Genomic DNA, 130,649 nt, shown 5'->3' with positions numbered 1-130,649 from the left:
CTTATCAAGGCATACCCAATCAACTTCATCTAGGAGTAGATGTCTGTGCCTATGACGGGGGAGTTGGAATTGAATGGCCTTTAAGGTGTGTTCCAACCCGAGCCATTCTGTGATTCTATGAAAAGATGCTGTTTTCAGTCTTTCCGTTTTCATAGAATAGCTTAGGTTGGAACGGATCTCAAAGAAAATCTAGTTCCTGCCACAGGCAGGGCTGCCAGCCCCCAGCTCAGCTGCCCAGGACCCCATCCAATCTGACTTTGCACCCCTGCAGGAATGAGGCAGCTGCAACTTCTCTGGGCAGTTGTGCCAGCACTTCACCTTCCTGTGAGTAAAGAATTTCTTCCCAACATTTCACCTAAATCCCCCCTCTTTTAATTTTAAGTCATTTCCTCTTCCTCTATCACTATCTCTATCTGGAGTACGGGTTCACAAGGAAACTGTCTTGCTGTGGATTGGACAGAGAAAGCTTTCTTTTTTTCCCAACCTAGGAAAGAATCCTTAAAGAGAAAAAAATGCCTTCCTATTCCTCAGAAAGGAACATGACATAGTAGAGAGTAAACTCATGCATATTCACTCAGCACTAACAGTCAACACACACTTGCTCACTGTGCAAAAATATACAGCAGAACTGAAACAGGCAGTTCAAAACACCACTAAATTACACATGTTGTGCAATGTGAGTTTTCCCTTTGGGCCATTCAGTGCTATCCTCCCACACCAGTACCCAGGGTGAGCACTTGGACGCAGAGGAAATGATGTTCCCTGCATGAACCTAGAGGGAATTCATTGTTCATTAGCTGTGGCAGGAGGGAAAAGTATTTCTGATATACCTCAGCTGGACTATCAGTACTCCATCAGGATTTCTGAAGACAAAATGCCGTTTACACAGCATCAGTTGGGAAAATGGTATTTCATTAACGAAGCCCTGTTGAAAATCTGCCTGACGTTTAAACGGCACCAAGTTTTTGTAGGTCTTGCTTTCCCTTTACTTTTTTTCCTCACAGTTCCATGACTCATTACTCAGAAGCATTAAGAGTTCCTGGATACATCTTTAAAGTCCTCTCTTTTCTTGGTGACCTTTTCCCCATGCTTGTTAAAAAAAAAATATTTTAAGAGTCAGCTTTTTAACATCTCTAATAAACTGAAGTATTGCAGAAATATAATGAGGTAATTGAGATTTAATATAACCTATTTATTAGCTAAGTAAGAGCAGCTGCATATCTAACACAAGGCACGCATGATGTCCTTATAAGGTGAAGGGAGAAGATTCTGCATGTGAGGTCTATGCTTATCCTTCACATTTGTTACCTTTCCATTTCCTATTTCCCCAACTGCCACTGTTTTTGGAAGAACCATAAATGTTGCTACAGTTCAGCTTGAGAAAAGCGTACCAGCCCTTAGTCTTTACTGTGTGTGAGGATTGACACCTTGTGGCCAGAAAGCGTTAAAGAAAAAAATGGCCCTATCCTATTTTGAATCATCTAGCCATTCCCTATAGGACAAAGTTTTCTTTAAGTAATATTTACTTAATTCTTCAGAGAGCCACTGAAGTATCAGCCTAAGCATGGGTTTGTGCTCTTTTCTTTGTGTTTCTGTATGATTGTGTATGACTCCATTTCCTTTCTTCTACAAGGAGAAAAAAACTCATTCATCCAGCAACCGAAGAAGTTCCTGCTTCAGGGAGACCATCCTTTAGAAAGAGGGCGTCTCCATGGTCATCTTAAAGGGAGACTTTTCTCCAGAGGACTCCGAAATCTTTTTACTTTAAGCAAGTTGAAATGTAACAGACTTGAAACACCTCTTACTGAACTCAGTGTTTCCTCCTACACGGAGGTTCATTTTTTTTATTATTTAAATTACACTGACTCCTAGGAACACAATGTGCTAGGGATCATACCAACAAAGTGCTCAGAAGGTAGTTAGACACTGCCTCGCATCCTCACTGTGTGGCAGACAAGAAGTGGCAGCTAGGCAAAACAGATTAAAAGTGGGAGTGTGGGTTGAGAAGAACAGACAATAAAGTGAAGGGGGAAAAGCAGACATTCCTGCTTATCCACCAAGTCTGGCTGATGTCAGATGAGAACAATTTGTATATCAGCCTGAGAAAAGTGAATTTCAAATGGAGAGATCAGAAAGGATGTGTTTACCTTCTTTAGATTTTGACTAGAAGCTTCCTGCAGGAGCAGGAGGCAGAGAGAAAAAGAAGCAAAGGATCTTCCTGGTCTTGAAAGGCTTGCAGGGCTAGTAGGCTGACAACAAAATCATTATTTGACCCCAGGTTGATCCTTTTTGCTTGTGCAAAGCTCACAGATTCTCCCAAAGTACAGTAATTATCTCTTTAATGGCTGGAAACGTCCTGGAGAAACCTTCATTCTCTTCTACATGGAAAACCATTTTATCGATTCAAACAGCCATCTGCCCATAGTAACAATGGGCAGAGACCATAAGATCTGCAACATACTGAAGTTAGGTATGTATTCCCAGCTCTGTTACTATATGGGCTACATATAAGATCACTCATGTGAGAACCATTATGAACTTAAGAGCCAATGGGCTCATCCAAACCTATTTCATAGCTCTCCAGTCGGGGAGAATTTGTTCCCCTGGATATCACATGCCCCAGTACTATACACCAACCACATTTCTGGTCTAGCAGCAGTAACAGTTCTGCTTTCATGTTTGCGAGTTATTCTCTTTATTTTCTCTCTGCTAGGTAACAGCAGCTCTTTCTCCAGATGCACCTATCACAACAAACAAATCAGTCTTTCTGGCTGATGGAGGATTTCTTTAAAGCCATCAGCTGGGTTGATTCAGCACCAAGTTAGTATAGCCATGTATTTTCCAGAGAATTACAGAACATCTTGAGTTGCAAGAGACCCAAAAGAATCTTGGAGTCCAGCTTCTAGCTTCGCACAGGACCACCCAAAATTCAAAACTTATGCCCGAGAACAGTGTCCAAATGCTCCTTGAACTCCAGCAACCTGGGGCTACACCCACTGCCCTGCGGAGCCTATTCCAGGGAGCACCCTCTGGTGAAGAATCTTTTCCTCATGTCTGGTTTGAACCTGCTCTGATGCAGTACAAGCACGTTGTCCGTTTTGGTTATGCTACCTACCAGGAAGCCAAAGGGAAGTGTTGCTCAGGTGAGGTTGCACCAGGACAGAATGAACAGCAGCAGAGGGCACCTGAAGCTCTGCTACTGGGCCCATGGGAGAAATGTCACCAGAAATGTCACCAACAAACAGTTGTGCTTCCCCTGCGCACAACCAGGAGAGAGGACAAAACACCTCCTGAGGGGCAGAGCTGAGGAAATGTGTCTTGATGAAATTGTGCACAGAAGTTATAACTATGACGAGACTTGAAGGGAAAGAGCCCCAGCATTTCAACCGTGAATTTTCACTTTTCATGACTGAAAACCTGTGGGAGACAATTAAAAACAAAACAAAACACTGAGTATTTTATTTTTAAGAGTCAGTATAGGATATTAGGTACTTGGCTCTGGTTTCATAGTGTAACACTTGCTACCTTTCAAAGCTCGACCTGAGGGAGCTATGAGTGGCCCTTTTAGATTTTGAAGCTCACTGCACTTCAAGCATGGGTGAACAAGATGACCTCCAGAAGTCCCTTTCAACCTGTCTTCTCCTATGATTCTCTGAATTGTGGTTACCCCAGAAATCTTTGCAAGGTGTCAAACCAAACCTCAGAACAGAAACATTTTAAGGCAGCCACTATCAGGGCATTCACTTTGAAGTGAAGCTCAAAGCTAAATCAGTTTATTTTCCATTTTGCAACCTCAGCCTCTCATGGTATAAATGCCACAGCTCCAGTGGAAACAGAATACCTCCTTTTGCATTTCTATTACAGTTATTTTTGGAATAACTTTCAAGCTTCATCTTTACTTTCAAGCTCAGAATCTTATAAGAAAGTAATGACACTTTATGGCCTATGTGATTGAGGAAAAGCATTTCTGAAAGATAACTTTGCAGACTTGATGATTTTTTTTGTATTTGCTGGATGACAACAAATACATCTACACAGCAGCACACTGAATTCAAGTGTATGACTACCTGCAAGTCCTTGGAGTGGGCTGAAAGATTTAATAAATCAATCATTTGATTTGGAAAGGGTGAGAAAAAAAAAAACACCTAGCAACATTTCTTAAGGCTTGCTTTTCTAAGACAGTCAATGAGTAAAAGTATCTGAGCAATGAAAGGAATTTTTAACCTGAGTCTGTAGAGCAACTTAAGCCCATTTCCTACCACATTTGTGCACTGTTTGAAAACACAGAAGTTTAGAATGCAGTTTTACACTTTTCTTTTGAATCATACCATTAAGGTCTTTATCAACTTTATAAAGCCAAAAATCATAAAACCAAATGACTGCAGCAGGACTATATGTCATTAATAGCAGTAACTGTGGATTCTTCATTTATATCCATTCCAAGAAGTGAGCCATACCTTTCAACAATTTATTACAAGAGTTTAGTTGCTTTCATCTAGCTCTTACTGTAAGTTATAACTCATCTTTTAAAATCTTATTATTAGTGCTGCTGCTTCCTCTGATACAAGGTAATACAAAATGGGTATAAATTTCCACATTTATAATCCATAGTTACTGAAGCATAACAAAACCCACTTTCTTATAAATATTAAATTAGAAACCTAAAAACAAACAAACAAACAAAAAAAAACCAAATTTACTCACAGAAAACCAGTTATGAAGACTGAAATACAAACAGGATATGATTTTCCTTTGTGATAGGGGGCTACATTCTAAGTGGCTCGCAAAAGTGTAACTGTGCAACAGGAAGTAATGTTCCAGGCTTTATAGTCCTTGTGAAGCTCTTGGAGTGCTGTATTTGGTGCTAGAGTTACAAAACTGATTTCAGAAAAAAATATAGAGAATGATAAAGTAATAGCAGTGGGTGTTAACACACCTATACACAATTTAAAAATATGAAGTAAAAAGATTAGAAAGATAATGAGTGGCAGTAGGGCTAGAAGAAGTGAGAAGAAATTAATAGAAGAAGTTATTAAGAGGACTATCAGAAGTAATATTTTAAGTAAGTAATGGAAGTAAGCTTTGAGGTTAAAATAAAAAGCAGCTCAGCAAGTCCAAGAAGTAACATAACTTAAAAATACACTTATTTTGATTTATATTGTAACCTACTTCTTATCTAATTACAGCAGAGCTACCTCACCATAATAAAGTATTCTTACCAGATAAAATACACGGAATGGATTGCAAGGGCCCTCAAAGGGCACCCAGCCCCACTCCGTGCCATGGGCAGGGCCCCCCCACCAGCTCACAGAGTCATAGAATCACAAGACTGGTAAGGACCTACAAGACCACCTAGTCCAATCATCCTCCCACTGCTATCGTTATCACATGCTGAGCCACCCAGGGCCCCATCCAACCTGGCCTTCATCACTTCCAGGAATGGGGCACTCCAGAGAAGCCTGTAGCTGTACTTCACTGCTCTCTGAAGAGTAAATTCACTTAAACCCACGTGTCCTTTCCAGTGCTTTGCTTGGATGCCTCTTCTCTAGGAGAAAAATGATTCTAAAGGAGCTTCCATGTAAGCTCTATTTTCACAGCAGTTCCCATTTTTAGGTCTCCTTCTTACACAAGGGCAACTCCATTTAATCTGGCTTTAACCACCTGAAAGGAATTAACAGGATATTTAACCTGGGGAAGGCCAGGAAGGCTGAAAGTTCACCATCACTGAACTGGCTTTGCTGAACCATGCACTTATCTATGAATGCTGAAGTGCAACTTCAGGAAAATATAGGGTATAATGTTATGATAGGATGGAAAGTACCACAATAATAGCAGGGTGGCAAAGCCACTGACTGTAACAAATGAGAACAAGCCCAAATTAGCAGCTGCAAAAATGAAGGAAAAAAGCTGCTTACATTTAGAAAGCCTCAGATAGGTAGCAGTCTCCAGCCAGAGATGCCTTTGCTTCCACTGCCAGCCCTTAAATAAGGTCTGGGAAGGGGTGGATCCTGGCTCCAACCCTCCCAGTCACTCAGCTGCATCACATACACCTTAGCTCCTCTGGGTTGGCCCTGCCTTCCCACCAGGTGCTCAATCACTGGTTCAGGCTGTGACTCAGCATTTCCACTACATAAGAGAATAAACAGATCTGTGCCTTAAGTACAATATTTATTTGTTGAGCTACAAGTGGTGCAGCTGTATTTTTAATATCTGATGGAAAAATGTTAAGATAAATATTTCAAGGGCTCTGACTGTTCTCTCTTCTGCTGTTTTTCTGTCCCAGCAGTATATTCTGAAAGCCCTTCTTTGTCAGAGAAAACTTTCCTGCAGCATTTCTGACTCAGCTCTATGTATACCAGTGGGTAGTGATGGCTTAGAAATAAGCAAACTGATGTTTTGTACAGGTTCTATCTAGAGGGTACCTGAGGGACTGTTGAGAACAAAAAAAAAAAAAGATATGAGTTACTTAAAGTTTTTTCCAGTACAGCAAAGTGACAGGTTTGTTGGTTGGTAAGATGATCCAAATGGCTGCCAGCCTCCAAAATTTTTTTAATAAAAATATTTAGTAAACATGATAATCATGTTCAAATTTTAGAACGCCCAGAAACTAAGAGGAGAAATACAAGAAATATGTTAATTAAGAGCACATACTGAACTTTAAATTATTTAGAAGAAAATATGGTGCCCACAAACAGAAAATTTATCCATGTTCTCTTTTGATTCTTTGTCATCTCTCTGTAAGAGTAAATGAAATTTTCACTGCACTTTAAAATGAAGAAGTGTGTCATCCCATTTTCCTATTTTTACTTTCCTGCTGAATAAAGGGTTGCAAGAGGCAGACCATTGAGCAATGAAGAAAGCTTGTTTTGCACATATTTTCAAGAGTACATGGGGAGATCATGGCTCCACTGACACATGCAGCTGCAGATCATGAGTAGGAGGTAGCAAACACAGCTGGAGGAAATGACTTCTCAGCATCTCGCCTTGGCCTGGCAAAGGTTGCTTTGGCTGCAGACTGAAGTGATCTTTTAGGATCACATGTTCAAAAGGTATCCAAATGCACTTTTCACAGAGTTCCAGCATGCCTGAGGCAGGCAGAGCCCTCTGGGCCCATCAGGTCCCAGCTTAGCTCCAGCAGGGCCATCCAGAGCAGGGTGCCCAGGACCATGGCCAGGCAGTGCGGACATCCCCAAGGCGCAGACTCCACAGCCTCAAGGCAAATGAACCTCTATCACTTTCCTTATGAGAAGCTCCAAAAGGGCAACTTCATTCTGTTGCAACCTCTATGGCCAACCAGTGCTGTTTTTCCAGATAAATTCTTTATTGATGACACAATCATTTTAGACCTCCCCCTTGTCTCAGGCTCCTTACATCCATATACCATTCTCTAGCCAATTTCACCAGCTGGCAGCAAAGCTCACAACATTAGGCTAGGTGCCGATCCATGTTTCATCCACCTGGAGTAGGGTGGTTCAGCTCTAAAGCTTATTACTATGACACAAAGACTGACCCCATTCAGTAGATCTCAATTACTTAGGCAAAATCCATAAAAATTATTTGGATTTAAAAATGGAAAAATTGTTCCATTTTAGGGAAATGATGAATAGAAAGCTGCAAGGAACTGGTCAGTAGGTGGCACAAGAACAGCACAGGACATTGCTGCAGTGTAAGAACTGAGCCACCAGGTTTATTTGTGCTCTTAATGCAGTCTTCTCCCTCCCCCGTTATTTTATACAGTACTTCATAAAGCACATTACCCTGTGATTCAACTGACTAACTACATCATTTCACTGAAGTACGTAGGGTGCATGGCTTAAGTGGAAATTCACTTGAAACACTCATTACTGCATCCCTGAGTGCACAGGGTTCTCCTGACATGCACTAACATCACTATACCTTATGAACTGCTTTCAAGCACTAAACAAGGTCGAATTCCACTCTACATCAAAATAGACACCTGACACGCGATGCTCATTTTAGCAGACTTGTGGTTTGCTGACCTGAGAAATTACTGTTTGAATTGCAATCCCAGCATCTCAGAGATTTTAAGATAACTGGGGAAATCTAGGTACAAAACAGACTCCATCTGCTGATGGAAAAGGTTCATTAACAGGGTTTACTCATTGACAGAGAGTTAGGGGAAAAGCCAGAAGAGATTTGTCAGGGCTTGAGGCTATGATTTGTGGCCGTTGCTATTTGCAGATCTGCCTGGAGGAATTGCAGCCACTAGAAAGCTACATTGTGCTGAGATGTCTGCAATGAGCAACATCAAGTGACTACATTTAATCGAGGCTGTTGTCCCCTTGTACTCCAAAGCGTTTCTTGCTGATTGGAGTTACAGGAGAACCACAACAGGTATGAACAGATTCAGGGGCTCCTATTTCTGCTGTATAATTGCACATCTTTCTCTCTGCAAAGATTTTAAAATACAATGCAGGAAGACATGAACTGGGTGCCCTGCCTTGAGACCTCAACTTTGGTTAAAAAAATGGGGTGGAGTAAAGCTGAAGGCATTGCAGGGAAGAAAATGACTTTCTTAGTTCAATTCTCTGATCTTCTTTCTGTGCTTTGATTCCAAAGGATTGCACCCAAATGTTATGAAGAAACAATGATGAATTTGAACCAAACAAGGTAAAAATGCTGACTTCTGGCTGCTCAAAGGTAAAAAAAATATAACTGCAAATAATTTAAGTTTAGATGAGTTTCTGATTGGAAAAAAAATAGTAAAAGAACAAAAAGAAGCAGGACAAACATCAAGAAAACAAGCTATCATCAGCACAAATACACTTGTCATTGTAACGTATTTTCCTTAAACAAGCAAAACGTAATGCCACATAGTCTCTTATATTATTCTTATTTCTTAGCCTGTATGATTATGAAAGGACAATTATAAGCACTATTTAAACATCAAGTGCTCCAGAGCTGTCACACCCTTCTCACTTCAGAAGTAATTGCAACTTCCAGCCCACACTTACCTGCTGTCACAGCTCATTTATTGCTGTAAATTAGGTGCATCAGAGCCACTGAAGTAACTAATAAAACTGAGATCACAGCTGTGCTACATTCTAATCAAAATTCACTCTTCACCTTCTAAAGTCCCCTCAATAAAGGATAGGCAGGAAGCCTAATTCTGATACATGGTGTAGAGGTTGGAAATATTCTAGGATTGTCTAAGACAGTTAGAGGGTGGATGTAGTGACCCAGTGATCCCTTAGAGTTTGGTACCACAACAATTTCAGCAGAGCCAAGGCATAATATGATGAGTTCTTGATAGGAGTAGAAATAGATGCTGGTGCCTATTCAAACACTAGAAGTACGTTGGTGGAGAAAATAATCTCAATTAGCTGCTCCTTGTGTCTCCAGCAGTGCTGTCTACCACAACACATGGCTGTTCACTCTGCCTGGTTTCCAAATGAAGTTACTGCACAATAACTCAAAACTTAAAACAAATTCTTCACAGTTCCAGAATTATTTCTACATCACACATTACTTTCATTTCTGATCAGTTCTGAATGAATAACATCATGTTGCTGATATCTGACAACATTAAATGGAGGACTGTGGAATGTTATAGCTCCCCTAGACAGAGATTTGGATTTATTTCTTTTAATTTCCAGACTGCTCAGTGTTGTCACTCTGAATCCTGTGTGAATTCCTAGTGGGAATGAACTACACATTTTCTTTAATGAAAACTTCAAGTGTAAATATCACTGAGATTTTTAAACTCACAATAGGGATTCAAAATAGCACAACTAGTCTAAGCCAGGATGAATCCAATGAACTTTAAAATTAAGCTCAAATGCATTGACTGGCTATTGTCTATCATTACAACAAGGGTGCAACATTTACCTGATTATGTCAAACCAAAAAGACATCCATGGCCTTTGAGTGACCCCATGATGAGATTCACATAGTGACAAAATCCAAAACTCAGGCAGCCACCTCTCCAGTTACACATTTGACATGGACTGCAGCCCTCCTGGCCACTGTTCACTGGTCTCACAGCAGGACCCTCGATAAAGAGAGGCTCTTGGGGTCCTATGGCTCTGCAGCACAGCTCATGAACTCTAGCTCCACTTCCTAGCTTTGCTGTTATCTGATAAAAGATGTGCTGGTGAGCATGAATGCTAACTTCTTTCCTGTCACCTAGGAAAGATTTATGGAACAAGCACAAACATATTCATGGAAGCAAATTGTGTAGATCAGGAAGTTGTAAAGTCATTGGCCCACAAATCTGAAACTATTGAATCAATGCCTATAAGTATCAAAGGTGCGGGAGGCAAAGGGATGAAGCTGGACTCTTTTCAGCAGTGTGTGGTGATAGGACAAGAGGGAACAGCCACAAACTGAAGCACAGGGAGCAGAGTCTCCTTCTCTGGAAACATTCCATTCCTGCCTGGACACCTACCTATACAACCTACTGTAGGGAGCCTGCTTTAGCAGGGGGGGTTTGAACTAGATGATCTCTGGACATCCCTTCCAGTCCCTACAATTCTGTGATTCTGGAGAATTACTTTGTCATGGGTACAATCAGTGAACATACAGATATTATAGTATAGCAGAGAGCTTGGCTATGTAGTTACTACACCAAAGCAGAAAACAGAAAAGACAGGAACACTTACCCATAACCCAGACTCATTTAGGAAACTCAAGTGGAGTAGACCTCCAGAAGAGATCCTTCCCCCCCCGTGGTCAGCTCTTAAATGGGTCTAGGAGAGGTGCAGCCAGGCTCCATCCCTTCTGGCAGCACAGCTGAATTGCCTTCACCTGTGCTCCCGTGGCTGACTCATTGCTCACTTCAGGTGATCAATCAGAGGTTCAGGCTGTGATTCAGCAGATCCATACAGTCATGGTAAAGACAAGAGCCTTGCACAGCAGTGATGGGGCTAACGGTAGCACTCTGGAGCTTACTGTAAAGTCAAAACTGAAACTAGAATATAAATCATAAAAGCTGACCATTCCTATAAGTCTAGTATTGGCATGCACACATAACGTAGCATTCTCACTCCCATAGGCTGCCAGCAATGTGCAGCGGTGAGGCCTCAAGCACAGGGCATGCTTTCTGTATAACACAGTAGACAACCCCTGGGTTTTGGATAGACCTGAGCCAAGTGGTTCCAAAAGGCTCTGCTTCTGCAACCAGCTCCTTCCCCACTATGGGAGAACCACGTGGCCCCTCAGGGCTCTGAGGCGCAGGCTGATGCTCTGTGTCCTCTGCGTCCGTCGCAGGAGCTCACGTACACATCGGGCGCAGAGAACTGGAATGAAATTACGTCCCATCACCTTCATGCATAAAATATGGCGTGGCGACACCGGGACAGCAGGGCCTTGGCGGCCTCCCGCCGCATCCTTCCGTCCGCCTGGGGCTTTTGCCGGGGCTGCCGTGGGTCTGCCTGGCTGATAAACAGGAACCCCAGGTGGCCCCGGGGACGGGTAGGGCCTGCGGCCATGGAGCTGGCCCCCTGCCTGCAGTGGGTGCGGACACGGATCTGGCGACGCAGAACCGGGCGGCGGAGGCTCTGCAGTAAGTGTGGCATCTGATCCCCTGCACACCCTTCCCTTCTCCACCTGATGGATCTTCTGTGGGAGAGGATGGCTTGGAAGGGTCCCTTCCAAATGGATAGGTGCTTCTTCACACTTTTAACAGGGGATAGGGTGTGGGGTGGGAGGAAACACCCTCACTGTCACTTTTTGATCAGCTGCATGAATCAGAAAGGTTTGATTGAACAGAACATAACCCATTCTGCGGTTTGTGAGACAGCAGAGATGATATCTGGAGCCTTGCCTCCTCTTCAGCGGTTAGAAGCTGTGCACATCACTGAGCTGATTTACATATGACTTTGCTGGAAGTTGCTGCAGCATGTTATTTGCCATTTCATCACAGTTTTACTAGAGGAATGTTGCATACCTTCCATGGTGGATCTTATGGGCTGTGGTGGGTGCTGCTGTGCAAAGAATCAAGCTCTCCTAGCAGGTGTACTTGGGCTACTGTGCTGGAAAGAAATGCTGCCTGTGGTACTGCAGAGCCTCAGCAAAGGCAACGTAGTCCTGACAAACTGGAAAAAGCAAGGGGATTTCTTTGGTTTGGGCAACTGTAGTGTCTAGTCTCTCTTAAAGATGGCAAAGAGTCCAGAGGGCAAGATGTGCGAGGAGCAGCTGAGGTCCCTGTGTTGGCTCAGTGCAGAGCAGAGGAGCTGAGGGGAGGCCTGATGGCGGCTGCAGCTCCTCACAGGGAGCGGAGGGGCAGCGCTGAGCTCTGCTCTGTGTGACAGCGACAGGGAACGGCTTGGAGCTGCGTCAGGGGAAGGCAGCTGGGGGTCAGGGAAAGGGTCTGCAGCACAGGGCGGTGGGCATGGAACGGGCTGCACAGGGCTGTGGGCACAGCCCTGAGTGCTGGAGTTCATGGTGAGTTTGGACACTGCTCCCAGACATAAGGTTTGAATTTTGGCTGATGTGTGGAGCCAGGAGTTGGACTCAGTGATCCTCATGAGTGCCTTCCAACTCCAGATGGCTCTATGAGCAGAGCAGACCAGGTGAATGAGGAATGTTGGCTGGCAATGTGAAGCATCTGCTCTACTATCAAATTTTAAAAGGGATTTGGAAGAGGATGCCATTCTGCAAAAGGATAAACATGCTAAAATGAGTATGGTGCGTGTCAGCAGGTCTGCCTGGAGTCCATGTCATTTCCTTACCCTAGTTTAGTTATATTATCTTTCTTTAGTTTATCTTTTCTTTAGTTATATTATCTTTCAGAGAGGTTGGGTTGAATCTTTCAATCTCTTAACATTGCAGCACAGGCACCAAACTCTCACATTAGCTTCCTGAACATGTTTTTATCATGAACTCAGATCCACTTTGTTCAGATTTAAAATATTGATGGCAGATGCCAGAAAATCTGTTTTTTTTAGTTGCTGGTTGTCCATGCTCAGGTGCTCACTGGTTTTCAACGCCTGCTGTTTTGCACATAATTTGGTGTGCCAGAGCTTAATGATTATTCTTCTCATTGTTAATGAAGTAGGAAAAAGAAGCAGTTCTGCTTCATGTCTTCTTAGGATTATATTTACCTTTTCCGTTTGAGTTCCCTATTCTTGACAAATATGAATTTGGCAGACAGTTTGGAAATGTATATGGAAATATCTTACCATGGAATTAATCTTTAAACATTAATTATCCCATGAATACATGTGTACCTTACTCTGGCTGTCCTCTGAGTTAACAAGAACTGCTGCCAAATGCGTGCAGCACCACTTAGCTCAAGCTGTAAGAATGAGAAATTCGAGAGCAGCAGACACTGAATAATTGAAGGAGGTTTCTTTGGTTGACAATGGTGCTAACTTTGCACACCACTCAGAGCCCCTTTTTTTCTCTTGCTTCTGGATTTGGGTAGCATTGCAGCACTAAAGAGGAAGAAAATGGAGAGGAATAGATATATTTATATACTTTAATGTCTGAAAAATATTAATCACTTGGAAGAATGTTGGCTTCATTGCTAGAAATAACTTGTGGCATCGGTGAGCACTTTGGCCTGCACCAGTGAAGGAACACGGCTTTGTGTGAGCTGACATGGCTGATGCTGAGGCCTGTCATGAGGGTTTGCTCCTCGCAAGCTCCTCATGTCCAGGTTCAGCTTGCCCTTCCTACATGTCTTCTGCTGAACACTGCCTCTGGGCTGCTGCTGTTAGAGGAGATGTGTTACTGTGCTTCTTATAGATGTGAACTTTTGAATTAAAAATATAAGATCTAGTAAGAAAACTAGGGTACTGCTGGCTTGTTTCTGAAGTCTCTGTGAGCACAGCCTGTCACTGTACCTTGTTGTTAAAGCAGCCATTCAGAGGAACAGACGGAGGGTTTGCAGTACTTCTGTGTCTGCCCCATGGCCCTGTTTTCCAGCTGAGACCCTGAAGGAAACTCCCTGTAGGCACGTGTGCTTGTGGCAGAAATGCCTCTTTGAACAAAGACATGCTTTCAAATGGTGAGCTAAGCTTTCTTCACTGTCCTGGTGGATCTGGCTGTTCCCTCCAGCCAAGAGAAAACAACTGCAGCCTGTGCCAGAAAAGCCCTCTGAGAGAATCTTGACATTCACAAAATTCACTCTCAGTTTTCTCCACACAGCAAGGGCTGACACCTGTAGATGTGAGAGAAATTGGAAAGAAAGCATAAGTTCATGATAGCTCTGTACAAGCTGATAATGGAATGAATGGCATCTGCCTTCCTGCTGGACATGTCAGTGTCCAAGGATATGGAAGCTCTTGCAAATCTTTCCTGTAGTGGAACACCTCTTCATAGCAACCCCTCTCCGTGGGTTCTCTGGCATCTCATACAGGCTGTACTGCTTTTTCTTTCATTTTCTTTTGCCCAGACATGCATGGTTTGGAATGCAGTGGCAGCTTGGGGGTTGTAAAGCAGTTGGTTTGCTGCTTTGATTGAAGCTGGCCAGTGGGTTCCATGTATATTGATGGAAAGACTGATAGGAGTGTCATCACATGTGCAATGTTTCCTTAGGAAAGCAGGCTAAAAAGCCTTGCTTGCGTCAGCGTTGGAAGCTGAGACTGAATCGCTCTAATAATAACTACAGGAATGGAACAAGTCTCAAAGCTGCATTGGGAAGAGTCTGAAAAACAACTGTTTGCTGCTGCTCCCCAAAATGTACTGGCTTCTGGCCACCAAAACATGGTAATGCCCTGGGGGGAAGGTTTGTTTCTCTGCTTTTTTCCTGAAATTTAGAAGATGTTGTTTGCACCAAAAAAACAAAACAAAAAAAAAAGCCCATCCTAGGGCATTGCTGCATACCAGGGGTCCAACCATAGCTTTTGAACAGTAAGGGTGGGCCTAACCACCTGTGTGCTGGAGCTAATGCAGCCTGTAACCATAGGAAAAAAGCTGATGGCAAACTTCAATAAAATCTTGTTAAATATTCATTGTTAGGCACTTCTCCTCACCGGAGAGGTCTACCAGAGTCATTTTATAAACCCTTTTATAAACTCTTTCTTATTTCTGCTCCAAACTAGCTGTGAAAATTATACAGGAAAATGTATGCACTGTAGCTTGACTTGCCTCCAAGTGGTGAAAAAAACAACAAGCAACCAAACAAACCAACAATCAGTCGCCACAAAAATTCAGGGGAAAGCAAGAAACAAGGAGCAAAAATGTCATCTGGAAAAGAGAAATGGCCACAGCTTAATTGTACATGACCTGCACAGCCTCATACAGTATTAGAGCCTACCATACTTCATAGTATATGTTGTCCATAGGGAAAAAGAAATAGATATATGTCACTGGAATATGGGAAAGCAGCGCAAATATATTGTCCATACTCATTAATGGAAGTTAATAGACAAGCTTTGCCAGACAAGCGTTGCTACCCTTAAATGGCAATAAAAAGAAAGTACACTGTCCTCCTCGTTCCTGGCAATAATGTAACTTTAAATGGTGCTTTTGTTTTGGGAAAGGAGGAGGAGTTTGCTTTCCTGTAGAAAGTGAGCTTTAAGCAATATTGGATACCAGCACTACATTTTGTCCGTTACCTCGGGAGAACGTTCCTTGCAAAGCATGCTGTAACACATCCGCTGGCGGGACGCTCCATGCGATGCTGCGATACTTGTGTGGGCAGAAAGCATTTCCACTTCAAGGGCTCCATTCAGTACCAACAGAGATTGATGGATTTCAGAAATGTCGAGGGCACGACTCTTTGTCTCTGCAGACTTTTAACGTGTGGAAGGAAGAATTTGCAAGTATGACTAATGCTTAGCCACTGCGGTACAAAACCTCTTCCCACCGAGCCTTTGTTAGTGGTACCCATGTGATGCTTACACTCCGTTCTTCACTAACAGGAAAATCACAAGGGGTTTCCAGGTACCTTTTGAATACAAATTAACATGCTAAGAATTTCACAGCAATAAGTCTTTGAATGCAACCCTAAGAATGATTCCATGTTTTGTTCTGTTTTTTTTCTTTCTTATCACCTCTTATATCACCTCTTTCCCCACCCCCATCATCAGGGGAGACCTCATTGCACTCTACAACTTCCTGAAGGGAGGTTGTGGTGCAAAAGGGTCTGGCCTCTTCTTCCAGGCAAATAGTAGGACCCAAGGAAACGGCAAGAAGTTATACCAGAGGAGGTTTAGGTTGGATATTAGGAGAAACTTTTTCTCTCAAAGGGTGGTCAGGCACTGGAATGGCTGCCCAGGGAGGTGGTGGAGTTGCCGTCCCTGGTAGTGTTCAAGAGGCGCCTGAATGTGGAGCTACGAGAGATGGTTTAGTAGCTTGTGGCATTGGTAGGAATGGGAGGGTGGTTGGACTAGATGATCTTGCAGGTCGTTTCCAACCTTGTGATTCTGTGATCACCCAGTGGTCCAAAGGTGTGTTTCAGAGAAGCTGAAATCACTTTGTCATCACTCACTGCAGTCAGAGATTCTTGACAGCATAATGGTGTGTTTGCAGCAGACCCTTAGCAGCACACATGGCAAAGAAAATGTATTAGATACTTTCATATGCATAATAATTAACAGGTGCTAATGTTAAGAATTTCTAGGCAACAAGTGGCAATTGCAATTACCTGTACAAAGCCAGACAAAACTTTAGTAACTTAAAAGATAGGAAGTGTTATTTTGGTTTTGTTTCCCCTCCTCCTTTGGAGGATTATGATCTGCTTTATCATTATAGACCACATATAAGCCCTCTTGCATCTCATCCTTTTGGATAAAACAAAGCTTCAGCAATTCTCAGGTGAATTATCAGTTAGTATGGAAATGCACACACAGAGCAATGTGGTGTCACTCTGTGCATCACTTAAGAGGTATAGTGCTGATGGAATAGCTGGATGTTAGGAAGAATTTCTTAACCATGAGAGTGGGCAAACACTAGAACAGGCTTCCTAGTGATGTAATTGATGCCCCATGCCTGCCAGTGCTCAAGAGGCATTTGGACAATGCCCTCATTATTGTCCTTTAACTTTTGGTGAGCCCTGACATGGTTGGACTTCATGATCTTTGTAAAATCCTTCTCTTCTCTTCTCTTCTCTTCTCTTCTCTTCTCTTCTCTTCTCTTCTCTTCTCTTCTCTTCTCTTCTCTTCTCTTCTCTTCTCTTCTCTTCTCTTCTCTTCTCTTCTCTTCTCTTCTCTTCTCTTCTCTTCTCTTCTCTTCTCTTCTCTTCTCTTCTCTTCTCTTCCATCCCATATCCTATCCCATTCCATTCCATTCCACTTCACTCTACTCAGATCTAGTCTGTCATGTCTGACATCCAGTCAAATGTAAGAGTCACCAGGAAAACTGTGCAGGGTGATGTTGCTTTGTCCCCATACCACCAAAGCTGTGCGCAGTTACTCTTCCACTTCATATCCATGTCATTCTGAAGTGAATGGAGCCAAACTTTACAAGAGCCAGGTTTCCATAGTGTAGCGGTTATCACGTTTGCCTCACACGCAAAAGGTCCCTGGTTCGATCCCAGGTGGAAACAGTGGAAATTTTGCATGGAGAGTGCAGTGAGGCTCTGGCACAGCTGCACAGATGAGCTGTGGTGCCCCATCCCTGGAGGCGCTCAAGGCCAAGTTGGATGGGACCCTGGGCAGCTGAGCTGGTGGGGGGCAGTCCTGCCCACGGCACGAGTTGGGGCTGGGTGGGCTTTGAGATCTCTTCTGGCTCAAATCATTCTGTGTTTCTATTTGCTTCTATTCTGTTATGCTATGTTATGTTCTAGTACTTTTAAAAAACTAGAGGCGGTGCAAGAGAATAACACTGTCCTGTCACAGCCAAATTTTTTTTTTTTTTTTTTGTAATGGGGGTGTGGGGGGTCTTGTGTTGGTACATTAAGACTATTTCATTCATAACAGAGGACTTCAACATTCTACTAAACATTCTGAATACCCAGAAACATCTTCTGGTGACACTGCCTAATACCATGGGATAACTAGTGTTGGTAATTGCTTACATAAAATCCATGGGAATTAAACCCACAATGGGCTAAGAGCAAATCTCATTCAATTCCCATTTGCAGCATTCTCTGAGAAGCATTATACTCCCTGAGTTATGTGGGTAAGATGGGAACTGCCCCATTGTACCTTCTGTGTGATTCTGAGAGTAATGTGGCTTCAGGTCCTCCTCTGAAGATGAAGGGGGTGGAACAGTCTAGACAATATATGTTATTATATCACTACTCTCTACTGAGCACAGCCTGTCAGACCTGCCCAAGTGATACTCTGGAGTGAAGCTGTTGTTTGCTACAGCAGACAGAAGGCAATATGCAAAGACTTGCTGGGGTTTGGTTCACTTTCCTAATTGCTGAGTATCCACTTAACCCTGCTCACTTGTGCTCCTTAGGTAATGTAATTGTTTCATAGACAATGAAAAAATTCGTTCTCTATATTTGGGATCCCAGGTTCCTCCACTCTGCTCCTTGAGATTAGTGAGATCTTAGGCTGTTCCCGTAACTCTAAGATGGATAAAATTAGTCGAGATAAATCCCACTCACAGTGATCTGCTAAAGAGGATTTCAACCTTTTTCAAAATAGGTAGGGGATTTGCACTCAGCTGAAAAAAGTAATGAGCTGGTCCAGAGCTTGTCCTTTACACAGAGTGGTTACAACATCCACAGCACAGGCACCACAACTTGCTCCAAATATAATGAATGGTTTACGTAAGCTTTTTACCTCTGTTAATCCTTTTGATCTGAGTAAGGAGAGACAGGTTGGAAAACTAAGCTGGAAAGCAAAGAGAAAGTGATGAAAAGGAACAACAGATTATGCCTGAGTAGGGCTAAAGAAATGCAAAACACACTACTGCTTAAAAGCAGTACCACTGGGCATGGAGTGGATACTAACCTGAGTATGTGGCTTGGGAAGTCCAGATGCAGCATGGAGCACCTTTTCAAGGAGAAAAACTTAGATCTCACCAGAAGATGACTTAAGCCCAAGCAGAATGCATGTGCTATCGGCAGGGACTCTAAATCATGATGTTTATGAAGAAACGAGTTGTAGTCCCTTGCAGATTACTGTCCTGTCTCATAGGCAGAGGTTGCATTTTTCAGAGCTTTTGAGTGCTGGAGGCAGCTTCCCATTGAGGGCACGGAATCCTGAAGTCCTTTTTGCAAGTGGCCTTCAGAAGCCAGCATGTAGTTGCCCACAGCAGAGCTCAGGCTGCACAGCAGGAGCATGGTGTTCCTCCCAAGGGCAAATACTGCAGAACTATTTGTAAAGCATCTGCATTAAATAATGGAAAGCAGCTGCTTTCTGAGTGACAGACAGGCATAACGAATGTCTGCATGCATCACACCAATTCTTGGAGGAATACAGCCTTCCAGTGAAATACTACCATTCCAACATTAAGACTGAGAAGTACTTTTCATTTTACTCAGAGTTGCCAAACTATTTGAAGTCAGCTCTCACTTCTAACTTTCATAGCAGCTGCTCTCCAGAATACCCACCAGAAGGTGCCTTCATATTTATGAGAAACAAAACTTTCCACTTTCAAAAACTTTACACCACTTGCTCTGATAGGAGTGAAGATGCTGGGATAAATTCTCTGTATGCAAACCAGCCTTTCAGAAAACAAAATCCAGATTTTAGGCACCCAGTACAGGTACTGAATAAAAGTGAACATATTCCAAGTATTAAGGAAACACTATGCAGTAAAAGAATACCGATAAGCTTGTCAACTTCTCTGCAAAAATGCTTAGCAGGAGTATCCCTTATATATTCCTGTATAAAATGTACAGCCTTATAATGTTTTGAAACAACTGTACTTCAGCAAAACAGGCCCTTTCATTTAGTATAACATTGGAGATGGAGCCCTTGTATTAAGGCAATGGCTGTCACAGTCACCACATTACAGCACTGCAGTAGATGGACCCAAAACTGGGGAGGAAAGCTCCTTGACACAGACTTGTCTCCATTTCCCACCCCTGATCATTTATAGAGCACTTGGAGATTAGAGTCTCCCAACAGGAGAAAGGCGCCAGGAACCTGAGAGTCTGGCCAGGTCGGGGGAATCACTGTGAGGGAAAAAAATGGAAGATAAAGTAGCTCCCGCAACCAGCTTTATCCTACTTATCCTTTCTATTTAAAACCTGCACTGAAGAGAGTTCCGGACCTGAGAGGGTTTAGTTTTGGAAAAGGGGTGGGCGGGTGCATAATTGAATTGCTGCTTGTTTGGAGCGGCAGTACAAAGCCAGGAGCCCGCACTGAGTTCCTGAAGTGTAACCCAAAAATGTCACATCACTTTGAAACAGAAAAAAACTTCTAAGAGGAATGCAGATGGAGCAACTCAGTTTGCCTGTAATTGCTTACATTTCCTCTGCTTTCATAGTGCAAGAATGCTAGATACATCCAGTATGGCTTAAAACATAAGCAATTAATATTTCACCTACACGTGCATATTGGGTCTTTGTAATATACCCAGATGTTCTTCAGAAGCACCAAAGTATTTCAGTAAGTTTTTCAGCAAGAACTGGAAAACAGCATCCCCTTGATGTAGCAACTACCAACTTAAGTACTTTTGGTGAGCATGCAATCATAGAAATGTTTGAGTTGGAAGAGACCATTAAAGGTCATCCAGTCCAACTCCCCTGCAATGAACAGGGACACCTACAACTACATCAAGTTGCTCAGAGCCTCATCCAGCCTGACCTCGAGTGTCTCCAGAGATGGGACATCCACAACCTTCTGGGCAACTTGTGCCAGTGCTTCTCTTCCCTTATTATAAGAATGTTTTTCCTTAAATTGAGTCTAAATTTCTCCTCTTTTAATTTGAAACCATTTCCCCTTGTCCTGTTACAGCAGACACTCTAAAGTGTCTGTCTCCCTTTCTTTCTTACAGCCTCCATTTAGATACTGAAAGGCTGCTCTCAGGTCTCACTGCAGCTTTCCCTTCTCCAGGCTGAACAGTCCCAGCTCTCTCAGCCTGTCCTTGTAGGAGAGGTGTTCCATCCTTTGGATCATTTTTATGGCCCTCCTGTGGACGTACACCAACAGGTCCATGCCTCTCCTGTACTGAGGACTCCATATCTGGATGCAGTACTCCATGTGAGGCCTCACCATCACACAGTAGAGGCTCAGGATCACCTCCCTCACCCTGCTGGCCACGCTTCTTTTGACGCAGCCCAGGCTATGGTTGGCTTTCAGGGCTGCAAGGGCACATTTCTGGCTCATGTCCAGCTTGCCCTCCACCAGTTTCCCAAAGTCCTTTTCAGTACTGCAGTGCTCAATCCTTTAATCCCCCAGCTTGTATTGGTAATGGGGGTTGCCACGACCCAGGTACAAGACCTTGCACTTGGCTTCGTTGAACCTCATGAGGCTCACCCGGGCCCTCTGCTGGAGCCTATCTAGGTCCCTCTGCACGGCATCCCGTCCCTTAGGTGTGTTGTCTGCATCTCACAGCTTGGTGTCATCCACAAACTTGCTGAGGATGCACGCGATCCCAGCATTCTGGCTCTGTAGAAAGGGTATTTTTATTTTGAGTGTGTTTCACAGCCTGGAGCTGCTGTGGTGTTTGTGTCAACAGCTGTGACAGCACAGCCTTATCACCTACAGCCTGGGACCTGCTGCAGGGCTGGTCCATGTCTCATCATTGTTTACAAAGACCACAGTAACCTAATTGTTTTTCAATCAGATCACTAATTTTAGATCAATCACTACTGCTGATGTTAGCATTTTTTCTAACAGAAAGAGACATTTCTTAAAAGGTCTACGGTGGCATCTTTAATGATGGCAGAACTGCTTAAGGAATGTGGTTATGCTTTGGTCATCATGCTATTTGTGTTCAAATTTGTCTATTCAAGCACAGATAAACAGTCTCTGGAAAGGTCAGAGAGAGGCCTGGTAGAACTAAAGGTAGAACTATTTGTTTTGTGCTACCCTGCAGAATTAATCAGTTTGAAGTGTTCTTAGAGATCCTTTGTGCCACTTTCAAGACTTGTGTGTTGCTGGGCTACATATTCAACAGCCATGCTGCGTGAATTGGCTTTTCTGGAGGATGTGGCTTTCTGTTTTGATGTTTGTAGGAAACCTGTCTTTTCAGATGAAATGAGATCTTCCCTGGTGGAAGACACATCTAGTTAGAGGAACTAGCAAGAAATCCATACCAACAAAAATACCAGTCATGATACTTATCATACAGTGAAGGTTTGGAAGGGGAAAGGAAATAGGGAATGTGACATTACTTGAAGCTGATTATTAGGACCTTAAAGGTTAATTGTGTCAAAACTCTAAGAAAAGCATTGTCTCCTCTGCAACTATGACTGGAGGTCATGATCTTATTTTTCTGGCATGTGTGTATTGTGTATTGCTTTGGTACTATGACACAATTATTCTGGTATTATTTGATACTGGAGAGGAATGGAGAGCTGCACTTGTACACAGTCCCAAAGGCCCCTCTCCTGCCATCACTCTCTATTTCATCAAGCAGCTTGTCCTGCAGTATTACTCACTCCTGGGAGGCTTTCCTCAGGTGGTTTTTTGTTTTTTTTTTTTTTGTTATTTTCGGGGGGTTTTTTTGAGAAAATTTTGCTCTTGCTGTCACTGAAAAGCAGGAGCTGAAAACCTATTTGTTTTGGTGGCAGATGGCATTTAGAGGGCATTTATTCCTTGAAGGCAAACACATGTGCCCAACTTATGAGCTCATATCCACAGTGACTTCACAATGTGACTGTGGCAGAGATGCTGAGTTGCTTATTCCAGACCACTCTAATTAAGCTCTCCATTAAAAGAAAGTAGTAAAAATAAGTTGTTTCTGTTTGTTTGTTTGTTTTGTCCCAGTTACTTCATGGGGATTGTTCTGTTATATAGAATAAAAGTATGTCTTCACAGAAATATTCAGGTTGGTACTGCAAGATATCCCATCCCTGGAGGTGCTCAAGGCCAGGTTGGATGGGGCCCTGGGCAGCTGAGCTGATGGGGGACAGCCCTGCCCATGACACTGGGTGGGCCTTGAGGTCCTTTCCAACCTAAGCCATTCTGTGATTCTATGATTCTATGACTCAGTGATTCTGTGAAATGGAAATAAATTATGTGCCTAATAAATCTGTACACCCTGATAAGTCCACTTCACATCAACTCTCTTGGTGGCACATCTTTGTTAGAGCAGAGTATCAGAGGGCTGAGATGAGCTTAACTCTTGCTCCTTCCAGATCCTGTGGGTCCAACAGGATGCTGAGGCTGCTTTTGTTCCTTAGGAAGGGGAACAGAGGTGCTTGCAGCCTGTACTTGCCCACCATGTACCCCTACACGGAGCTGCAGGCTCCTCTCCTAGGCCCCAGGACTGGGAGCTGCTGATGGATATATGTAATTACCAGCTCTGGCTGAATGAATCTTTTCCCATAGAGTTTATGACTCATGAAGCTTTGCTGAAAAATTTATGGTCTGTTTTAGAGTTGTGACTCTAAGGAACTCTTGCTTGGGGGAGGTGAGATCCAATTCACTTCTGGTTGTTGCAGAAAAATGGGACATTTCTTACTGAGTCTGTCCCAAAAATTGGATTTTAAAGTGATAAGACATAGGTAAGACGGAATTTCCTGTTTCTTCACAGAACAAAAGCCTACCTTATTCACAAGGCCTTCGTGTCTGTTTGCTCTAAGAAGGGCAGCTGATGATCATCAGCCTTTCTGTAATACACATCATGTGACTTCTTTTTGCTTCTAGACATTGTGGGCCTTAATTTAGATTGAAAAAAAAAAATTGTCAAGAGTTGCCAAAAAAAAAAAAGTCATGCTGAGATGTTGCAGCTCATCAAATCAAAATGCAAGATAAAACGAATATATCTTTGTTCAGATAATGTGGCAGACAGTAAGGAAGGCATTTCTCATCTCATATGAGATGCCTTTCTGAGAGCTGTGACTCTTACAAGACAGCAGCTTCTTTCTGGAACAGGAGCATGGCTATAGCAATGGATGCTCTGTGAACTCAGGCAGACCTCCAGTGCCCACGGATTGAGCATGATTAAACAATGCTCATTTTTGAGCACATTCCTGGTTGCGGCAAAAGAAGATCAGTGACAGAAGTAGAGGAAATTTACTGCAGCAGTTCACCAGACTGAATACTGGGGAAGTATTGAGATGCTCCTGTTAGCACTGTCCTGAGTGCACACAAGGAGTTTGCTACAAAGCTGGAAGATGTGTGCACCAGGGTGCGTAGCTGGTGAGTAGTTTGCACTGCGACTCCTCCACATTTGTTCACAGAACTACAGAATCACAAAGGTTGGAAAAGACCATCAGGATCATTTAGCCTCACCATGAACCCATCACCACCATACCCAGTAGCCATGTCCTTCAGTGCCACATCTCCATGTCACCTGCAAACCTCCAGGGATGGTGACTCATGTGGTTGTAATGCTGACTTTGATATCATTACACTCAGTTCCTCTTTTCACGTTCATTAGCCACAGCAGTATCATTCATGTTTTAATTGGACTAAACACCTCCTTTTTTCTGTCCTTATTTCAATTGACTCAACAATGTGTTTCCTTTGATAAATATCCAGAGACACTATAAATGAAGATGTTGGTAGGAATTAATTCTTTAGCTTGTGTGAGTGATACTAAGCATCTGTGACATTCATTAACTTCAAGTTACATCCATCCCTTTATGGATGGGACTGCTGACTCCACCAGGCATCCTCTGCAGGAACCTACAGCTACTGTCTGGAAGCACTGAAAGTATTCTGAACATGTTGCTAGTTAATGCCTAGAACTGCAAGAGGGGCAAGAGCTGCTTGTGCTGTGCCAAACCACACATTGGCACATATGTTGGGAATTCCATGAGGACACTCAGGAGAGCCAGCTACTCTGAGCTCCATCACAGAGATCCTGGTGAGAACAGGTGAGCACTGGTGCCAGCAGCAGGGTAGATGGCACCCTTAGAAGCCCACATAAAGAGCTTTTTGCCTGGGGACACCTGCTGAAAGAAGCCTCAGGTCTGAGAGGTGTCAGGATATTTGTTGCCCACTTTGGGAGTCAGCAGTGGGACACTAGGTGTGCATGAAACTAGTGAAAAGTGGGCACCTACGACATTTGAGGAGCTTTGACTAGACTGGGTCTCAATGCCATCAGAGGACATACCAAATCTGCACTCTGGGTGCAACCATCCTCTCCTCTTTTCATTCAGTCTGTCCATTATGAATAACCAACCAGGATCACACAAGAGACTCACTGTAATTAGTTTCACAACAGTTTCTGAGATCTTTGTGAAAGATTTCCACTGTACTCCACTTACTACCTTATATTGTGTCTGCATTCACAACAGCATGTAATTCTGAAAAGTAATGTCCTTTCTCTTTGTTTCCTCTGCAACTTCTTTATCACTATAACAATGTTCTTGAGGAATTCAGGATTGCTAAAGTTGATTTCAGGGATGCTTTCTCCTTAGAGGATGATATCAAGATAATATCATTGGTAACCAGCGTGTGTTTTCTAGTGACCTACTACAAGTAGATTAGTAGTTGGTAAAAGAAATTTTTATAGTGACAGGAATAAAACCAAATATTTGTTTTGGATTGGAAGGCAGTCTGCTGGAATACCATTTAGATGCGAATGGTTTTACTTGCTAACTGGTGACATATAATATTTGGCCATGTGAACACGTAGGGAGGAAAATATGGCAAAGCTATGGAGTTACATTAAGTTACCAGAGTCTGTGGGAGGACCAGATGCCAGATACAAAGTATCTGTCATTATGTCTGATTTTACAAATTGTATAATGAAGGGGTCAGGAATATAACCCTGTTCTGAATTTCAGCATTGCTGAGGAACAGAGAGTGCTACTTGAACCCAGCAACCTGACTTCAAGGACTAGCTAGCCTGCAAAGCAAGAACTATTCCTGGATTCCTGCTATGGCTGCATCTAAACCCCAGCCTCAAATGTCCTGAACACCACAAGTGTCAGAAACTGAGCCTTAAAAACCAGGTCATTCTCTGCTAACTTTTAGAGACCACTGCACATCACTGTTCGAGAACCAAGGGCAGGGAAAGATGCATGCTGAATTAATGGGGTTGACCAGAAATGAGGCATAGAGAAATCTTATGAAAGCGAGGGAGAAAAGCATGTCAGACTGGTTAGATCCCAAAGAAACCACTGCTGGCTCTCAGTTTTAAACAGGAGATTTTCTGCTTGGCTACAGGTGGGTTTCTGTTAACATAGATTGTTGTTGGATAGATTCAGGTGGAAAATGGTACCAAGGGAAGTAGTTCTAGGAAACTTACATCAAATTCTGCCCCTACATATCTTTAAGCAATGGGAAGATTATCTTTTTTTCCTTTTTCCTTTAAAGAAGATGTTGTCAAGGAGTGTGCTATGGTAGCAACATCCTGCAGTACCTTATTTGCTTCCTTCTGAATCAAAATATTATAGAGCTGTTACTGCATAGCCCTGCCGTAATTTTGGAAATTTAATCCTCAGCATTTGAGGAATCACACTCCTCCCTGCCACATAAACTTTCTAAGCAGATTCTCTGCCAAGTTTTAGAGTGTTCCAATTTCAAGTTATTTTGATCTCACCTCCAACATGCTTTTTTAATGTATCTTATCATTAGAGATTCCTTATTGTGCAGTTGCAGAGCTCCCACGCTTAATGCAGATGGAGCAGAGTTTAGCTGAGCTGCTCCAATAGCTCAGCTGGAGGAGGGATGTGGTTATTTGTTTAAAAAAAGCTCTGTTTCCCAAACCATATGCTGCTGTGACTGTCGCCAGAAATGGAAGTGCTTGCAGAGCAGTGCTCCTGATGCAGCATGGTGTGGTGCCTGGTACCTGCAGCACACAGGTCCTGGTGAGGCTCAGGTGGGGAGTGCAGGCAGGCAGGAGTGAAAACATGCTGAAAACATTCCAGACAAGAGCTGTGCAGGCACTGAAAGCTGAGGGCTTCATTTCTCCACCTTGGAAGCATTTAGCTTTGATGCTCCAGAGTGCTGACCGCAGCTGGCCATGGCAAGGTGAGCAGTATGTGCTCAGCCCAACACTGAGAGGCTGAAGTGGTCACTCACAGCAGGACCTCAGTATCTCCACCACACCATGTACTACTGAGGAAAAACTATTTGCATCTCCCCAGAAATCTAGGCATTGCACCCTGCGAAGCAAGCAGCTGCAGCAGCATCCAAGCAATCACACCAAGTGACATCCAGGAAAGGTTTCAGAGAAGTTTTAACAAGCACTTTGATTCACTCACCATCTTGACACACAGAAAGACTTTGCTCCTGTCAAAACTCTCCTGTGACACTGGGGAGGCAAGCAAAACATTTTATTAGGAGAGTTTTTCTCTCCAGAGGCTGCTTGTCCATACTTCACAATCTAGGGTAGTGTTCCCTTTCTCCCACCCTATCCTCCCTGAGATTTCAAGCCCTTCTCCTGCTGGGACAGTTAGGCAAATAAACAACATGCAGCTATTTTATGACTTCCCTCAGTTTTCGCAGTGAGACATTCCTATGCAGCAGCTAATGAAAGCAGTACAGCATAGCATCATCTGCGTGCACTGCTGGTTGGAGTGCTCTAGTGCTTGCAGCTCAGCATTGCACATTCCCTAATGTGTGCTGACTTAGATATGAACTTCTCTGGCTTTTGTTTGCTTGATTACTGGATTTAAAAATCCCTTACTTAAAGTACTTCCTTTGCTTATGAAAACTAGTAGTAACAGGTGATGCTTGATGCTGTTTAGTTGAATCAACCCATTCACTCCTCACTGCAAGCAGCACAAGTTTCAGTCCTCTTTGTTATGCACAGGAGTGTTCCCACCACAACTAAGCAAGGTCTGCTTCACCCACACTGCCTACTCTCTGCATTACCCTATGCCTCCCAGCAGCTCTCCATTACGCCTGATACGATGGATGTGCGATATCAGATGCTTGCTTGCACAAGTGGCCAACAGCAAGCAGAGCTGAACTGCTGCCAAGTGTGTGGGCTGTGACCATGCTTAAACATCTGAAACCTCCTCTCCTGGCGGCAGCACAGAGCAGGTGTGGTTCATTTTTCTCGTACAAAACCATCTGTGAGGTCAGAGAAGGACAGGCCTGGGGAGACCCTGGCAGCTTGCAGGCAGTTCTTCCTAATGGTGGACAGCAACAAGCAGTGAGAGGGGCTGCCTAGGAAGGTTCAGCTCCCCCCCAACAAAGACCCTTAGAACAATATCTATCAAAGACAGACAGTGAGGCCCTGAAGTACACCAAAAGAAGAACAGTGACGCTGCGAAGGGTCTGCAGGCACAAGTCTTAGGGTTTGTGGTTGATGGAACTGGGTCTAGCAAAAAAGAAGCTCAGGGGAGACCCTATCACTCTCAACCACGATCTGAAAGGAGGTTGTGATGAGGTGGGGAGGGTCTGCCTCTTCTCTCAGGTAACAGAGATAGGTTGAGAAGGAATGGCCACAGGTTGCACCACGAGAGATTCAGGTTGGATATAAGGAAGAATTTCTTCTCAGAAAGAGCAGTGAGGCAGCGGCAAAGGCTGCCCAGGAAGGTGGTGGGGTCACTGTCCCTGGAGGTGTGGCACTGAGAAACATGGTCAGTGGGCATGGTGGCAGCCTGACATCAAGAGTGGCCTTGCCTTGGTACAGGGAATGAATCTCTTGAGGCCTCTTCCAGCTCTATTTTTCTGTGAACACTTCCAGGTTTCTCCTCTGCATCTCTATTCTTAACCTGATGCCCCCAGCCCACATTGGGTAGCAGTCACTGGCAGGTGCCATCCTAGGGCTGAAGGGTGAGGGGGTAGTCCTGCCTGTTCTTAGAGTTCCCATAGCCTTGAAAAGTGCTTGAATCTACTGAGCAGAAGGTTCAATATTTTGTAATTGTTCTATTATTTTATCATTTAACATTTTTCCTGCTGTTTAAAGACTAACATGTTCAAGGTTCAGCTCTGAAAAGACGTTTTGAAAGAAAAAAAGAAAAAGCACAACAAACTTTCCCTTCCACTCACTGCTACAGATTTGTTGGATGCCTCTGGATAACCATTTTCCTTGTTACTGCCTAAGTACTATCAGCTTTCAAATGCTTGAGAGAATTTTGTGGCTGCTGAGGGTTTCTTGTGAAATGGGCCCATACACCACAATTTTCACATCAAATGGATGTTATAACTGATAGTTCTTTTTTCCACCAGAAGTTTGCTGGGACAGCTTTGGAAAAAAAAAAAAAAAAAAGTCCTGTCAGAAAGCTGTTGGGGACTGTCTTCAAGAAGGAGATATGCAACATAACGTTAACTTCAACTTCTGTAGGGTTTTAGCATCTCTTTCTGGCAGGAAGTGGCTCTCTGATCCTGACGCTGGGTCTCAGCTGGGACAGGATCTCTATATTTAGGTGATGCTAAATTCTAGTTCCTTCTTTGTCCCTCTTATTCCTTTCTTTCAGGGGAAAAAGCTGGCAAAGACATATCCACGCTATAGTTGTGGTGCCCATGGGTCTCCCTGACTCTCCTTGTACAGTTCTGTAACCCCATCACTTATCTATAAATCACAACTTGCCTTCCTGACAGCTGTGTTTCCAGCCCATAATCAGATTAAATGGTTGCACAGCAAGCATGAATCAGGGTTTGGCTCACAAGAGCACACTGATGTAAGAAGCTGCCCATGAATCTCCTGGAGTGCTCGCAGCCCCCCTGAGGTGCCATCACTGGGGCATCAGCAAAGCTCTACCAAGCTCCCAGCCCAGTGAGCATGCTGATTTCATGGGATATATGTTCACCCTCCTGCCTACTGGATTTGTGTCAGTTGATTTTTTTTTTCCAAAAAAAAAAAAAAAAAAAAAAAATGTCCTGCATGCTTAGATAAGAATATCAACTGTATAACAAAAGGTTGTACAACTCTGTATTGCCACTATGGGGGTTTTGGGGGTCCTTTCCTACTGATTTTGTTGTTGCTGGCATCAATTTGAAGCATGAGATTTTTTTGAGAATCATAGAATAGCTTGGGTTAGAAGGGACCTCAAAGATCATCTAGTTCCAACCCTGTGCTATGGGTAGGGTAGCCAAGCACTAAATCAGGCACTAGTTCAGGGTGCCCAGGGCCCCATCCTATCTGGAGGTGTTCAAACCTCCAGGAATGGAGCAGTCTCCACGGGTGGGCCTCAGTCTGCTGTGTCTTGTGACTGATGGTTCCTTAGCTTACAGGTAACTTGGGAGCCCATAGCCCAATAGCCAACATTGGCTTTTGACATATCAGGCTTTTAAAAGCAAGTCTTCCCATGCTGTGCATGATTCCAAGCTTGGAGGCTGCTCGGCCTCCTGATGAAGGACATTATACTCCCGGATCTCCCAGTTCCCAACCTTTCCTTCAGCACTAGGTACTCAGCAAAACAGCAAGTTACATTCTAGCAAAGTGCTAACAACTCAGAGGGAACATTCTGAACATGATCAGAAATGAAATTACACACCAAGCAGAAGAAAGCTCTGCAAAATAAATCTCCTTTGAGTTCTTAGCTCTGCAAATACATTTCTGCCAAGGAATGGCTGGCCTTCATGGCCTCAGAATGGAGATGTGCAGGGAAGCCTAAGGCAGTGCACACAGTGGGTAGAGGCACCACAGGCATTTTCTGGACGAGCAGGCTCCTCCCACATCAACAGGACATCCATCCATCCAATGTCCTCAGTAACACCTTTAGTGTCTCTGCAGCAACAGTGACTAACTCCTGAACCACTGCAAACCAACCATCAATCATTTGAGCTGGGGATTATCCCATCTACTTGCTAAGGTCCATACTTCTGTCAAGGGCAGAAACAAGGCTCTCAATGAGAACACTCCCTAACCAGGCAATTTCAAACTCTGCACCATCTGAACCCAAATGTAATCTCTTCTAACATTCAATTTTGGATTTGATATACTAGACAGAAAACCAGACCCAGGTCTTCAAGGTGAGGCACTGATTAAATCTCTCATTTTACACTCTACACTGATTTTATCTCCTAAATATTTGGTTCTGTCCCCTAGCCACAAACTTCCTTGCTCTTCATTTTTCGAGTGATGAGAACAGCTCTGTCTAGCAACACTGTATCTTCTGCATAGATCATACCCTGTGCTTGTGCCAGCAGTCATTCCTTCCTTGACAGAGGAAATTAAAGAAATCAATTTTTATCATCTCTGTGATTAAAGAAATTCAATACCTTCCTTGCCTATGCAAGCAAAGAGTTTCTTTTTAATCATAGCACCAAATGCAAACAAGCCCACTTCCAGACCTCTTATCACAGATTCCTAACACTCCCCACATTCATCATATTGACTAAATGATGAAATAATGTATGAAAAATGCCTCCAAGCAATGAGTGGCATCTTGATTATAGGAACACACAGCATTTCAGACTGGGGAAATCTGAGGAAACTCGCTGAAGTGAGCTGCAAAGCAGCTGCCATAAGAACTCACAGACCACTGGTATGAAGGAGATGGCTTTTTCCACAAGGCTGTTGTGAGAGAGCTGTTATAATGTGTCACTGTGGGTGCAGTCCTTGCCACCGAGCTGCAAATCTGCCTCTTGCTGTCAGTCACACAGTTGTTATGCTTTTATTACCACCTTTTAATAGCAGCACCCTTAGTAAAAGCCTAACTTGTCTCCTATTTCCACACCCTCTGGGAAAAGAGGTGAGGAAACGGCAGCCTCAAGTGAAACCTTCCTGGCTCAAACCTCAGCAGCAAGAGCAGGAGCTGGGACATCTAGCTTTTGTTTGTATTATGAGGCTGTAGCCTGCAGTCAAGCCAAGGAAGCACTTGCAGAAAGATGCTGCCACATGGGCTGTATCTGCCCAGCTTAGTGCCAAACTGCCGCCAGGCAAGACCTATTAGCAATGACAGCAAACTGCAGGGTCAGAGTGGTACTGAACCCAGTCAAAAAGCAAAATAACATCCATGCTGTGTTTAGAGTGGCTGCATACCTGCTGCTGGGTTTTGCCAATGAGGAAGCACGGCCCCTCCGTAGTTGTGTCCCAGATGTGTACACACAACTGCCTGCAATAACACAGGTATTTCATAAGTCATTCAGTTGAGATTCTATGCACTTCCTGAGGAGAAAAGTACTAATAATAACTACAACTGTGGCAGATTCCCTGCTCATGTGTGGGTTTTATTTTTGCATCCTTAGAAAAATCTCCTCATATGTTAGTTCTTTTCTTAAACTAGCTATGTCACATAGGCACCACAGCTTTCTTACACAAAGATAACTGCCTCACCACCTTCTGCCACCCAAAGTTCACATGAAAATAGCCCTTTGGCCCCAGCTTGAGTTACTTGAGTGAATCACAGTACCACAGTACGGTTTGAGCAGGAAAGGGCCCTCAAAGCCCACCCACCCCACCCCGTGCCGTGGGCAGGGCTGCCCCCCACCAGCTCAGCTGCCCAGGGCCCCATCCAGCCTGGCCTTGAGCGCCTCCAGGGATAGGGCACCACAGCTTCTCTGGGCACCTGTGCCAGCGCCTCACTGCACTCTGAGTAAAGTATTTCTGCCTGGCATTTCACCTAAATCTCCCCTCTTTAGTTCAAAGCAGTCCTCCCATGTCCCATCACTATCAGAGTACAGACCTGAGTTATTAGAGTTATTCATTTAGAGACTACCACCTTCTATTTATATCTTAGTACTTCAGCAAAGGAATTAAACTGGTCACAATACATGTAAAGCAGTATCAATATAGTACATACATCAACCCTTCTGCCTCAGTATACTCAAAACATTCAATTTCCCAAACTACTGATGTGCTGTATATGAGCAAGGAGTAACATCATGAGCAGACTAGTCAGCTGATAGAAAAGAATGTCCTGATTTCCCAGGCTGGTGCAATTCTGGTACTTTGCAAGACCATTTCCAATTGCAATGTAAGACAGAAGGACTGAAAGGGGGCTGCTAGTATTCCTATTACTGACATGCACTGCTGGAAATTGCATGTTTTCCCAGAGTCAGAGTGACATTGCATGGGGATAAGATCATACCAGCTTAGGCTCTCTCATGACAGCTTTTAGATTGAATACTCTCAGCTCCTCCCTTACAGACTGTGAGAATCCAAAGGGCTTTTGACATTGTTCTGGTTGGAATAGAAACTCTTCCTTGCTGAAAATTAATTATTGAGGGTTCTGCTGCTTTATAATATATTTATGTGCTCCTGGGGACCTCTCCCTTTTAAAGCACAGGAAACACCATCTTAAATACAGCTCAGGCAAGAGCAGGAACCAGCTCTGCTTTGTAGTGCCTTTCCTCCAGGTACAGCAGGACAGAATGCTATCCACAGATGGTGCTCGACTTTGACTGAAAGTGAGATGGAGGTGAAAGAACTGGAGAGCATAGGCTAAAAGCTCAGCATATTGCTATTCCATTGGCTCTCTGGAGAGAGAACAACAATTAAGAAAGTGAACCCAACAAATCCACTGGGCTGGGTTAGCCATTCAATTGCTGTTATGCTGTGAACATATTTTGTAGCCCTCCTACACTGAGTTACTCTCTTCTTACACATAACTTTGACCACTAAGGAAAAAAGGCCTGGCAACATCCAGTCTGGTGATTCATTCCACAAGTTGCTGCAGCTTCTAAAACACAATTTACTCAATGGCTTAATTGCAGGCTTACTGACTGCCACAAAAGGTTGGTTTTGGCCTTGGAAAGGGAAATAACCTTACCCAGGCGTACTTACAGAGCTAGGCCTGCCTCACAGCAGCGATGGCTGCTAACATAACTGCTAAAGTCAGTGGGGATTCTTGGGGGGAGGGGGTCTCCTTAAAATCTTAGCACTGCTTGCCTTTTGTTGATCAATCACAAAGTCACAGAGCCATATATTATGTATCCTCCCAGCCACGTGGATTCAGAAAAGCAGAATCAGAACATCAGATGAGGCACTCAGAGGGCAAATCTCAATAAATATCAAGAAACAAAGAGAAAAGCCTTACAAAGGTTTCAGTCTCTTAAAACCTTGTGTGAGGAAACATCAGGCATTTTCCTCTCACCTTCACCTTTTCTCCTACCCTCCATTACATCCTCCTCATACTGCAAAGCTCTGCTTCACTTGCTTAGCTTTCAATTGTGAGTTTGAAGGACAAAATTTTAGGTAGAAATAACATTTAAAAAAACATTAAACAAAATACATACATATATACTATTGTGGCAATGGGACAGATCAATACAATGGGAAAAGTGTTACGACAAAGGTGTGATATATAGAGAGGTGCTATAAAGGAAGAGAAGATTACTCACCCATATCAGGTTCCAGGCTCATAGGGGAAAGCTTCACCAAGGGGAGATCTCCAGAAAGAGCTCCCACAGCAGTCAGCCCTTAAATGAGGTCTAAGAGAGGTGCAGCCAGGCTCCATCCCCTCCAGTCACACAGCTGAATTGCCTTCACCTGTGCTCCCAGGGCTGACTGGGTCCTTTCCCCAGGTGCTCAATCAGTGGTTCAGGCCGTGACTCAACAGTTACCATACAATTATTTATTTATATAATATATAATAAATATATATCTAATTATTATATACCAGGGTACTACTATCTAGGGTATTACTACTAGCTCAAGGGCACACCCAGGCTCGGTTTGTGGATGACCACCTACATCTGAAGGTATTTCAGATGTTTGCTCATCCATTTCACTTGCAAGTCCTATGTGGGGACACATATTATACGGCTTCCCCCTGCCTTTCCAGTACAGGCATATCTGGTCACACCTGGAAATCCCAACATGTATTGTCTGACCTGCATCTTTCTCTGGCTTCTTCTAAGTCTTAAATTGCTTCCCCAAATTTGCCAGTGAGATCCAGACCAGATTGAAAGCAATTTAAAATTTGGCTGATTAAGCGAGGCTCAGCGGTGCTGGCACTGCACTGGATATGTCACCAGCTGTCTTTCTTCTCTGCTCTGCTTTGCTCCAAAAGACAAGTGACTTCAAACAGAAACATTTTCCACGTTTCTCAGGTGTTTTTGAGCAACCTAGTTTCTCTGAGCCACTGCCTGGAGCTTAGTTTGGCAGCTTCCCCCAAGGGCAGAGAGAAGTAGGAGGAACACAAGTACTACCGCAGCCCCTTTCACTTCTCCCATATGAAATGCTTGCTGCCAGGTACAGCCTCACTTCTTCTTCTGCAGCACTCCTTTGATGTAGCCCATGGACATCTCAGACATCACATTTGTGAGGGAGAACCCGGCAGCCCCAGGCAAACCCCTACAGCCAGACCTAGTGTTGGTGGCTGTGGCCACTCATGATTTGATTCCCCATGGATTGGACAATGCTCTCAGATTCAGGGTTTGAATTTTTAGTGGTCTTGTGTGAAGCCAGCAGTTGGACTCAAGGACCCTATGCCCCATCCCTACAGGCACCCAAGGCCAGGTGGGATGGAACCCTGGGCAGCCTGAGCTGGTGGGGGGCAGCCCTGTCTACAGCAGGAGGTGGGGGCTGGGTGGGCTTTGAGGTCCCTTTCAATCCAAACCATTCTGTGATTCTACGATCTTAATGGCCCTTTCTAGCTTAGGATACGTGTGATGCTATGGTTCTATGTAAAGCAAGCAGTTTGGGGCAGTAACCAAAGCTGCAGTGGAGGCAGGTCTCCATAGGGAAGAGAAAGATGCAAAAACTGCTCTCAGTCAGTTTGATCCATATGGTGCAAAGCCTTGCAAAAAGGCAACAGACTTCATGTGTCCCAGTTTTGACATCACCATCCTGTTTCCTGCCTATATTTCAGTGTGCTAATTGCTTGGAAAGGGGTGCTGGGAGGGGGGAAAGGATCTTACGCTCAGATCTTCATGTAGGTGCTGTTGCTAAGAAGCAGGATAAAAAATAAATTAACCTTTTTTTCTTTTCTGGAGGAGAGGTTGTAGGGAAGGACAGGGCAGAGCAACCCTTTCAGCTTCATGTGAGGAAGATGCTGTTGCACACAAGAGATGTTGGAGTAAAACAAGACCCCAGCCTTCTTGCAGACAACAGCTGCCCCTCACTGCTCTGCACTGGATGGCATTGCAGTATGGAAGAAAGCACCAGACTCAGCAACAAGGAGGTGTGATTAGCCTGCATGTAGACTGGCTGCACAGGGTGAAGCCAAAGTGGGTGTCCTTCACGTGCATCTGCTTGGCAGGGGTCCCAGACCAGTGGCTGCAAAAGCCTGCTGAGAGCTCCCTTGCCCACATCATCGCTAGCACCTGGGCTCCTCCATCCCTGCAGCACTCTCTGTGCTGTGACCTGTGTTTCCCTGCCTGTCTTCACAGCTGGGTGGGCAATATTATTTTTCCCCCTTGCTACCCCCTAGAGCTGTTTCACTGACTGCCAAGCTCTCTGTGCACAGAGCCCTAAGTAGGGCACGCTGGTGCATCTCCCACAACTGCTATTTTATCATTGTCTGGAAGACACTACTTTGCTGTCACCAACGTCTTGTTTGTACAGCAATGCCAAAGCCTGTACCAAGGTTGTCAGACCAGTCAGACATGTACTGTCCTGTGCTGGAACAAAGAGTCTGCCTGTGGGGATAAGCTAGTTTGCTGCTGATTTTCCTTCTGGCCCACTTATGTCATTTTCTGTCCATCATGACTATTATCTCTGAGCTGCCTCTGTATGAAATACTAACACCTGTTAATTCCTGCACTTCAGACCCAGCTGTATTTTTACTGACTTTGAGAAGCTAACTCCATGTTCCTCCACTATTTGGAAGAGTCTCTCCCTAGACTAAAAATGTTGGGGGGAGGGGGCATCTACGCAGGGGTTAAACTGATCAGAAAAAGAAAATTCAGGAGATGAAAGCAGGAAAAATAACTTGCAGGAAATGCCACATTTTGATGAAACTCGTGTTGCTATTTTTATTCTTGTGTTGTTAGGCTCTCTCTCTGAAGTAGTTCTCTCAGCAAAGAAGCCCAGAATGAAAGATAGACTGATTAACAAAGCTGTCTGCTGAAGAAACACTGATGCAGTGGGTGGTGATCTTATCCTGAGCCAGCAAAGTATTTGTGCAGCGATGCAGCAGGAGGGGAACAAACTTCTAGCCATGTGCCAACAATAGTAAGCTTCAGGGTCATTCAACAGGTGAAATTTGACCAGCACACAGTGGCCAGTATAAGCCAGGTGTATGTGCTCATGCATCATATGAAGGTAGGGAAGCTGTTCTTTAAGTCCCATCTTAAATTACTGTACCTTTGTGGGCACTGGAATTGTAGAAGCATGTACAAGTTTTCAGAGGGTTCCTCATTCTGAGATACTCTATGATTATTGTTGTTGCTCGTCCATTCGTATAACAACATTTCTCCCCAGAAGATGGGGATGTGGGTCTTCACTTTTATCTCCAGTGGTCACAAAATCTACTGTGTCTATTGACCCTTCACATTTGGAAGAAAAGTCAGAACTGTTAATACTCAATAAAAAGAAACTAAAAACACAGAACACAGTCTGCTGTGGTCACTACATTTCTGAGCTGCTAATCCATTCAGCAAATTGCAAAATCATAGAATCACCAAGGTTGGAAAAGATTTGTTAGAAAAAAAAGTGAAGCACTGTGCTAAAAAATTATACATTCCTCTTTTCTGTCCTACTTAGTAGGAGTAAAAATGAAGCAGGTCCTCCAGGAGAGCTATTAAGAGCCCTGTGCACATCCAGTCCCCACACCTGCCCTGTGTGGCTTGCCCAAGGAGGAAGGCAGGCAGGGCGGGGATGCCTTGCGGCGAGCTTTCCTTTACCACAGGTTCCGTTCTCAGCTATGCTTTTGTTCTAGGGCTAAAGAAAGAGAAGTAAATCCTCCTGTTGTAATTATTCTGAGAACTCGATCCCAGAGTGGCACCGATGTATCAAGAGGTTGCGAGAACAAAGTGGGGTTATTTTTCAGAAAGAGTTCTCAAAAAAAATGGGCTGAAATCCAGGATAGAACATCCCCATTTCAACTCTGCGTAATTAACAAAATATTCCCCTTTGCTATCACATTCAACAGGCCATATAGCAGAGCTTCTCCATCCTTTGGAGACATTAGTTTGTATATTTTTCTAAAACCAAGACAAGTCTCTTGGTCACGCTTCAATGCGCCCCCACAGCTAACTGAACCGTGGTTGCTAGAAATGCACAGGAAGGAAAAATCACCTGTCTGTTGGCTTTGGAATTAAATGCTCAGACCTCCTAGGGCCTTGGTAGCAGGTGTGAGTGACACAGTCTGAAAGAAAGCACCTAATCCAGGTTCCATGGAAACCAGCAGCAATTCCTTACAACTGCCAGGCAGAGAACCAGCAGAGTGGTAAAGATCCATTTCACAGCAGCAGAATGAATACTATACTGATTGGAGCGGAAAGATGTAGAGAAGACTAAGGGAGAAGGTCAACTCCTGAACTCTTTCCAATGGCTGGAGAAACTGCAAACAGGGAGCACATAGAACAGAGCAGTAAAGGCCGCAGAGATGATTTAATTAAATGTGATGGAGAAGTGTTCATCTGCAGACACTATTTGTTTCACAGTGTGAATTAACAGTCTAAAATAAGCAACCTGAGCTTTAACTCAATTTCTCATAGTTTACCTGGAGAAAAAAATACCTATATCTTTATGTAAATATCAGCAAAATTTGTTGGAAATCAGCTTGGAATTTACCTTACCTAAGATGGGAGACATATAGCTTAACAACAAGATGAGTTTCTTCCCTGTATCTCCTCCAAGCCCAAAGACAATGATTATTTGGCATAATTGTTTGAATAAAAACTGCTAGTATACAGGAAATTAGGAAATTAGGAAATTGGTCAATTTTAGAGTCTGTTCAAGTTAGTAAATGATTACATGATTAATGTAAAAACCCTTACTGAGATGTAAGGTTTTAATGGTTACAGGGATTGAGCATACTTATTGGTTTTGCAGGGGACAGCATCAGATAGTTTGAATGTTAATATTGTGTGCAGACTGCATCTCTTCTACAGTTTATGAAAACAATCTGAAATAATTCTGAAAGAAACCCATGGGATTTAAACATCAAAGGAGGAAAAAATACTTTGTCTTGCGGGATTACAGAAGAATAGGTGTGAAAATAACTAGGAGGTAGGAAAGAAGGTAAAAAAAACAAACAAACAAATGTGAAGATTTCTTAGAGAAAGGCGAAGATATTTCCATGCCAACTGAGAGCCACTGGAATGTGTTGAGCCCTTCAAGCAGCTGGACAATAAAGTTCTCAGCTTAGTGTTGCTGAGAAAGAAAGTCATCAAGTAGAAATGAAGTATTGTTCAACAGCTGCTGTGTCCAATAGTATTGAGTGTAACCTCAAGAGATTCCCCTATTTCCACCGCCCTTCCCTTCAACTATTCTTGTGTTATTCCCAATAGCTACTTGTCTACTCTGTTCTTCAAAGCCCCACAGACGCTTTCTAAGTTTAAAGCAGCCCTGATTCACTTAACACTGACTCACTCAAGCACTATTTTCCTGCTTCACAGATTTTTTTCCCAAACTTGCTTCTTCCTTGTTTCTGTAGTTTCCTACCTAAATTACATCTTCTCTTCTGCAATTTGAGTTCATGACTCCTTGTGCAACACAGAGGTCAAGAAGAGGGCTTCAGGACCACTTTTATACCCTGTCTTGATCTTCTTTCCTTCAAGAAAAGGGATTTCAGTTCCTCCTGTGTTTACCTTAATTTCCAGTTTTCTAGCCTTCTGATCAGACTTATTGCCCTTCACAGGACTTTCACCAAATAGTCTCTCGCAGAAGGCATCTCCATTGTCAGAGGCCTTGCTGACCCTGACCACAGTGAGAGAATTACTTCATGCCTCTGTTTTTGATCACACCAGCTAGCACATTTTCTGCTGTTTTCATGTGTTGTTGCCAACTCACATTTGGTTTCCTCCAGCCTCTTTTTCTGAACATGTGATATTTAAGCCCGCATCTATGAGGATACTTATTCTTACTTGAGCATAGTACTTCACAGCTCTCTCTTGAATTGCATTTAATTCTTTCCAGACCACTTCTCCAGTCTGTCATGATTTGGTTGAATTTTGATTCTGTTCTGCAATGTACTGCACTCCTTGGAAGCCAGGCAAATGTAACAAGTGTTATCATGACCATTTCATTCATCTGAAGGATTAAAGGATACACTGAATAGTACCAGGTCCAAAGCTCAGCCCTGCAAAATCACACTTGACCATGTACTTTCTTTCAATGAGCCACTGCGAACTACTTACTGAGAAAAAATTTATACTCATTCTGATAATACTCATTCTGATAATACTCATTCTGCAGGGCTTTCATCTAGGCTGTCTCGTCTTTGAATCCCTTTAAACTGAAATAGGATTTTGCCATGAGAAGGAAATAATTTACTTTAATAGGCTAAGTGATATCTTCATGAAAAACGGGGTAAGAGAACAGAGAAGAAAGCCAAAGTTATCTTTGATGAGCCTGATGGGATGTGGTAGGTGCTGTGGTGCTGTGGATAGCAGTGACACACCTAAACACACGTTTAAGTGACCTCCAGGGCATGTGGTTCACTGCACACAGCATGAGGAACACACGAATGTCCCCACTAAAAATAGAAAGCAAAAAAAATTGAAGAAAAAGTGCAAAAGCTTTCAAGAGTTTGGCAAAGAGAAAACTGCACTAAGCTCAGTCAATCACTGGCACAGAATGCCTAAATATAACTGAAGTCCCCAGAGTCCCTGTAACTTGCAAATGAGTTAACAACTAGACACAACACCGTAACTAAATTCTTGATGTTTCTAAGGAGGCTGTTCACCAGGAGAACAGACACTGCAGCAACATCCAGAGCAGAATCTCTATGGACACTCTAAACCTTTGTGGGCACTCCTCTCCCCAGACTGAGCAGCAACTAGCCTCAGCCACCTTTCTCATATCCCTTTCATACCTTAGGTCACCTTCCTTTCCTCCTAATCCTCCCTTTTTTTTTTCTTTTTTTTTTTTTCCCTCTTTTTTTTCCTTCTTATTTGCTGTACAGGTTATTCTTCCAAGGCAGCTTCTCTGCCCAGACAGCCCTAAAATGACATGGGGCACCAACAGACCCTCAGGGGCAGGACTTGGCTGTGTGTTGGGTGCTGAGGCAGGAAGGGCCTGGGTAGGGCAGATGCCTGTTTAAGACCCTCCCTTCCACACCAGCACAGCAGGGTAGAAAAGGGTCAGCCCTCCTCTCCTGTTGTTTGTGGACATTTTGGAATTTAAGGTAGAGATTAATTAAAATAACCTCATCTAACACAGTAAAATGGCACACTTTTAGACCTTTTGTAAAGTAAAAATATCTTGGCTTTTAGACTTGCATTTGCAAATAAAATGCCACAACACAGTGTTTTTATGCTGGGTCAAAAATTCTTTTTTTCCTTACCTTTACAGTCTGACATAGGTTTAGTACTGTATCTCAGACTTGTCAAAGAATATATAAACAAAGCAAGTGAACTGCACAAAATATTTTCTTTCCCTGGTGCGGCAAAAATCTTTCTTGAGAAGACCATCTGCAGTGTGGTAGAAATACTGCCCAAGAACCCAATTCTTCACCACTGAGGGCAATTTTCCCATCTGCACATGTAGTACCGAGCATAACTCCCCTTTCTTAGGCTACAAGCTAACCACGAAGTAACTACTGTCCTCTTCGCAAGTGCTAAATTATTATTTCTGTCCCATATTTAGCACATAACTAATGCATCCTGCTCAGACCCAGTGTGCTTTCCTGAGGACACCAGTGAGACTCAGCAGGCTTCTCTAGAAAAGATGTGGCTCTTGGAACAGCAGACACGTGCAGGCTGGAACCATGTGCCACACATGGCCAATGCTAGATGGCAGGGCAGGTTGCTGAGATGGGAGCTGCTTAAAGTAAGTTGCAAGGGAAGAGAAATAAAGGTAGAGAGATTTGGTAAGAGTTGTTCTAAAAGCTGCCAGCTCTTGCTTGATCCACCCTTGTTTTTGACATTGCCCTTGTCTCCCCTATGCTTTGTTGACTGGTTCTTAGACCATGGGTGGTGGCTTTTTCTGGTAGCAGTATCAGATTGTGGTTTTGTGAAAAGCACACACACAAGAGCTGTGCAGTACCTGCAGGGCGGATTCTGTTGTTTTTCTTTTCTTTTCTTTTCTTTTTGTGTGGAGTGGGGCCTTGTTAGCCAGCAGGTAAAGTTACTGAGTTTTGAAACAGCTCAGAAGGAATAAGATTGTATGCACTTCTTGTGTGTACAGAGGGAAAAAAAAAAAAAAAAAAAAAAGGCTGGATTGCTAAAAAATACAGCTGGGAGGAAGCCACTTTATATGGTTAGAATAGTAGAATCACAGAATCATTAAGGCTGAAAAAAGGCACTAAGATCATCTCGTCCATCCATCAGCCCATCGCCACCATGCTGATCAACCACATCCCTCAGTGCCACACATCCACACATTTCTTGAACACCTCCAGGGACGGTGACCCCACCAACTCCCTGGGCAGCCTGTGCTACTGCCTCACTGCTCTTTATGAGAAGTATTTTTTCCTTATATCCAACCTGAGAGATCCATGAACAGCAGAGACACAGGCATGCCAACCAGCAGGGTGAAATTACAGCTCCCCAAATGCAAAGGTGGGCAGGGACCTTAGTGACATTCTGTGCTGAGCTATCCTGCCTCAAGGGAAGGGCACAGTGGTCATCTGGAGGCCTGGTAGAACGCTGTGTGCTGTGGGGATGAAGGTGAGGTTGCCATCATGAGACAATGAGACAAACGGGAACGAATCAAAGTGACTCGTCTTTGTGCATTTGCAATGGGCGCTGAGTCATTATCATTCATCACCAGCCCGGCTGGTGCGCTCATGATTGTGACAGCTGGTTTTGGGAGAGAGGACAGCTTTTGATCCCTTTTAATTCCCAAAACTGAAAACAAAAAGGGCTGTCAAGGTAACAGGCATCCGGAGATGCCGACTGAAAACAGTGGGTGAGGAAATAACTTCCCGGGGAAATGCAGCACAAAAGGGAACTGCCACAATAACCAGGATAGAGTCGTTTGCTCCTTCATCTTCCTGAAGTAAATGGCTAACACTTCCCATGACCGACTTACAAAAGAGCTCCTGTTGCAGCATAACACAGCAGAGTCACTATTTCTGTAGCACATTATTTTCCCCAGGTTTCTTCTTGAGAGGCTGGCTGCATGTTTTGAGCAATTTACACCCCTATGTGCAGCACCACTAACCTTAACATTAATCAGAATTGAGGTCCAAAATACTCAGCAGGATCAGCAAAGCCTATTCTGGTCCTCCTTAGTCCTCAGAAGCCCCTCTTTGCCCAGAGAAGCTGTGGTGCCCCATCCTTGGAGGTGCTCAAGGTCAGGTTGGACGGGGCCCTGGGCAGCTGAGCTGGTGGGGGGCAGCCCTGCCCTGGCAGGGGCTGGGGCTGGGTGGACTTTAAAGTTTCTTCCAACCCAAATCATTCTATGCGCTCCATGGCCTTTCAGAAGCTCACGTTTCTCCTGATATTTCAAGGAAGTGAAACACAGCGACTGCCCATTGCTGGGAGTAGTTCTTGCCAGGAAGCACTTTAATGCAATGTACACCCTGTGGCTGCCCTTCCGTCTGCACTTCTCCTTTCTGTGACCAGCCTGTAGCTTTCTCACCAGGTCTGAGCAAGTGATCAGAGCTCAGAGCAGGTCCGCTGCCATCATGCTGACAGCAGAGATGGGGCAGGCTACCACTTTCAACCCCCACACCTGCATGTACACATATGCACATGAATTCCATGTGAGTGGCCTCACAAAGCATTGGGAGTACCCAAGGTTCGAGCATCACCTGACTGTATACACCAAGTGTGTTTTTATACAAGCCTAAGTTCCTGGGTATGGCCTTCTTACAAACTGAGGGACCTGGCAGGAGGGAGTCAACTTGCTTCATAAAGTTCAGAAAACAGCCAGTGAAAGGGATGGTGAGATGCAAAATTAGTAGTGACAGAGGTCTACAAATAACATGCCTGTTATTGACAGAAAGTTTTGCTCTAGATGTCTATGGTTCTGCTGATCTCTCCTCTCCCCTTCTATTCCCTCCTCTCCCCTCCTCTGCACAACTCAAAGCTGCTCCCAAGGCCAACAGTAAGACTATGGATCATTATTTCATAGAAATAGAATGATAGAATCACCAAGGCTGGAAAAGACCTAAAAGATCATCCAGTCCAACCGTCCACCTATCACCAATAGTTCTCACTAATTTGTATGAATGAGCCTGCTTTCACAAAGGCAGAAACGGAAGCTGTTGCAAGCACGATGTTTAGGAAACCAGCGAGAGGAAATAGTCTCTCTTAGTGTAGGAACCGGCGTGAGCATTCAGTTCTGGCTGCTGCTCTGAGCTGCACCCTCACCACAATGCAGCACACCCAAGAAGACCTGGTTGCATCTGGGGAAGAAGATGATGCCTTTGAGGAAGGTAAAGTCATCTTTTATTCAACTAATCATTCTCCTGCACAGACTAAAGGCAGTCCTAGCTTGGGTGGTATTTCTCGGACAAATCTGAAGTTCTCTGCTGAATCCAAAGTGTCAGGGTAATCAGGCTTTCTTTTCCCTGAGAGAATAGGGAACAAAAGCAATCCCAGACACAATAAAGCACTGCTCAGCAGCTTGCTTCCTCAGCAAGGAGCTTATTGCAGAAGAAGAAAGCTGGGTGGACACACCAAGCGTGTTTTCTGCAACAGCTGCAAAGCTGCACATTTGCCATTCATTGCCACACGTGCAGCTGCCCTTAAAGCATTAGGGGCTGCCTACAGGGGCTGAGCAATAGGCTACCTAAATAGTCGCTGCAAAATTAGCCTCCTCCTCTCCAGCCTCTGCAGCCCAGGGTAGAGTTGGTACTGTACTTTCTCATCCCGACAACTGGAGGGCCCACAGGTTGTAATTTGTGCCTTGCTCCCATTTGCACTTGAGCAAGGCTGGGGGATATGGCTCATGCAAATCTCCCAGCCCTAAGCAGTTTCCAAGGGAGCTGGAGGCACAAAGAGCTGCCTGGACCAGCTCCAGGGACTGTGACCCTTTAAACTCACTTGCAGCACTGCTTCAGCAAACCTCATTTAAACAAAGCTCAGCTGCGGTTGGTATGGAAAACTTAGCAGTGAATGGTGCCAAATCAAGTTATCCGAGCCTCACTGAAAGGCATCAGCCCAGAAAAGAAAGCAACTTCAGTGATGTACTGTCTGTGCTCAGATACATTTCTCACGTATATATGACCCGGCTCCTTGCCCTGTGTCATAGTTCTGGCTCAGAGGGGCAAAGGATTTGCAGAAAGGAGAGGTCGGAGCATTTGCATTTGGGCAAAAATCCCAACGGCCCGGGGAGGAGCTGGCACCCCTGGGACAGATCAGCCTGTGCTGGGAACTGCGTGCCCACAGCTCACCCTCGTACAGGGGAGACTGCCTCTTGCAATGATCAGCAACCTGCTCCTATTCCATGTGGGTTTTTGTGACGGGATTTAGGTGGGTGTTGCTGCTGTTTCTGAAGTCTGTAGCTGATGTTCTTAACCAGCAGGGTAGGAGGGGAAGAGAAGAATGTATTTGATATTTGTATCAGGAAAGATACAGTTCTTGAGAAGTCCTTTCGAGCTTCCCAGCTATGTTGATTCTGGCAGAGCCATCCAGCACAGCTAGCAAGAGCATTAGCTAGAGGAGGCTGGCTTTTCTAGGGCAGGGACATTCTTAGAACCTCTGTGTGACCTTGCTGGGAGCAAGAGGTCTCTTCCAACCTGAATCACTCTTTGGCTTAGGGGCTGGTGCCCACATCTTCCACTCCATCCGCATGCAGCTCACAGCAGGATGCTGGCTCCCAGACTTACAACTGGAAGCCCCATGTTAATAGGACACAGCATTCACCCTTGCCTTCATCCTTCTCTTTGTTCTCCTGAGCAGGTTAGCAGGTAAATGTATTTTTGGCTGGTTAGGGTTGGCAAAGAGAGGTGCAACAGCAGTTTCAATTACAGGGTGTGGGGGAAAAAAATGGGCAATGGCAAAGATAGCCTGTATACAGAAGCAGAACTGTGCTTGACAAAACCTCTGGTGGGTCTGCTGGTGCTGCTGTGCTTTGCGGTGCTCCTGCTGAGCTCCCAAGACCATGTAAGTCCACCCATATTGGGGCAGACCTGCTTTTCTTATAAGAGTAAGATGTCCGACCTCCCTGATAAGGTTTGGAAGAGCCCAGCTCAGCAAATGAACTTCTCTAACTGTGTTAATCCTGCAAGGTGCTGAGCCAACACCTGTGCTCTCATGCTTGCTTAGGCTGAGACTGGAAATTAAAACTCTGCTGCTGTGTAACTACACAAGAAATCTATTTCTGTCAGAGGCTTGCTAAATCTGGTGGCTGGGGGCTGGGTGCACCCTCCCTGGTACCTCACAGGGAATGTCGGGCAGAGCCAGCACCACTATGACACCTGAAACCCCAAACTGTAGAGAGCACGTACCAGCTAAAACCTGGCTGTGGGTTTTTGGGCCAGCTGGAGTCATTTGGCAGCTGCTGAGCTGGAACTTTCAAACCAGAGCTCTGAGGGTGTGGGCTTGTTTTGTTCTCTTTTCTTTTTTCTTATTTTAACATCCGGCATGATATAGAAATAGGTGATGGCAGAGCTGCCATGCAACTTCTAAAGTTATCCCAGAGATTGATTACTATCTAAGTTATCCCAGAGATAAGTTAGTTTAAAAAAGCTGCATTTTACTTTTGGTGCTAATTTGTCTTGGTTTTGGAGTTTGTTGCCCAGGACAGCAAACAACTTACTCATGCCGTAGGTGTGTGCCTCATACAACTGCCCACAGACTGTACTCACACCACTCTTACCCTTGTCAAACACACCGTCGTCAATGGCTCTTTCTGTACAAGGTGTGAGTTTTAAGGCTTTTGGGCATTTTCATGGATCTTTCTGGGACCAATATCTTGGAGATGTAGACATGAGCATGGAGCAGATTGTCTCTGTTACACCAGGGATAAACCCAGAAGTTAGATGATTTGCTGCTCACACTTGTATATGCAATCTATCAGGATTGCTTCAAGGATAAGTTAATATATATGAGGACTGGTTGAATCCTTTCAGGCCCCAGCATCACATGAGGATATACTCCTCGTAAGATTTTCCTCTACAATCTTCAACATATTCAGCATCAAAATTTGAGAATATCATCAATGCTATTCCATAATCATGGCCCACATCCTTCACCTGCAGATATGCCCATCCTAAACCCAGATGAATCAGCTCACTCTCCCAGTAATCTTTGGTCACAGTTATTTACTACTTCCTCAGACATAGAGCCTTCAGCATATGGTCACAGTCAGATCTTGGGCATTAAGAGAGTTAAATCCCACAAGGATAAAACCAATCTGTGCAGGTTCACATAATATGTGGATCCTTGTTGACTCCTCAGCTGGTTTACTTCTACCTCTGAGACTTGCTTTGAATCCATCCAGCACACCCCAAACTGACCTACATCATTTCAAGTTTCTTAGTCAAGCTCTCATGCAGTACCAAGTACTATTTCTCACAGAAGTCCAAGTCTAGTACCAAAACAATTCTTTTCAATAAAACCCTATTTAGTGCTGCTGGTTGTATTCCATCTCTTTTAATTTTGCTTATATTATTCCTACATCAGCTATTCCTTGAGGAGGTCGGCACTGCCAGTCTGTCACTCCATCACTGACAGAGGACTGTGAATTCCCCTCCCTGGAAGTATTGAAGGCCAGGCTGGATGGGACCTTGAGCAACCCGATCTATAGGAAAGTGTCCCTGCCTATATCAGGGTGGTTGGAACTAGGTGGTCTTAAAGGTCCCTTCTAAAACTAAGCATTCTATTATTCTATGATTAACTCAGAGTTCCCTGAAGTTGAGACATGTTCTTCATTTAGTAACAGTTCAGGTTAAGCAACCTTTCTCTCCCCTAAAACAAAGCAAGACATTACACTTGCCTTGGAAGTACCTCTCAGGCACCATATCTAAAGCCACACAAGACTGGTGCCACAGCTTGCCCACTGTCTATGGGGCCACACTCCTTTCCATGCCTCTTCAGTGAGAGCCAGCTACTGCACAGCCCATGGAGAACATCAAACTGCTGCTATTTTGAACAAGCTGCATCCACTAAAGTTGTTCCCATGTGCACAGCGGTGCCATATTCCAGCAGGTGTGTACCTCAGAGATATAATTTATCTTATATTTTCACCCCAAACTGTCTGAGATGTTTACCTCCCAACATGCTGAGCATCCAGCACATGGGAAGCCTTTAGCAAAGACAAGCAGTCTTGCACCCCCAGCATGACTACTGGGGGACAATGGATGGTTGTCCTGCAGCTCCCACCAGCCCTTCTAGCTTATCTCCCATGCCCACAATGGAACAGGCATGTGGCACACTCACTGCAGTGCAGAGGAAGGAAAAGTCCCAATTCCTCATCACCAAGGCAACAGTGTTTACTTGAACCAGATAGATGGATTTTAATAAGAGGTGTTTGGCCTATAAACTTGGTGTTAAGAACATTTCTCCAAGAACACGGACAGACCTGTTCAGGCCAGATGAGGGCAGAGTTGCAAGGTGGCTGCACAGCATGGAGCAGCTGTTCTTGCTCTTATCTATGCAGACCGCTTGGATCCCCTGCTCTGCACAGCTGCTGTTCAGGGTTGGGTCTGTGGACTGTGTGGGTAGGTCCAAGCTGATCCGGAGCAAAGGGCTGTGTGGGATGCCCATCACCACCCCGGAAATCCCACAGCTGTCCTGGAGCAGCTGGAGTCCTATTTTTAATGGGGTGTTGCCGCAGAGATGATCAGGCCTGGAATTTAAAAATAACTGGAATCAGGGGCATATTGTCCTTTGTTGTCTCTCAGTATTTTAATTGAAAATCTTTGATCTTTTTTTCCCTTTCTCCACGTCTTGAAGGCAGATTGTTTGGCTTCTGTTTGTCTGCAATATTTCTAGATCACTAATAATAACAGCAGTGAGGGAAAAAAACAGGTCAAATAATAAACAAATGGCATTTAACCAGTTCTCACAGAAAAGGAAGCAACTAGCCAGTCAGAGACTGCAGGTGTTGGTGCTCAGGCGACTTTCTAGGCTCTCCAAACCAGCATCTCACCAAAGCCTGAAGCTGAAGTGCCCTCCTTCCCACTTTTTTGGTTCCTGTTTTTGGATAGCCCTCTTACAGAATCCTGTAAAACACAACTTTTTTTTTTGTCATCCAGCCCCTTTCTTAAAGCCACAAAATGAATGTGGCCTGGCTGGGGTGGGCTGACAGAATAAACAGCTTCCCCGCTTAGTGATGCAAGGCACAGCTCGCTGCATGCGGAATGCTTCCGCCTCTCTGTGCTGAAAACAAAGGTCTGAGGCTGGTGTGCTGAGGGCGTAACACCACAACACAGCCCATCAGGAAGCATGAGGGTAAAGGCTGTGAGTGAAAATGAGAGAGAAAAACAGAGAAAACAGCATGATGACATGAGTTAAGGGAATAGGATGGAGCAGCCAAACACTTGGCAATGTTGCTGGAGCACTGCAATGCTGGTAGTGGGATGGTTTCCTGAGGATAGGATTTTATCGTAGAAACACAGAATCACAGAATGGTTTGGGTTGGAAGGGACCTCAAAGCCCACCCACCCCACCCCGTGCCATGGGCAGGGCTGCCCCCCACCAGCTCAGCTGCCCAGGGCCCCATCCAACCTGGCCTTGAGCCCCTCCAGGATGGGGCACCACAGCTTCTCTGGGCAGCTGTGCCAGCGCCTCACCGCTCTCTCAGTGAAAAATTTCCCTGACTAAATCTCCCTTTTTTCAGTTTTAAGCTGTTCTCCCTTGGCCTATCACTGTCTACCCATGTAAAAAGTTGATTTCTCTTTTGTTTATAAGATTCCTTTAAACATTGGAAGTTCACAATTAAGACTTCCTGGAGCCTCCTCCAGACTGAACAAGCCCAACTCCCTCAGCCTGTCTTCATAGGAGAGGTGCTCCAGCCCTCTGAGCATCTTTGTGGCCCTCCTTTGGACCTACTCCAACAATTCCATGTCTTTCTTGTGTTGGGGGTCGTAGGTCTGAACAGAGTACTCCAGATGGGGCCTCACAAGGGCAGAGTAGAGGGGAACAATCACCTCCCTCTTCCTCTTAGCAACCCCTCTTTTACTGCAGCCTCATCGTCACAGTGGGGTGAGGTGCGCTGTCATGCTCCACAGAATTCGGAGCAGCATTGCCAAACCTTGGACCTGCCACCTAAGAACAGTAAAGTGGTTTGAATGGGAGTCTTGTTGTGATTGTTACCTCAAAAACAGCCCTTCTGATGGGTGGGAGGTACAGCTGCAGCAACAGACCTTCTGCTAAGGGTGCAAAAGAGCAGACATTGTATGCACAGCCACTGCAAGCCCCCTGCACCTGATGGCTGGGCAACAGGTGGAGCAGTTTTGCCAGGAAATGCTGAGTGCAAGGCCTGTGCTATTTTACTTACAGGTGTGGGGGATAATGCTGGCTCACTCTGGTTTAAGTGCAAGGAGCCCGGAATTAGAAAATTCAGAGCTGGAACTTGAAAGTTATGCCTGGAGCTCAAAAAGTAAAAAAGATGGATAGGCAAAAATTGAGAGGGAGCTTTCCTCTAATAAATAGCAACCTACCTTACAGAGAAGGAGACACTAAAAATAACCCAGCTCCAAATACTGAAGCCTCTCCTTGAGGCGGGACTTTCAGTGAAATGACTGCCCTGGGAAGCAAAGCCCTCAACTTCCCTAAATGCTTATGCCTGCCCAAGGTGCAAGTGGCATTGCACACAAATGCTTGCAACACCTCCTGTTTCATCATGTGAGTGTGGCTCGACACACAGCCTCCAGGGAGCAAACCTAAATTTTCTTACTTGGAAAGAAAAAAGAAAAAAATAAGAGAGGACCCAGGTGATGCCATGGAGCTAGCAAAGGTAGCACAAAGCAAATGAGATCTTTTACTGCCTCAGAAATCAGCAAACCAGAGCTCGCTGCAGTTTCCTAATGGAGATGATGTGCAGAGCACAGCCTGTTCCTCTAGGGAACTGCTGACTTCTGTGGTGGCATCTGGAGGAGCTGCCTTATTTATAAACAGAACAGTTAGCAGAGCTTTTGTTATGTCAGCTCTGGTGATCAAGCCATGACATGTGGCATCCACACGCATCTGACAGATTTCCTTCCCAGGAGCAACCTGCATGAAAGATTTTATGAGTGGACATGGATTTGGTGCTAGATCGCATCTCTGGAATCCCACTGCAAATGAAGCTGAAGAAGCCAAACCTCCAGCATGACTGAGCACAGCTCTGGAGCTGGGTGGCCATCATTTTTTTTTCAATTTTCCCACGGAAAAGCAGGCAGCTGGGAAGGTCCTGAGCTGCTTTGCCTCTCCTGCCGCTCTAGGGAGCTTCCTGCCCTTTCTATTCCTGCTGCCGGCCACGAGCCAAAGAAGAGTTAGCTTAATCAGCAACATCAGCCACTGATCGGTGCCAAGCTGTTGTCATTAATCGCTTCAAAAAGCACTGCACTGAATATACTACCAGGGTCGGATGTTCAAAAACTGGCCTCGTTTCCCTGGTGTCGTGTAACCCCATTGCATTGCCATGTCACACCCCTGGGAAGGCAGCTCCTGCAGCTGCAGGGCTGGCTGGTTCATGGGCAGCCTGCCTCCTCCCCAAGAGATACCCCTTAGAGATGCTCACAGCACCAGCCTGAGGGCCTAGTCAGCACTGAGGACCCCTCTCTTCTTTGGCATCTCAGCCCAAATATTTGGCAGATGCTCTCTGGGCTCCTTATGTTACTCAGGCAGCATGTTCAGCGCGCTCCCCCGAATGGCATTTCATATGCGCTGCACTTGTTTTATATAGGCTATATTTAAGCCACAGAAATATGCGGCAATGAGGAAGAGGGCTGTGGGGTATCTTGGATGTATCTCGCGCTGGGGACCTGGTCAACATGCTGCTGTCTGGCTGGAAGACATCTCCAGGCAACTCTGCTTTTATGCTGAGGATGGAAACTGCCCAGAGCCTCTGCACCAGGGGACTCCTCTCAGGTTTCTGTAATGAAACCGTCATATTGGGAACCTGTTTTAGCATGGAGTCGGACTTGATGATCTCCAGAGGTCTCTTCCAACCCCACAGTGCCTCACCCCATGCAACAACTGTCCATCGTGACCTTCCGGGTCTGGTGCCCTCTTGGTAACATAAGGTGAGCATGGATAGGGCTGGCCCAGACAGTTCCAGGCAGCCTGGATGTGGTTGGCCCACATTTCAACTGCAGTCCTGCTGAAACCAGCAGGTTTTAGAGGTGGACATTATTATCCATCCCAAAGAGACACCCAAACATAGCAGGAGTTCAGCCTGCTGCAGGAATACACGGTGAGGATTGGGGCAGGCAGCATTCAGGAACCAAGAAGCAGGAAGGAGCCAAGAGAGGGCTTAAAGATTCAAGATGATCCCAACAGGAAGGCTTCTGTCCACAGGGATGAATCCTGGAGACAAATCTGATAAGGCACTCCTGCTCCTGTCCTGAGGAGGCACCTGACCTGTGGGCCCACACTTCATTCCCCTCAGGAGCTCCCCACTCTCCTCAGCCCTCTGGGCAATGTGGGAGCCAGGTTTCGAGGTCATCCAGCAGCATGGGCTCAGCTCAGCGCAGAGGAGGCTGTCTGACAGCCACGCTCCTAAAAAGCTGCCTGACACCATCATACCTTTCGTTCTCTAATCACTACAGTGGCTTTGATCATTGCATTGCTTTTCTGACTTTCAGCTATTCAGGAAAGCAAAATGAATTCCCAGCAGATCTCCATGCAACTTAAATTAGCAAACTAGGGATACACTTTGAAAACAACAAGGGACAAAGCTTAGGATAGAACTGCAGCAATAGACATGCCATCCACACACTCGGTGTGCACAAGAACAACTCAGCCAGCCCTGGTTGCTAAGCAGGCTGAGGAACTGGAATGTGCTGCTCCCTCCAACCCCTCTGCTCCTTGCCATGGCCACCGAAACCTGCCTGGGAGAGGGGCTGCTGCCCACTGGCTTGACTATGAAGAGAGACAGTTCTGGGGGGAAAAATAGTATGGTCAGTGGCTCCTTTCTCCTGCTTCCCTAGGGCAGGTATGTGAGGGCAGATAGGGTTTAGGCTTGTCAAGATTTCCACTGCCACAAGGCACATCCACTGCCTTACGTATGCATCAGTCATTCCCAAAGACCCAGCTGTGCTGAGCATCTGACCAGAGGTCCTGGGAGATTGAATCTTTTCCTGAATCACTGCAGAACATCAGCTGAAGTGACCTTTTTATTTCCCATAAAGTGCTGTGAGAGCTGCAAAAGGGATGTGAAGAAGAAAGTAAAATGGGGAAACTGAGGGTGGAGCAGCCACACAGTGACGGGAAGTACAAGGGGGGAAATGGTTGCACAGTGGTTAGAGGGTGTGAGCAGAAAAACAAGTGAGTACCAACAGACTGCAGAAGGTGAGCAACAAGTGGTGCAGGAGGGCAGTGAGCACAGGTCAGATGTACCAAGCAGCTCCATCTGACAGAGAAGATAGAAATATGGGAATGGAGTAACCAACTCGAGGAGCTGCATGTTTAGCTGAGAAAAAAGGTGAATTTGTACATGGCCTGCCCTGCCCAGGTTGCTTCTAATCAGCATCAGGTCTTTGGCTTTTAGCTCTCCAATAAAGGCCTTTCCAAGTGGAAGCACCTGTCTTGCTTTCTGCTCTCAAACTTGATCACTCACTTCCTTTTTGGACTGAGGTCCCAGGTTTGCTACCTGTGTTCCTAGGGGAGCCTTCCTGGGCATGCCACCTGCTGCAGGAATCTCATGTGGATGTCTGTCCATGAGGTGGAAATGCACCCAGGCTCTCCCTCCCATACGAATGGGAGGAGACTTTCACAGAAACACAGCAAGGAGTTACAGTTGGAAAAAACATACAAATAGTCTTCCATGAAGGCTGGGGCAGGCCTAATCTACCTCAGACATCCAGGGCCCCAGGCCACCGTCTAGTGGCCACTTCCTTAGCCTCTTGCTTACACAAATGTGCTGATGAGAGACACCCATGCAAATTGTTGTCTGCACGCTGTGCTGAGCACCGCCACTGAGCTGTCTGCCAACCCCAGTCCCCAGATTCCAGGTGTCTGAAGTCAGCCAGCACTGGGATGTCTATCTGCATGACAGACATGTGTCCCTGTGGTACAACAGGGAAGGTACAAGGATACCCCACACTCTCACTGTGATCCTCACAGGGTCCTCCATCAGAGAATTTGATGGGGGGAGAGATTCCCCACAAGCCTCCATCTTTCCAAGTTTCTGTAGAGGACGGTGGCAGTGGGCCTGAAGGCGACTGCTTTGCTCGGCTGTTCTGGGGAGCCAGCACCTAACGGGGACTACAGAAGAGAAAAGAAAGGATTCCTTATTGGGGAGTGTAGTGACAGGACAGGGGGCAATGGTTTTCAACTCAAACGGGAGATTTAAGTGAGATGTCAGGAAGAAATTAATTACTCAGAGAGCAGTGAGGCACTGGCACAGCTGCCCAGAGAAGCTGTGGTGCCCCATCCCTGGAGGGGCTCAAGGCCAGGTTGGATGGGGCCATGGGCAGCTGAGCTGGTGGGGGGCAGCCCTGCCCACGGCACGGGGTGGGGTGGGTGGGCTTTGAGGGCCCTTTCTACCCAAGCCTTTGAGTGATTCTATGATATGTATCAGCCAGAAAATCCTGCTCGGCCCTTGCAAGAAGCCTTCCAGGTGTCTGGGAGTAGCATAGCAGTTAGCTACACCCTAATCTCTCCCTTGGTAAGCATGATTTGCTCTCTGGCCTGAGAGCGAAGGCTAATAGAAAGCAGAGTGCTCCTGTGAAGCCCAACAGGTAATTGAAGAACTCAGGCTTAGATCTCTCAAGTACAGCGTGGGGCTGCCACTGCTGAAAGTGCTGCTTGTAAAGGTGCACGGAAGCCCAGCAGGGATATGTAAGTGCAGCACAACTGGCAATTGCTGTTTTGCAGAGGTCACTCTCTCTTGTAGAGACAAAGCCAGAATCGTTTTGCTGTTGTCACTTGCAAATTGCACTGAGGACATTTGCGTTGACCTATTTTTAACATAACAGCAGATTACAGTGCAATCCAGTGAATAATTTATGGGGGTAGCGGCATGACCAAGGCCACAATACAATGGCAGCTTCGGGTCTGGCCTAATGATGGAGGGAAGCAGAGCTTTCTGGCATTTTCCACTGAATTAGCAAAACAAGACACACGTGGAATGACTGACCCGATCCTTTCAAAAGCATGTCTGTCATGATGAATGCATGCTCAGAAGGACTGTGTGGAGCAAAGATTTTATCTAGAGCATTCTCAAACCTGCTCAGCCTTCCCTTTGGCAAGCAGCAGCCCTGAGAGCAGGGAACTGGGAACACATGTAGGGCTAGAAGTGACAGGAGGGAATTAGACTTCCACGTTTGCTATGCAAAACAGTATTGAGAAACATAGAGAAACAGATCCCACATCCCTCAGCACACATATTTGCATAGGACGGAGAACATTTCCTTGAAAGAGGAGGCTGCACATGAAGGAGGCATTTACATCTGCAACCTTAGGTTCAAAAAATCTTCTGAAAGAGAAGACTGATGAGGCCAGAGGGAATTTGCAACATGGAGCACACGGGGTAATTGCCAGGAACTACTGTGGGAGGCACAAGGTTGAAGTCAGATGCTGCAATTAGCTGACAGCACTGAAAACCTATAACAAATTAACTAGACTTCCACAGTGAGAGCTGCCACCCCCTAAAAGGCTGAAATGGACTCAAAAGCATATTAAGTATGCATGATGAGACATTTATAGCTTTCAGCATTGCCACAAATATTCCCTCTCCTCTTCCCCTGACATTCCACAGCTTGAAACACGCAGCTGCTTTTTTCCAGAAAGCGACTTCTCCTCCATGCCCTCCTCATTCACATACCATGTGAAGCACATGGAGATAGTCCGGGCAGAGACCTGCAGGCATGACCCTAAAAACATGCCCTAGACCCTACAGCAGCACCATGGTGCCAGTGGCAGCCTCTGTACTTCTCCCCAACACCCGTGCTTTTAGAGAGTCTGGAATCATTTTCTGTTGTTTCTACTTCTGAAGGATTCAGGGTGCTGTATGTTTTCAGCATACGATATAAATACCACATGTTTATTAGTACTGATGGAAATTACTGAAGATTGTAGGTCAGCTGGAATTGGCAGCTGGGATTTTCTTTTATTAGGTGATGCTTTTTTTTTCCTCTGAGTACAATGCTTTGTGGAACCCAAACTCTTAGTAGCATTTCACAAACTTCTCCACATAGCGTCATCCTGTGTGCTCCACGGACAACACTGGCATTTGGAAGGGTGAATGTGACCCAAGTGGGAAAGGATCCAGGCATAAATGAGGGTACCAGTAGGGTCTTCTTGAGCTCCACCCAAACTGTGCCAATTTACCCACCCCACAACCTTGCCAGGGTCCCCTTGTCCCTCTTCCTCTCCCTCTTCCTCTTCCATTTGCATTCAATACAAAAACCAAGTAAACATGTTAATGAGGTGTCAAGGTGCATCCACATGAGGCGCAGGTTTGAATTTTGCTTAAAGTCAGTGAAAGAAGGTGTTGGATCAGTACCTATTTCAGAGAAATGGGAAGAGCTTGGTGAAGGGCTCTGCAGCAGCTTGAACTGTTGGAGGAGGGACAGCAAATCCTATGGCAATAGGGCATAGGTGTTGGGTGCTGCTGTTGGGTGATGGCTGAAGTAAAACCCTGCACAAAAAGAGCTGTGGAAGAGAAAGGATGAAGTCCTAAGGCCAGCAGTTCAGAACCTTATCTCTGAGGAGATGCATTTATAGCAACATGGAGTATATATTTTGGATGGAAGACTGAAATTGAAATATTATGATTGGACATTAGGAAAAATTACTTCTCTGAAAGTGTATTGAGGCAGTGGCACAGGCTGCCCAGGAAGGTGGTAGGGTCACCATCCCTGGAGGTGTTCAAGAACCGTGTGGATGTGGCACTGAGAGATGTGCTCAGTGGGCATGGTGGGGGTGGGCTGGTGGTGGACTAGATCATCTCAGTGGTCTTTTCCATCCTGAATGATTCTATGGTTCTATGATCCCATGATTGAAATACCCTACAATCTTTGTGACGATGCAGCATTCCTATATTTTTGTCTTTCCCACTGAAATGCAGCATAGAGGGCCGAAAGGAAAAATTCTCAGTCCTGTTCATTGGCGTGTTCTTCCCTCTGTACCTCCTGCCCTCGCAACATTTCAGTTTTGGACCTGTGTACATTACTGCCAGCAGCAGACGGGACAGCAAGAGGGCTCCACACGAGACCACTCCTCGTCCCTCTCCTCTTGCTAAAAGAACACGAGAAAAATAGCATGGGGCAAGTCAGAAGTACGGGGCTGGCCCCGGGGGCCGCGCAGACCTCTCAGACAGAGGTGCACCGCTGCGGGAGCGGCATCAGGAACGCGGCGGGGCCCCGCACCGCCCTCACCGCGGCGGGGGCGGGCAGCGCCGCGCCTCCTCCTTCTCTTCCTCCTCCTCCCGTAGCTCGGCGGGGAAAAGCCGGCGGCGGGTGCGCCGGCTGCCAGAGCAGCGGGCAGCGTGAACGGAGGCAGCCTGCACCCCTCCTCTTTAAAAACAGCAACAAGAAAATTCTTTAAATTAGTATTGTGAATTTTTCCGAGGATGGAGAGCCGCTGTGTCCGAGGAGCCCGGGGCTGCGGAAGCAGCGGGCAAACCATGTCCTGGGGCGCGCTGTGAGCCGGCGACAGCTGCAGGTATCGGGGGTCGACAGCCGGGATCCGCCGAGCTTCGCCTCCGGAGCGGCCGAGCCGAGCCCGGGGCTGCGAGGCCGGAGGGGGCGCGGGCTGGGCGTTTGAGGAGGGTAGCGGGCGTGTGCGGGTTTCGCCGTGGGAATAAGGTGAAATTCTCGGGGTGCTCATAGAGGGTGGGGAGAACCGCGCGGATGGCTGCCGTTGTGTTTTCACGAAGTGCTCTTGGTTCCGTCCTAAAATAGAGTCTCGGCGTTTCCTCGGGTGCTGTCTTTCTATTTCCAGTGAGCTTCCATGGTATTACGGCTGAGGAGAGCTCAGACCCTCTTTAAGTTCTCCTTTTGGTCCCTGGCTCATTCCCAAGGGCTGATGCAAACACATCACAGCCTGGCACTGCTCCCGGGTCTGCCCCGGTTACAAAAGGTCGCCTTCATCCTGGGCCGACCTTCCCACTGCTGAGCAGCCGGGCACCCTGCTGCCCCTCATTCAAAGTTCTGCAAAGCTTTCTGGAAACGGTGTGCGTGCGTCTGTGTGCGTGTGTGACCATTCCTCCTGCACGCCTTTTCATCCATCCCCTCAGTCAGGAGTCCGATGTGTTCCCAGCCCGATCTCCGTGCCCACTGCCATGCTCACCTTCGTGACTGTGCTCTGGTGCAATCACACAGAGCCCCAGGCAGGAGCGCTCCCCAGCAGCAACATTACCTTCGTATTCCCCAGCAGCTAATTAGGTTTCACCAGCATTGCTCTCTTCTGAATAAACAAAAGGTTGGAGCATAACCCCAATGGGGTTTAGAGCAAGGGTGAGATTCCCATGCTGCCTTCCCTGCCTCCTCTGGGGTATTCCCTTTCATTTGCTTGTCACACGGTAGGAAAAGATGTAATGTGGTCCAGGTTGCCATGGCCAGGTTGGAGGATGATGTCTGCTATAGCCACAGTGGCACAGATAACCCCACACAGCTTCCACGCCTCAGTAGGCACAGGTGGGTATATATGGGGCAGCGTGAGTCCCAAAGCACCACATCCACCTTTTTTTCCATAAATACAACATTTTCTCAGTCACTGACTAAATCACTTGGACAGTAATTTAAGATGGTGCCTGTGCTTCCCATTAGTACAGCAAGCACTTGCGCAGGGTGGACTCTGAAAATCTCAGCATCCATAACCTTGCTTTAAATTTCAGCATCCAAGCAGCACTTCCTTGGTAGGATGAGGAAGTTTTGTTTGTTTGCTTGTTTTGGTTTTCCTTTTGAGGAGCAACAGGTAGAATGCATTTCCAGGTTCCTGCTTAAGGAACAGAACAGTTTGCTTTTCCATATCTCTTTCCTGCTCTCTGGAATAACAATGCAGTTATGGCTTAGGGCTTCTCTGTAACAGAATGAGCAATGTAATGGGAGAAGTCTGTGGTTTGTGCATGAGGGGTGCCTGGCATCCCTGTATGAGAAGGGTGCTCTGCCTCTCTCTGCTCTCAAGGCGCGTGGCCATTTCATTCAACTCTATGAAATCACTGAGCTCTGCTCTGTGTGACAGCGACAGGGCCGAGGGAACGGCATGGAGCTGCGTCAGGGGAGGGCAGCTGGGGGTCAGGGAAAGGCTCTGCAGCACAGGGCGGTGGGCATGGAACGGGCTGCACAGGGCTGTGGGCACGGCCCCAAGGGCCGGAGTTCAAGGAGCATTTGGACAGCACTATCAGATACAAGGTTTGGCTTTCAGATGGTCCTGTATAGAGCCAGGAGTTGGACTCAGTGATCCTTGTGGGTCCTTTCCAACTTGAGTTATTCTGTGATTCTATGATATTTTATGAACTCTATTTTATTTTATCAACTCTATTCTATTTTACTACAGAGCAAACACTCAAGGTGATTGCTGCACAAAGCGTGCCCTGAACCCCACTGCAGTGCATTCACGAACCCCCAGAGCTGCCTTTTTCTCTGTTCTTCTATAGCCCAGCCAGAAGCAAGGTGACTCTCAGGCAGTGCCCCCACCTACCCGCTGTGAAGAAGCGGCAGAGAAGGCGAGAGGCAGTGTTTGCTGTTTCCAAAAAAGGGCTGGTTGCTCTGCCTCTGTCCCTGTGCTATGTGCAGCAGGGACAGGCAGCCCATGGACAGATTTTGGAAACGATAAAGAGCAAGGGGATACACCAGCTCCTCCCTGTACAGCTGTGCCTCGGGGAGGGCTGAGCATATAGGTCCCCACTTGTGTGCTCCCCACAGTGCCCTGCACTGCTCTGGTTTTACTGCAGCTGTGCCCGGCCCGGGACGTGCTGCCCCAGAGCAGGGCCGGTCCCTTGGCACACCGCAGTTGCTTTTTGGCAGCTGCAAGCACCAACCTCGCCTCTCTCTTTGTATCCAGGCTCTGCACGCGGTGGCCTCTGTAAGCAGCAAGTCCTCAAAGTGTGACACAAGAACTGTCTGCTTTTTTTTTTTCTTTAAATTTGTCTTTTACTGCTCTGTTTTCATGTTACAAGGGGATCCTCTCATTCTTACCCCTGCCAAGTACAAAAGAAATGACAGATTAGCCCTGAAGTACGGGAGCATCTTTCTTCCCCTCAATGGGAGGCACAAATTGAAGCTGACAGTTCCCTGGAAGCAGCACAACCCACGGAGCAGCCACAATAACACATGCCATCTCTCAGCCCTTTTAAAGCCTCAGCCTTGCTGCTAAACGCCGGCTCTGCCGGCCCCAAGCACCCCATGTACTGTAGCCACCAGAGCCTCCTGGGTCAGACAGCTGCTGGTGGGCCTCCAGCCACCGATTGATTTCAGATAATCACTTCTCCAAAGCGCTTTTAGTCTTTAATTCAACAAAACACACGACACAACCACTTAGCTGCAACACCCAGAGATTGGTCAGACTTGGTTTTGTCCTAAAAATAGCACTGATGGGAAAACTTCAAGCCATCCATCAACCCCAGAGAGGCTTGAGGAGTTGCAGCAGAGAAAACCTACGTAGCTGTCCCTGAGGTGCTGGGTTTAGCTTCTCTGTCATGTATTCTTGCAGCTTGCCTTCATGCCCACAGAAGGTCAGTCTGGACCAACCCTACCTATTCATATTTAACCATTCTTGTTCAAGCTGACCAAAGGAATAGAATCACAGAACCATTCAGGTTGGAAAGAACCACTAAGATCATCTATTCCAGTCACCAACCCACCCCCACCATGCCCAGTGACCATGGCCCTCAGTGCCACATCCACACATTCCTTGGACACCTCCAGGGACAGTGACTCCCCCACCTCCCTGGGCAGTCTGTGCCACTGCCTCACCACTCTTTATGAGAAGAAATTTTTCCTTATACCCAACCTGAACCTCCCATAGCACAACTTGAGGTCATTACCTCTTGTCGTATCACTGAACCTATTTACAGTGCTGGAAGCAGATAGGCAAATAAGCACTTGCAAATCCCTGTGGGAGGTTGCACTTGGATGGATGGGGCAAGGCTAAGTACTGCTGCTGCCTTTCTCTCTCCCTGAGATACCTTTGAGCAGCCCTCACTTCTTGCTCTGTCTCCCAGTACCTCTCCCTTCAGTTGGATTTCCCTTTATACCTACTGGAAGAAGTGTACTGAAGCAGTACAGAGGGCAGACATGGTTTGTGGAGCTGGTGCGTGGGAGTGCATGGGGCTCAGGCCCTTGGTACAACCTGGGGCAGGCAGGTGGGAAGGGGGATGTAGCTTTGCATTCACAGATGGGCATTTTCTGGTTGTATGGCAGTAGGGAAAAGACTTTTTCCTTAATTAAGTAACTTAATCTCCTCTGTTTGTCTCTAAGTTAAACATGTTTGGGCTTAAAACTGTAATTATAGGGGCATCTATTGCACGTTTGTGCATTGACATCCCAGCAAGTGGTTTTTGGCCAGGACATCTCCCTTGGTGCAGGGGCACCTTCTCTGCCCATCACTGGAAGCATCATTGGGTTTTGGTAATAGAAGCCATCCCAGATGTATAGGCATGCTTGTGGGTGATGGAGCTGCTGAAAAAATACTGCTGCTCAGTCAAGTGTATGATATGTCAAGTCCTGCATGAATGAATGCCCTTTCCTTGTCTTGATCAGTACATCCACAAAATGCCATTTTGTTGGTTCAGAGAAGGAGTTGGGTTTTTGCACAGGGCTGATTGTGGGCTGGGGAGCAATTGGCTGTGAGGTGCTCTTTGAAGCATGAGGCATTTTCCTGAATTCAGCGTAACGCTCGCAGGCCACATCTATTTAGATAAACGTATCTTTTTAATCAGAATAGACATCTGCCAAAGTGAGCAGAGGGGACTGCTTGGTTTATCAGACGTTTAGATTAATGAACCCAAGAGCCGGAAACACTCATTAAATCATCTGTGCTACATAGAACCAAACCGAGGCCATATTAAAAATGGTAAGACCAGCTGATGCCATGGCTGGAGAGTAATCAGCTTAAAAGCCTGCTTGCAAAGCCAAGATTTTGCTTTCTTTGCATTCAGGGAGCAGTGAGATCAAAGAGCCTTGCTGCAGGCACAACCACGTTGGAAGGGCTTGCAGTGTGTTTGGCTTCCATGCCCTACACTGCAAGCAGAAGCTGCCCGATGTTCTTTTTAAGGATGGAGTCTTTGTGTCCTTGTTTTCTTGTACCCAGAATGGCAGCACATGCCCATTGTTGCTGTTATGTGAATTGGAAAATGCAGAAACCTCAACAGAGAACAAAATAAGAAAAGAGCAGGAGGGCAGTGGAGGACAGAGTGTGGTGCCATGCCTGGGAAATTTTCGTTGGCTTGCAATGGCCCCGGTGGGTTTCTTCCTTAAACAGCAGAACATGGAAAAGTAGGCCTGTCCCGAGGTGCACACAGCCCTCTTTTATGCAATGAAAAGTTCCACCAGATAATTGCCTTGTAGTTCAGCAGTATAAATGCTGTCAGATTTTTTTAATCCAGCCTCCGTTTATCTTTCATGTCTCTGTATCTACAAAGACTTAAACAGCAACTAGTAGTAAGGCTGCAGTGTATGGCATTTGAAACTCGAGATTTCTTTTTTTAATATTCACTCCAGTTGAAATTTACCAATTGAACTCAGCTAGCTCTACTTACTGTATACTCAAGAGTCTCATCAGGTTTGCATTGGACATGCCTGTAGCAGTAAACTATATCAGCTTGGGGTTGTTCTCCTGCATTAATAGCAATAGGCACTGGAACAGGCTTCCCCGACAACAGGCACTATTTCATCCTCATATCGATTCTGAGTCTCTTTTCTTTTAGTTTTTAGTCGTTCTCCCTTGTCCTGTTGCTGTCAGATGATGTAAAAAGTCACTCTACCTCCTGTTTAAAAGCTCTGTTTTAAATACCATAAGGCTGCAGTGAAGTTCCCCTAGAGCCTTCTCCAGGCTGAACAAGCCCAACTCTCTCAAGCCTTTCTTCACAGAAGACTTGAAAAGATTGTCATCAGAAAAATACCAACCTCTGCCTTAACTTTAAATTAAAAAAAATAATCGAGGTCATCTACATCAGCTCTTGTCTAATGTGAGATTCAAGTTGTGAGTGCAGATGAGCTGAAGCCAAGGAATGGCAGTTCCATCAGAGCACACGGCCTCGCTGGGCTGTGCACGGACAGTGTTCCATTGTTTGATGTTCCGCAGAGGAACTTCGGCTGTACACCGTGGCCAAGTATAAATGAAGTAACAGGACTTCTATGGCAATGCTTTGGGAACAGACACATTTGTGAAGTGTTGAAAAGATTAAATAAATAGATTGCTTCGGTGCTCACACCTGGGACAAAAATGTCTGGCTATAAGGACAGTGTTCTGTCCTAAACTGCGCAGCAGTGTATCTTCAACAATATATTAATGAGCAGTGTGCATTAAGATCCTCTTGGAAACAGAACTATCTTGTAAACATCGAAGGCATTTTAAGTCTCCCTAATCCCAAGTATTTAAAGAGGAGCAGCAAAGTGTTTGCATCTCATTAGCAGCTGAAAGGGTTTTGACAACAGAGATGTTTTACTTTCAGGGATGAAAAGCCTGCCTCACTTGTTTAATTTATCTCACGCCTGCTTGTGTTAGAGTGAACTTGGAGGGGATACTGAATATGGCAGTGGTTGGTTTGCCTTGGCTGGAGCAAACCCAACGACCCCTAGAGCAGCTCACCACTTACCCACACCGTCTTACACAGAGCTTGGTGCCTTTACTTTCTTGTAAAAGTAAAGAAATGAAGGTTGTAAACAGAAATATTGTTGCAAAGTGAGAGGAGAAAGCAGCATTCTTCAGAGTAGTTTTGCATTAAATGCTGCTATGCCACTGCTTTTCTCTCCCGACAAGGGGAAGATTTTTATGTTCACTGCTTACATAGACTGTGAAATCAGGTCACTCTCCTGCTTACACCTGATGTACAGCTTTAGGACAGTGCTCACCGTGGATTTTTGCCAAATGACTCCCACCAGAGTCACACATCATTACATCAGGGCTGGCTCACCCAGCTGCTTTCGGATTCCACTGCTGGGCTCATCCAAGGGTGACGTCTGGTCAGTAAGGGACAGCACCACTCACCGAGCCACCGAGGGCTGCTGACTCCCCAGCTCCTACTGTTAGTGCTGGCAAAAGTGCAAGATGGCTTCATCACCTTTTGTGATCCCCGCTGAGAAATTGCAGGTCTACCCAACACGTTGATACAAGCAACCTTACAGTAGTTGCCTGGTTATGGTTGTAGAGGTAGAGAAGCAGCCTGACTGCTACCAGCAGTAATCCCACAGCCCATTCTCCATCCTGCTAGTTTTATTACTTCTCACAAGACCACATCTTTTAGTATATCTCCTGCTACAGGGAGAGATAACAGCGCAGCACAAAGTCTACTGCATTACTCCCCACAGCACTGCTAAATGTCGGTGTGATTCAGCAAGGCACGAGCTGCTTGCACTGAGCTGCTGCTGCAGAAGCAGTGAAAGCTGGCTTTCAAGCGCAGGGAGATCATCCTCAGCTGATCTTCAGAAATGCTTTTCTTTATGTTATTTTCTTACACTCAAATGGCAGGGGGCTTTGCTTTTAATTAATTCTTTAATTGACACGAAGAACAATCGATGATGAGTAGAATTGGAGTTGACTTCTAATCAAAGATAATTCTGCATCCCAGGGTTAGTTTTAAATGAACGAACATGAAATCTAATTAGACAGGCAGGCCCTGATCCCTCGGCCGCACTCCGGTGCGCTGTCGCAGCGCCGCTTCTGCTGAGCCACGCTAATACCGCCTGGATGTGGTTGCTCTGTATTCAAAGAGCTGTAAGAGAACGGCATTAAGGACGGCCCTGGGTGTATTTCACGCTCACAGTTGCTCCAGCTGCCAGCACGAAACAAATGTTGGAACTGAAAAAATGAGGTCAGCCACCGCGAACCCATCTGTCATGTGTGGGAGCCATTTAGTCTCAAATTTATTTTCCTTGGGTTTATTACAGCAAAATAACTCCTTAGCGTTTCCCTCGCCTTATGTTTTTGGCATGTGCTAAACCAAAATTGAGGAAGATGCTGGAGGTGTTTCTCTGAGGGGGACTGAAGCAGAGGAAAGGGCTCCATGTGCTGGCAGCTCTGCCGAGAGCAACCACAGCATTGCTGCAAGGCAGCAGCGTGCTGCTTTGCTGCAGCCACTAGCAAAGCAATGGGAGTGACAGAAAAGAGAGGTTTTACTGAAAATAAAAAAGCAAGTTAGACGTCCCCATGTTGAATTTGGCACTGTACTGCTGTAACAGATTGATACAAGCTGAATTTGTTGGAATTATGTTACAATTGGAGCGTCAACCACCAACTCCCATATATACACAGGCACAGATGCTATCACCGTTCTGCTGGTGACCTGAATGCTTAGCTTTCTTCTTATTACTGTTGTTACTGCTTTTTGGCTTAAGTGCTTCATCCAGTCAGGTAGCAAGAGCAGAACAAACAGCATGAGCCACTCCAGATGGTAGACAACTTGGGTTTCTGCTCAGGCCATCTTGTGATGAGCTAGCAAATACTGCAGCATTTCGGCTGAAAACATCCTTACATGCAACAGAAAAAATGTTCCTCCATAAATGGAACAGTAAAGTATAAGTCTTGCTATTAGTATCAAGCCTTGGGAGGATATTATCTGACACCAAAGCTAAAATTTGTCACCAAAGTACCCAAAGCTGACACTCATTTATTAGAAATAGGTAATGGCACCTTGTGCTCACTCCCAGGGTTTTCTGCAATAAAGCAGAGCTCTCAGCTATGACTTAGGCAGGGCCAGAAAGGACACACAGGCTCTTCCTTGTGCACCGTAAAAACTGAATCCACCCAAACTGAAGATATAAAAATACAACTAACAAAAGAAAGTATCCCTGCAAGAGCAGAGCTGTCAGCCAGCAGCGGGCCCACGCCTTTGAGGAGATCCCACTGGTGAGGGGACGCACCTCAGGCGGTGCTGCTTCCATCTCAGAGTCTTGGGGCTGCAAGGGGCAGACCGAATTTTGCTCCTTGTGCTGGAGCCAACGAGGCTGCTTACTGCCTAGGTGCCCGCCCCAGCACAACCCAGGCACTCCCACATCTCCCTTCAGAAGGAGAGGGAGCCAGCTTGTAGCTCCTCTGTGTGCAATACTGTTCTCCGCAGCCACGCCGATAAGCCCACGTGCTTCTTTTTCTGTGCTAAAATTAACATTTGAAGCTCACAGATCTGCTGGCCTTTCACTGGCTGATGTAGGCTTGGGAAGTGTGCTTCTCAGTGTAGCCATATGCTCCTATTTAGGAGTACCTCCGACTTGGACTTTGATGGAACAAATGCACGATTTTGTTCTGGCAACCCAGAATAGTTCTTCAGATGGAGCTCAGATGTCTGTACTGCTCTAGCAAACCCTGCCCTGCACAAGAAGTAGCAGCTCAGTCACTGGGAGCATAAAAATGCCATCAAAGTTGTACTATATGTAATCCAGTCATCTTCTGATGTTTCCAGGAGATTCCATCCCACAGAAATGATCCTGACACATTTAGAAATTAGGAGCCTATGTGCTAATGCGTAGGAGTTTTTGTCCTAAAAACGTTAACACTACTGTAAGAGAGTTAATTTCCTTGTGAAAGTTTTTATAATGCTTTTGAGGGCTCTTACCCATATATTATTGTCAACCTTTTATATTAAAAATTCATCCTCAAGAATGTTTAAGTTGTCATCCAAGATACATACCTCTTTGCCTGCTAGGAGTCTGGGATACATGAAAACAGTAAATTCCAGGTGGTAGTTTGGGCTACTGGCCATGCTGGCCTCATATTGCCAAGGTAATTCAATTAATCAGAAGGAAGAAATTGGGAAATTGATATTAACGAAGACTAGATTGTAGACCACAAATGCAAGCAGCACTAGCTGCCTTCACAGAAGGTTCAGGTTGGGTATTAAGAAAAATTCCTTCTCAGATAGAGTGGTGAGGCAGTGGCACAGGCTGCCCAAGGGAGGTGGTGGAGTCACCACCCCTGAAGGTGTTCAAGGGACTTGCGGATATGGCAGTGAGGGTGGTCAGTGGGTATGGTGGGGGTGGGCTGGTTGGACTAGATGGTTTTAGTGGTCTTTTCCAATCTTACTGATTCTGTGATTCTATGAATGTACACTGAATGAGCTTGGAATTGGACTGAGACAGAGTGCGGAACTGAATTGTGCTCTTCAGGTTTGTTCATGCAAAGCAGAAAGAATTGGCTTGCTGTGCAGGGGCCATGACTTGTAGGGGATAGTCAGTTTCTTCCCTTGTTGTACTTACTCTTTTGGAGGTGTACATTGCTAAATGAGGTTTTATTGCAATAAAGCATTTTACCTTTTGAAGTTAACAAGCTACTCTGATAAGCACACTATAATCCTTGACACAGATGAGAGATGAATATATTCTTTCATTATTCAGTAAGTTCCCAGTTCATTTGTTAGACATATCCAGTTGCCAGGTTTTTGGTTAAGAGGGGTTCCTCGCATGCACAGCTGAGCCCTTTGGCTGCTGCCACAGTCTGCTCAAAGCGGTTTAGTGGACCCTCTCACCTTACCCCAAGCAATCATCACTAAATCTTAATGCACAGTCTTCAGACCGCAGATCAGCACAAGGAACATCAGACAAAACATCTCACTATGGGGATTACATCTTTGCAGATCCAGAGAGGGCCTTGAGACGCATGCCACATAAAAAAATAAGATAGGAACAAAGGATTATCAAGGATCAGATCGGCCCTTGAATCCACCCCCAACATTCCCTTTTAATCAAGGATTATATTTAATCCAAAAGCATCCCCAAAGCCGCTGTGCCGCAAACCCTCAGCTTCAGCTCCCTAACATTCTACAGCAAACCCAGGACCTAGAGCCATAACTGCAGATGCTATGAGAGAGTGGGATCAACCATGGGCGCACCACCAACATGTATTTATTGGTGGTCTCTAGGCCAATTAGAGGGGGAAAGCAAACAAAAAGGTCAGTCTTGATTTAGCAAACATGTTTCCAACTGAATTTCCCATCTCTTAGCTTGAAACCTGCACTATTTATAATATATGTTGGCATTACGGGAGATGCAAGTCCATTCAGAAGGTGACTGAAAGAGGGCAGCCCTGTGGAAGTGATGGGCTCAGTAGTCACTTCTCTCATTAGCTCAGGCTCAGCTGTTTTAGCTGTTAGGAGAGATGAGAGCAATGGGGCTTTATTTCTCCGGGGACAGAGGCACCATCAATTATCTGCCATTCCCCACTGCACAGTGTCACTGAGTCAGGCAGGAAAAAATACTGATACAATTTCACCTTATCCCTCAGCATTGCTGCTAGACTCATCACTCAGCTGCCACACACTTAGCATGGGCAATACTAATTGTATTAATTATGCTCACACACACACAGTACATGTTTATCTTAGCAGGAAGAGGACTGATGATTTTTTTTTAAGTGAAACGTTGGCAGTTCATCAGCTGTAGAGATTTTAAAATAATGAAAAAAGATTTCAATTTCTGCTGGTTCGATCCACCGCTGGGGCAGAGACTTGAATCTCCAAAGCTTTTAATACCATTTCAGATGCACATTCTCATAAAATCATAGAATGGCTTGGGTATGAAGGGACCTCAAGGATCATCAGGCTCCAACCGCCTGCCTCAGGCAGGGCCACCAACGGGAGCTCCCCATTTAACACTAGACCAGGCTGCCCAGGGCCCCATCCAACCTGGCCTTGAACACTTCCAGGGACGGGGCATCCACAACCTCTCTGGGCAGCCTGTTCCAGCACCTCACCACTCTCTCTGTAAAGAACTTCTCCCCGAACATCCAACCTAAAACTTCCCTCCTTCAACTTGAAACCATTTCCCCTTGTTCTGCTGTTGTCTATCCTTCAAAGAGTTGACTCCCCTCCTGCCAGTAGGCTCCCTTTAGGTACTGAAAGGCTGCAATGAGGTCACCCCGCAGCCTTCTTTTCTCCAGGCTGAACAAGCTCCACTCCCTCAGCCTGTCTTCGCAGGGGAGGTGCTCCAGCCCTCTGATTATCTTTGTGTCCCTCTTCTGGATTCTCTCCAACAGCTCCCAAAAGCACACCATGCTTTAATATTGAGAGAAGAATGCATATTATAACTAGAATATGGTAGCTTTGTATCAGGTAACTATTAGAAACTTGGTCACTACATTGGAGCTTCACCAGAATCCCCCTGCTTCTGTACGGACGGTGGTCAGTTCTATAACAGATCTGGGTGAGTCCTTGTGGACTGAGACTTAATGAAATTACCCCAGTGATTACATGCATGTATACAGAGTACAGCTGTATTATTCAACTCTGTGGTAAGCTTGTGAATGGTTTAATAGTAAGCAGGAATATAACTGCTCCTCAGCAAAGCGTTTTCCCACAGCATGGCAAATACTCATCACCCAAAGGGTATTTGCTAGATGTCAGTGTCATAAATAATCCATGACTGTGAACGTGGTGCCTGTGCAAATCTGGGCTAAGGGGCTGTTGCTTCCAGAGGGGGTCAGTGCAGCTGTGTGCGGTCAGCTGGAAACGTTTGAGGTGTTGGCAATGTAATGTTAAATTTTAACAGCAGATTGTGTTTGTATGATAGAGGCAAACTCTAACCTGATGAACATATATATATTGAGCACGAGCCAATGTGGGCTCTGAGTTCTGACCATTCTATGCAATAGCAAAGCAGAAGTAGTTCCAGGCAGGTCTCCAGTTTGCATTTCAATTGCACTTCATCCACATTTCCTTTTGGTACTGTGAGCAAAGTCCTCACTACTAAAGCACTGCAAAGCCCCTGAGAACTTCAGCAAAATAAGTAAATAAATCAGTACATTTCTTTTTCAAGATTGTTGCATTTTTAAGCTTCTCCAAAACAAAAGAACTATGTTTTTATGACCAACATAGCCATGACTAGCACTCAGCATCAGGTTTGCTCTTGTTCCTCTTGTTTCCTGAGGGTTTGCGAGCTGATGTTTTTTGTCAGCGGGATTTAGCTTCCACCCTCACATGTCCCTGGAGGGATTCAAGGCCAGATTGGATGGGGCCCTGGGCAGCCTGGTCTAGTATTGAATGGGGAGGTTGATGACCCTGAATGTGGCAGGGGGGTTGGAGATTCATTATGCTTGAGGTCCCTTCCAACCCTGGCCATTCTGTGATTCTGTGATGTCACCAGATGCTGGCCACACTGTTCTATCCATCCTGCTGGACACCCTCAAAGCTTGCTGCTCTTCTCAGAGGGGTTTGGTCTGGTTCTCAGAAGGGTTTTCACAGCATGATCATAACTGCATAGTGAACATAATGAATACAACAAACACACTGCTAGGTGAACAGCGTGCAAGGTTTTGCTTCCAGGTTATGGCACTGGCCTGCTGAAGACAATTCCGTATCCCAAAGTTGATCCTAGCAGGTACCAGCACTGCTGCTGGGAGACAGCAGGGGTGGGAAGTGGTGGCTGGGAGCTGGACAACTGGCAGCCAGGGCTCACATCTGCAGATGCTCCTGTGGAGCTCTGCCATAAACCCGTCACTCCTGCTCCTGTGCTCCAGGCACAAGGCCAGATGGATTGGAATAGTCTCCAGCTATAAAAGTCTCCCAAAAATGGGGTCTGGCCACATCCAAGCTGCATGCTAGAGTAGCTGGAATAGCTTCTAGCCCATGCTAATTCCCTAGATGTGCCTGGGGATTGTTCAGGAAGGCTTTGGTTGGCATAGGTGGCTTGAGAGAGACCTCAGTGGTTGTTCTTGCCCAGACATGAGGCTGCATGGAGACAGAAACCTTTCCAGGTAGATCACAGCTACCTGCTGGTCACAGCAGTGGAGAAAATTTGGCTTAAGCACACCTATCACAAAGCCAAGGCTGCATCTGTGAGGGTTGCCCAGTTACAGGGTACTGATCAGTTCTCACTTCCAGAATCAGGAGACTGATGCTGTTTGGGTTGTGTAACGGAGAAAATTTCACATCGCTAATAGCGCTGACAATTCTGAGGCTGGAAGAAATATTTTTGGCAGAGCTCTTATAGAAATATTCCTGACAAAGCAGCTCTTCTTGGGCAATACAATCCTCTCCAGAGAAAAGTAGCAGCTCTCTACAGTGGTGAATGCCACCTCGGGGAGTATTTGTCCAGCCTAGCATTACAAATCAAACAGAACTGGACTGTGCACGACGTTTCCCCACATATTTGCTTTTTCCAGTGAGTGTTTGCCATGGAGGCACTGCGTAACTCTGCTCCTTATCTGCAATAAATACGTTTGGTTGTGAAGGCTCAGGCTGCAAAACTGTGGTCCTCACACGTGGCTCCCTTTCGGGCACTCAGCTATGGACTATTCACTTGTGGGGATGAGAGGCTGCTTTAAATTTACCCACTGAGTCCCATAGGCTGCAGTGTCGCAAAGCATCAACTCTGTTGCCTGCAGGCAGCTCTAGCCCTAACGCCTGGAGTCCTGCTGCAGCCCTGTCTCAGCCCCAGACTCATCCACAGCTGTGGAGCAGATGCAGCGTGAAATGAACTGAGGGTATGAGGTGTGCCAGGTTCTGCTTTTAAAATAAATGGGAAAATAATATTTTTGTTCATTTTGTTTGTCAGGTTATTTTAAGCTGGCTTAGTTTCTCCATGTGTTTCCCAAAGCAGTGGTGTTAGCACCCCTGGAAGGAAGGCAGTGGTGAATGGACAGGTCCTGTAAGACAGGGGTGCAACAGGGTCCTTCTTCTTAGTTCACTGACCACCTCAGCGTAGCGTGGCACTCAAAAGGTAGCACTTCTGGTGTGGCAGATGTTGATACTGGAACTGGGGGAGAAGCATGCCAGGCATGGCATGAATTGGGGCCACTGCTGAGATTAGCACATCACAGCAGCTGGTTTCCAGCCCCACACCCAGATCCTCATTGCAGCCGCAACATGGTTTTCATAGTCCACTCTTGTAATTTATTCTGCAAACCAAGCAACAGACCTCAGCAGACTGGAGTTGGGGGTTGTATTCATGCCCTGGCTCACAGCCCCTCCTAGGGTTGGGTTGCCTTTTCTCCTTCCTGATGCCCCTGCTTCACAGCACACCTCCTGCCCACCCCGATCCCTGACCTTCTTTCTGTTGTTTTTCAGGAATATCCTCCCGGCTTCCGGAAATCATGTCAATAGGATCACATTCATTCTCTCCAGGAGGTCCTAATGGGATTATCAGGAGCCAGTCCTTTGCTGGCTTCAGCGGTCTGCAAGAGAGACGCTCCAGGCAAGTACTGTGTTCTTTAAGTGGCTTTCACAGTCAGGTGCTAAAGGGACTGGGGGCTTAGAAGGCAGCAAAGAGGTGATGGAGAACTTCCTTCTCCCCAGCTTGCAGGAATAAGTTTTCTAGGCTAAAATCTCCTTATATATTGGCCATGTCATTAAGCTGTTAGCCTGCATCTTAACTACCAAGTGCTTCCCCTCCACCCTTAACGCAAGGCTTCCTCACATTTCTCAGAGTTGTGAGAACATTTCAGAGAATGATTTTAATTTCCTAACTTATGCAGCAATCTTTTCACAAGTAAAATGCACAGAACTATGATAAGCTTTCCACCGCCCCCAGCTTCACACTGCTGCTACCTAAAAGTCAGTTTTCTCATTGCTGCTGTGAAGTCAAAGCAGCCCCATTTTTTTGTCTGTTTTTGCAGAGCTGCTTCAGCGTCCGTCTGGAAGCAGATCCTGGTGCAGAGCCTTTCCCTGCGTGGTCCTTTTGGCTAGACAGGACCTCAGGCTTTGAGCCACACACTTTACTGGGTCAGCCAGATGCCTCCAGAGCTGCTTTCCAATTAGTTTCAACTTGCGTGAACCCCACCAAGCTCCAGATCAGCAGTTAACAGTCAGGGAGGAGCCACATGGTGAGGAGGTCACCTCCCAATTGCCAGCAGTAGGGTTAGATGCTGACCTGCAGGAGAGGAGCCAAAGAGCCACCTACAAGCAGCACAGCTGTCCTCCATTTGTGGTCCACCAGCAGTATGATAGAGAATCATACAATAGCTCGAGTTGGAAAGGACCCACAGGGAGCACTGAGTTCAACTCCTGCTCCACACAGGACCACCCAAAATTCAAATCCTATGTCTGAGAATGTTGTCTTGAACTCTGGCAGCCTGTTCCATGCCCACCGCCCTGTGGTGCAGACCCTTTCCCTGACCCCCAGCTGCCCTCCCCTGACGCAGCTCCATGCTGTTCCCTGTCGCTGTCACACAGAGCAGAGCTCAGCACTGCCCTCCGCTCCCTGTGAGGAGCTGCAGCCGCCATCAGGACTCCAGACACACACGTGACCAGTCCCCAGTCTTAGGAACCTCCAGACTTTACACCTGAAATTATCTAGGCACCCCTTTGCTCTTAGCCCTTTCATGGCTGAGTCTAAGCAGCAGGAGGCAGGACAGGCACGGGATAAGACAGAGAAATGCCTGATGAGCCTGGGACTTCATATCTGGGAGAGGCAACTGGCACATCAAAAGCTGATGGCACACATCCCAGAATGCTCAGACTTCTCAACCTGTAAACAAACACAGCCCTTTAAGCAGCAGGCATGTAAGCAGAACCATTTCTCTAGCACAGATAAGATCAGGAAGATCTCTTTAAGTTACGCTTCTTTGAGATTGTTATGATTTATAGGGATTTTCTCCTTTTTTATGTTCACTTTGCAGGTGTAATTCTTTTATTGAAAATTCCTCTGCGCTCAAGAAGCCCCAAGCAAAGGTGAAGAAAATGCATAATTTGGGCCACAAGAACAGCACCACCCCCAAGGAGCCCCAGCCCAAAAGAATGGAAGAGGTCTACAGGGCCTTGAAGAATGGCCTGGAGTAAGAGCCTTTATTGTGCTTGTTGACTGAAGCCTTCTGGGACATTTTAGCACACAGAAAAACATTTCACAGAAGCAAAGATCCTTAATGATAGGAGAATGTACCTGTTGGAGTAAACTTAAGATTGGAAACGCGTAGGAAAAATCAGTCCAGAATTCCAATTCTGTTTGCTTGAAAAAGTCCCAAGGACAAGGATTTCAACAGTAGATTTTTCTTTTTTCCCCTCCAGGTTTCCTGGAGTCATATCAGAAGCACGTATAGTCCTTAAGATAACGCTTCTGACGATAAGGGCTTTTACCAACCAGACACGATAGCAGCAATTTGAAAGCACCAGCCTGTAAACTAAGCAGAAGATAGCTTACTTGAAGGTGGTTGTTTAACATCAGGAAAACACTGGGCTGCCTAAACAAATGGCTTCTAATTATTCTCAAAAAGGCAGCGGGGAAACTGTTTTTAGAACAGATCAATACAGATCAACTTTTTGAGGAAGGCCATTTGTTGCAGAGATTTCCTTGTATAGTGCTTAGGAAGCAGCTCCGTGACACGCTGCAGAGCTCATGCCTCCCTTCTCTGGTTTGTGTTTACAGCGAGTATCTGGAAGTGCACCAGACAGAGCTGGACAAGCTGACTGCTCAGTTAAAAGACATGAGAAGAAACTCACGCCTGGTACGTGTTATACTTGTGATTGTTCAGAGGAGCACAGTACCCATCCAGAGGTACTGGAACAGGCATGGGCTGAGAGTGGGAAACCGGGCATGTGAATGCATGATCTTCATCCCTTCCAGCTCTCGTCTTAGTTTCGATTTCTATTCACTGATAAATATTATTGTCTCACAGTGCTCTGGCACTGTTGTGTTTCAAAATAAGTTACAGTTTCATCTTCTCTGTTGCAGGGAGTCCTGTACGATTTAGATAAGGTATGTTACCCTTTTTAACACTTGCAAGGTAGCATTGGTATTTGTACGATGTGCGGAGCTGGAAACTCTCAGCCTGCTCTAGCAGCCAGGCTAATGTCTTTGATGCAGAAGTTACCTGCAAGCCATTGAATCAGTTGCTTGTACAACTTTGCCCTGTAACCGCCAGCAGGAGTGGGAGGCTGGCAAGGGCACATGCTGGGTGTCTACAGGCCAACTCCAGAGGGACAAGCCAAGGGCTCAAACAGCTGCCTTTCCTCTTACGTTATGCTCCTCTGAGTGAGAGCCAGCCAGCGCTTCATGGCATGAACATTCAAAAGAGCAGGACAAAATCCCCAGAGAAGCAAACTGTACAGAGGTGGGCTTGCTGATAGCTGCCCTTGGGGTAATTCCAGCCTGTGTGATCACTGCTTACTCCTGCTCTGGGCACTGAAGGGGGGGAGAAACAAGCTGAAGAATTGAAGGTATTCCTTCTGTATGGGAAATTTTGGCTGAAACAAAATAAAAGCCCTCAAAAGCTTTTCCTGAACTATTTGGCTTTTTTCAGTTAAAATGCCAAGCTTGATTTTGCTTTCAAAAACAGTTTATTCAGGAGAATAGGTTTTGAAATGCAAAATCTTACCAGTTTTAATATAGGCTTTCAAAGTAGTGAAAATACAGGTTTTTCAGCCAAAAGTGCTCAACTTACTAATTTCAAATGAACTAGGGAACTCGCATCAAAGAAAATTGTTGCAGACTCCATCAGAAAACATGGCTTTGTATCTAAAAGCATATTATGTGTAGATATCAGTGAGCTCCATTTTCAGCAGTGGCTTAGTCACAGTAAGGTGGAACAGTTGAGGCCGGATTCATGGTCAGCAATGCCTTGCATGCATTAAGGAGGAGTTCCTCAGACTCCTGGGGATCTGAAGACACAAGCTAGAGCAGAAATATCTTGCAGATGTGTTCACACGTGCCTCACTCTCTACTTTCTGTTTCCCCCAGCAAATCAAAGCAGTTGAACGATACATGAGGAGGCTGGAGTTCCACATTAGCAAGGTAACAAGCACCCCAAGCATGTCCTACATTAGAAAAAACAACCCCTGGGCCTACTACTGCCCCCTCCCTCCACCTTCCAGGGAGGTGGATTTGACAAAGCCTCTCCCAGATTCAGTATTTTTGCTGGTCTCGGTCATCTTGTGCAGCTTCTGCTGCATGGTTTGGTGGGCTCACATCCTCTTGATTGCATTGGTGAGAATGAGTGTCTTGTACCCAGTAGAGGTACGCTTTGTGGTTTATACCTATACAGTTTAGAGTTGGATGAGGCCCACAACATGCGTTCTCTTGGTTATAAACCTATCTGCTAGTTATTAGTTACTTTTCTGAGCCTGACAAAAGAAGGAATTATTTTTGACGGAGGAAATGTGTTTTGAGAGCCATTTGAAAAGCATTCATACAGCTTGAAGTGCTCCAATTATGATAGTCCATCAAACCTTTTAATTTTGTGTTCTCTTACTCTGAGAGCTGAAAAAAGTCAACAGGCAATAGGCTGAAATTTTGTTCCCCCAGCCGCTTTCTTTCTTGCTGGCAACATGAATGGCAAAATTACTGCTTGGAGAACATTTCCATTCAAGACCTTCCCACTCCAGTCCTTTTAGAGCTAATGGTTTCTATGCTTGTAATAGGAATGAAAGGCACCAAATGCAAGAGGGTAACACTGGTCACCTGAGCACATTAGTTTTCTTCCTGTAACCCACAGCAACAGAGACAGAAGAAGTAGAGTTGCATTGCATTAAAACTAGTGGGCTTGTTCAGGTGACAGCACAGTTTTGTTTCAGATGCCGGAGGGCTCTTTCGACCCTGTGCTGAACAAGGGCACCCACTGCATAGGAAGCAAAGGGTGGGAACAGTGTGCAGCAGCAGACCACACTCATTTATCAGGGAAGATGAGCATGTTCACACTGGAGATATCAGCACAAAGTCAGTGCTCCACCCTGATGGCAGGAGTCAACTCCAAGAAATGGCCATTTGTAGGATCTGTCTTTAGCATAGGGAACAGTGCTGACTTAGAAGTGGTAAAGTGGTGGGTACATCACCAAGAAAGTTTTTCCTGTAACTCTGAAATGTCAAGATGCTGCCTATGGCTTCCATTACCCTTTGCTGCACCATTTCACTTGCAGAGTAGTTCCCATGTTGGTTGGAGAACCAACAGTAAGGGCTTCTGCTGTCAGGAAAATAAGTCTGCCTTGTATGAGTCAATGTCGTGTTTTGAAGAAGTCAGGATGAGCACCCCCACTCCAAACAGATAATCAGTAACACCTTTTGCTAAAGATTAAGCAGGCTTGGGAAAAAAAAAAACAAAACACAACAATTGCAGCACACCTGGATCAGGATCATTTCTAGCACAGCAAAATGATCATAGACTAACAAAGCCAAGGTGCTGGAAGCTTCCACAGAAAGAAATTCTGCGAAAATCCATGAGAAAGCACCAGCATGGGTAGGGCAGACACTTAATGTCAGAGAACAAAGGAAAACAGTTATTCTAGATAAAGAACAGATATCATTCCATCCTCACAGGGACATAAGAAGCAGGAAGAGATGCATCTTTCTCTTTTCCTCTCCTCCGCCGATAATGTCAGATTAGAAAACCTGTTTTCTCAACCATAAATTAAATTATACCATTGTAGACTTCCACTGGACAGCTTGGATGGTGTAAACTATATGCATTCAGTGCAGGGATTAGAGAGAAAAGGGAAACCAAAGCATGAGACATGTAAATCCACTGCAGGCTTGATCCAGGTGAGACTTTACATTGTACATCACCAAGTATTACAAAACCTCCAGACTGCTTACTGAATGTCTGGTGCCTCGGCCATGCCAAGGACTGTAAGAAGATCACAAGGAAATTATGCAAGCATCTATGGAGCTGAAGTTCAAAACTGAATTTTGCTGTTTCTAAACTTTTTCTTATTTGGGCTACAACTTCTAGTTGTTGAGGCTTTAAAATCACCCCCCTTCTCCCACTATTACCTGTCAGTGCAGTACTGCAACAGTCTTAATGCATGGCTGGTGTTAGCAATACTGAGGACACTGCTGTCCCTAAGAAATGTGCCACTTAGCATGCCCACTCCCATCTGGCAGTGTGGACATTGCCCACATCTTTGAAAGAGCACTTACGACACCAGTATATTTATTTTAGAAGCTTGCTGCGTTCCTCCTGTACAGCTGCAATTGCACATGTCCCAGACTGGAGGGAAAGGCAGCAGCAAAACTTAAGGGCACACAGGGTAAGCAGATGAGTTGTTGCAAAGCATCCGTTATCACAGTAACGAGATTTATGCAGTAGAAGATAATTCTATCTTGTGCTTTTTTTTTTTGGTCATCTGTGACAATATGACAGCTTCACTGACAGCTTCGTTCATCCACTCACTCTCTATCTGAGGGTTTAATCGCTTGTTTGGCTTAGTTTCCTTGTAACACAATTGTTTTACTTCATTGAGTTCTCAGTTCATCTTTTTTTTTTCCTCCCTTCCTCACCGTTCCTGTTGTTTGCTCTAGGTGGATGAGCTTTACGAGGCCTACTGTATTCAGAGACGTCTCTGTGATGGTGCCAGCAAGATGAAACAGGCCTTTGCAATGTCTCCTGCCAGCAAAGCAGCTCGAGAGAGTTTAACCGAAATCAACAGGAGTTACAAAGAATACACAGAGGTATGTCTTCATCCATTTGGCCTTTCATTTTCACTGTTGTTTCACAAAGGCCATGAAAACTTGGCCGCTCATTTCAGTGATAATCACATCCAGATAAAAGGGTTAGATGTAAAACTAGTGAAGGAAGATTGTTAATTATTTGTCTTCTCGTGAATGCCTGCTATCTTATAAAGACGGGTGACATAAACCCAAAGAGTTCTTTGAAATAATAATAGTTATGTTCCAAAAGACCAGGGCTATACCCCAGGAATCGCTGCACGTAAAGAAGTAAATCTGCCCCGAACCTACATGTGTCACAACCATACATGCTCCTTCCCATCCTGCAGACATTAGGGTGGCAGGGTAGCTAGAACAAGCAGACATCTTGTGCTCTGCATCCAGTTTCAATTGCTGTGATTACTATCTATTTTATTAAGCCAGCAGTTTAATTATGGAAAGTCTGATAGTGCTGCAAACATCACAATGCACAAGCTGTGGCATCCTGCCTAGCTCTTCTGGGGAGGGTCAAGTACCCATCTCACACAGTCTTTATTTTTAATGTCGTCCATGTTTCTTGGGAGATTAAAAACATGCTGGGAGCTACTCTGGCATGGAGCTGCTGCTGGCCCGCATCCTGGCTGGAGAAGACAGGGACAGTAGCCATGCTATCCTTTAAGGGCCACAGCTGCCCACTGCTAATGCCAGGATTAGATCTCAGGGTTACATTCAGCTTTGGTGTGAGCAAGCATAGCTCAGCTGCTGTTTTTAGGGCCAGATTTTGCTAAAAACAAGAGTAGCTCTTGCATATTGATTTTAATGAAAAATACCTTTCCTTTGCATAATAGAAGTGTTTATTTCCAAAGGAAAAAAAAGGAGGGTTTTTCTGACCTTGCTATTCTGTCTTCCTTAACAGAACATGTGTACCATTGAAGCAGAGCTGGAAAACCTGCTGGGGGAGTTTAGTATCAAGATGAAAGGTAATTACTTTTTCACCTTTCCTTTCACTGAACAGCAGAAGTCAGTCTGTACCTGGTACTGAGGGCACTGAGATGCTTTGGTTTTATATGTACTTAGAAGCTTGCTTTCCCCTCCACTACACTAATTGCTGAGCCTTCAAACTCTGACTTGCACATCTACCCTTGGAAAGGATCACAGAGCTGGGGGCAGAGTTTGCAGAGAGATTCTTCCAATAAAATGATTCATGTTTTCAAGGGAGACGTGATAGTTAGGCTCACCCAAATGCTCCTCCCAACAGCCAAAGCAATTCAGTTTGAAGGCTACTGCACCTTTTGCCTCTATCCCCACAACCCTTTAGGAGCTACATGAACATCCATGGAGCTGAACTTCAAAATAGTAAACCCGAGGCCATACAGCACAGAAAGCAAATTGCATCAAGCCCCTCAGGGTATTTCCATAGTTGCTGCAAATGCAGTGCAATGCACAGTTCAAGACAAGGTGATGTGTTGCAGAAGGCATCAGGGCATCACAAACAACTGGGCTGAAAAGGCCTGGCCCCTTCTCTCTTGTATGCCCAAGTCTTCTAGAAAGGCCTGTGGGCTACAGTGAAGCAGAGAGCAAACCACAGATAACAGCTATATCTAAACATTCTTGTACCATGAAGACGCCAAATGAGAAATTAGCAAAGAGAAATACCATATTACTAAGTATTTTCTAATTAGGACACCATAACTCCTATCTAGGCCACTTTCTCCAGGAATGGGAATCCAGTAGGACAATCCAACTTTTGCTATTAGCACAGCTAGAGCAACTCCAGCACAAAAGCCTAGTGATCACATAGCAAGCACCCTTTCATTACACCACAGCACAGCCAACTATGCTACTAATTTTAGAATCCAATGTTAAAACTCAAAGTATTCCTCCCCCCAACGCTTACCTGTTCCTAGCCACGCCAGTGACAGTTATTTTAGTGCACTCTGTTGCTTATGTGAAAAGTGAGCCAACCCACACAGCACCATCAGGAAGCAGGAGGCCTATGCTGTGCTTTTATGATTGATACAGGTATGGGAAATGTTGATCACAGCCTGAACTTCTGATTGACCACCTGAGGTGAGCAATGAGTCAGGCACAGGAGCACAGGTGAAGGCAATTCACCTGTGCTACCAGAAGAGGGTGGAGCCTGGCTCCACCTCTCCTGGACCCCATTTAAGTTGTGTCTGGTTAACCCAAAGACTGCCACTGAGGAAGGATCTCTTTTAGAGATTGCTTTTTGTGGAGCTTATTGTGAGCGTTTTTCATTTATTATCCTTCCACCATGATAATCCTACTTAGCCTAACCTCTGTACACCTATTGATTGTACAATACATTTTTTTTTTTTTAAACCTAATCATTTCTCAAAATAAAGATAATAAGCTCACTAGAATGAGCAGTAGCTCAGGATTAATCAGCTGAAATTAAACAGGAAAACCCAATATGGGACTGTAGGAAGTCTGTGTGGGTAAGCCAAGTGCCTTGTTATGATGCACAGGGAAGTGCCCTTGCCCCTCTTTGAAGCAGACAGCAAAACACTCAGGTCATTCTTAGAGCAACGCTAGTCCAGCACCGAAATCCACCTGCCCACATTCCTGCACTTGAGCAGATCTATGCATGCTGCAGAAGGCTTCAGGGCCCTGAACGCAAAATACGTTTGTGTTCTGATACCTTACATAGCCACCTAGCAGCCCTGTCCTGCCACTAATTGCACTGGCCTCTTCAAGGTGCATCAGGGGAGGTTCAGGTTGGATATTAGGGAAAATTTCTTCTCTGAAAGAATGGTAAGGCACTAGAACTGTCTGCCCAGGGAGGTGTTTAAGAACCGTGTGGGTGTGGCACTGATGGACGTGGTTAGTGGAGATGGGTAGACAGTTGGACTAGGTGATCTTAGTGGTCTTTTCCAACCTTAATGATTCTATGATGAAAGCCATTGGTTCCTGCTATACACTGAGGCCCCAAGAGCTGCTCGTCACCAAAACCTACGTGCCTTGTGACAGTGATTTGAGCTCAGCAGCTGTGCACTGTTCAGTCTGCCCATCATCAGGCTGCAGAGACCTGAACAGCAGCCTTAAGACCTCATTCCTAGACCTCAGTTCCTGCCTAAGCTGGTGCCTGGCAGGGCCTGTCACTGGGCACAGACCTCAGCTCCAGACAGAATGCACACAGAGGCCCCAGCCACATCCCCCCCCCATCCAGTGAGCAAAGAAGGGGCCTTTTATGTTCCTCAGATGCTTTCAGAGATGCGTCCCAGCAGAGATCAAATTCCTTTGTAAAAGTGTGCCTAGGGAGAGGGGAGCAGCAGTGGAGTGCTAGAAAGTTTGAATTATTTATAAACAGTAAATAAATTAGACAGGAATTGGTAATATGAGCTCTGAACAAGGGCATCTTTATTCAGCTAAGCAATAGGATGAGTGAAGAAAACTATTTTCTGATGAAAGAAATGAAAGATCAGCAGATTACTGGGACAGGCCGTGACTGCACAAGAGGGATCTAGTTGGTTCCAAAGTCCACCTGCAGCCTGGTAGTAGAAGCCAACATTAGGGCACAGCTTAGCTGTGCTGATGCTAATAACCTCTTTCTCTCTATGAAAGTACCAGCAGCAGCTGGTATGAGAGGACAAAAAAACATGGTGTATTCCTGGGGTGCTGAGCAGCTGAAAGAAATGAAGCAGTTATTTTTTCTTAACAAAACAAATGCAGTAGCTACCTAATAAAGAGATCAGTGAGGAAGAAGAGATTCCCTGTGTAGAGGGTTGGGTGACCGGAAAGCAGCCAGTTTTCCCCATCCTGCAGAAGGGCAAATTACAAGGCCAGGAGGGGGTTGGTGGCTTCCCTGGGACTGCAGAATGGTCACGAACCCCAGGAAACTTTCCATTTCATATGTATGGTGCCTATGCAGAAATAGCATCATGACATCCTTTTAAGAAAAGCTCTCGAGCAGACAGTGCAGCAAAGCTCTTGTGGCATATATATCACCCCTCTGGGGAAAGATGGGATAAATCTCATATTACAGAGGTCACTTGTGGTTCTTGATGTAGTTAGTACTCAAAGACACTGGGGTAGTACAGCAGTGGTTACACCATGGATGCAGGAGTCCTTCTGCCTCCCTGTGTTTCCACTAGGAAGTTATAACACAGACTTCTTGTTCAGACTTCAGATAGCTGGGGCTGATTTGGGTTAACCAGCAAGCACTGCTGGTAATCAGCAGCTCGCCTACGCCTTGTGATAGTCAGAGCATGAAGCCCAGCTTCTGAAACCAGATGATGTCAGGAAGCTATTTCTTCTGTTTTATAGTTATTACACAAAAGGGAGAAGTATGCTCAGAGGGAAAAAAGCTGGGAAGTGCGAGTCTTTGATATGCACAAAACCACTACATGATGAATTTCTGTACCAAAGAAAAAAAACAGCCATCCCCATAGAAGGTGGGCTGACAGGGCTGCTGCCCTCTCTTGTCACAGCTGGTGGCCACTGGGTAGACCCAGGGGGCTGTTTATCTGCACTGACCCTCACTTTCTGTCTCTCTCCCCAGGTCTGGCTGGCTTTGCTCGACTCTGCCCTGGGGATCAGTATGAGGTATGTAGCACTTGGCTTCTGGTTCAACAGAAGAAGAATTAAAAGGGAGGCAGACTCCTGCTGCATTTTACTCCGCATTGAACAAAACTTACTGACATCTACATGCCAAGAAACATCTGCTAGTTTTCCTGTAAGCTTTCTGAAAATCATTGCAGGTCTCTATCTTCCTGTGTTAGGGCATCTGTCACAAGACCTGAAAATTACATTTGGAGCACTGGGTGATAGCTATTCCATGAACTACAAGACTTTTTTTTTTTCTGTTAATGAAAATAAGGTCACTGCAGTGACCTAGAGAACATCAAAAGCAGGGTCATTAGAAATAGGTTAAACTAAAAGTCTCCAGCTCTGTCCAGCAGGGAATTTGCAGTGGTTTGATTATGGATTCCCCCTACAATCTGCAGCTCGCAGCTGTCTTGGTTATTGATTCCCCACTCTGGCTATCATCAGTTTCTCCCACCACTTTCATGCCTGCAAGCCTCTGCAGGCCCAGCGTTGGTGCTGGTTTTACCCAACCAGCTCTGAAGTTCCATGGCAGCCATACCAGCATACCACCTCAGTTTGAGGTGTTGCACCATTGTCACTCTGTTTTCATCGTCAGCCAAAGCCCTGCAACTGCAAAGGCCTCTCAACGGGGGACAGCCAAACCCCGCTTAGCCTACCCATCAAGCTGTAGGAGTTAGGGAACTGCAAAAGGCGACCTTCCCTTTCCAGTATTTGAGCATTAAGAGAGCATATTGCTCAAGATAATAAGAGGAGTTTTCTTTTTCAGATTTTCATGCGTTATGGTCGCCAGCGATGGAAATTGAAAGGCAAAATAGAAGTGAATGGCAAGCAAAGCTGGGATGGAGAAGAAATGGTCTTCCTCCCTCTCATTGTTGGGCTGATCTCCATAAAGGTATGCATACTAACTTCTCTGCCTGCAAGTAAGACAAGAGCCAAGAGACTGCCTTTATGTGCACTGTCAGCAAAAATACAGAAGTAGATCATGAAACTTCTTTGAAATGAGTCATAAATAATATTTCAAGCACACTTGACTAAAAGAAGTGCCATAGTACTATGCAGTCTTAGATGCTACAAGGCTAATCAGTTTGGTAGCCCTGTGGGAGAGGTTGTCTTAATGCACCCTATGTAGGCACCTTTACTAACGTAACCCTTGCCTCACATCACTCTCCAGCAACTCTTAGTTATTTGCACTAAAGCAACATAAATCTATAGAAACCTATTTGCTAACAGTATTCAGCAAAACAACAACAAAAGCAAACTGAAAACCCAAAAAAATCCACTACTGATGAGTTAGATGAGTTAGTTAATGCTGCTCAGATAAAGAGAGCAGCATCTGTTGATCTGGAGAAATACAGAGGTCTCCAGTTCAAACACACGTAGGGGACAGTCAGGTGTAAGTTGGAACAGCCCCAAAGCTCAGTCCTACCACCCAGCTGCACTAAACAAACTTGTGCACCTGATTCTTTTGCAGTTCCTACACAGCAGTTCCCAAAGTTTAACATATCTCTTCATGCCTGATTCCAGATCCTGTCCTCTGTACAGGATCTGCATGTATAACTATCCCTCTGAATTTTCAAGAAAAGAGATAAATGTACACGTAAGCTTGAATAGTGCTGTATTCTACTCTTACTATAAAAACTTCAATGGTTTTATGTGAGATTTTTTCCTACTAGATTTGTACAAGTCTTTACCAAACACCATTATAGATGTAATGATTACATAGGTTCAGAGTTACAGGAAACAAATACAGAGACATGAGTCCCCTTAGGGGTTACTAGATAGGCAAACATTATTAGGAAATACCCTAATATGAAAGCTGCCTATTGCAGAGAGAATATCAGATGAAATAGCACAGATACACTATGCCTGCTACTGCTATTCCCTCAGACTCCACATACAGTCACTGCTGAAGAAGATACAACACAAGACAGTCCTTGGTCTGACCCAGCCTGCTTGTTCTCTTCTGACACCTACAAAAACCATAAAGTAAACGTACAAGATATTCCTGTGTTTTGTAAGCATGATTGTGTGCAATTATACATTTATGAAAAAGAGAAAATAAATTTTCATTTTTCTGTAGTTTTTCTGTAATGTAAGTAATGAAGACACAACAAATATAATCATATTTTAAAAGCCTTCTAGCAAGAGACCCAGACCAGAAAAAAACCAAAACCATTTCTTGTAATTAAGGATTACAGTACCTTGCATGATCACGGATGTCCTGTTTTTTTCCCTCATAGGTGACAGAAGTGAAGGGACTTGCTACTCACATCCTTGTAGGAAGTGTAACCTGTGAAACAAAAGACCTGTTTGCAGCTCGGCCCCAGGTGGTTGCAGTAGACATTAATGACCTTGGCACAATCAAGCTGAACCTTGAAATCACCTGGTAGTAAGTAGAACTGGTTGGATGGTCTCTGGGTCAAGTGGCTGTTTTAAAGAAAATAGATAAAAATCACACAGAAGAGATCTATCAATGTAGTCTCTTCTCTCTTTGTGGGAAAAAATATGGTTTAAAAACTGGACTTTGTGGTTTTTGTATGTGGCGTGAAGGCAGTGGGAAGTTTCCTAGCACTGTCTATCTGCAGTGGTAAGCATGGGTAAGCTGATAATGTTTGGATTCAGACCCAATTCTCAGTGTGTTTTAATGAAATAGATAACTGTCATTTCTTAAGCAGCATTAATGTTTTTCACTTCTACAGTCATGTATGCTGTTTCTTGTAATGCAATAAATATGAAGCTAGCAATGACAGTAACTGATTTCCTTTATAATACAACAGCTCTATTAGCTACTGTTAACTCTACTGAGCACCTACCTTGTTATTACATGTTCTACCTGTCAACTCAGCTTCAAGAATACCCTTCTTGTGAGAAGCAGGCAGTACTGCATAAAAGGTTTCTGAGAATAAAATGCTTTTAGAAATGAAAACTGTACATCTGAGCCTGCTGCTTAATTAACATTTTAAAACACTCCAGTTAAAAAAAAATGCCAGCTCTGAGATTTGATGTGCTAATAAACACCCTTTTCAGAAAATCCTTTCTGTGGACCTGAAATTCCTTCTCCATCAGCCTAACAATGTTTTTTTAATTATTATTATTTTATTTTATTTTCCCCATCTGTGTGCTTGCAGCCCCTTTGATGTGGAAGACCTGACCCCCACCACGGGAAATGTGAGCAAGGCCTCTGCTCTCCAAAGGAGAATGTCCATGTACAGCCAAGGCACTCCAGAGACGCCAACCTTCAAGGATCACTCGTTCTTTGTAAGCCCTCCTTGGCTTCATGTTTATGTAATGAGAAACCCTAGCACAGTTCAAACACTGCAAATGCTTCATTGCTTTCTACATGTAGGCTTTTTTCCCTGGTGTCAGCAGGTTACCCTCACAAATACTTATAAAGCAAATGCATTTCTAGCTGCTAATCCTCAAAGAAGGTGACGGTGGTCCTGGCATGCTATATGGCCAACTACCATGTAACTGTTCTCCCCTGACTGCTGTGTTACTTGAGTAATCTCTATAAAATCTCTGTTCTTCCTGTAGCGGTGGTTAAACAGGCATTGCCGCAATAGTATTTTTAATGCGTCCCCTGGTAAAAAAGAGATTTGTAAGGTGCTCTTAGATTTTGTGTGAAACAGCTTCTGAATGCTTTATAAGGACTGCATATTAAGCTGAATAGGCCATCTGTAGAGATGTGAATTTTACAAGTGCTATGTCCCGTGCCTGTAATTTAAATACTCTGCTGCAAAGCATTCAGTTAACCTGCCCACCTTACCATGTTTGCTTTTAACTGTTGAAGAAATGGCTGCATCCCCTGCAAGACAGGCCAAGGTTGGCAATCTTAGATGCTCTGCAAGACACTTTCTTTGACAAGCTTCGGCGCAGTCGCTCTTTTAGTGATCTGCCATCGCTCAGGCTAAGCCCCAAAGCGGGGCTAGAGCTATATGTGAGTCCTGGTATTTGTGTGCTGAAGGAGTTTATCAGTCCCCATGTGGCATCTCCATTCCCATGCATGCCTCGTGTGCTGCTTTCTGGTGCAACTTGCTTATTTTGCTGACTGCTGACAGGGGAGAGCGTGAGTGTGAACCCACACTGCTTGCGGTAAAGCAAAGTTCCTCTTGGTTTCTACAGGGGTAATGTTCTGAGTGCAGAGAGGAGTGCAGAGCAGGAGCACAAGCCAGTATGGTATTCTTAAAAATGAAGTTACTGAAAATGGCGTGCCATGCTGATTGATGTTACACATTTGCTGAGTGACTTGACTTTCAGCAGTAAAGGAGAGGTTGAAAGCGCACTCATGTGAGGGGAAAGAAGAAATGAGAGTGTCGTTATGTCTAGGGAAAAAAGCTGCTGGAAAAATGATGAAAATTTCAAACATTTTAACTGTGTAACCTTGCCAACATGGGAGTGCCTATAGTTCCTTCCAGCAAATTGTCAGCAAAATACTAGTTGCAATTCATCTGTGCTGTGCTTTTGCATGAGTTTGCCATGTAATGAAGGCTAAAATTTGCTTCAGAGCCCATCAGTGTGAAATTTCAGGCTTTAATTTATTACATTCTGGCTCCAGGCAGGTTCTTGTACTTCCCCTCCTTACTGCTTTTTGCCTTTCTTTCCATTCTAAAAATTGTGTAAAATAATAGAAGGATGTGTACTACAGCTCTGAGATGCTTCAAATCTGATAGCAGGGAAAAAGTCAGCAGAAATGTTCTAACTCTCTCCAATGTGCAGTAAGTGAGTTTAACATGAGATTAAGGCAAAATTTGTGTGTCAGATAGGCAATGGGGTCAGGTAGACAACCTGCAGTGTTGTGTCCCCATAGGTGAGCCAGGGTGAATGTATATATGTGCTGATAATCACTCTGGGGGGAACATGTGATATCATTTTTGGATCAATATATGCTGTTTTTGTTTCCTAAGTGATCAGTATTCTGCTCAGTACACCACCACACAAATCCTTCTGTTTCTTTTTGGATTAAATTCGTGTTGAACATGATTCTTGTGTAGCTCACGTTCAGCAGTAGGCAGAGGTATCTGCATGTGGTTGTGTACTTTCTACAGGAAAGGAATAGCATGGTCATATCCCCATTAAAATGATGTGACTGGAGAAACTTTTGGAGCAGACTGTTTTACAGTTTAGGGATTGCTACTTTAAAAGTCAGGAAATAAATACAACAGAAATCTGTAAGAACGTGAAAATGTAGCCAAGATAGCTTGAGTGCAGCCCATCAGGAGGATTTCCCACAAGAAGTGGGGTAGTGCCATGGAAGTGCTGTCAGAGTCAATTTGCTTAGACAAACAGTGCTTGGTTGCTGCTGTGGGACATGCTTACCAGAGCTCTTGACTTACCCCAAAGAGATGTTGAACCTAGAGTTACTAGCAGTCCTGACCTAGAGTCAGGAACTGTGCCAGATGAAAGCACAAGTTGGACTTCAATTTTCCCATTTCTCAAGTCTTGACTGCTTCTCGAATCTTATTCCTTGTATTTGTCTTTCCCAGACACATAGATCATTTTTTTTTCTTTCCAATGAAGACATGAAAGACATTTTCTCTCTTTCTCAATTCTCTTTTCAGTCAAACTTGCCAGATGATGTCTTTGAAAATGGAACAGCAACCACTGAGAAGCGGCCTCTTTCCTTCACTTTTGGCGACCTGCCTTATGAAGACCGCGTGCCCCCTGCCAACCCAGCAGAGCCCTCCTCTGCTCATGTCAGCTCCAGCCCCGATATCACCACCACTGCTTCTCAGCACCGAGCTCACAAGTCATCTGAGAGCTCGAGCCCAGGCTGCAGCAGCAGTGACTCCTGCAGAGACTCTGTCCCTGAGCCCAAGGACCTGCCATCCTCCGGAGAGGCAGCAGTGACTGGGATCAAGGCCACCGCCAGGGCACATTCTGAAGCTTGCCAAAAGCCCTCCGATGCCAGGAGCGATCGTGTCTTTATAGAGGCGAGCGTCCCGGTGTCTCTCCTGCAGGACACAGATGAAGGTTCTGAACTCAAGCCGGTGGAGCTGGACACCTATGAGGGCAACATCACCAAGCAGCTGGTGAAAAGGCTGACGTCTGCTGAGGTGCCTGGGACCCCAGAGAGGCTGCCGTGTGAGGGGTCCATCAGTGGGGAATCAGAAGGCTACAAGTCTTATCTCGATGGAAGCATTGAAGAAGCCTTGCAAGGGCTTCTCTTAGCTCTTGAGCCTCATAAAGAGCAGTACAAAGAGTTTCAGGACCTGGACCAGGAAGTGATGCATCTGGATGACATCCTAAAAGTGAGTACATTTTCGGAAAGTACTACACTAAAGGAGATCTGAGCGAGTAGAATCTCTTCCTCTTCCACGCAAACATCAAATCAGAGATCACTAAACAGATTTGCTCCTGTTGTAGCACCCTTTCACAGTGTTGTATTTTTAAGCATGTGTCTGCAGTGTGCTGGTGGTAGCCTTGTATGCTTGAGCAATGGATCCTTTAATCTACTCAAAACTTGGGGGAAAGAGAAAAAGGTACAATGGCAGAGGGGCAATTACATTATGCCTTTCTCTGCAGAAACCGCTTAAGAGCCTGTTAGTTGTGCCATACTGGAGATCAGATTGTAGCCAATCTTCTGCCTTTAAAATTCACAAGCCGCATCCTTGGTGGGTGTACTTTGGCACTGAACTACACAGAGCTCTGCAAAGCTACACCAGCTGAGGATCAGGCCATATAGGCATGGCAGCTGAATTTTCTGAACTGCCAAGGTGATTTTTGAAGCGCAGATCCTACTGAAGGTTGCCATTCCTTCCTTGCTTTTTTCCCCAAGCCTTTTCTCTTTTTCCTCCATGAATTTTTAAAAGAAGAAATCCTGTCTTTACACCAGGATGAACCAAACACATTGGAGATTGGAAAGAAGTAATGAATTTTGTATGTGTTGTTAGTATGTTGACTGCTGATCACTGTGACTCATATCTCCCTGTGAATAATAACTCATGACGTGTTACTGAGCAAATAGTATCAATGGGAAATAATCATTTCAAATGCTTCATATTCATGTGCAAGTTGGTCTGATAGTCATTTAAATCTCATCCTTTAAGTACAAGGCTGAGGAGGAAGGAGGGAAGCATTCATCTTTTTTACAAAAAAAAAAAGCCCACAGCTTTGTTAACATCTTTGTTTCCATTGGTGTATGCAGCTGCACAGTATTTCCCCAAGCTAAGTGGTGTTTTTTTTTTTTTTGACAGTCTGCAGCCCCTGATTTTCATACTATTTCCTCAGTATTTGAAGCAGGCAAAGCTACCATTGCTGTTGATTTTCAACTTCATGGCTGCTCTGCCATGAAGTTGAGTGTCCAAGCAACACAGGGACAGTGGAGACTGCTCATTCACTTTCCTTTTATTGGAAGCCTTAAAGGGACAGGCATGGTGGGAGAGAGGACAGATGTGCAGACAGGAGCCCTGCACACTGGGGATGGCTGCTTCTCCCAGACCTGCTTTCCATCTGCATGTGGCTATTAACCAGCTTGCAGGTGGGTGCACAGCATCCCCAGTGACTGTGCTGGGCTTAGAAGGCTGAGCTGGAATCCAGCTGTGTCTGAAGAAAGCTTTCTTGGCCATGTCAGATGGTCAGAGAAACATGAAGCCCACATGTTGCTGTTGCTCTTGCTCTTGCCTGAAGAAGCTGCACTACCAGCCTCGAGAGAACTAGCAGCTAAAGCCATCTGTGCCACACAAGTATGACAGCCCTGTGGAGATGTTGTGGACTGTGTTTGAATAGTGAAAGACTGTGCTGTCAGTTCAAGATGACAAGCATCATAAATGCTAACATACAATTTGCAAACAAACTAGAAGCAAAACTCCAAACCTTGACAGTTCTAGAAGAGCCAAGTCCAGACTCAGAGGCCAACTTGTTTTCTTTTACTAGTTGAAACAGAGTCCTGGTTCCTACTTGGGACTGGAAGATGCAGCTTTGTACCTGCGTCAGTGGTCACGCAATGCATGAGGTGCAGAAGTCCTCACACAACTCCATCTGCTGATCATCATTTGCTCTGGCAAAGTAACCTTGGCGTCAAGTCTGTGGGCACACCTGGATGAACCACCACGTGTAAACCAGGGCTTTGGTACTTCCTGCAGCACCAGCAAGGCCTTGGTGGTATTTCATCCCAGCAGTGAGATAGGATGACTTTCTCCCTCTCTAGGCACTGTTGGTTTGCAGGTTAGAATGCTACCTTTTTCTGTCACCTAGGAAATCAGTGCATTTTCCTTCATAAGCAGTGTGGCTTCAAAGGCCACAGAAGTCCTCTCTTCCATCACATGTATACATCTGCAGATGTGGGACCAATATGGCTTAGCTTCATTGGAGTTATATCTGGAATACATTCAGTAGTGCCATTGTATATGTATTTATATATAAATCTGCTTTTGTACCTGTAACAGCCATTATGCAATGTGCCTTTCTTTTTCAAATTTCAGTGTTCTAATTACCATCTCTCCTTTTGGAGGATGTTGAAAGCTGTGTCACTTGGACTTGAGATGCACCTGTTCTTTCTATAAAACATGCTGACTTTTGCCTTTGCAGGTCTTCTCTTTGGGCGAAAGAGGAGGTAGGAGGGGAGGAGAAAGGGATTTTCTAGTTTCCAGGCTTTGATTGTGTATGCTATGAATATGAAGGTTTGAAATGAAATACCCAATAAAATGAAGTATTATAAATAAAATGAAGAATTTGAAAATTTTAAGCTTTATCCTTTATGTTTTTCTTTCAGTAGTAGCTAATATCTGGGGTTTTCATTGGTTCGTTCTGCTTTTGCAGTGCAAGCCAGCAGTAAGCCGAAGCAGGTCCTCCAGTTTAAGTCTAACAGTTGAAAGTGCTTTAGAAAGCTTTGATTTCCTGAACACCTCTGACTTTGATGATGAGGATGGTGGTGGTGAGGAGGTTTGTAATGGTGGAGGAGGTGCAGACTCAGTATTTTCAGATACTGAGGTTGAGAAGAATAGGTAAGTTTGTAGCAACTGCCAGCTGTGCTTAAGCCAAACTGATCCCCCAGCTCTTTGTTGCTAACAGAGGATCCCGGTGCATACATTATTCAAGGAAGATTGACAAATCCTGGAGGAGTTTATAGGGTCAGAGGGTTTCCAGTGGCTGCTGCGTACCAAATCTTTAGCTTCCAGGATAATCTTTTCAAATATGCGCAATCTGCCCCCCAAAAAGAGATGGGTAAATTAAATTAAGCTGTCATCGATACTGGGAGAGCCTCTTCCTTGACATAGGTTTGGACCTGGCTTTCCTTGGATGTAATTACTAATTCCTCTGTGGTTTTTCCCCCCTCCCTTTGTCTTTTCTCTCTAGCCGAATGAGTCTTTGCAGTGGATTAAGCTTGTCAATAACAATAACACAGGGCCAGATTTAAGCAGCATGGTGTAGGTTTCCTTTGGAATGTAAGAGTGATGACTGGTACTCTGTCCATGGCCCTGCGTGTTACCTGCCCTTCTTTCATCACTTCTGGTCTTTTTGAGGGAAAAAAAAAAAAAAAGAGAAAAGAAAAAAAAAAGCTGTGGTGTTTTGTGTTGTGGTTTGCCATTGTTGTGTGACCGTAAGATGCTGTGTTTTGATCATTAGATCCTAAAAGCACATCTGCTTCCTTAGCACTGCCTGCGTGTGGCACTAGAGCAGGAAAAAAGAAAAAGCAGAGCGCATCTCCCTCAGCCCACATGCTTTTCAACAGGGAAGCTCTGCTTCTCACACCTTATCATGGCCTGTTCAAAACAATTCTGAGTGCAAACGAGCAACAACCATTCAGTTCCCATCATTTCTGTGTTGCCTCTTCCCAGGCTGAGAGAGGGTGGGAAGAAAAACTCAGAAAATTGTGTTGCTTGCTGTTCTGGTATTCTGAGCTTAGGTCATTGATTTAAAGATTTGGCTTTAAGCTGGCACTTCATCATAATTTTAAGTTGAGCAGAAGAAATTGAAGTTAGTTGTAAGCTAACTTGGAACCTAACTAAAATCTTGAAGTTAAAAATCTCATGTTCCCCCCTGGGCTCATCCCAGACAATGTGGATTCCTGCTTCCACTTTTAGCTGCATGCGACTCAGTGTAAGGACCGCAGGCACTGACGCTCCCAGCCCTGCAGCCAAGCACACTTACAGTCTGGGGCATGACCTCGGGCTTTGTATTTAAACACAGGGAGGACCATTTGTACAAGACTAAGTTGGAAATAATGATTTAAAACACAGCGAGAACAGCTTCACGTTCTTACAGAAACTACTGGCAAACTAAGCTGTACACAGTGTGCCTAAAGCAGCCTATGAAAATATCATGTCCCATATTCCAGCAGTGGTTTCCCTTCTGCAGAGACCATTGAATTTAGCACCAGAAAGATGCTGATAGCCTAGACCTGCTCTCAGCAGCTCAGTACTTGAGACAATACAAACTTTAATGCTATTTCTTCTGGACTAATATGGGAGATAATTTGTTGAGAGATGGGTGTTTACCCCCAGTGTTTGTGCCTCTATGTGACAGCAAGGTTATAGACACTTGCTGGTGCAGACACCACGTTGTTCAAGGCGTGTCATACTGTGCCTCAGGTACCTCTGCTCACGCGTGACATGATGTCTTCATCACCATGTTTCTGGCTTTCTAAGGGCTGTGTGGTCCCAGGGCGCTGCTTTCAGCTCTGCTCCGTGCTCGTTGCCCATCTCTGAGTGAGTGTGTGTCTGTCTGCCCAGGCAGCCACAGCCCCACACTAACCTCCTCCTCCCTCTGCAGTTACAGGACTGAGCACCCTGAAGCCAGGGGCCACCTCAGCGAAGCCCTGACTGAGGACACAGGGGTAGGCACCAGTGTTGCTGGCAGCCCTCTGCCCCTGACCACAGGAAGCGACAGCCTCGATATAACCATAGTTAAGCACTTGCAGTACTGCACACAGCTCATCCAGGTAATGAGCACAGTTCATTTTTGCATTATGCTTTTACATTTTCATGGGGATAAACGGTTTAACAAGGCCAGTGAGTGCTGGGATGGCTGTGGTGGCAGTAGGAGCCTCCCCTCCCCATATTCTTCAACCCCACCACAACAGTCCCAGCATTTGGGAGCAGACTCTTCAACCTCAGATATAACCAGCAATTTTTTTCCAGAAGCCCACTGTAGCAATGCAGAACAACTCTAATCCCAGTACCCTTAGCACTAAGCTGGCTCCTTAGCACTCTGCTGACTCACAGGTATGAGAAAAAGAGAGTTTTGGGCTCATCTACAAGAGCACACAGTAAATATGCAGCTGAGGGAAGCAGGCTTGAACACTGTCCAGGTTTGATATGAATTATGTTGGACTGCTGAAGGAAATGCAGATGTCAGCAGCAGGGAGTATTGGCCATGGGAAAGCACCAAACAGAGGCAGCTGGGCAGGGGATCAGAGCCAAAACAGAGCAGAGCAACAAGAAACATTTGATAATTCCAGGCAAAGAATTTGCCATTGCATTTCTTCAGGTGCCAGGTGTTTCAGAGGTTTAAGTTTTGTTTTGAAGCTTCAAAATGACTCCTTTTCTTCCTTTCCACCTTGTCTCCATTAGCAAATTGTCTTCTCTGGTAAAACACCATTTGTGACAAGAGACCTCCTTGATAAGCTGTCCAGGCAGACTCTTGTGATGGAGAATATTGCAGAGATCAGCACCGAGAACTTGGGAAGCATCACCTCCCTTACTGATGGTAAGAGAAACATTAGGGGGTCTTCCTTCTGAAAAGGGAAGGTTTGGGCAGGAGGCTTGCCGAAATAACCACTGTAATTAACTGCAGGGAGTGCACCATAGCAGGAGACAACTCACAAACAGATGTAGCAGTCACTGAAGCTGGTCAGGGACCTTATTCATAGAATCCTTCGAGTTAGAAGGGATCTCTGAGGGCTGTCTAGTCCAGTTCCCCTGCAATAGACAAGGACATCACAGCTAGATCATGTTGCCCAGGCCTTCTCCAGCCTCGCCTCATTCTGTCTTATGTACTCCTACTCAGAAATAAGCAGATGAGAAGGGGTTGTACTGATCCTTATCCTGCTTGACATGCAGAAGGTGAGCAGGGGTAGCTGCAGCAACAGGGTGGGGATGCTGCCACTTTGCCAGCCAAATTTGTCCTCCAGCTCTTTCCTGAGGAAATTCAAGATCTGCCTTATGCTACAGGAGTCATAAGACAACTCCTCAAACAGTGTGTCCCAAATGGAGCAACTTACCCAAGGCTACAGAGCAGTGCTTGGATAGGGACCAGTCTCATGCAGACCATTTATTTCCCCTAGTAATTCATGGTATTTAAAAGAGATGAGACAGTGTCCAGAACTGGATCAGAAGCAGATTTTCCTCACATCTTCCTTCGGGAAACAGAAATAACACATCACAAACTTGGGGTCAGCATGCGACCACCTCTGTGAAGGCAGTGACACAGGGTGACCTACTTTCCATCAGTGACATGGAGTGGATGTTCTCCACACATATCACATTTCCCTTTAGAAAGAGAGTGCACTGAGCACAGCTTTGCTTCATCATTCATTTTGTCTTCTCTTTCAGCAATCCCCGAGTTCCACAAGAAGCTGTCACTGCTGGCTTTCTGGATGAAGTGTACTGGTCCTTCAGGAGTCTATCACACATCTGCAGACAAGATGATGAAGCAGCTGGATATCAATTTTGCTGCCACTGTGAACGAGGAATGTCCAGGGCTTGCAGAAACAGGTACCTCCTGCTGCTGCAAAGAAGTTATTTGTCATCAAAAGGGAAAACAGTTTTGCACTGGGCTTTACTCAGCTTTCATTGCTTTGTTTTCCAACCCCTGGAGGTCTGTTTGGGCATGGCTCCAAGATGTTATTTGAAAACTAATACAACAAATTCTTGGAACAATTTTAGCCTGAAATAATCAGATTGGAATAGGAGAAAAAAGTGAAAAGAAATCATTGTTTGAAGACTCATGAGGTAATCAGAAAGTGCATTCCCAAATACAGATTTGAAAGCGATACAGCGCAGTGGGAATCCTCTCAATTTTATACAACCATTAAGATTAGAAAAGACCACAAAGATCACCTAGTCCAACATAACGTGTTGATATAATGTCCATGTCCCATTACAGTTCACTGGCATGAAATGTGTACAAATTCAAGTGTGTCTATCTGAACATAGGTTTCTTTTTGGGGTTGGATGTACTACTTGTCAAACTCCAGCTCCGTTGACTAGCTCCCCCTGAGCAGGAACAGGATGGCTTGCTCAGACTGCAGATGCCCACCCTGGATGGGGTTTTCCTTCCTGTTCCATTCTGCTGCCCTCCAGGATATTCCCAGGCTCACTTTCTGCATACCACACACCTGGGCAGGGATGCCAGCAGCTTCTGTTCTCACTAACATCCTTTTGTCCCTGCAGTTTTCCGAATCCTGGTGTCTCAGATTCTGGACCGGACAGAGCCCGTCCTCTACTCTACCATGTCCTCAGAAATCATTACTGTCTTTCAGTATTACAACTATTTTGCCAGCCACAGCGTTAATGACCTTGGAAGCTATTTGCTGCAGCTTGCAAAAGAAGGTAGGGTATACAAAATATAGTAGCTAATAGGGATTGCATGGGTGTCCTTCTGATTTTACAGGAGAATGGGGGAGAGGCAAAGAAATGCCTTGGATACTAAATGCGACTGCATCCTAGAGTTGCACATATCAAAGGGGAGGCGCTGATGCAGATTCACTATCAGTCATTTCTATTTCCACAAATGAATAAGAAAATAAATAAATAAATAAATAAATCACTGAGTTACTTTTCAGGAAATAGCTGATAGTGCTGAGCCAGGCCCAAGGCCTGGCACGTTTTCCATACCCACAGCTTTGGTGGAGTTCCAGTCTTTCATCCTCCTTTATACAGACATCTCATGAATTCTGTGATTCTATGAAATGCTGAGATCTTCTCAGGAGCCAAGGGATCACAGCACCGAGGTCAATGGTAGGCTCTGCCTCCAAGACTTAAAGAGAGAAGCAGATGTTCCACAAAGCATGCTAGACTGCAATTCCTGGCAAGTCAAGTTTTCGCAAAATCACAGAATGGCGTAGGTTAGAAGAGACCTCAAAGATCATTGAGTTCCAGGACTCTGCAGTGAGCTAGCTGAGATGCAGTTTGAGTCTAGTTTTCCCTAACCGGAGAACTTTAATCAAAAGACTGGAAGGAAAAAGACATTTCAGGTCATATCTGAAACACATAAGCCCTGGCTTTTGATGGGAGACATCAACCTGCCTAGGAAAAACTTCCATAAAACTGTACTGGAAGTCAATACACTGGCTAGGATATTGGTTTTCCCTTGTTATGATGAGAATTTAAGCAGCACAACAGCATCCCATTTAGTCCATCTACTCATATACTCCTGTTACAGCTGGAAAGATTATTCCAATGAAAACAGGAAAAAAAATACTCACCTTTATCCAAAGATCTAGGCTTGCAGAAAAAAAACTACACAGAGAAGTGAGCTCCAGGAAGAGATCCTTCCCCAGGGGCAGTCAGCCCTTAAATGAGTTCTAAGAGAGGTGCAGCCAGGCTCCATCCCTTCCAGTCACACAGCTGAATTGCCTTCACTTGTGCTCCCACAGCTGACTCAGTGCTTGCCTCAGGTGATCAATCAGTGGTTCAGGCCGTGACTCAACAGTTCCCATACACCTCCTTAAGAAGAATGTCTGAGAAACAAACCCAACCTAGAGCCCAGTTCCCTGTGAAGATACACCACAATACTGCAATATTTAGATGGGGATTTTTCATCTGTCCTCTGTATGTAGTGAGGATTGTTGTGGGGAAATGAGAAATCTGAAACACATGATAAAAAAAAGTAACAAAAGCCTTCCTCCTACACTACTAGCCTCCGTGGTTCAGATGTTGCAGTCTGTGAAAGATGGAAAACTGCATCAAAATGTGTCCAAAATAAACTCCAACAACCTCCCACCACAGCAAGAAGTTTTGAGAGCTTTGGCTTTACTTCTCAATGAAAATAAAAATGAAGTCAGTGAGTCTGTGGCATCACTTCTGACAGCTACTGCAGAAAACAAGCACTTCAGGGAGAAGGTAAGTGGCAGAAAATCACCTACTGCATAAGGGACCTGTATAATCATAAAGTTTTTTTCTGTCTGTGTGTCTCAAATGTCTACATTTATAAAATAATTGTTCTGAGCCTGATTTAAACTGAACCAGGGGGATTTTCCACCTATTTTTTCTGCAAATATGTAGGTTTATTTCTATCATTATGCCAGTCTGCTTCTACCTGTCATTGTACTAAACAGGTGCTAAACCAGATCACGCGTGTATTTAGGAAGTACTGAACTCTACAGCTGTCTTCCACATCTTGGCTTTTGTGCCAGCCTACCTTAAACCCAGCTTGAAGGCAAGTCCCCAGCATCATCAGCACACAAAGATGTAGATTGCATTTTTTTTCCCTAAAGGAAGCTGGCAACTGAGATCTGCCACCTAAGATGTGAGTCTAGCACAGATGCTGAAGGTAGGAAGTAAAGCCAGATTAAGCACAGAAATTAAAGAGATGGGAGAAGAGGAATGAGAAGAAAATAGGGGTTGACTTCCAGCCATTCGTGGCAGACTCCACTCTCCAGCATGCTGCTCCACACAGCCAAAGACATTTTCAAGGCTACTTCTCTTTATCTTTCTCCAGGCCTTGATTTATTACTGTGAAGCACTAACCCAGCCCAACCTCCAGCTGCAGAAAGCAGCCTGCCTGGCTCTGAGATACCTCAAGGTAAGAGACAAGGAGTTTAGTCGTGGTTCTTGGCATTACTTTAAAGAAAGGACACCTGAGAGGTGAGAATGATAAAATGGAAATTGCAACAGCAGCTTTTGTTTTGCATTGCTGCATATCATTTTACAGATTCCTTGTTTGGAAACAGTTTCAAAGCTTTGTTTTGAAGGAGAGGAAGAAAATAATCCTTTTCCAGGATAAAACTAACTATGATGCATGTAGATTGCAGCAGTAGAAGAGATACGTAGCAAATTTGTGACACTGCACAGAGACTGTAAGAGGAAGTTTAGGCCATGCTACATTATCAGCTCACCTCTGGTACCACTTATGTACTACTTCCCATAAAAGAAAGGAAAAACAGTTGCTTGCTAACTCAGCTGGCACTGGACACAGCAAAAAAAAAAGTATATTCCATGCAATAGACCTACAGCAGAGTGATGGTTTCTCCTGCATGAAGCATGAGATATGGGGCTTCTCATGTTAGTGCTGTGCGCTCCAGCAGCTTCCCCTGCACAACCTCCTGGCAAAGCTCGTGGAGCAGGAGCCCTTCTCATCCTGCATGAAGTGAGACAGGGCAGAGGGGTGTGCATGTTGTCATGCAGTTTGGTTTGTGAACACTTTTAAGACGAGACCAAGGACACAAGATGGTATTTCCAAGCGCACAGTGAAAGGAAACACAGAGGGTGGTAAATACTCCTATATGATGTTCTGAAATTAAACCATAATAGGCAGTGTTCATATGATTCTTTTTTCTATTTTCCAGGCTACTGAGAGTATTAAAATGCTGGTCATGCTCTGCCAGTCTGACAATGAAGAGATTAGAAAAGTAGCCTCTGAAACCTTGCTCTCACTTGGTGAGTTGCCTCCTTTACAGCATTTTGTTTTCTTTTTGAGCAGAAATACACATAAAACACTTGAATTACACACAAACAGGTTAAAAGTATATGTTCTTAGAAATAATTCATTCTGGAGATCATAAAAATGGAGAAATTGAACTGAGTCTAGGGGGGGAGCAGAAATGGAAAAATAGCAAAGGAAAAGCTGACAAAAGGGATCTACTTCATAATGACTTTATGTTTGAAAAACAAGTGTAGGCATTCAGTACAACACCTTTTATTGAAGTTATGTAGAAGACAGCATTTGTGTTCTGCTTGTCCTAGGGAGTGTAACCTCTCCTCCTTGAGGAGGCAGGACCAGCTCCCCTTCTGCAACATATCACACCCTGTTCTTGGCTTCCTCTGTACGCTGCACTTCCTAGCTGCCTAAACAGCTTACTGAAACAAATCACACTTGCAAGTGCCATTAGCACTACCAAGCTTTCATTTGAGCTGAATGATCTCCATATGCTTATTTGGACAGATCCTAACCTGCAACAGCTCCTTCGCACAGAACCTCAGACACCTTGCAGAGACCTTCATTTTTCCCTGGGACAGCAGCCACCCTGCTCCTTAACCTGTTATCTAGCTGTGTATCAGCGTGACTGGAACTGTGGCTGCACAGTTTCAGGACCCCAGTACTTCAGTGGCACTACTCCATTTACTGAAAAAAACGAAAGCTGTATTTTTCTGGCCTATCCTCAGCTCTGTAAGGTAGACAGAAAGTTTTGCTCATGGGTATATGTCCATTTCTAATTTTACTTATGCAAATTCATCAAACACACACTCTTCATTTACCAATTTAGCAGGAACTTACTCTGCTGCCAACGTTGTTACTCAGATTCTGAAACATTTAACCCTATGTCACTCTGGAAGATTGTACCATTCTTCTAGATGATGTACCAGAGACCTTTTTTTCATTGCTAATGGTGAGCTCAAGATGTGGTTAGACTCATTTCTTAAAAGTGCCAGTAAGCAACAAGTGGGTGAAAGCACCTAAATTACAAACAGATAAACATCATCTGCTTCATATTACAGCTGCAGCTGAGACATGCAGCACTGCAGGTCATTTAAGTAAGATAGTTGTACAGATTCTGTCATCTAGCCATGCAAGCCAGAGCTGCTTCTGTTTTGCTCTAAATAAAAGCAACCTGCAAGGGCAAATTAAGAAATAGTTTGAACATTTTTTTCCAAGTAATCCTTGAGTTACTTGTACCAACATACTTAACTTTCCAAGTAATTTCTGAAGTTGCCTTCAACAACGTAAGAAATGTTAAGAAGGAAAGAAGTAACCGGTTACCTTCTAATAGCAGAGAATCCAATAGTTCACATGTTGTATGGCAGTGATATAGGTTGCTATGATGCTTTAACATGTTGTGTTCAGGTGAAGATGGGAGACTGGCCTACGAACAGCTGGACAAATTCCCTCGGGAATTCGTCAGAGTTGGAAGTCGCCGTGGAACTGAATCTGCCACAGCTTTTTAGGAAAAGAACCCGAGCGTAACAGACGTGAAAGAAAGATGGAGCTGCCATTAAGCGTGGGAAGTAGAATGAAGACTTTGAAGGAGCGTCCCGAAATGTAGCAATTCACCAACTTTTTAAGGAAAAGCAAAATCTAAACACAGCTAAAGAGTTCCTATTGGCTCCTCTGCAGCTTATGATGGAACAGCCAGATGAGGCTGAGGAACAATATTTTCTTGACTGGTTTGTAATAAATAATGCAATTGCAGTTACTCAGCCTTGGCAAACTTCTCTGAGTTTTTAGAATCTGGCATCTTTGTATATTTTACTGAGCATTAATTGCGTTTACTTCCTTGAAGTGGTCATGAAAACTTGAGACACATGATGTGTATATGTGAAATGGATGAGTAGGAGGCCACTTGAGCAGAACCACAAAGCAACTTTCTCTCCAATGCCGAACAAAGCGCCTGCTGCCTCACAGTGTTCCCAGAACCACTCCAGCAGCCCAGAACTCCACGTGCTGTCTCAGTAATGAAATACAGAGCGAGTTTCTTCAAATTTTGCCTCCAGAAGCAGCATGATGCAAGCCCAAGGAGGTGTCACTTTAGTGACTCATTCTGAATGCCTCTACTAGTCTTTTATTTCCTTTCTCTCACCCTCCAGCAATGAACCATCATTAATCCAGAGATTCATGAGGATCAAATAACCATGTAGGTTTTGAAAAACTAAATGAAAAGGTAAAGCACATTTATTTATTCTAAGAAGTAGTGATGAATACAGCTAACTGCACGAGTCCCCAAAGCCATTCTGTCCTGCAGGTTGCAAGCAGGATTGGATTTCACACACTATAATTAGTGGAGGATAGCTTCTATAGAATGATTTCAATAAAGAACTGAAACAAACTAAAGCAGACCTTGGAGGCAGTAATAAACAGTGTGAAGTGAATGCATTCGCTTCCCCACTGCAAGAAGACAGTGCTTCAAGCTGTTGATTATGAGCCTGAAGATAACAGAGGAGGTGAACAGAATTTACCAGAAGAGTGTTTCTGTACTGTGCTTATTATGCATGAAATGATATTTAGATGTCAATTATAGTATCCAAATTTGCATAGACTACATATAAAAGATTGCAACCAATTCACATCAAAAGGAAGCCTTTAGCGCCAAACACATTGGCAGGCAGAAGTTATTCTGGTTTTTGTTGTTTTTTTTTTTTAAATGGTGAATGTTACAACAATGTACATATCTGTATATTTATAAATATATATATTCTCCCTTTAATTAAAAAGGTACATTTTGTACAGTTCAAAATGCTTACTTGTTTACTGAGGGACATAGACTCTTTCTACAGAAGGCGAAATAACCATATTCTGGTTTTTGTACCACACCTGTCCCAGCAGCTGAGTTCTTTCAAGGTGTTCTTTTGTACTGACCTCTGCTTTTTTTTTTTCCCCCTTTAGTTTTGTGACATTTATTTCCTATCACATTTAAGTTATAATAAAGATTATTTTTTAAGTACTAAGCACATCAGTCCATATGTATAATCTTTCTTTCTACCAGCATCCTCTCCATAGTTAGGCTCACGTAACTTTCAAACTACCATGGAAATCACCCCCCACTACTATAGGCAGAACTCAGCAGGAACTGCCTATTTGGAAATCACAAGATTACAAGATTTTATGATATAAAAAAAGTTCAGCTAAACTGTGCAAAATTACCTGCTAGATTTCCTGTGGTGAAGAAATGCTTTTTGTTTCATACCATATCAATGTTAAGACTTGGAAGAACATTAAGGTCTGACAAATATCTACGTTTGAGCAAGCAAGTAATACACACAGCAAACACACAGCTTATTTGTGTGAGGGCAGACAGAACTGCAATATCTTGAGGGGCATAGAAATGGTACAATACTAGCTCATGTTTTTGTATACACAACTGCTGCAAGTTCCTTTTTTCTGTTGGCCAAGGGAAGGTACGCAGCAAGCTGTTTTAGTAACAGAAATAGACACACAAATCAGAAAGTTTGGAAAAATAGAGGGATGAAGCAGTAGTGAAAGTGACTGCTCTTAGTTGTATCTCTGTAAGGTGAACAAAAGCACATTAAAAAAGTTCTAAACTAAAATAGTATTTTTGAAGCAAGGTGAAGAGTGCATCCCCTTAGCACTCCTCCTCTGTTTGCTTCAAGTGTCTCTGTGTGGGCACCCTTCCTCCTGTCTCAGAGCATCAGCAAGAAGCACACAGTGTTCAAAAAGAAACCAGGAATATTCTTATATTCTTCTATCTGTCATCAGATCCTATCAAAAGCTTGCTTGGCTACAGTTTGTGCATCACAGAGCAGAATGCAATTTTTGGGGGGAAAAGCTATGTAGGTGTTGCATTCTGAACTGAGCTGAGGTATGCAGAAGTACCTGAAGATCAAAAAGCCAAAGCTACAGAGAACATCGGTTGCTCACACGTACAGGTATTACACTAAATGGAGTTGATGGTGTTGCTTCTGTCTCACTGTAGTTTAAGTGAGTTTGTTACTGTAAAGCTCATCCACTATAGTATTCTAATTATTAGAAGCCCCATATATACAGCTCACACCAAATGGTTATGAGAAAATTGCGCCCTCAGACTCAGTGAGGAAATTCACAGATATCTGAGTGCAAACATTGAGATACAGAGTTTGGTTTTCATTGTGGTACCTGAGACTGACAAGCTTGAACCTGGCATATAGATGTATAAAGGCTAAAGGTAAGTTTAAGCACTAGCTTTCTTTTATTTACTTTTTTTCTAAAAGAAAAAGTCTTGTCTTAACATGATTTGTGACAACATACAGGAAAAAAAACCTACATTCAGTTTAAGTAACCAAACAGGAATCTCAGCAGTTTCTGCCCTCAGTGTTACATATTCTTGAGAAAGTGAACACCTTGAGCCTTCTAAAAACCTATTAAAACTAGGTCCAGGGCACCCCAGAAAAGTATGTGAAGAAAACATTTCCTGGACCAAAGTAACTCAGCAGCAGTGGAGTCTAAGGAGCACGCCAGGTTAAGTGCTCTCAGGAATCGAATTTGCCTGGTGTTTGTGTCAGTGGCTTGTTCTTATTTTTTACCCCTCACACTTTTTGTGAGCTACCATGGTTTTCACCATGCTGTTAGCATTGCTGGGTTCTGCCCAGTAGATACAGTCACCTACAGCCTCCAGCTACAGCAGCAGAAGCAATCTGCCTGCCCAGAGCTTCTCGTTGCCATCCGTAAGATTCCTCCTGGAATCAGCATGCCTCCAAAAAGCCATCTAATGTAGCTTTGCTCCATGCTGCAGTCTGTTAAATACTGATTATTACATGAAACATTCAAAACTAGAAGTCTGTAGGATTGCTGGACTGTGTATCCTATATATGGACCTCAATTTGCAATCCTACCTGATGATAGAACCCATAGTGCTCCTCTTCAGCTGATTTAGGTGCCCCAGAGGTATGGCTGTCCCCAGGGGATTGGCCTTGAACATGACCAATCACATTTCATCATGGTCAGTTGGCAGATCTACAAAGCAGCAGAAAATAGAGTTTTCTTATCATTTCCTCATCCTTATCATTTCTCAACTACCCTGTTATTACACAAATGGAAACATAAGTTAACAATACACAATAATGATTTCTGAAGAAAGAGCTGGTAACAATGCAATTCAGTCTCAGCAGGAACAGAGCACTAATAACATGAGGGCTTGGTAGATTTTTAAACCTGCTCAAAATCTCAAATTCAGTTCTAAAAACAACCTCAGACAGCCCTTAAGGAAAAGTAAATGAATACACAGTGTACTTCCTTTGAAAAAAAAAACAAAAAAACTAAACTGATCTCTTTTTCTTATTTGTGTGCAGGCTGCAAAGTAAGCTGCAGCACATGTCAGTGCTGTGGTCACTCAGGCAAGCAATACAGTGCCAAACATCAAGTGATTTTAGTTGTCCAGCCAAGGAGTTATTATGGTCTAATTCACTTCTCTGTGCATTGTCTTCAATACAATGAACTTCTGCACTGAGATGGTTATTTTTGCTGAGCTTGTCTTCCAGCTAAAACATTCTTCCTAACATGAGCCCCCTCCAAACCAACGATTACTTGTCTCTGCTAGTCCAGGCACAGCTGTTCCTTCCTGAAACACGTCCAGACTCACAACACTTCAGTCTTACATACCTGACATTCTGTCCTCAAGGCGTGCACATGTCTTTGTGGAAAAGTGCCAGGACCCAGTAAATGCATCCCACATCTGTGAAACTTTAAGGTCCATCAGCAAAAGATCAAACTGTGACCACAGGCTGAACAATGAAAAAGAGGCAGCATGCTGGTTAGGTGGCTGCACAAAGGCATTTATGACTTCTTGGAAAAATCACCTTCTCTACTTAGGTCCCAGAACTGATAATTTTGCTTTGCATGACAGTGTTCTCTGTAATTTAGCTGGATATGAAATGCCTTTATCTTTAGTGATGCTTTTCAGCTACAGAGCTGTGCTTCTGTGGTAAGTGAAAGTTTCCTTACATATTTGAACAGAAATAAAAGGTCAGATGTCTGTAACAGATACATATAACCTACATATAACTTCCACACATCTGACAAGTTTTTCCACACATAGAAAGTTCTCGTACTTTGATAAGACAACTTCAATGCATGTATGTTTAAAAAAAATGAATTCAGGACAAAAAAAAATGAAACAACTGTTTTAGGACATTTTTAAACAGCGATGAATGCAGCAGCACAAGGCTCCCAATAATGTTTCTATAGTTAATATTTCTGATATAACAAGGAGATATTACTTGATCAAGGTCCAATACATCCGCAACAAAGAACACATACAGATTCAGCTTCCAAGCCACAGTTCATCTCTCACAGCTGGTCTTCTCACAGTATGTTTTTTTTTTTCAGTAACAAAACTAGTTTCTCTGATAATTGCCCCAGTATGCATTGGAGTTGTCCAGTGCAAGCATGCTGTAATTACTAACTGACCTGTGTATTTTTGAAAGTAAGAGGTGTTCTAATCACAGGCCGGCCAAATGCTGCAGGGTATGCAGAATATATGAATGACATGAAAGATTTACTTAGCACAAAGTCCTTCTCAACTCAAAGAAAGATCCAGGTACTCAAAAGCATCTTTCCTTTGTTACTTGAACTTAATCAAAAAACAGTACACGATTCAGATCTAATAAACATTCTTGGCTGTTTTAATGAAGATGAGACAAATGCAAGATGAAGATGGTGCATGCGAATTCTGGGTTTAGAGCATTCTGACAATTGTTTTATCAAGCATTCAAGCTTGTGTTGTATCAATTAGAAAACACCAAAACATGAAAAAAGTTCCAACAGCTGCCTCCACTCGCTTGGTCTAACTTGCCAAGGAATTATGTACGAAACTTCATAGTCTTCTATGGCTCTGAGGAAACATAAACTACTCCAAATGTTGAAAATAACGCTACCTAAGAAGAAACTACAAATAATTAATTTCAATTCCACTGCATAAAAGGCCTGCTATGAAAAGTTAAAACTGTTTCCTCAGCTTCTACTGCTTAACTACTTTGGCATGAAAAACCTTCACTACCTTAGAATCCAGGCAATAAGGTCACTTGACCATATTACCCATCTCCCCCAAAAAGAAAATTATTCTACAAAAGTTAGCCGTTATCCAAGCTGTTAGGTTTTTTTGTTTTACTTTTGTTCAGTAGAGCATTGCATTATCGCAAGTTAAAGGAAACACCTGCGATGGAAAGAATTATGTTTAGTCCTCTGAGCACAACTGAAGGGTGTAATCTTTTGTTTATTACATTCCCAGGAAAACACGATGCCTTGCTTTGCTCACCAGATTCAGGACTAAATGGAAGCCAGAAATCCTGTAATGATTCCAATATACCCATTTAAATGTGTTGTGAAACAGGTGTTAACTGGCACCCATGTGGAAACAATATTATACAGAAGAAATCTAAAAATACCAATCTGATAGCTCTGAAGGCATTTGTGCATGCCCTGAAGCACCTGTTTTGGGAAAGTCTGTTAGAAACCCACTAACTAAAATCCCTGATTATTTCAGCCAGCTGAAAGTCATGCAGCATTGCATTCTGCATTAAGCTCTTCACAAGGTATTGCAATTGCCACCACCTTCTTTTAGAGCCTGTCCAAGGAAGACCCTTGCCAAACAACTGCCAAGATCCCACCCAAGACTAGAAAGCTTGCACTACTCTCCCTTGTACCTCAGCACTTGGAGCTGGAAATACTTAATTCCTGTATACGGCTATCAGATAAGGTCCTCAAAAGTTTTTGAAGTGTACCTTTTGTTCTTGTAAACACTTCAAGTCTTTAAGTGTTTACAAGAGAAACATTTGTAAACACTGTACTGGCAAACCTACTGCCTCATCCCTTGGTAAATATCAAGAACAGTACTCTGAAAACAGACAGCAAGTTTCCATTTGGAACAGCTCTGAAGCATGGCTACTTCATCTTTATCAAGTTCTCAGAACAGCTGCTGAAGAGCGAGCAAGAGCATCCAGGGGAGGCTTCAGAGGGATCTAGTTACCATGGAGAAGTGGGTAATAGCAATAGCACGATGTTTAAAGGTAATTGCTGGGTTCTGTGTTTGGAAAAGTAATGCCTGGCACAGGTACAGAGTAGGAGATGAGCAGCTCAGCAGAAAGTGACTGGAGGTGGTGACAGCAGGCTCAGCATGTGCCAGCAGCATGTCCTGGCAGCCAAGGGCAAACCACATTTGGGGGGTGTTAAAGCATAGCCCAGCAGTGAACAGAGGCAGTCCTCTTGCTATAATTGCACTGATGCAGTTCTGACCCCCACAGTATGAAAGATACTAAGGCCTTTGAAAGCACACAAAAGAAGGTAAAGCTTGTAACAGGGCTGAAAGCTACATCTTGCTAGGAGAGGCAGAGTACACAAGTCTGAGTGGTCTCCCTCTGTTTGCTCTCCTCAAGAGGCAGCAGGCTCTGCTCCTTTATTACCAATAACAGAACAACAGCACAAAACATGCAGGTGAGTTTCAGACTGGACATTAATAAAGCATTCTTTACTGTGAGGTTGGTGGAACACTGCAACAGGCTTCTTAGTGAGGTGGTAAACACCATAGCTGTCAGCAGCTCAAGAGCATTTTGACAATTTTGCCATCAGTGACGAGCTTTACACTTTTGGTTAGCTCCTAAAGCTCTCAGGATCTGGACTTGATCTCCACAGGTCCCTTCCAACTGAGCTATTCTATAAGCTGACAAATTTAAATTTCAAAAAAACCCTACCATTTTCTAATTAAGCTTTCACCTATACGCCTTGGAAAAGGCTCCTTTAAAAGACAGCAGCAATAATTTAAGAGTAACAAAGCAAGGATTTAACTAAACCTCAGAATCAATCTGAAGTCTTATTATCCATTCAGAAAAAAAAAAATAAAAATCTTACATCTCACCAACAGCACTCAAGTTTTTTTCCAGCTTTTGCTTTTCCCTTCCCCTCAAGCCATTCTGCTCTCCAGAATTCTGGATAAAATAAAAATAAATTAAGGGAGTTCAGAAGTGCCCAGGCAGTCCTTCTAAATACACTGAGAACTTCCATCTACAGTAGCCACAATCAACTTGTGGAGCTTAAAATTAGTCATTCCTCAACTCAGACAAGACACTGCTTTGGTAAGGCAAAAATTTATTTCTCAGTTCTCATGCATTATGTCAGACCATTTGATACTTAAACAACAGTTTGAAATACACAGTATTTGCATTTTAAACAAGCAACTAATTGCAGCCTGTAATAAGTTTTACAAGCAGTATAGAGATACTCCCTGCTACATAATTTCAGTTAAAAGCCACCCTCATGATCCCGCAAGAGTTTCTATACCTGAGAAGATGTAGTATGTCCTTTCAAGGGGAAGTCTGCAATTAAAAGAATCCACATACATAAGCCTACTTAAGGTCACAGTTGTTAGTTAATTTCCTTCACTTGAAGCAAGACACTCTTCCTTAAGTCACACGATGCTTGTGATGGCCCTTCTGAAGAAGTGCTGTCTGCATCACCACCAAGGTTAAGTTCTTCATTTTCTTGCTTGGATTCATCTAAAGCCAGACTTTCCAGTGTCTCAAGATTATCAGATTCTTGCCCCGTTAGCCTCTAGAAAAACCACAGGGGATTGTATGAATTTAATAACCAGTAAGACAGCCTGAAGTGAGTTTAGTAATCACTAAAACAGTGCATGACATGGTTCATATACCTCATTCCTCAGAATATGTATTTGAAAATGTTTTACATACAATTAATGTTTTAGCATTACTTCAAGCTTATTAATTCTGCATGGGAGTCTGTCAGTAACAAGCAACACTCCCTGAATAACAGAAATATCAGGTGGAGTAAATCAATGGAGTCTTAAGACTGATCTAAATAATCACACTAACTGAAACTTGAAGATTACTGTGAAATTCATGAAGTAAACTTGATCAACTCGTCCAGTCCAATCAGATAACTGAAGTAGACCGCCAGGCACCCAGCTTCTTATGTCAGAAGAGAGCTCAGTGCAGACACTAACCAACTAGATGATCATATGTACATCCAGGTTTCGTGGCTGCTTATTTGTTGTAGTTCCAGGGCTGCTATAGGCAAGCTATTCCTGCTTTCACAGACTCAGCAGCAAGGCTACCAGTCTCCAAGGAACTCTCAGAGAGAAAGAACAGCAGCTACTTCCAGAAATTAAATCTACTGTAGGTCTGCAATTTAAAGCACAAAACATGTTGTTTTCAAGAACTATTCAGCAGCTAGTGGAATCAGCCTTAGCTCTTGCAGGTGACTTATCTTCCTTGAGGCACAGAGATGCACTCTCCCTTAAAAGAGTAAGGCTGTAACTAAGCTCTGGTTCCCAGCTCTTTGTTGAGACCTTCTGCTGATCAAGCATACTTTTCAATTTTTATTGAGTTCAGCAATATTAGCATCTATAGTACCACTTTTAATTAAACAAGCCATTTTACAGTTTACAAGTTTATAAGCCTTGCAGACAGGCTTTGTACATTAGGCTTTTCTTAGGCCACAAAGTGGCAAAAAAGTTAACTCATCCCAATAAAGTGCAAGTTAACTCTTCCTTTGCATGTCACTATCTCTAACATGCACAGACTGTTCTTGTGAGACAACAGGTTGAATCTTCATTTTGGAGAACATATCTCTCAAGTACTTCTGATACTGCTGCAGCTCCTTAACCAAGTGTAAGCTGGAAAAAAACTAATTCCCCAAAAAGGGCTCTTATGCCTCTTGTCAGAGCTAGCCTGTGGAAAGCAGCTCAAACAATAATCTACATTTCTATCAGCACACAAATGAAGTCATGCTTTGCTAATAACAGCCTCGCAGATCTCTCATATTTCATCCTACAATGTTACTTTTAAGTACCTCTATCATGCTGGTCAAATAATGCACGTGTTCAGCCAGTGACATGAGCTCCTCATTTTCCTCCTTTAGGCGGGCGATTTCACCATCTTTTTGTTCGATCTCTTTGTGCAACTGAATTGAACAAAACAGTGTTGTTAAAACAGAGGAACAATAGCTGGTGGTGGTACAAAAGTTAGTTAACTTTCACCAGCTACCTTTTCATTTTCTTGAAGCACTTCATACAGAGCCTTCCTCCTTTCTTCAGCCACTTCTTTCCAATATTGAGATGAAGGACTTTCTAAAGTAAGAAGCTACAGTAAGTCCAAGCTAGGACTGAACTCAGATCACCTTAAGGTACCTAACTCACATACAAGCATTCCAGATACTGCAAGAATAGAAACTGTGTAGTGTTTTCCCCACACACTTAGTAGCACATTTACATTGAGAAACACAAGTTCAGAGAAAAAGATCCCACATTTATTAGTGGCTATATAGGCTGAGTCTCCTAGAAGATGTCCCAAATATTACAGCATGTGGAAGACATGAGTCTTACTCTTAAGTCACTGTCCACACTGAACATAACACCCACAAAACCCACAGTATTTTATAATTAGTCCTGAGAAACTCAGGAGCTTCCGCATCAGCACCCTACAGCAAAACAGACCTTCATATCAGCTTAGTCAGTTGAAAGCCCATAGATAAGCTGAAGTAGAGAACTACCAGACTTAACATTGCACAGAGAGTTCATGGTAATCAGTATTGGGAGCCACTCTTAATAGCAGACAACTATACTGCATTTAGCATACTACAGTGGGAAAGTATCATCAGCTCCCCCAAACACTACATAAAAACACTTACCTAACAAAACAACTATGCTTCAAGTAGAAAGACAGCATTTAAAGAGCAAGAAATTATTCCTAGAATTACCACGTACTTTTTATGAGATCTACAGCTTGAATGACATCATCTGTATTCTCATTTTCCTGCTCTCTGTCCACAGATTCCTCAGCTTTACAAGCTGAAGAGGTAAGCCTATTATTCCAGAGTTTCCTCTTGACTGAAGATTTCTTCTGCATAAAACAAAAGCAGGTTTAGTTTCAGAGCAGCATTTAAATGTATGTTTTTATTGTTTTCTTAATACAAGTTAGCAAGTGCAAGCTTGTCCAGGACTGCAAGTAAGACTACCACCTCCAATTTCTTCACATATTTCAAGCTTACATAAAGTTTGATTATAATGGATGTTTTCTATAAGAACATTCCCAAATGTTTTCCTGAAATACTCCAAAATTATTAATTTTAAGTATTGTTACTAAAACAGTAAGCTTAGATTATGTCACTAATTAGTAAATTACATGTTTTTTCAGTTGAAGCTTCAGTACAAGTAGAAATAATTACACAGCTACAAATGATTCTCTTACCTCATTACACCTTCCAACCAGGCAACCTTTTGCAGAAGGCTGAATCATTTTAAGAGTCCGTCTTGGGGCAGCACTGCATGCAGTGTCTGTGAAGTACTTCTAAAGAAAGGAAACACTGCTTCAAAGGGTTGCCGCACTTACCTACATAAACTGAAACTCCAGTTTGCCATGTTGCCATTAGCATAATGGACTGTTCACCTCTTCAAAAAGAGATGATATTTTAACCTACTTTGAAGATTATGCAAAGAAGGGAATATAGTCTTCTACAACAGAGGTAATCTTATCAAGCCAAGCTCAATCTCTACCCTCAGTCTTCTCAACAGAGCTTAAACAGGCCACTGGGCAGAAATGCATGACTACATTCCAAGGCCAGTTGAAAAGCAATATTACATGTGCTACAATGAAAGCTCCCAAAGCCATGTTTGACAACAGCAGTATTACACTCTGGGGGAACAGAAACAAAGGCTGCAATAGCAAGTTTATTTACCATGCTACATTGTTTTATTGGTGGTTTCACTGTCTATGAACACATAAATGGTATTCATTTATACACAAGGTGTTGCTTCAGTTAATCAAAGTGAAGCCACAACTTCTTTGCTTGGATCCAGACAGGCTACTGTTTTGTATAAACAATATATTTGTTACTTTTCTTCTTGTACGTAAATATCTATTTCCTACACTAATGCTCTCTGATTGGGTTGGTTACATGGCCACCATGGGACAGCAAACAATGGCAGAAAACCAAGCAAAAATAACCAGAATACAATGCCACGCCAGCGTGAGAAAGTCGCCGATCCACACCATGCTTCGTATGACAGGAGCTCACCTTTCCCACGGTAGTTTCTGCCACCAATTACCCTGCTGTTGAACTGCAGGACAAACACTAACCACTGTGGGAACAGGAATCACACTGTGTCAGACACTGCTTGCTGCTATTGAGGACCAGCATTCAGTATGCTCTGCCAGGGAACTATTGACTAATACTTGACTTAACACATGACAATTAAGTATTTGAAAGTACAGAAAAAAAAAAAAGCAGACTTATCAAAGATCATTTTCACTAATAAATTCTTGTTGCAATCAATCTCACTTAAGTGCTATTAGACTACATTATGTCATATTTTCCAGTTCCAGTCAAGGTCTGCATTTAATTAAAAAAAAAAAGTAAGTTCAGTATAATCTCAGGTAACTTTTAAACAGCTAGCTGGGAAATAAAAAAAGTAAGCTTTGCTATCACCTCAAGGCAATTAAGACTTATTAAAGCGGTTCTAGGAAAAACCTACAGACATACAACAATTACAGTATGCTCAAACCAAGATGGCTTCACCTGTAAGCTCACCCCCACAACAGAACCCACTCTGTAGAGCCCTACACACAGCCCTAAACACAGTAACTGAACTGCAGCAGGCCAGCAACAGCTTTAAGACAGCAAGCTACCTCAGACTTAAGCTAATACATCCTTGTTGTGTACTGAAGAGCACTCAAACACATCTGCTCAAGCAGAATACAGCATTCCCAAGACAAGAGCATTAAGTCAGGTGGGAGCATGTTGCATACCTCAAGTGGATATATGGTTTGTGTCTCTAACAGCCCATTTCCAAGACATCACAGTGCACACCTTCAAACACACCAAGGTTATTCACAACACAGCACTCACCAACTTGCACCTTGCACTTTCTGTTCTTTACATGCTCCTGCATTCTAGCAGCAACACCTCAAAGCTCATACCTGCAGAGATCCAGACGGGTTCTCCACGTTCAGGCTTTGTTTCATTTTGGAATTCATCAGATCACTGCAGAATAGAAAATAATAATTAAAAAAAATTAGAATACCTGGCTACGGCTAAAGCCAGAGTATTACGATCCCACTTCGCAAGCTCTTACAGCAGCACTAAGAACTCGGTCAAAGTCACGCGGCTAGGAAGCTCCTTCAGCTCAGAGCTCCACGCGTTTTAGCCCTACACCAGCAAGATGCCAGAGGTCACCACGAGCTCGGCAGCTGCGAAGCCTTCCCACAGCCCTCCCGTAGCAGCCCGGACACCCCTCAGGAGGACCCTACCTACCTACCTGAAGTAACGCACGCCCAAAATGGCGGGAGACGGAGCCCCGCCCCTGCGCCGCGCAGCCAATGGGGAGGCGCGCCCGGAGCCCGCCAAGATCCAAACGCAGAGCCTTCCAGCCCCGTTCTTCTCCAGATGCACAGAGCCCCCCGCTTACCACCGGCCGCTCGCGCACAGCACACAGCAATAATGCGCACGTAGCACCCAACGAACTGCCCCCTTCCCTCCCGTCCGGCGGCTATAAGCAGCTCGGCCGATGCTGGTCCCTCCCCCGTCACGTGACCTGCTCGCCGCGCTCCGAGCCAATCGCAGGCCACGCCGGCCGCAACCCGCCTATGGGAGTCACGCCTCCGGCGGTGCGAGGGGATGGGCGGGAAGGTTTCGTGTCAGGGGTGGGAGGTGGGGTGCGCCCCTCTGCACTGCAGTCCTACACCGTGGAGAGCAGTGCACACACTGCTGGCCATCTCATAGCGAGCCTTGGACAGCTTTCAGAGTCTTTTCCAGGCAGTATTGTGAAGCACAATTACAGAGAGCAATCGCAATTTAGCGTCCCACCCGTCAGTCATCTGCTTGGAAATAAACTGCATGGCACTTAGAATGTCTCGAGGCAAGTTACAGTCTGGCAAAGTAAAGACAGACTACAGAGAATGATGAATTAAATAGTGTTTAAACAAGTATAAGGAAATAAAGCTGATCTCTCTTGCATAAACTTGCTCAGTCTCCCATTGACCCATTCAAAGTTTATTGTTCACCACATCCTTTGGCAAGTAGTTCCAGAGCTCAAATAGCCGTTGTCTGAAGAACCTTCACCTTCCACATTTTTAAACTTGGAACCTGATTCCCACTGCTTCGCTTGATGTCCACAGCCCTTGAACTGGAAAAGATAACAGCCAGTCCTTCCCAACCTTCCCTAGGCTGCTTTTGTCCATCCGCTCCAGCTCTACTCAGTAAACACAAAAGCTGTTATGCGTAAATATCTGTTGTAACTCTGAGATCTTTTTTCTTGAATTACAATCACTTCAAAACTTGCTATTCACCATGTACAATTAAGACATTTTCTTTCCCCTGTGTGTATTCATTGACATTCATTTACATTGGACTTCACTGACTGCCATATTCCGCTGTTACTCGGTTCCATAATGCCCTTCTGCAGTTTTTTGGTCAGCCTTATTCCTGTTATATGAATAATGTGGCATCATCCACAGACTGTCACCTCAGCAAGTTTTGACTTCTATGAAGAAAATAAAAATGACATTTAGAAACGCCTGTCTAAATTACTATAATTACTATACTAAATTACTTTGTTACACTAGCAAAAAGTGCTTGTGCTTTTAAATTAATTCTTCTTGTTTCTAAATTAAAATATGAAATTTCCATGTTCCAAAGCACTAGCTGTTATACTAAGCTCTGATTAAGAAGTCTTTCCAGTGTTAAATTTCATTTCAGAAAGATCTGGATATGGGTAAAGCATACATACAGATAGAAATGTAAAACATAAATACGCTATGAAATATTGTTATCTTAGAATGTAAACACTGTATATTTGAAATATACACCATGGGAAATGCTTTATATGTAATGTTTAAATCATATTCAGGCATAACTTTACAGAAAAGCATAAATTTACAGAAAAGGAAAGGCATTTTCTGCCTATGATATGATATGTGCTATTGTGATACAAAATGCTAGTATTTTCAAGTGAAACCTATTTAAAGATTGTCTTTTCAAAATTCAATTTTTGTTTATAAAACGCTTTCAGAAAAACAGTTCTGAAGTGGAATCATTGCTTTTGGAAATGTCGATAATTGGAAAGGGCCGAGGCAATGGGTGATGGCTCTGATGTGACAGTTCTGTTTGCTTTTCTTTTAATCTGTTCCTTGCTGGAGGCATGTAATCTGGAGTTTTATTACAAAGGTGCCACTCCTTCAATTTATCCAGCTGAAGAACATGTCCCATAATAAACCATTGTGTTTCAAGAGTTCTCCTTCCGTTGAGTTTCTTTGCTTTGAAAAGTTTCTAAAGAATCCCTTCACTGTGTCAGAAGCTTATTACTAACTTATTCATTGATTAACTGTGGGAACCAGCATAATTATATTGAATATTAAAAACAAATAAACTAACTAACTGAAAAACAGACAAAAAGGTGTCCGTTTACTTTTTTTGGTAGTAATTCTCATTTCTGTGACTGAAGGTTACATTTAATAAGAGGGTTTTTAATGCAAAAACCTGTCATATCCAATATTAGCAGAATATACACTTCTTCAGATAGAGGGCAACATGCTGCATTTCAAATTAAGTTTCATAAAAAAATAAAACTTGGTGTGATGAGTTCTTATGACTATTTACATTTCAAGGGCCTGAGCAAACATGCCAAGGTTTCCCATATAGCTCAGCCATTTTGTTAGATTATTTATGGCAGCAGAGAATGTGTACTTTTTAGAGCTTTGATAAACGTTATCGTTTTTACAGCACAGACTGTGCAGAAACTTCCTAAGCATTACATAGCAGAGCTCACTGCAGGGTTAGGACTTAGCTAGCTGAATCCAATACTAGCAAAAACCCTGGAGACATTCAAGGCCAGGCTGGATGTGGCTCTGGGCGGCCTGGTCTAGTGGTAGGTGACCCTGCACATAGCAGGGGGGTTGAAACTCGATGATCATTGTGGCCCTTTTCAACTCAGGCCATTCTATGATTCTATGATACTATAAAATAGTATTGTATTTGATAGCCATGCTGTGCATTTCATCAAGGCCTTTCTTGTCATTCACAGAAAATAAGCAAGCTTTAGGTTGCTCTTTTTTTTTTTTTTTTTTTTAATCTGCTACATTAACCACAAGTAAATTGCATGGCTATTTTATATTTTCTAAATTACTTTATTACATACATATCATAAATGCTTTCCTACTTGTTACTATTTGCAAATAGGAAATACTGTGGTTGTTTTAGATGCACAGAATCACTGTGGAGATGCTCAAGAGACTTGAGTACAGTGCTGTGCCTCGGGAGCATGTGAAAGTCTCATCTTAACCCTGCTCTGGGTGCAGCTCTCACAAAAGAGTCCTGCAGAGGAAGCCCTGAGGCTGGGTTTGGGATCTTCGGGCAAATAAACAGGAATTGTGGCTCTCAGGATCCCCTACTGCTGTTCTCTTCACCCTTCTGTCCAATAAAAGGGCCATTTATTTTACTGAAGGGATACAAGGAAAAGCAGGGAAAAGAATACAGGGAAAGCCTGGGCTACAGCAAATTAATCACTGCTTTTAGTCCACGCCTTGCTCTGTTGCCGTCTTCTGAGAGACATGGCCCTGTGGCAGGTTCTGGGGATTCCTCGGAAGCCCGCAGGAGGCACGGAAGGTCACCGTGGGCATCCTGCCTGTGCTGAGTGCCTCCTGCCCTGTTTCCACGCGGCTCCGACCCCCTGCTTGACGAGTGTTCGATGTGCCGTGGAAATCAACCCGCTACCATCCCCTATGCGACAGCAGGTGGCAGCGTGGCCTTGCTTTGACCCTCCATCGCTGCACTGTTCCTGTGGCATTGCCTTGCCTATACGTAAGAACTTTGTGCGTCACCTACAAGTTCGTGATCTGTCTTCTTTTTCCTGGCTTGATAATCATGGAAAGCCGTATTCTAATAAAACTCTGTCCCAAAAAAGGGGTTTATATACACAGCATGATCCAAACAGGTTTTCTATGGTGGCCACTGCTCTAAATTAAATCACCCCAAAGAATCTGTAATTTCTTTTTGTCTAGTAAAAGAGAAGACTGTCCTGCGAATAGTGATTAATAGTGCTTCAGTGGGGAAAGATTAAAAGAAAAATCTGTGCCTCTTCTGAATTTTTGTTTAGTTAACTACTGCGTGAGTCACTAAGACATCCCTTAAAAGATAGTTAGGTCCCAACCTCAGTGGTATGTTTACCTTTAAAAATGTATCATTTGTCTAATGCTTTAAGATTTAAAAATGAATCATCCTCTAGAAAGGCTAGGAGTTGATTCATCTAAAGCTAATTCTAGTTCTGTTGATTGCCAGTATTTATAATACTGTTTATAGACTCAATAATTAAAATGTGTTTCAAATATTACTCTTATTCTTGCAAGCATCTGCTGAGCAAACACAAAAACTCATTTGGAACAGGACTACATTCACCAGCCTAATAAAGACTAATGCATTTGCACAGCACTGAGAACCTAAGTTAAAGGTAACACAGCAAAGCAACAAGGAGTCAATTGACTTTCAATATCAAAGCATTTTCTCCATTGGAATTTGATTCACAGGTTTATGTACAAATTGAAGGCAGGGACTCTTTCTCTTAATGTGCATTTCAGACATTCTCAAAAGAAATGCTAAAGTTTTAGAGATGAGACATGTACTTCCTACAATAATACCGAAGCTGCTAACCTCAGAAATGACCACCATTCTCACAGAGGTGATTCATTGTCTGTATGCCAATACTTGGGGATGCTATCTTCTCAGTTAATGCACTGGCAAGCTATAGTTATTTCTGACATCACGACTGCACATACTCAGCACTCCTAAGCAAGTAAAAAAATCACAAACTGGACAAGCACAAAATGAAAAACATACATAACCACCTATGTTATATATACACACATGTAATTATTAAGATGGAACAAACCTAGCAACGTAGTAGGTATAATTCTGCCAAAGTTAAGGATCAATATCTCCCTTACCCAAGGATGTACGATCCATTTTATGACCAGAGGCGGGACACAGGGAAGAGATGAATGAAGCCTCATTGGTGTAGCAATAGCTATGAGGTGGATATACAGTTGTCCACAGCATGCTTAGGGAATGCTTTCCACATGAAACACTGCTATTTCCCTATGAAAAAGCATTCCTGTTATGTCTTAGAAACTAATGTTTGCTGTAAAGGCAGAAAAGAGAGAGTTAGAGTGCACTCTCAAGTATATGAAAGAGTTTTAATTGCCACTAATTTGTCTTGTTTGAATTATAAAGGAATACTAATTTATTTCTGTCTGATGCATAAACATTTGGCACTGAATTAATCATAGTTCTGTTTTTGAAGCAAGCAGCCTCGGGGCTGATACTATTTCTAACATATGCAGCCAGTACAATGCAAATAGTAGGTATAAACATAAAGAGATCAGACTCCATCTCATCTCTTCCTATCTATGTCCAACCTTTTTAAAAAAACAGAACTAATTATTAAGTTGGAAATCAAAAGCACAGGTATTAGAGTACAGTCTTGCCCACGTGTTTATGGGGCATTTAATTCTGCAAATGGGAACTAGAATCTGAAATCATGCTGATTTTGGAAACAAGCAAACAAGCAAACTAAAAACAATAAACAAAGTTGTATAACTATAAGGAAGCATAACAATACACAATTAGCTGGTCAAGAAAATTACAGATCAATAACATTTAACTGTTTGTTTCACTAGGTCTTAACTCCCTTGTCCATTCAGTAGAAATGTTACTGAAACAATAGCGTGCATTATTTTAACTAAGGTGTTGATGTATGATTTTTCTACTTTTTTTTTCCTACTGTATGAATGGTGTTTTTCTCTACTTTACGATATGTTTTTTTCCCTGCTACATTTTTTCTACTTTATGAGCTTCACCGTTGCACACGCAATGGAGAAAAAGAAGCACAGTGATATAAAAGTAGGACAAGACAGCTATTACTCATGGCTTTATTAGGGCAGATATTTCTGTGTGTATATTCACCCATAAAATAAACACACTTGAGCTGGTTGGTCTACTAGTTTGTGTAAAGATCGTCAGGATATCTTTACTAGACTGTGATTAAGGAGAAAAATATCCTTTGCTAAGCATGGCAATGGAGAGGGCAGCTAGAATCACTGGGCTGGAAGAAAGCTCCTTGCTTTCTCCTCTGCAGGCGGGCAAGGTGCCAGTTCCTCAGAGAGCAATCCCTCAGAGCCGTGCTGCTGCACCAGGCCTGTTGTGTGTCAGAATGAGGGTTACAGGCCAAGCGTGATTCAGAGCTCAGAATAGCAGTGGACGCAGCACAGGGCAAAACGCAGCATGGGGTGGCGCAGCAAAGCAAACTGCTTCAGTTGAGCAAGGGGGAATCTAAACACAGCTCTCACTAAGGCTGGGCTGAAAAAGGTAGGCATTTTGAAACAGTCCCAGCAATCTAGAGCTCATGTATAGTGCTGCTGGTTAGAGGCCATGCTTCTACCTCCACTCACAGGGTTATTTTCTACAGTCCTTGCCATGAGGAGTGAACAGCAGGCTGCAAGTGGATGAAAAATGGCCTGCTTCTGCTCTGTTCAGAACAACAGGGGAGTGTCCTGGGTCACGCCTGCAACAGGGAAGGCAAGATGGAGGTCTGACTCAGAGGAGTTGGCTTGTGGTGGGTAAGGACGAGAGCTAAGGGCTGAGGCATGACAGCTCCCTGCCAGAGACGGACAGGAGGAAGGAGTCAGAGGGAAAGTGTGCGAAGGATTGCTGAGCCAAAGGGAAATAACCAACAGGAAACAGATAGAACAAAAGAGACCAGCACAGCCAAGTCACAGCAGGGGAAATAAAAGACTGACGTTTACTGGAGTTTATCAGAGAGAGCCCACCGCCATGCTCTGTGAGCTCTGAAACACAATCAGCCCAGACAGCCAGTGCCTGCACTCGCCTTCTGCTTGTAATCTTTCCTAACACCATTTCTGTTCTGATGAGTCACGGACACTGCCAGAGGGAATGTGGAAGGGGTGCCTTCACCCCATACTTTTTGGCTGCAGCGGTGGTACAGGTGTGAAATAGTGGGTCACTGCCAGCCCTGGTTCAGCACAAGGCAAGCCTGAGGCCTGTCAGAAGCAGTCTACTTCTGGGCAGTGCTGGGGGGGGGAGGCTTGGCTTTTCTACCCCATATCCCTGAGTAGAAAAGAGGGATGGACAGTCAGGAGCCAAGACACAGTATAGAATGTGACCCTTATGCCCACACCTATGGGTGTTACCAATGAAAGGAGCAACTAGGAACATGAACTGTGTGCCTTTGCCTCTTCTGTGGCAGAGAAGCCAAGAGATGGGCGGCATACACCTTTCCTTCTAGAGTGGAGATAGAAATGCCTATTTTTATTCAAGGATTAGGCTCGGGTCTCCGTAATGGCAACAAAAAAGCGAGCAGCCTTCCTCAGGGTGCACCTCAGCCACACACATTCGCTACTGCAGAGCCACGTTGGAGGTGGGCACCATCTGGCGTCTTGCGGTCAACTTATTTTCACACGTGCAGTGTACTTTGTGCACACATTCTGAGCTGAACCAAACACTTGGTGAGTGAGATGAAACAAAAGCGGCCACCCCGATACGGAGACCACCACACGCCTAGTTGAGCCCACCTCTCTCCGGCAGCTCCCACCGAGGGGGAGCGCTGTAAGGGGGGGGGTCGGTTCTCCCCCCGGCCCGAGTGCAGCGTTCTGCAACTCCATCCGGGTCCTCGTCCCTCAGGGGCACGTGAGGCGCGAGGGCAGCGACACGGGGCGCCGGGGGGGACAAAGGAACAGGCAAGAGCCGCCTTCTCGGCGTGCTGACGGCTCGGAGGAGCCCTGCCGCATTTGCTGTCTCCTCTTTATTTCTTCCAGAAGCGAGTGCCCGCGGCTAACGAGGCTGCCGCGGAGCCTTCCAACCCGCACCCGGATCCCTTTCCCCCGCGGGCCCGAGCGCTTGGTACGCGCCTGCCGAGCACGCCTGCGCAGTGCGGGCAGGGCGGCACCTGTGTGACTCAGGCGCTGCCATTTTGAGCGCTCGCTGCTGCCGCGCGGCTGCTCTGCTTCTTCGCTCCCGTGCCGACAGCCAGGCGTAGACCGCGGCGCTCCCGCTCGCTCCTGCCGTCGCCTCCGAGGACGTCCCAGGGTCGCCTGGGCGAAGAGAGCCCTCGTCCTCCTTCGGGCTGTCGCCGTCCTCCGCTGCCGTTCCCGGCGCCTCTATGCCCGCCGCCCTCCTTGGGAGCCGCTAGCGCAGCGACCCGCCGCCGTCTCCTCCTCCTTCCGTTGCTGCTGCCGCCGTCGCCTCTTCCTCCTTCTCCTCTTCCTCTCTCCGCCACCATTTCCCCACTCCCCGGCACCGGGGCGCTGAGCTAGACTATGGGGACCAGGCTGGGGCTGAGCAGCGGCAGAGCGGGCGGCCCGGTCACCGTGTCCACTGCGGCGGGGATGGGGGGGCTCGGCGGCTTGGTGGCTTTATCTTGACATGGCTCCTCTCCGTGCTGCTAGCAGCGCCGCCTCCTCTGCCCCTCCTGCGCCCGCCGGCTGCGGGTAGCGAGCGAGCCACGGCCCTGGTCTCTTGTCCGAGTCTCTCAGCCTCTTGCTTCAGTTAGGGGGAAATTGGGGGAGGAGTTCCTTTTTTTTCTGTTTTTTTTTTTTTTTCTTTGTAAGGAGAGGAGGGGGGAATTTTTTTCCCCTGTCTTTAACCTGGTCTGACGAATTTGCTAACCTCCAACCTTTAAATCCCTGCTAATCTAATCAAACACCTCAGGGGGCAAAATGTCCGGAGAGAGAAGGAAAATAACCTGATAATTGGGGATTTGCTTTTTGGGGGGGAAGGGTGTTTGGGAGGTTTAAAATCACAACCTAGGCTTGTGATTAAAAAAAAAAAACCTCGCCAAAAAAAAAAAAAATTGCCACTGAAATCTGCTTGGCAAGGAAAGCGGAAGCAAAACTCTCCATGTTTTCCAAGTCGTGACCATGAAGTGAGAGGAGGAAGCGTCGCGTTACTGTGGGTGTGCCAGGTCCCGGGCACGGGCCGCCCGCTACAGCCTCTGCCGCCTTGCATAGGGAGGCTCAAGGAGAAGCAGGGAGCATTGGTCATGCACAGCCTCGGCTAGCCGAGTGCTCTGCTGGCACAGCAGCAGCAGAGAGAGAAGGATCCCCCGGGATCTGCAGCCCAGGGAGCCTGTGGGGCATCGGGGGATGTAGGGCTCTCCTGCTGGGAAGGAGTCAGGGTTTGGGGTGTCCGTTTGGGTGTTAGTCTCTAGGTGAGATAATACTGTCTCAACCCCTGCCCGCTTCTCATCGGTGGCTGTCATGCTCTCTCTTCCCTTTGGCAGCAGAAGCCTCAGGGCAGTGACGTGCCCGATGATGAGCAGGATGAAGTTAGAAATGACTCTGCTGTTTTTTCTCTTTGCTTCCCTTCAAACCAGCACTGTGTTGTCTGTAGTTGATTTTGTTCTTGTTGGCAGAGAAATGTCATACCTCCCAGGATGCGCACTCCTCCTTTGCACCCTTTTCTCTGCCGTCCACCAAGTGTAATCGTTGCGAAGGGTAAAAAGCAGCACAGCAATAGTGGGAATCTGAGAATAATAATCAGTAGAGTCATGAATCTGGCTGGGGTGAAACACAGTTTGTAATACCAGCTTCATTTTTTTGTAAGCAGAGCAAAAATAACCCCCCCATGGATTGGGTTTGTGCCAGTTGCTTTTTATTGTACACATAAATTGTGATAAGATTTGTTTTTTCATTCTCGCCCACTTATTCCTGCAGCCAAACTGTTAAATTTTTTTTTGTTGTTGTTAAAAATTCTTAGTTTTTTTCTTGGTTTATGGTCAAACCTCTTGTCCAGCCATGGCTGGGCAACTGCTTATTTTGTTTCTTGACCCTTCCAATATGACATTCCCATAAAATACTGCCTGAGGTGCGGTTTTGGGTTGCACTTGTGTTTTTATCTATTCAGTCATATTAGCAGGAATAAAATGACTTGTTTCTGTTGTACTTGAGTCTTATGAAAAAGTGCCCATAGTTTAGCGACAGTTTCCAAAGGCTTTAGTACCACCTATATAACAAAATGGGGGACCCAAACTCCCGGAAGAAACAAGCTCTGAACAGACTTCGTGCTCAGCTTAGAAAGAAAAAAGAATCTTTAGCTGACCAGTTTGACTTCAAGATGTACATTGCCTTTGTGTTCAAGGACAAGGTAACTTGGTTCTTGTTTATTGTGTTGCAGTGCAAGATAACTATGCTGAGCCAAGTCTTTTATCAGTAGTTTGTTCCTGTGAATGTTTTATGTCTTTTTATTGCTCATTGATATTTGCCTTGCTCTTATTTATTGTCAGTTTGGCTTTCCTTCTTGTTTGTAGTTCTGTAATCCTGGGGGTGCTAATGCATTATTAAATAAGTTGGTAGCTTCTGCATTGAGGAAGAACAGGTTATGCTGTACTTTGTTCAGCTTTATTATGGTCTGAGTTGTATAATTGTTTGCTGTGAAATGGTTCACTTAAGAAACGAGACCTGACTGGTGCGATTGACAAAGCTACTGCACTTATCTGGTTAAAGCAGGAGGGAGAACTTGGCAGCTGAAGGGAGCGGCTGTTAAAGGCAGTGTTGCAATGGCCCGAGGATGTTGGCGTATGTGAAGCTGCCTCCCCTTTTCTGAAAGTAGGGGGAAAAAGAGGAAGTCTGTTCACTCAGCTGTCTTGTAGAAGGCTGTTGGAGGCTGTAAATGTGAGCCAAAATGGGAAACCCATTGGTGTTCTAATGTCAACTTAGAGCCAGAATTGTAAGATTTTTCTGTCCACAGAAGGAGAGGAAAAGTAGATGATCAGAGTAACATACTGAACAAATTGACTGAGTGAAGATGGAAGCTAATTGCACCTAAACAGACAAAATAAGGAAACGTGTACATGAGCATTAAAAGCGTTTAACTAAATGTATTGTTCTTTACATTTGGTAGAAGTTACTTCTCTCTAATGAAGACTGTTCTCTGGACTTCATTTAAAAAATTCCATACAATTGTTGTGTCTAGTTTGTTCATCAATTCTTGTTCAAAGAACAGCTTTCTATAGTATGACATAGTTCTGGGTATTGTCTCTTGCAATGAGACTGCTGAGTGAACTTGCTTGTATTTACAGGACAGTTCATTCTTTTTTTCTTCTGTGTTTCTTCTCCCAATAGTAGAAGATACCACTATTTCTAAAGAAATACAAGTTTAGTCAGTGATAACTGGATTTTCTTAGTTGGTGGGTTCTAACAAGCCAATCTCCCACTGTTAACAAACATCGAGGTGGAAAGACTTCACCAGGCTTATTTGACTGGCAAATAAAAGCTTGTGGAGGACTCTTGGTCAGCCTGATGTCACGCATTCTGCATGATGGAAGTTCAGTTCTAACAGCATCTAGGTAGACTCTTGATATTTGATCCAAAGGATGTCTACATTTTCAGATTCTGCTCTGATTTGTGTCTAGGTCCTAGCTGAGGCCTTGTACATGAATACTAGTAGAAAATTATGAAGTCTGAAATAAATTAATTACAAGTACCTAGAGTGTAACCTTAATGCAATGTGTATTTTTCTTTTGCAGAAGAAAAAGTCAGCGCTTTTTGAAGTGTCTGAAGTGATACCAGTCATGACCAATAATTATGAAGAAAATATTCTGAGAGGTGTGCGGGATTCCAGCTATTCTTTGGAAAGTTCCTTAGAGCTTCTGCAGAAGGATGTAGTACAGCTTCATGCACCCCGCTACCAGTCTATGCGCAGGGTAGGGTTATACTTTATGCTTGCTGAGTTTCACTTTGAGTTTTGAATTCTTGTACTACTACTTGTGAATCTTGATGCTAATCCTGCTTCCCTGTTTTCTCATCTGCTGCTGCCTGAGAGTTCTGAAGGGTTGCTTTTGTAGGGTCTAGTTTGAAGGGTGACTTAAAATTTTAGAATTGCTCAGGTTGGAAAAGACCTCCAAGATCATAAAGTCCAACTGCAACCCAACCGTACTACCCTAACTTTAATCCTCTGCTACATCATGTCCCTGAGCACCACATCCAAACAGTTTTTAAGCAGTCCAGGGATGGTGACTCAGCCACCTCCCTGGGGAGCCTTTTGCAGTGCTTAACCATCATAGAACTTAGCACATGCTTTCTGAAATTCTACTTAAATCTGCAGTGCTTGTGCTTTATTTTAACGTGTCTCACTGAAATATGCCTTGGTAGTTTTTTGCTGGCCTTTGTTAATTGGTACGTACTGACACAACTATATACATAGAACTAAATGGTTTTGTTAGATGAATACTGGAAAGCAAATAACCTTTCCTAGGAATGATAGTTTTCCTGAAGCTGGAACTTATATTAACTGGATACTTACAACTCACTGGAGGGTGAGGAGGATTGTAGTTGTTTTGAGTCAAACTAATGAGGGAAAAAAACCCACACAAACAAGATAATAAGAATCACCTTTTAATTATAAGCCTGTATAGACAAGCTGCTTATCAGTATCTCCTACTAATGGAGAGACTCTTAAGTACAGAACTCTATCATTTGCAGGATGTAATCGGCTGTACCCAGGAGATGGACTTCATTCTTTGGCCTCGTAATGACATTGAGAAGATAGTCTGTCTCCTGTTTTCTCGGTGGAAGGGATCTGATGAACCCTTTAGGCCTGTTCAGGTATTGTTTTTACCTTAAGTTATGTATCTGGGGTAGGGAAGAAGGGACTAGGCAGGAGGAAGATGGGAAGGCTTAATACTATCTTTGCTTAACTGTGATAAGGTCTGTGACTTTTGTGCATGTTACAAAGCGTTCCAGTTGGATTTATTTGTAAAAGTCTTCTGAGATCTGCTTCATGAAGTGTGATCTTAGCACGAAGAACCTTTCCAACTGGCACATATAGACAGATTCATAGTTTTAGTGTTTCTAGTAACTAATTCAGCACGGCTCTTCTCACTACAGTGTAATCTTTATCTACATATGTCGTTAAGGTTCTGTGAGTACCCCCGAATTGCTGTATTTTGTAAATGGCAGCAGATCTGAAATAGGTGGGATTATTGCATTGTAGTTTTGCCTTGAAACAAACAAATTTCCAACACTTCAAAGTAACTTCAGTTGCAGTGGTAAGTTATTGACAGAAATGTGCTGTACAGCTGATGCACAGATGTTCTGCTAGAATAAGCTGATTTTTTTTCTTATGTAGGCAGTTAGAGTTGCACCTTGGTTTGAATTATAAATGCCATTGGAATGAGCCCAGGCAGTTTAACTTCTGTGCCAAAACTAAAGTGTGTGCTGGTTGCTGAGGTTCCTGATTTTTTTTTTTTTTCTCAGATGAGAAAAGGAAAGAAACAGCAGTGGGTTGTAGAGCCCCAGATTGAGTGAAATTAATTGATAATACTTGCATTTTTAGCTGGGTAAATATTTCCCTTCCTCACACAATGCAGGCCAAGTTTGAGTTTCATCATGGTGACTATGAAAAACAGTTTCTGCATGTTCTGAGCCGAAAGGACAAGACTGGAATTGTTGTCAACAACCCTACCCAGTCAGTGTTTCTCTTCATTGACAGACAGCACTTGCAGGTAAACTTACTCTGTCCCTTATTTTCCGTGCTACCCAAAGTGTGTTTTAGGAGTGTCTTACTCATCAAATGCTTTTTCTTCTCAGGAATGTTAGTGACTTGTATTGCAAAATATCCATGTGGAAAAACTGATTGTGCGTTCGTGCTTGCGTTTCAGCTCTTAGAGGAAGCATGCTATAAATAGCATTTGCGCATGCATGAGCTATTTACGGGGCAGAGATCTGGCTGCGCAGTTCTGTAATTTTTAATACAAAAACATAAAGTTCTGAAATAGACTGAAGTATTTTGGAGATATTAAAGTATTGGCTGAGTTTGTGCGATGTTACCGAAATGGTTGGAGGGGAAAATGAACAAAATAATGAGAAGATTTTTAGGTATTCAGAGTTTTTTGTTTAGATTGCGTGAAAGACAGTGGCTTTTAAATGCTGTGTTCTGCCACAAACGTGCTATTAAATGCACTGAGTGTCTGCCTGTTAGTCCTGAGTTGACTTGCATGTTTAATTGCTTTTCTTTGCGTTTTCTTTGCCTGTAGACTCCAAAAAACAAAGCTACGATCTTCAAGTTATGCAGCATCTGCCTGTACCTGCCACAGGAGCAGCTCACTCACTGGACGGTTGGTACCATAGAGGATCACCTCCGTCCTTACATGCCAGAGTAAGGTACTGGCCAGCAAAATGGGGAAGATCACAGAATGCAGCAGTGAATTTTCACTTTCCTCACCACTTTATTCTTTCAGGATTTAGAAGAAAACGGACTCATGTTCAGAACACTATGCATTGTGAAACTTGATCATCCTGGATTTTTTTTTGTCATTTGTATCTCAGAACTTTAAAATTTTTTTAGTTGTTTTCTGCATGGACCTTGTGAAAGAGAGGATGCTTTGCATACTTCTGCACTGCATCAGCATCTTACTAAAATGTGAAACGAAGGGACTGTACACTGAAATGTATCTGAAAGCACAAGGTGATCATTTGTGGTGGTGTTCCCATTTGTGCTGGTCATGTCCCCTAACATCTGTGTTAACCATCAGTGTTTGGAGGGTGAGAAGTGAATGTAAAGGGTTTAAAAGCCTTACAGCTTAGCTGTTAATGATTGTATCAAAGAGCACTATCAGATTCATGTTAATGAACAGAAAAGTGGCTATTACAAGAGGAGGTTAACGTGGGAAAGATTTTTTCTTCTTTTAAAGCAAGGAAAAAAAGCATCTCATTTAATGTGTAGGCATCTCTTGCCTTTTTTTTTTCTTTTGCTGGGCCATGTATGAGTTTACTGGCACTTTCATTTTGGATCTCTTTCCCCAAGTTGCTGTATAACTGTATGAAAGTATTCTTTTGAGTTGGATGCATTTATACAGATGAGGCAGACCTGGAGTCTGAAGTCGCTAAAGCAGCTAAAAATAAAATAAAATAATAGCTGCAGAAACAATGTTGGTAGAGGATTATTTTTTCTTGAGAGTTGAGACTTGTAGACTTGCTGGTGAACTGTGCAGGAAATACTGGTTTCTAAAACATTTCTTATGGAAAACCTGTTGAGGTTTTTTCTTTTGGAATAGACGTTATAAAACAATGTAAGATAGTGTTTGGAGTGTCAAAAGTTGGTTCTGACAGAACATTAAGATTGTGCAATGATAAAAGAAAGACTACTGTATAGTTTCGATGACAAAGAAGGTTTTGATTAAGGGTTGAGTACTTTACTGGAGTAAAACTGTATAAGCCTGCTCCCTTTGGATAAAGCTAGTGCTTACCTGTTTAAAACTTGTATTTAGCTTTTGTTTGAAATTGGAAAAAAAAATTGGAACTTAAATAAATTAGGTGAAAGACAACTGTGTTAATTCATGGAAATCCTGTGAGCTTTACCAGTGTCTTACCTTTTGACAGTGTCACCTTTGCAAGCACTAAAAAAAAAAAAATGCAAACTGTGAAACAATGATACGATTAACACAACATAGCGGTAAAGGTTTTCTTTTCAGTAAACAGGAAAATGTTTACTATGGAAAAGCAGCTGTTGGAAATCGCAGAATCACTGGCATGCTAGTGTATGCTACATGGGTATTTTTAGTTCTTTGGTCGTAATATCCTGCAGGTTAAACTGGAACAGTCCAGAAAAACACTGCCTGAAAGCTGCATGCCTCACAAAGAAATCATATTGAAATTTCTGCTGTATAAAATGCCAACCAACATATCTGCAGGTAGTGCTTAGTTTCCCAACTAATTATACCATCTTCATGCCTGTAAGAGTGCAGTTACCTTGATCAGTGAAGCAAACATCTTCAAGTTCCTGATGCAAGAAGTCAAAAACAACTTCAAAAAACAACAGCAACAAAAACCTTTAATGCTGGCCTAGTTGGATTTGTACAGTTTGTACAGTGTCAACCCTGGCATGATCCTTAATTTATAATCTTCTGTCATACATAAATGAATTCAGTTTAGTTGCTTTGAGAGTCTTGTATGGGTTGCAGAAGATGCACTGGTTGGTTGTTCTTTGTAATGATGATCCCAGAGTTAAATGCAATTATGCTTTTGTGGGAGAAGAATGTAGATGTGTAATACTGATTCTGGTAAGTGATGTGTTCCACACAGCTAACAAATATATTTTTTGCTGTGCTGTCAGATGGAGTTGATGCACTTCTGCCTTCTGTAAGTAGTCAAGATAAAGGGAAACAACGCACTTGAGGATGAAAATCTCATTGTATAGGAGTTCATATCATTGGGCATCTTTAGAAGGCAACTTCCTCTGCCTGTAGAATGACTTCAGAGGAAAAAGATCGAGCTTGATGTTACTGTACTCTTAATGGATCTTCTAATGTCAGCATTATTCTGTTAGCTTCTGTAGCAAAAGAAAAGCACCTTTGGAATCAATGAAATCAATACCTTGCTTATGGTTTCAGGCCCTCTGTCATAATGACTTGATAGGGTTCTTCAAAATGTAGGTTTAATCTCACAGTATTCATGCTTACAAAGCGTAGTTTGTGTGAGCCTAACTACTTTTTTCTCTGGGGATGTGTGTGAATACATGAAGGCCTCTCCATGTCTCTCCTGTACTGAGGACTCACATCTGGATACAGTGCTCCAGGTGAGGTCTTCCCAGTACAGAGTAGAGGGGCAGGATCACCTTCCTCTCCTTTCTGACCATGTTGCTTTTGATGCATCGTGATCCCAAAATATGGTTGCCTTTCCAGGCTGTGAGGGCTTGTGTTCAGTTTGTGCTCTTGCAGCTTAGAAACCAAACTGTGAAACTGCATATTGTAAGCACTCCCCTTTTGTAGACTCTACAGGTTTCCTTGCCTATTCCTGTTTTGCTGCCAGGAGAACAGTGTTTTCTTGTGCTTGTCATTTGCTGGGTCAGTAAGTTATGTGTGGTTAATGAAATCTGTTTCATATTAAGTCTGACTCTGAGGGTTGCATAAAAAGTGGTCTTTTTAGTTGCTTTGGGGTTTTTTGCTTCTCAGAAGATTCTCTGAGATTACTCGAATGCATTGCTAGCAGATTCATTTAAGATTGTTTTAAAGTTCCTGCCTGTGATTGTTTTAAAGCTCCTGTGTCAGCAGTATGAAAGTTACTGAAGTCAGGAATTTGTAGACTGCCTGTTTCATGTGTGTAAGCACAGACATGGCATAAATTTACTTATTCTCTAGCATTAGACTAGAAAAGCTGCTTCTATTTTCAGCTTTGCA

The 130,649-nt window shown here is 44.3% G+C and overlaps 3 protein-coding genes across 6 annotated transcripts; 2 read left to right on the top strand and 1 right to left on the bottom strand.

The window, feature by feature from the left end:
- Positions 1-11,448: 11,448 nt before the first annotated feature.
- Positions 11,449-100,920, top strand: RIPOR2 (RHO family interacting cell polarization regulator 2; the record flags this gene model as incomplete). Of its 3 annotated transcripts, none has more annotated exons than XM_079533166.1 (22): positions 11,449-11,524; positions 72,025-72,160; positions 73,575-73,730; positions 74,318-74,396; positions 74,624-74,647; positions 75,629-75,682; positions 78,182-78,331; positions 79,224-79,287; positions 82,830-82,873; positions 83,643-83,768; positions 85,117-85,265; positions 86,005-86,134; positions 88,435-89,124; positions 91,634-91,818; positions 93,587-93,755; positions 94,387-94,522; positions 95,368-95,529; positions 96,208-96,366; positions 97,676-97,878; positions 98,477-98,560; positions 99,324-99,414; positions 100,820-100,920. In XM_079533166.1, 22 exons carry the CDS (start codon positions 11,449-11,451, stop codon positions 100,918-100,920), a joined length of 3,168 nt encoding a protein of 1,055 aa, XP_079389292.1. The 3 variants fall into 3 exon arrangements, with proteins under 3 accessions (XP_079389292.1, XP_079389293.1, XP_079389294.1); XM_079533167.1 differs by lacking the exon at positions 11,449-11,524 and adding an exon at positions 44,149-44,209; XM_079533168.1 differs by lacking the exon at positions 11,449-11,524 and having other exon boundaries at positions 72,033-72,160; positions 93,551-93,755.
- Positions 100,921-108,820: 7,900 nt separating this feature from the next.
- GMNN (geminin DNA replication inhibitor) lies at positions 108,821-113,448 on the bottom strand (the record flags this gene model as incomplete). The annotated part of the gene is made up of 6 exons (XM_079533888.1): positions 108,821-109,006; positions 110,267-110,377; positions 110,461-110,543; positions 111,180-111,315; positions 111,664-111,762; positions 113,392-113,448. 6 exons carry the CDS (start codon positions 113,446-113,448, stop codon positions 108,821-108,823), a joined length of 672 nt encoding a protein of 223 aa, XP_079390014.1.
- A 10,042-nt stretch (positions 113,449-123,490) lies between these two features.
- LOC306944986 (uncharacterized protein C6orf62 homolog) lies at positions 123,491-127,634 on the top strand (the record flags this gene model as incomplete). 2 transcript variants are annotated; one of them, XM_079533666.1, is made up of 5 exons in its annotated part: positions 123,491-123,619; positions 125,001-125,177; positions 125,956-126,078; positions 126,843-126,977; positions 127,509-127,634. In XM_079533666.1, 5 exons carry the CDS (start codon positions 123,491-123,493, stop codon positions 127,632-127,634), a joined length of 690 nt encoding a protein of 229 aa, XP_079389792.1. The 2 variants fall into 2 exon arrangements, with proteins under 2 accessions (XP_079389792.1, XP_079389791.1); XM_079533665.1 differs by having other exon boundaries at positions 123,491-123,673.
- Positions 127,635-130,649: the final 3,015 nt, after the last annotated feature.

The sequence above is a fragment of the Tetrao urogallus genome (genome assembly GCF_951394365.1).
Source record: "Tetrao urogallus genome assembly, chromosome: 3".
NCBI classification, from domain to species: domain Eukaryota; kingdom Metazoa; phylum Chordata; class Aves; order Galliformes; family Phasianidae; genus Tetrao; species Tetrao urogallus.
Note: the sequence above shows the minus strand (reverse complement) of the source record. Positions and strands in the feature narration are given on the sequence as shown.